This window comes from Taudactylus pleione, unplaced genomic scaffold (genome assembly GCF_031769625.1).
Source record: "Taudactylus pleione unplaced genomic scaffold, aTauple2 ptg000073l, whole genome shotgun sequence".
Lineage (NCBI taxonomy): Eukaryota > Metazoa > Chordata > Amphibia > Anura > Myobatrachidae > Taudactylus > Taudactylus pleione.
This window is the reverse complement of record NW_028284475.1, coordinates 2,722,173-2,866,351: the sequence shown is the minus strand read 5'-3', so window position 1 is coordinate 2,866,351 and position 144,179 is coordinate 2,722,173. Positions and strand designations below refer to the sequence as shown.

General features: G+C 46.4%; 1 protein-coding gene across 1 annotated transcript; it reads right to left on the bottom strand.

Moving 5' to 3' along the window:
* Positions 1-81,855: 81,855 nt before the first annotated feature.
* Positions 81,856-138,979, bottom strand: LOC148532529 (Fc receptor-like protein 5). The gene is made up of 9 exons (XM_088467512.1): positions 138,919-138,979; positions 124,927-125,199; positions 124,582-124,842; positions 114,442-114,723; positions 110,164-110,445; positions 103,514-103,795; positions 87,823-88,098; positions 85,023-85,313; positions 81,856-82,229 (listed from the first exon to the last, which is right to left on the bottom strand). Exons 1-9 carry the CDS (start codon positions 138,977-138,979, stop codon positions 82,111-82,113), a joined length of 2,127 nt encoding a protein of 708 aa, XP_088323638.1. The 3' UTR covers positions 81,856-82,110.
* Between the last annotated feature and the right edge of the window lie 5,200 nt (positions 138,980-144,179).

Sequence of the window (144,179 nt, the reverse complement as noted above, 5' to 3'; positions counted from 1 at the left end):
AACCCCTGAGCTGTATGGCTATCTGCGCACATTACACAGACACCGACTAACACTACATATAATGTAACCCCTGAGCTGTATGGCTATATGGCTATCTGCACACATTACACAGACACCGACTAACACTACATATAATGTAACCCCTGAGCTGTATGGCTGTATGGCTATCTGCACACATTACACAGACACCGACTAACACTACATATAATGTAACCCCTGAGCTGTATGGCTATATGGCTATCTGCACACATTACACAGACACTGACTAACACTACATATAATGTAACCCCTGAGCTGTATGGCTATCTGCACACATTATACAGACACTGACTAACACTACATATAATGTAACCCCAGAGCACCAGCACATACTGTATAGCTATCTGCACACATTACACAGACACTGACTAACACTACATATAATGTAACCCCTGAGCTGTATGGCTGTATGGCTATCTGCACACATTACACACACACTAACTAACACTACATATAATGTAACCCCAGAGCACCAGCACATACTGTTTGGCTATCTGCACACATTACACAGACACTGACTAACACTACATATAATGTAACCCCTGAGCTGTATGGCTGTATGGCTATCTGCACACATTACACACACACTAACTAACACTACATATAATGTAACCCCAGAGCACCAGCACATACTGTATGGCTATCTGCACACATTACACAGACACTGACTAACACTACATATAATGTAACCCCTGAGCTGTATGGCTATATGGCTATCTGCACACATTACACAGACACCGACTAATACTACATATAATGTAACCCCTGAGCTGTATGGCTATATGGCTATCTGCACATATTACACAGACACCGACTAACACTACATATAATGTAACCCCTGAGCTGTATGGCTGTATGGCTATCTGCACACATTACACAGACACAGACTAACACTACATATAATGTAACCCCTGAGCTGTATGGCTGTATGGCTATCTGCACACATTACACAGACACTGACTAACACTACATATAATATTATAATGTAACCCCTGATCTGTATGGCGGTATAGCTATCTAAACACATTACACAGACACTGACTAACACCACATATAATGTAACCCCTGAGTTGTATGGCTGTATGGCTATCTGCACACATTACACAGACACCGACTAACACTACATATAATGTAACCACTGAGCTGTATGGCTGTATGGCTATCTGCACACATTACACAGACACCGACTAACACTACATATAATGTAACCCCTGAGCTGTATGGCTGTATGGCTATCTGCACACATTACACAGACACCGACTAACACTACATATAATGTAACCCCTGAGCTGTATGGCTGTATGGCTATCTGCACACATTACACAGACACCGATTAACACTACATATAATGTAACCCCTGAGCTGTATGGCAGTATGGCTATCTGCACACATTACACAGACACCGAATAACACTACATATAATGTAACCCCTGAGCTGTATGGCTGTATGGCTATCTGCACACATTACACAGACACTGACTAACACTACATATAATGTAACCCCTGAGCTGTATGGCTGTATGGCTATCTGCACACATTACACAGACACTGACTAACACTACATATAATGTAACCCGTGAGCTGTATGGCTGTATGGCTATCTGCACACATTACACAGACACTGACTAACACTACATATAATGTAACCCCTGAGCTGTATGGCTGTATGGCTATCTGCACACATTACACAGACACTGACTAACACTACATATAATGTAACCCCTGAGCTATATGCCTGTATGGCTATCTGCACACATTACACACACACTAACTAACACTACATATAATGTAACCCCTGAGCTGTATGGCTATCTACACACATTACACAGACATTGACTAACACTACATATAATGTAACCCCTGAGCTGTATGGCTGTATGGCTATCTGCACACATTACACAGACACTGACTAACACTACATATAATGTAACCCCTGAGCTGTATGGCTATATGGCTATCTGCACACATTACACAGACACTGACTAACACTACATATAATGTAACCCCTGAGCTGTATGGCTGTATGGCTATCTGCACACATTACACAGACACTGACTAACACTACATATAATGTAACCCCAGAGCACCAGCACATACTGTATCTGCACACATTACACAGACACTGACTAACACTACATATAATGTAACCCCTGAGCTGTATGGCTGTATGGCTATCTGCACACATTACACAGACACTGACTAACACTACATATAATGTAACCCCTGAGCTGTATGGCTATATGGCTATCTGCACACATTACACAGACACTGACTAACACTACATATAATGTAACCCCAGAGCACCAGCACATACTGTATCTGCACACATTACACAGACAATGACTAACACTACATATAATGTAACCCCTGAGCTGTATGGCTGTATGGCTATCTGCACACGTTACACAGACACTGACTAACACTACATATAATGTAACCCCTGAGCTGTATGGCTGTATGGCTATCTGCACACATTACACAGACACTGACTAACACTACATATAATGTAACCCCTGAGCTGTATGGCTATATGGCTATCTGCACACATTACACACACACTAACTAACACTACATATAATGTAACCCCAGAGCACCAGCACATACTGTATGGCTATCTGCACACATTACACAGACACTGACTAACACTACATATAATGTAACCCCTGAGCTGTATGGCTATATGGCTATCTGCACACATTACACAGACACTGACTAACACTACATATAATGTAACCCCAGAGCACCAGCACATACTGTATCTGCACACATTACACAGCCACTGACTAACACTACATATAATGTAACCCCAGAGCTGTATGGCTGTATGGCTATCTGCACACATTACACAGACACCGACTAACACTACATATAATGTAACCCCTGAGCTGTATGGCTGTATGGCTATCTGCACACATTACACAGACACCGACTGACACTACATATAATGTAACCCCTGAGCTGTATGGCTGTATGGCTATCTGCACACATTACACAGACACCGACTAACACTACATATAATGTAACCCCTGAGCTGTATGGCTGTATGGCTATCTGCACACATTACACACACACACTAACTAACACTACATATAATGTAACCCCAGAGCACCAGCACATAATGTATGGCTATCTGCACACATTACACAGACACTGACTAACACTACATATAATGTAACCCCTGAGCTGTATGGCAGTATGGCTATCTGCACACATTACACAGACACTGACTAACACTACATATAACCCTGAGCTGTATGGCTGTATGGCTATCTGCACACATTACACACACACTAACTAACACTACACAGAATGTAACCCCTGAGCTGTATGGCTATCTACACACATTAAACAGACACTGACTAACACTACATATAATGTAACCCCTGAGCTGTATGGCTGTATGGCTATCTGCACACATTACACAGACACTGACTAACACTACATATAATGTAACCCCTGAGCTGTATGGCTGTATGGCTATCTGCACACATTACACAGACACTGACTAACACTACATATAATGTAACCCCAGAGCACCAACACATACTGTATAGCTATCTGCACACATTACACAGACACTGACTAACACTACATATAATGTAACCCCTGAGCTGTATGGCTGTATGGCTATCTGCACACATTACACAGACACTGACTAACACTACATATAACGTAACCCCTGAGCTGTATGGCTGTATGGCTATCTGCACACATTACACAGACACTGACTAACACTACATATAATGTAACCCCTGAGCTGTATGGCTGTATGGCTATCTGCACACATTACACAGACACTGACTAACACTACATATAATGTAACCCCTGAGCTGTATGGCAGTATGGCTATCTGCACACATTACACAGACACTGACTAACACTACATATAATGTAACCCCAGAGCACCAGCACATACTGTATGGCTATCCGCACACATTACACAGACACTGACTAAAACTACATATAATGTAACCCCAGAGCACCAGCAAATACTGAATAGCTATCTGCACACATTACACAGACACTGACTAACACTACATATAATGTAACCCCTGAGCTGTATGGCTGTATGGCTATCTGCACACATTACACAGACACTGACTAACACTACATATAATGTAACCCCAGAGCTGTATGGCTGTATGGCTATCTGCACACATTACACAGACACTGACTAACACTACATATAATGTAACCCCTGAGCTGTATGACTGTATGGCTATCTGCACACATTACAAAGACACTGACTAACACTACATATAATGTAACCCCTGAGCTGTATGGCTGTATGGCTATCTGCACACATTACACAGACACTGACTAACACTACATATAATGTAACCCCAGAGCACCAGCACATACTGTATGGCTATCTGCACACATTACACACACACTGACTAACACTACATATATAATGTAACCCCAGAGCACCAGCACATACTGTATAGCTATCTGCACACATTACACAGACACTGACTAACACTACATATAATGTAACCCCTGAGCTGTATGGCTATCTGCACACATTACACAGACACTGACTAACACTACATATAATGTAACCCCTGAGCTGTATGGCTGTATGGCTATCTGCACACATTACACAGACACCGACTAACACTACATATAATGTAACCCCTGAGCTGTATGGCTGTATGGCTATCTGCACACATTACACAGACACTGACTAACACTACATATAATGTAACCCCTGAGCTGTATGGCTGTATGGTTATCTGCACACATTACACAGACACTGGCTAACACTACATATAATGTAACCCCTGAGCTGTATGGCAGTATGGCTATCTGCACACATTACACAGACACTGGCTAACACTACATATAATGTAACCCTTGAGCTGTATGGCTGTATGGCTATCTGCACACATTACACAGACACTGACTAACACCACATATAATGTAACCCCTGAGCTGTATGGCTATCTACACACATTACACAGACTTTGACTAACACTACATATAATGTAACCCCTGAGCTGTATGGCTGTATGGCTATCTGCACACATTACACAGACACTGACTAACACTACATATAATGTAACCCCTGAGCTGTATGGCTATATGGCTATCTGCACACATTACACAGACACTGACTAACACTACATATAATGTAACCCCAGAGCACCAGCACTTACTGTATCTGCACACATTACACAGACACTGACTAACACTACATATAATGTAACCCCTGAGCTGTATGGCTGTATGGCTATCTGCACACATTACACAGACACTGACTAACACTACATATAATGTAACCCCAGAGCACCAGCACATACTGTATAGCTATCTGCACACATTACACAGACACTGACTAACACTACATATAATGTAACCCCTGAGCTGTATGGCTGTATGGCTATCTGCACACATTACACACACACTAACTAACACTACATATAATGTAACCCCAGAGCACCAGCACATACTGTATGGCTATCTGCACACATTACACACACACTGACTAACACTACATATAATGTAACCCCTGAGCTGTATGGCTGTATGGCTATCTGCACACATTACACAGACACTGACTAACACCACATATAGTGTAACCCCTGAGCTGTATGGCTATCTGCACACATTACACAGACACTGACTAACACTACATATAATGTAACCCCTGAGCTGTATGGCTGTATGGCTATCTGCACACATTACACAGACACTGACTAACACTACATATAATGTAACCCCTGAGCTGTATGGCTGTATGGCTATCTGCACACATTACACAGACACTGACTAACACTACATATAATGTAACCCCTGAGCTGTATGGCTATATGGCTATCTGCACACATTACACAGACACTGACTAACACTACATATAATGTAACCCCAGAGCACCAGCACTTACTGTATCTGCACACATTACACAGACACTGACTAACACTACATATAATGTAACCCCTGAGCTGTATGGCTGTATGGCTATCTGCACACATTACACAGACACCGACTAACACTACATATAATGTAACCCCAGAGCACCAGCACATACTGTATGGCTATCTGCACACATTACACAGACACTGACTAACACTACATATAATGTAACCCCTGAGCTGTATGGCTGTATGGCTATCTGCACACATTACACAGACACTGACTAACACTACATATAATGTAACCCCTGAGCTGTATTTCTGTATAGCTATCTGCACACTTTACACAGACACCGACTAACACTACATATAATGTAACCCCTGAGCTGTATGGCTGTATGGCTATCTGCACACATTACACAGACACCGACTAACACTACATATAATGTAACCCCTGAGCTGTATGGCTGTATGGCTATCTGCACACATTACACAGACACCGACTAACACTACATATAATGTAACCCCTGAGCTGTATGGCTGTATGGCTATCTGCACACATTACACAGACACCGACTAACACTACATATAATGTAACCCCTGAGGTGTATGGCTGTATGGCTATCTGCACACATTACACAGACACCGACTAACACTACATATAATGTAACCCCTGAGCTGTATGGCTGTATGGCTATCTGCACACATTACACACACACTAACTAACACTACATATAATGTAACCCCAGAGCACCAGCACATACTGTATGGCTATCTGCACACATTACACAGACACTGACTAACACTACATATAATGTAACCCCTGAGCTGTATGGCTGTATGGCTATCTGCACACATTACACACACACTAACTAACACTACATATAATGTAACCCCAGAGCACCAGCACATACTGTATGGCTATCTGCACACATTACACAGACACTGACTAACACTACATATAATGTAACCCCTGAGCTGTATGGCTATCTACACACATTACACAGACACTGACTAACACTACATATAATGTAACCCCTGAGCTGTATGGCTGTATGGCTATCTGCACACATTACACAGACACTGACTAACACTACATATAATGTAACCCCTGAGCTGTATGGCTGTATGGCTATCTGCACACATTACACAGACACTGACTAACACTACATATAATATTATAATGTAACCCCTGAGCTGTATGGCTGTATAGCTATCTACACACATTACACAGACACTGACACCACATATAATGTAACCCCTGAGCTGTATGGCTGTATGGCTATCTGCACACATTACACAGACACCGACTAACACTACATATAATGTAACCCCTGAGCTGTATGGCTGTATGGCTATCTGCACACATTACACAGACACCGACTAACACTACATATAATGTAACCCCTGAGCTGTATGGCTGTATGGCTATCTGCACACATTACACAGACACCGACTAACACTACATATAATGTAACCCCTGAGCTGTATGGCAGTATGGCTATCTGCACACATTACACAGACACCGACTAACACTACATATAATGTAACCCCTGAGCTGTATGGCTGTATGGCTATCTGCACACATTACACAGACACTGACTAACACTACATATAACGTAACCCCTGAGCTGTATGGCTGTATGGCTATCTGCACACATTACACAGACACTGACTAACACTACATATAATGTAACCCCTGAGCTGTATGGCTGTATGGCTATCTGCACACATTACACAGACACTGACTAACACTACATATAATGTAACCCCTGAGCTGTATGGCAGTATGGCTATCTGCACACATTACACAGACACTGACTAACACTACATATAATGTAACCCCAGAGCACCAGCACATACTGTATAGCTATCTGCACACATTACACAGACACTGACTAACACTACATATAATGTAACCCCTGAGCTGTATGGCTGTATGGCTATCTGCACACATTACACAGACACTGACTAACACTACATATAACGTAACCCCTGAGCTGTATGGCTGTATGGCTATCTGCACACATTACACAGACACTGACTAACACTACATATAATGTAACCCCTGAGCTGTATGGCTGTATGGCTATCTGCACACATTACACAGACACTGACTAACACTACATATAATGTAACCCCTGAGCTGTATGGCAGTATGGCTATCTGCACACATTACACAGACACTGACTAACACTACATATAATGTAACCCCAGAGCACCAGCACATACTGTATGGCTATCCGCACACATTACACAGACACTGACTAAAACTACATATAATGTAACCCCAGAGCACCAGCACATACTGAATAGCTATCTGCACACATTACACAGACACTGACTAACACTACATATAATGTAACCCCTGAGCTGTATGGCTGTATGGCTATCTGCACACATTACACAGACACCGACTAACACTACATATAATGTAACCCCTGAGCTGTATGGCTGTATGGCTATCTGCACACATTACACAGACACCGACTAACACTACATATAATGTAACCCCTGAGCTGTATGGCTGTATGGCTATCTGCACACATTACACAGACACTGACTAACACTACATATAATGTAACCCCTGAGCTGTATGGCTGTTTGGCTATCTGCACACATTACACAGACACTGACTAACACTACATATAATGTAACCCCTGAGCTGTATGGCTGTATGGCTATCTGCACACATTACACAGACACTGACTAACACTACATATAATGTAACCCCTGAGCTGTATGGCTGTATGGCTATCTGCACACATTACACACACACTAACTAACACTACATATAATGTAACCCCTGAGCTGTATGGCTATCTACACACATTACACAGACACTGACTAACACTACATATAATGTAACCCCTGAGCTGTATGGCTGTATGGCTATCTGCACACATTACACAGACACTGACTAACACTACATATAATGTAACCCCTGAGCTGTATGGCTGTATGGCTATCTGCACACATTACACAGACACTGACTAACACTACATATAATGTAACCCCAGAGCACCAGCACTTACTGTATCTGCACACATTACACAGAGACTGACTAACACTACATATAATGTAACCCCTGAGCTGTATGGCTCTATGGCTATCTGCACACATTACACAGACACTGACTAACACTACATATAATGTAACCCCAGAGCACCAGCACATACTGTATAGCTATCTGCACACATTACACAGACACTGACTAACACTACATATAATGTAACCCCTGAGCTGTATGGCTGTATGGCTATCTGCACACATTACACAGACACTGACTAACACTACATATAATGTAACCCCTGAGCTGTATGGCAGTATGGCTATCTGCACACATTACACAGACACTGACTAACACTACATATAATGTAACCCCAGAGCACCAGCACATACTGTATGGCTATCCGCACACATTACACAGACACTGACTAAAACTACATATAATGTAACCCCAGAGCACCAGCACATACTGAATAGCTATCTGCACACATTACACAGACACTGACTAACACTACATATAATGTAACCCCTGAGCTGTATGGCTGTATGGCTATCTGCACACATTACACAGACACTGACTAACACTACATATAATGTAACCCCAGAGCTGTATGGCTGTATGGCTATCTGCACACATTACACAGACACTGACTAACACTACATATAATGTAACCCCTGAGCTGTATGACTGTATGGCTATCTGCACACATTACAAAGACACTGACTAACACTACATATAATGTAACCCCTGAGCTGTATGGCTGTATGGCTATCTGCACACATTACACAGACACTGACTAACACTACATATAATGTAACCCCAGAGCACCAGCACATACTGTATAGCTATCTGCACACATTACACAGACACTGACTAACACTACATATAATGTAACCCCTGAGCTGTATGGCTATCTGCACACATTACACAGACACTGACTAACACTACATATAATGTAACCCCTGAGCTGTATGGCTGTATGGCTATCTGCACACATTACACAGACACCGACTAACACTACATATAATGTAACCCCTGAGCTGTATGGCTGTATGGCTATCTGCACACATTACACAGACACTGACTAACACTACATATAATGTAACCCCTGAGCTGTATGGCTGTATGGTTATCTGCACACATTACACAGACACTGGCTAACACTACATATAATGTAACCCCTGAGCTGTATGGCAGTATGGCTATCTGCACACATTACACAGACACTGGCTAACACTACATATAATGTAACCCTTGAGCTGTATGGCTGTATGGCTATCTGCACACATTACACAGACACTGACTAACACCACATATAATGTAACCCCTGAGCTGTATGGCTATCTACACACATTACACAGACTTTGACTAACACTACATATAATGTAACCCCTGAGCTGTATGGCTGTATGGCTATCTGCACACATTACACAGACACTGACTAACACTACATATAATGTAACCCCTGAGCTGTATGGCTATATGGCTATCTGCACACATTACACAGACACTGACTAACACTACATATAATGTAACCCCAGAGCACCAGCACTTACTGTATCTGCACACATTACACAGACACTGACTAACACTACATATAATGTAACCCCTGAGCTGTATGGCTGTATGGCTATCTGCACACATTACACAGACACTGACTAACACTACATATAATGTAACCCCAGAGCACCAGCACATACTGTATAGCTATCTGCACACATTACACAGACACTGACTAACACTACATATAATGTAACCCCTGAGCTGTATGGCTGTATGGCTATCTGCACACATTACACACACACTAACTAACACTACATATAATGTAACCCCAGAGCACCAGCACATACTGTATGGCTATCTGCACACATTACACAGACACTGACTAACACTACATATAATGTAACCCCTGAGCTGTATGGCTGTATGGCTATCTGCACACATTACACAGACACTGACTAACACCACATATAGTGTAACCCCTGAGCTGTATGGCTATCTGCACACATTACACAGACACTGACTAACACTACATATAATGTAACCCCTGAGCTGTATGGCTGTATGGCTATCTGCACACATTACACAGACACTGACTAACACTACATATAATGTAACCCCTGAGCTGTATGGCTGTATGGCTATCTGCACACATTACACAGACACTGACTAACACTACATATAATGTAACCCCTGAGCTGTATGGCTATATGGCTATCTGCACACATTACACAGACACTGACTAACACTACATATAATGTAACCCCAGAGCACCAGCACTTACTGTATCTGCACACATTACACAGACACTGACTAACACTACATATAATGTAACCCCTGAGCTGTATGGCTGTATGGCTATCTGCACACATTACACAGACACCGACTAACACTACATATAATGTAACCCCAGAGCACCAGCACATACTGTATGGCTATCTGCACACATTACACAGACACTGACTAACACTACATATAATGTAACCCCTGAGCTGTATGGCTGTATGGCTATCTGCACACATTACACAGACACTGACTAACACTACATATAATGTAACCCCTGAGCTGTATTTCTGTATAGCTATCTGCACACTTTACACAGACACCGACTAACACTACATATAATGTAACCCCTGAGCTGTATGGCTGTATGGCTATCTGCACACATTACACAGACACCGACTAACACTACATATAATGTAACCCCTGAGCTGTATGGCTGTATGGCTATCTGCACACATTACACAGACACCGACTAACACTACATATAATGTAACCCCTGAGCTGTATGGCTGTATGGCTATCTGCACACATTACACAGACACCGACTAACACTACATATAATGTAACCCCTGAGGTGTATGGCTGTATGGCTATCTGCACACATTACACAGACACCGACTAACACTACATATAATGTAACCCCTGAGCTGTATGGCTGTATGGCTATCTGCACACATTACACACACACTAACTAACACTACATATAATGTAACCCCAGAGCACCAGCACATACTGTATGGCTATCTGCACACATTACACAGACACTGACTAACACTACATATAATGTAACCCCTGAGCTGTATGGCTGTATGGCTATCTGCACACATTACACACACACTAACTAACACTACATATAATGTAACCCCAGAGCACCAGCACATACTGTATGGCTATCTGCACACATTACACAGACACTGACTAACACTACATATAATGTAACCCCTGAGCTGTATGGCTATCTACACACATTACACAGACACTGACTAACACTACATATAATGTAACCCCTGAGCTGTATGGCTGTATGGCTATCTGCACACATTACACAGACACTGACTAACACTACATATAATGTAACCCCTTAGCTGTATGGCTGTATGGCTATCTGCACACATTACACAGACACTGACTAACACTACATATAATATTATAATGTAACCCCTGAGCTGTATGGCTGTATAGCTATCTACACACATTACACAGACACTGACTAACACCACATATAATGTAACCCCTGAGCTGTATGGCTGTATGGCTATCTGCACACATTACACAGACACCGACTAACACTACATATAATGTAACCCCTGAGCTGTATGGCTGTATGGCTATCTGCACACATTACACAGACACCGACTAACACTACATATAATGTAACCCCTGAGCTGTATGGCTGTATGGCTATCTGCACACATTACACAGACACCGACTAACACTACATATAATGTAACCCCTGAGCTGTATGGCAGTATGGCTATCTGCACACATTACACAGACACCGACTAACACTACATATAATGTAACCCCTGAGCTGTATGGCTGTATGGCTATCTGCACACATTACACAGACACTGACTAACACTACATATAACGTAACCCCTGAGCTGTATGGCTGTATGGCTATCTGCACACATTACACAGACACTGACTAACACTACATATAATGTAACCCCTGAGCTGTATGGCTGTATGGCTATCTGCACACATTACACAGACACTGACTAACACTACATATAATGTAACCCCTGAGCTGTATGGCAGTATGGCTATCTGCACACATTACACAGACACTGACTAACACTACATATAATGTAACCCCAGAGCACCAGCACATACTGTATAGCTATCTGCACACATTACACAGACACTGACTAACACTACATATAATGTAACCCCTGAGCTGTATGGCTGTATGGCTATCTGCACACATTACACAGACACTGACTAACACTACATATAACGTAACCCCTGAGCTGTATGGCTGTATGGCTATCTGCACACATTACACAGACACTGACTAACACTACATATAATGTAACCCCTGAGCTGTATGGCTGTATGGCTATCTGCACACATTACACAGACACTGACTAACACTACATATAATGTAACCCCTGAGCTGTATGGCAGTATGGCTATCTGCACACATTACACAGACACTGACTAACACTACATATAATGTAACCCCAGAGCACCAGCACATACTGTATGGCTATCCGCACACATTACACAGACACTGACTAAAACTACATATAATGTAACCCCAGAGCACCAGCACATACTGAATAGCTATCTGCACACATTACACAGACACTGACTAACACTACATATAATGTAACCCCTGAGCTGTATGGCTGTATGGCTATCTGCACACATTACACAGACACCGACTAACACTACATATAATGTAACCCCTGAGCTGTATGGCTGTATGGCTATCTGCACACATTACACAGACACCGACTAACACTACATATAATGTAACCCCTGAGCTGTATGGCTGTATGGCTATCTGCACACATTACACAGACACTGACTAACACTACATATAATGTAACCCCTGAGCTGTATGGCTGTTTGGCTATCTGCACACATTACACAGACACTGACTAACACTACATATAATGTAACCCCTGAGCTGTATGGCTGTATGGCTATCTGCACACATTACACAGACACTGACTAACACTACATATAATGTAACCCCTGAGCTGTATGGCTGTATGGCTATCTGCACACATTACACAGACACTGACTAACACTACATATAATGTAACCCCAGAGCACCAGCACATACTGTATAGCTATCTGCACACATTACACAGACACTGACTAACACTACATATAATGTAACCCCTGAGCTGTATGGCTGTATGGCTATCTGCACACATTACACACACACTAACTGACACTACATATAATGTAACCCCAGAGCACCAGCACATACTGTATGGCTATCTGCACACATTACACAGACACTGACTAACACTACATATAATGTAACCCCTGAGCTGTATGGCTGTATGGCTATCTGCACACATTACACAGACACTGACTAACACCACATATAGTGTAACCCCTGAGCTGTATGGCTATCTGCACACATTACACAGACACTGACTAACACTACATATAATGTAACCCCTGAGCTGTATGGCTGTATGGCTATCTGCACACATTACACAGACACTGACTAACACTACATATAATGTAACCCCTGAGCTGTATGGCTGTATGGCTATCTGCACACATTACACAGACACTGACTAACACTACATATAATGTAACCCCTGAGCTGTATGGCTATATGGCTATCTGCACACATTACACAGACACTGACTAACACTACATATAATGTAACCCCAGAGCACCAGCACTTACTGTATCTGCACACATTACACAGACACTGACTAACACTACATATAATGTAACCCCTGAGCTGTATGGCTGTATGGCTATCTGCACACATTACACAGACACCGACTAACACTACATATAATGTAACCCCAGAGCACCAGCACATACTGTATGGCTATCTGCACACATTACACAGACACTGACTAACACTACATATAATGTAACCCCTGAGCTGTATGGCTGTATGGCTATCTGCACACATTACACAGACACTGACTAACACTACATATAATGTAACCCCTGAGCTGTATTTCTGTATAGCTATCTGCACACTTTACACAGACACCGACTAACACTACATATAATGTAACCCCTGAGCTGTATGGCTGTATGGCTATCTGCACACATTACACAGACACCGACTAACACTACATATAATGTAACCCCTGAGCTGTATGGCTGTATGGCTATCTGCACACATTACACAGACACCGACTAACACTACATATAATGTAACCCCTGAGCTGTATGGCTGTATGGCTATCTGCACACATTACACAGACACCGACTAACACTACATATAATGTAACCCCTGAGGTGTATGGCTGTATGGCTATCTGCACACATTACACAGACACCGACTAACACTACATATAATGTAACCCCTGAGCTGTATGGCTGTATGGCTATCTGCACACATTACACACACACTAACTAACACTACATATAATGTAACCCCAGAGCACCAGCACATACTGTATGGCTATCTGCACACATTACACAGACACTGACTAACACTACATATAATGTAACCCCTGAGCTGTATGGCTGTATGGCTATCTGCACACATTACACACACACTAACTAACACTACATATAATGTAACCCCAGAGCACCAGCACATACTGTATGGCTATCTGCACACATTACACAGACACTGACTAACACTACATATAATGTAACCCCTGAGCTGTATGGCTATCTACACACATTACACAGACACTGACTAACACTACATATAATGTAACCCCTGAGCTGTATGGCTGTATGGCTATCTGCACACATTACACAGACACTGACTAACACTACATATAATGTAACCCCTGAGCTGTATGGCTGTATGGCTATCTGCACACATTACACAGACACTGACTAACACTACATATAATATTATAATGTAACCCCTGAGCTGTATGGCTGTATAGCTATCTACACACATTACACAGACACTGACTAACACCACATATAATGTAACCCCTGAGCTGTATGGCTGTATGGCTATCTGCACACATTACACAGACACCGACTAACACTACATATAATGTAACCCCTGAGCTGTATGGCTGTATGGCTATCTGCACACATTACACAGACACCGACTAACACTACATATAATGTAACCCCTGAGCTGTATGGCTGTATGGCTATCTGCACACATTACACAGACACCGACTAACACTACATATAATGTAACCCCTGAGCTGTATGGCAGTATGGCTATCTGCACACATTACACAGACACCGACTAACACTACATATAATGTAACCCCTGAGCTGTATGGCTGTATGGCTATCTGCACACATTACACAGACACTGACTAACACTACATATAACGTAACCCCTGAGCTGTATGGCTGTATGGCTATCTGCACACATTACACAGACACTGACTAACACTACATATAATGTAACCCCTGAGCTGTATGGCTGTATGGCTATCTGCACACATTACACAGACACTGACTAACACTACATATAATGTAACCCCTGAGCTGTATGGCAGTATGGCTATCTGCACACATTACACAGACACTGACTAACACTACATATAATGTAACCCCAGAGCACCAGCACATACTGTATAGCTATCTGCACACATTACACAGACACTGAATAACACTACATATAATGTAACCCCTGAGCTGTATGGCTGTATGGCTATCTGCACACATTACACAGACACTGACTAACACTACATATAACGTAACCCCTGAGCTGTATGGCTGTATGGCTATCTGCACACATTACACAGACACTGACTAACACTACATATAATGTAACCCCTGAGCTGTATGGCTGTATGGCTATCTGCACACATTACACAGACACTGACTAACACTACATATAATGTAACCCCTGAGCTGTATGGCAGTATGGCTATCTGCACACATTACACAGACACTGACTAACACTACATATAATGTAACCCCAGAGCACCAGCACATACTGTATGGCTATCCGCACACATTACACAGACACTGACTAAAACTACATATAATGTAACCCCAGAGCACCAGCACATACTGAATAGCTATCTGCACACATTACACAGACACTGACTAACACTACATATAATGTAACCCCTGAGCTGTATGGCTGTATGGCTATCTGCACACATTACACAGACACCGACTAACACTACATATAATGTAACCCCTGAGCTGTATGGCTGTATGGCTATCTGCACACATTACACAGACACCGACTAACACTACATATAATGTAACCCCTGAGCTGTATGGCTGTATGGCTATCTGCACACATTACACAGACACTGACTAACACTACATATAATGTAACCCCTGAGCTGTATGGCTGTTTGGCTATCTGCACACATTACACAGACACTGACTAACACTACATATAATGTAACCCCTGAGCTGTATGGCTGTATGGCTATCTGCACACATTACACAGACACTGACTAACACTACATATAATGTAACCCCTGAGCTGTATGGCTGTATGGCTATCTGCACACATTACACACACACTAACTAACACTACATATAATGTAACCCCTGAGCTGTATGGCTATCTACACACATTGCACAGACACTGACTAACACTACATATAATGTAACCCCTGAGCTGTATGGCTGTATGGCTATCTGCACACATTACACAGACACTGACTAACACTACATATAATGTAACCCCTGAGCTGTATGGCTGTATGGCTATCTGCACACATTACACAGACACTGACTAACACTACATATAATGTAACCCCAGAGCACCAGCACTTACTGTATCTGCACACATTACACAGAGACTGACTAACACTACATATAATGTAACCCCTGAGCTGTATGGCTCTATGGCTATCTGCACACATTACACAGACACTGACTAACACTACATATAATGTAACCCCAGAGCACCAGCACATACTGTATAGCTATCTGCACACATTACACAGACACTGACTAACACTACATATAATGTAACCCCTGAGCTGTATGGCTGTATGGCTATCTGCACACATTACACACACACTAACTAACACTACATATAATGTAACCCCAGAGCACCAGCACATACTGTATGGCTATCTGCACACATTACACAGACACTGACTAACACTACATATAATGTAACCCCTGAGCTGTATGGCTGTATGGCTATCTGCACACATTACACAGACACTGACTAACACTACATATAACCCTGAGCTGTATGGCTGTATGGCTATCTGCACACATTACACAGACACCGACTAACACTACATATAATGTAACCCCTGAGCTGTATGGCTGTATGGCTATCTGCACACATTACACAGACACTGACTAACACTACATATAATGTAACCCCTGAGCTGTATGGCTGTATGGTTATCTGCACACATTACACAGACACTGGCTAACACTACATATAATGTAACCCCTGAGCTGTATGGCAGTATGGCTATCTGCACACATTACACAGACACTGGCTAACACTACATATAATGTAACCCCTGAGCTGTATGGCTGTATGGCTATCTGCACACATTACACAGACACTGACTAACACCACATATAATGTAACCCCTGAGCTGTATGGCTATCTACACACATTACACAGACTTTGACTAACACTACATATAATGTAACCCCTGAGCTGTATGGCTGTATGGCTATCTGCACACATTACACAGACACTGACTAACACTACATATAATGTAACCCCTGAGCTGTATGGCTATATGGCTATCTGCACACATTACACAGACACTGACTAACACTACATATAATGTAACCCCAGAGCACCAGCACTTACTGTATCTGCACACATTACACAGACACTGACTAACACTACATATAATGTAACCCCTGAGCTGTATGGCTGTATGGCTATCTGCACACATTACACAGACACTGACTAACACTACATATAATGTAACCCCAGAGCACCAGCACATACTGTATAGCTATCTGCACACATTACACAGACACTGACTAACACTACATATAATGTAACCCCTGAGCTGTATGGCTGTATGGCTATCTGCACACATTACACACACACTAACTAACACTACATATAATGTAACCCCAGAGCACCAGCACATACTGTATGGCTATCTGCACACATTACACAGACACTGACTAACACTACATATAATGTAACCCCTGAGCTGTATGGCTGTATGGCTATCTGCACACATTACACAGACACTGACTAACACTACATATAATGTAACCCCTGAGCTGTATGGCTGTATGGCTATCTGCACACATTACACAGACACTGACTAACACTACATATAATGTAACCCCTGAGCTGTATGGCTATATGGCTATCTGCACACATTACACAGACACTGACTAACACTACATATAATGTAACCCCAGAGCACCAGCACTTACTGTATCTGCACACATTACACAGACACTGACTAACACTACATATAATGTAACCCCTGAGCTGTATGGCTATATGGCTATCTGCACACATTACACAGACACTGACTAACACTACATATAATGTAACCCCAGAGCACCAGCACATACTGTATGGCTATCTGCACACATTACACAGACACTGACTAACACTACATATAATGTAACCCCTGAGCTGTATGGCTGTATGGCTATCTGCACACATTACACAGACACTGACTAACACTACATATAATGTAACCCCTGAGCTGTATTTCTGTATAGCTATCTGCACACTTTACACAGACACCGACTAACACTACATATAATGTAACCCCTGAGCTGTATGGCTGTATGGCTATCTGCACACATTACACAGACACCGACTAACACTACATATAATGTAACCCCTGAGCTGTATGGCTGTATGGCTATCTGCACACATTACACAGACACCGACTAACACTACATATAATGTAACCCCTGAGCTGTATGGCTGTATGGCTATCTGCACACATTACACAGACACCGACTAACACTACATATAATGTAACCCCTGAGCTGTATGGCTGTATGGCTATCTGCACACATTACACACACACTAACTAACACTACATATAATGTAACCCCAGAGCACCAGCACATACTGTATGGCTATCTGCACACATTACACAGACACTGACTAACACTACATATAATGTAACCCCTGAGCTGTATGGCTGTATGGCTATCTGCACACATTACACACACACTAACTAACACTACATATAATGTAACCCCAGAGCACCAGCACATACTGTATGGCTATCTGCACACATTACACAGACACTGACTAACACTACATATAATGTAACCCCTGAGCTGTATGGCTATCTACACACATTACACAGACACTGACTAATACTACATATAATGTAACCCCTGAGCTGTATGGCTGTATGGCTATCTGCACACATTACACAGACACTGACTAACACTACATATAATATTATAATGTAACCCCTGAGCTGTATGGCTGTATAGCTATCTACACACATTACACAGACACTGACTAACACCACATATAATGTAACCCCTGAGCTGTATGGCTGTATGGCTATCTGCACACATTACACAGACACCGACTAACACTACATATAATGTAACCCCTGAGCTGTATGGCTATCTGCACACATTACACAGACACCGACTAACACTACATATAATGTAACCCCTGAGCTGTATGGCAGTATGGCTATCTGCACACATTACACAGACACTGACTAACACTACATATAATGTAACCCCTGAGCTGTATGGCTGTATGGCTATCTGCACACATTACACAGACACCGACTAACACTACATATAATGTAACCCCTGAGCTGTATGGCTGTATGGCTATCTGCACACATTACACAGACACTGACTAACACTACATATAATGTAACCCCTGAGCTGTATGGCTGTATGGCTATCTGCACACATTACACAGACACTGACTAACACTACATATAATGTAACCCCAGAGCACCAACACATACTGTATAGCTATCTGCACACATTACACAGACACTGACTAACACTACATATAATGTAACCCCTGAGCTGTATGGCTGTATGGCTATCTGCACACATTACACAGACACTGACTAACACTACATATAACGTAACCCCTGAGCTGTATGGCTGTATGGCTATCTGCACACATTACACAGACACTGACTAACACTACATATAATGTAACCCCTGAGCTGTATGGCTGTATGGCTATCTGCACACATTACACAGACACTGACTAACACTACATATAATGTAACCCCTGAGCTGTATGGCAGTATGGCTATCTGCACACATTACACAGACACTGACTAACACTACATATAATGTAACCCCAGAGCACCAGCACATACTGTATGGCTATCTGCACACATTACACAGACACTGACTAACACTACATATAATGTAACCCCTGAGCTGTATGGCTATCTGCACACATTACACAGACACTGACTAACACTACATAAAATGTAACCCCAGAGCTGTATGGCTGTATGGCTATCTGCACACATTACACAGACACTGACTAACACTACATATAATGTAACCCCTGAGCTGTATGACTGTATGGCTATCTGCACACATTACAAAGACACTGACTAACACTACATATAATGTAACCCCTGAGCTGTATGGCTGTATGGCTATCTGCACACATTACACAGACACTGACTAACACTACATATAATGTAACCCCAGAGCACCAGCACATACTGTATGGCTATCTGCACACATTACACACACACTGACTAACACTACATATAATGTAACCCCAGAGCACCAGCACATACTGTATAGCTATCTGCACACATTACACAGACACTGACTAAGACTACATATAATGTAACCCCTGAGCTGTATGGCTATCTGCACACATTACACAGACACTGACTAACACTACATATAATGTAACCCCTGAGCTGTATGGCTGTATGGCTATCTGCACACATTACACAGACACCGACTAACACTACATATAATGTAACCCCTGAGCTGTATGGCTGTATGGCTATCTGCACACATTACACAGACACTGACTAACACTACATATAATGTAACCCCTGAGCTGTATGGCTGTATGGTTATCTGCACACATTACACAGACACTGGCTAACACTACATATAATGTAACCCCTGAGCTGTATGGCAGTATGGCTATCTGCACACATTACACAGACACTGGCTAACACTACATATAATGTAACCCCTGAGCTGTATGGCTGTATGGCTATCTGCACACATTACACAGACACTGACTAACACCACATATAATGTAACCCCTGAGCTGTATGGCTATCTACACACATTACACAGACTTTGACTAACACTACATATAATGTAACCCCTGAGCTGTATGGCTGTATGGCTATCTGCACACATTACACAGACACTGACTAACACTACATATAATGTAACCCCAGAGCACCAGCACTTACTGTATCTGCACACATTACACAGACACTGACTAACACTACATATAATGTAACCCCTGAGCTGTATGGCTGTATGGCTATCTGCACACATTACACAGACACTGACTAACACTACATATAATGTAACCCCAGAGCACCAGCACATACTGTATAGCTATCTGCACACATTACACAGACACTGACTAACACTACATATAATGTAACCCCTGAGCTGTATGGCTGTATGGCTATCTGCACACATTACACACACACTAACTAACACTACATATAATGTAACCCCAGAGCACCAGCACATACTGTATGGCTATCTGCACACATTACACAGACACTGACTAACACTACATATAATGTAACCCCTGAGCTGTATGGCTGTATGGCTATCTGCACACATTACACAGACACTGACTAACACTACATATAATGTAACCCCTGAGCTGTATGGCTATATGGCTATCTGCACACATTACACAGACACTGACTAACACTACATATAATGTAACCCCAGAGCACCAGCACTTACTGTATCTGCACACATTACACAGACACTGACTAACACTACATATAATGTAACCCCTGAGCTGTATGGCTGTATGGCTATCTGCACACATTACACAGACACTGACTAACACTACATATAATGTAACCCCAGAGCACCAGCACATACTGTATAGCTATCTGCACACATTACACAGACACTGACTAACACTACATATAATGTAACCCCTGAGCTGTATGGCAGTATGGCTATCTGCACACATTACACACACACTAACTAACACTACATATAATGTAACCCCAGAGCACCAGCACATACTGTATGGCTATCTGCACACATTACACAGACACTGACTAACACTACATATAATGTAACCCCTGAGCTGTATGGCTGTATGGCTATCTGCACACATTACACAGACACTGACTAACACCACATATAATGTAACCCCTGAGCTGTATGGCTATCTGCACACATTACACAGACACTGACTAACACTACATATAATGTAACCCCTGAGCTGTATGGCTGTATGGCTATCTGCACACATTACACAGACACTGACTAACACTACATATAATGTAACCCCTGAGCTGTATGGCTGTATGGCTATCTGCACACATTACACAGACACTGACTAACACTACATATAATGTAACCCCTGAGCTGTATGGCTATATGGCTATCTGCACACATTACACAGACACTGACTAACACTACATATAATGTAACCCCAGAGCACCAGCACTTACTGTATCTACACACATTACACAGACACTGACTAACACTACATATAATGTAACCCCTGAGCTGTATGGCTGTATGGCTATCTGCACACATTACACAGACACCGACTAACACTACATATAATGTAACCCCAGAGCACCAGCACATACTGTATGGCTATCTGCACACATTACACAGACACTGACTAACACTACATATAATGTAACCCCTGAGCTGTATGGCTATCTGCACACATTACACAGACACTGACTAACACTACATATAATGTAACCCCTGAGCTGTATGGCTGTATGGCTATCTGCACACATTACACACACACTAACTAACACTACATATAATGTAACCCCAGAGCACCAGCACATACTGTATGGCTATCTGCACACATTACACAGACATTGACTAACACTACATATAATGTAACCCCTGAGCTGTATGGCTGTATGGCTATCTGCACACATTACACAGACACTGACTAACACTACATATAATGTAACCCCTGAGCTGTATGGCTGTATGGCTATCTGCACACATTACACAGACACCGACTAACACTACATATAATGTAACCCCTGAGCTGTATGGCTGTATGGCTATCTGCACACATTACACAGACACCGACTAACACTACATATAATGTAACCCCTGAGCTGTATGGCTATCTGCACACATTACACAGACACCGACTAACACTACATATAATGTAACCCCTGAGCTCTATGGCTGTATGGCTATCTGCACACATTACACAGACACCGACTAACACTACATATAATGTAACCCCTGAGCTGTATGGCTGTATGGCTATCTGCACACATTACACAGACACCGACTAACACTACATATAATGTAACCCCTGAGCTGTATGGCTGTATGGCTATCTGCACACATTACACAGACACCGACTAACACTACATATAATGTAACCCCTGAGCTGTATGGCTGTATGGCTATCTGCACACATTACACAGACACCGACTAACACTACATATAATGTAACCCCTGAGCTGTATGGCTGTATGGCTATCTGCACACATTACACAGACACCGACTAACACTACATATAATGTAACCCCTGAGCTGTATGGCTATATGGCTATCTGCACACATTACACAGACACCGACTAACACTACATCTAATGTAACCCCTGAGCTGTATGGCTGTATGGCTATCTGCACACATTATACAGACACTGACTAACACTACATATAATGTAACCCCAGAGCACCAGCACATACTGTATAGCTATCTGCACACATTACACAGACACTGACTAACACTACATATAATGTAACCCCTGAGCTGTATGGCTGTATGGCTATCTGCACACATTACACACACACTAACTAACACTATATATAATGTAACCCCAGAGCACCAGCACATACTGTATGGCTATCTGCACACATTACACAGACACTGACTAACACTACATATAATGTAACCCCTGAGCTGTATGGCTGTATGGCTATCTGCACACATTACACAGACACTGACTAACACTACATATAATATTATAATGTAACCCCTGAGCTGTATGGCTGTATAGCTATCTACACACATTACACAGACACTGACTAACACCACATATAATGTAACCCCTGAGCTGTATGGCTGTATGGCTATCTGCACACATTACACAGACACCGACTAACACTACACAGACACCGACTAACACTACATATAATGTAACCCCTGAGCTGTATGGCTGTATGGCTATCTGCACACATTACACAGACACCGACTAACACTACATATAATGTAACCCCTAAGCTGTATGGCAGTATGGCTATCTGCACACATTACACAGACACCGACTAACACTGCATATAATGTAACCCCTGAGCTGTATGGCTGTATGGCTATCTGCACACATTACACAGACACCGACTAACACTACATATAATGTAACCCCTGAGCTGTATGGCTGTATGGCTATCTGCACACATTACACAGACACCAACTAACACTACATATAATGTAACCCCTGAGCTGTATGGCTGTATGGCTATCTGCACACATTACACAGACACCGACTAACACTACATATAATGTAACCCCTGAGCTGTATGGCAGTATGGCTATCTGCACACATTACACAGACACCGACTAACACTACATATAATGTAACCCCTGAGCTGTATGGCTGTATGGCTATCTGCACACATTACACAGACACCGACTAACACTACATATAATGTAACCCCTGAGCTGTATGGCTGTATGGCTATCTACACACATTACACAGACACTGACTAACACTACATATAATGTAACCCCTGAGCTGTATGGCTGTATGGCTATCTGCACACATTACACAGACACTGACTAACACTACATATAATGTAACCCCTGAGCTGTATGGCTGTATGGCTATCTACACACATTACACAAACACTGACTAACACTACATATAATGTAACCCCTGAGCTGTATGGCTGTATGGCTATCTGCACACATTACACAGACACTGACTAACACTACATATAATGTAACCCCTGAGCTGTATGGCTGTATGGCTATCTGCACACATTACACAGACACTGAATAACACTACATATAATGTAACCCCTGAGCTGTATGGCTGTATGGCTATCTGCACACATTACACAGACACTGACTAACACTACATATAATGTAACCCCTGAGCACCAGCACATACTGTATGGCTATCTGCACACATTACACAGACATTAAGTAACACCAGATGTGATTGGCAAAGACGGGAGAAATAACACAATGGGCCTCATTCATAGGTGAACGCAGCGACGTCTGCATCAGCATCGAAATCGCACTGCGCATTTGTCCTAATGGTTACCACCCGAATTTGGATGCAGAGAGTGGCAATTTCAGTGGGCATTCCTGGTGGCTAGCTAGACCTGGGCATGGACAGCTACTGCAACTTTTTTCTCAGTTGCACTGGCACCAGCGCCATGTTCCGATGGGCATTGTCAGCAACCACAGGGCTGCTGTAATGTACGATGGTGCCACCGATGTGCATCAGATGCTGGAACTTATTGCAGAAAGTGGCAGATTTGAGTTGCAGCCGGAGGGCGTCTCTGTACAGATCCCATCGGCTGCAGCATTAGTATAAAGATGAAGTTGTGCGGTGTAAAAAGACGCCGTTACGCCTGAATTACCGCTCACTTCTGAATTAGGCCCAATATCATTATCAGTGCCCATTTATTATGTACCATATGCTAGCACATCATACCCATATTATACCAGCTGCACACATTGTATACCAGCAGTAACCAGTAACATCGCTTATTGGCCACATTGTATCTTCCAGTGCTGTCCTGTACCCCTATTTCTACTGTCAGTACAGCTCTACACCGTTACAATTAAAGAGACTAATTCACAAAGGATTATGGGTGAGATGTATCAAGACTTGGAGAGAGAGAAGCTGGGTACACACATTTGTCGATATTTCGTTCAATTGATTGCCCGGTGCATACGCCTGATATGTCTTTAAGCAACGTTATTCACAGACATCAGGTCAGCCCTGCAGCACAGCCGATGCATCTAGCAGATATATAGGTATATCTGGATGTGTGTACGGGCTACCTGGCGACTGCCTGTACGCTGGCTGCAGGGGCGCCGACCATGACATCACAACTGGGAGGGTAAATGTACAGTAAGTGCCTGTCCAGTTGTGATGTCAGGCCAGACATATTGGGCGGCCGATTGTTAATATTGTTTATACTGTAGCTCACCAATCAGCCACTCGGATGGGGGATCGGTCTGCCAACCAATCCGATGTGTAAGTGTCTACCCCGTCATACAGAGGGGAAATTGCCCAAAGTGACCAAGCAACGTATACCTGTCATTTCACAGATTGTGCTAGATAAACGTCAGAAGCTGATTGGCAGCTACAGTATAGGCAACTTCATGTTATTTCTCTCCGAGGCTTCATACATCTCCCCATAGTATGTGTTACCGCGTGTCCTGTGGTCTGTGATACATCTCCCCATAGTATGTGTTACCGCGTGTCCTGTGGTCTGTGATACATCTCCCCATAGTATGTCTGTTACCACGTGTCCTGTGGTCTGTGATACATCTCCCCATAGTATGTCTGTTACCACGTGTCCTGTGATACATCTCCCCATAGTATGTCTGTTACCACGTGTCCTGTGGTCTGTGATACATCTCCCCATAGTATGTCTGTTACCGCGTGTCCTGTGGTCTGTGATACATCTCCCCATAGTATGTCTGTTACCGCGTGTCATGCGCTCTGTGATACATCTCCCCATAGTATGTCTGTTACCGCGTGTCCTGTGGTCTGTGATACATCTCCCCATAGTATGTCTGTTACCGCGTGTCATGCGCTCTGTGATACATCTCCCCATAGTATATCTGTTACCGCGTGTCCTGTGGTCTGTGATACATCTCCCCATAGTATGTCTGTTACCGCGTGTCCTGTGGTCTGTGATACATCTCCCCATAGTATGTCTGTTACCACGTGTCCTGTGGTCTGTGATACATCTCCCCATAGTATGTCTGTTACCACATGTCCTGTGGTCTGTGATACATCTCCCCATAGTATGTCTGTTACCGCGTGTCCTGTGGTCTGTGATACATCTCCCCATAGTATGTCTGTTACCGCGTGTCCTGTGGTCTGTGATACATCTCCCCATAGTATGTCTGTTACCGCGTGTCCTGTGGTCTGTGATGCATCTCCCCATAGTATGTCTGTTACCGCGTGTCCTGTGGTCTGTGATACATCTCCCCATAGTATGTCTGTTACCACGTGTCCTGTGGTCTGTGATACATCTCCCCATAGTATGTCTGTTACCACGTGTCCTGTGGTCTGTGATACATCTCCCCATAGTATGTCTGTTAGCAAGTGTCCTGTGGTCTGTGATACATCTCCCCATAGTATGTCTGTTACCACGTGTCCTGTGGTCTGTGATACATCTCCCTATAGTATGTCCATTACCACGTGTCCTGTGGTCTGTGACATCTCCCCATAGTATGTCCGTTACCACGTGTCCTGTGGTCTGTGATACATCTCCCCATAGTATGTCCGTTACCGCGTGTCCTGTGGTCTGTGATACATCTCCCCATAGTATGTCCGTTACCGCGTGTCCTGTGGTCTGTGATACATCTCCCCATAGTATGTCTGTTACCGCGTGTCCTGTGGTCTGTGATACATCTCCCCATAGTATGTCTGTTACCACGTGTCCTGTGATACATCTCCCCATAGTATGTCTGTTACCACGTGTCCTGTGGTCTGTGATACATCTCCCCATAGTATGTCTGTTACCGCGTGTCCTGTGGTCTGTGATACATCTCCCCATAGTATGTCTGTTACCGCGTGTCATGCGCTCTGTGATACATCTCCCCATAGTATGTCTGTTACCGCGTGTCCTGTGGTCTGTGATACATCTCCCCATAGTATGTCTGTTACCACGTGTCCTGTGATACATCTCCCCATAGTATGTCTGTTACCGCGTGTCCTGTGGTCTGTGATACATCTCCCCATAGTATGTCTGTTACCGCGTGTCCTGTGGTCTGTGATACATCTCCCCATAGTATGTCTGTTACCACGTGTCCTGTGATCTGTGATACATCTCCCCATAGTATGTCTGTTACCGCGTGTCATGCGCTCTGTGATACATCTCCCCATAGTATGTCTGTTACCACGTGTCCTGTGGTCTGTGATACATCTCCCCATAGTATGTCTGTTACCGCGTGTCATGCGCTCTGTGATACATCTCCCCATAGTATGTCTGTTACCGCGTGTCCTGTGGTCTGTGATACATCTCCCCATAGTATAGAAGGAATCTTGCAGCATTAGCACCTGATGCTATCCTGGGTAAGGAACCACAACAACCACTTTTATTCTGCAATAAGCACCAGTACTGACTAATGATCTATTGGTTAAGAATTATATTCATGGCTATATATATATATATATATACATATATATATATATATATATTATAGAGAGAGATAATATTAATAACACACCCACAAATATATAAGATATACTGTGCAGAAAATGCAGTCTGGTGATTGGGCACTGCGCTCTGCGTAATTAGGCCCCACCTCCTTGTATAGGTGCTGAAATGAGGGGGCGTAAAGGGCCATTGCTGGGAGCTGAGTGACCCATGAGACTTACACAAAATGTGCTGTGCTCTGATTGGTGGAGCTGATCACATGCTCCTCTGACCTGTGGAGGAGGCCTCAGAGCCAGGCAGCACTAGGCCTGTGCCATGTGTCCTGACAGGAGCCCCTCCCCCTGTAGTCAAGCAGTGACGTATGTACAGTACTATGTTGGATACACATGTATGTAACATGTCTGACATATTACAGGTAAAGTTTAGGGAAGACTAAGTCTGCATATTTATACAGTATTACTGACCATATTGGCAGCTCACAGTACTGACACCTCCTATAGTACTAGGACTGAACCAGACCAGCTTCATGTGCAGCCATTTATATCCTACGTTTGTGTTACTGTTGGCTTTTGGTCTATATATAAGGTGCAGCCTGAGCCTGTCTCCCCCTCAGGGTGTAACCAGCCCAGCACAGTGTGTGTAGTGGTGTCTGATAGTAATCCCCATGTATGTAATGTGTACTGCACCTCATTTCATGCATTATTAGTTGTTGCATTACCTGCTGGATTGCAGGGATTGGCATACCTCCCAACATTTTAACATACCAAGGTCGCGTGCGGCCGAAAAGGGGGCGTGGCTTTTGCAAAAGGGGTGGAGTATGTGGAAAATGGGGTGGAGCCTCGGGTCTTCCACCGTTTTCGTCACTTTGGTGGCCTGCACACCCGTTTGTGCTCTCCCCAACTCCCCCCCCCCCCCCCCACGGGTGGGAGAGCGGGACAGTCCCAGAAAAACGGGACTGTCCAGCTGGATGCGGGACAGTTGGGAGGTATGGGGAGTGGGAGTCCCTATGTCTGTGTTTGGGTGCAGTATGACATAGTCACTATATGTGTGTGTTCATGTCTGTACATACTGTAGGGTGGCCAGGTGGAGCAAAGTTTGTGAGTTTGATATATATATTTGTTTTTCATCCTTTTCTTTTTTCTTGTTTTTACCTACAGAATATTTGCAGTGCTGTGTGTGTATAGTACAGGGGATAGCAGGGAGCATACACTGGGTTTCATACTATTCGGTGTGAGTAATTAGGTCCTGCAAACTGTTCTCACGTCAAACTCGCACTGCAAATCCCATTTGTAATCCAATTTCCGAACTCACATTGAAGAAATTGCGTTTTTTTGTGCGCAATCTTTATTTTAAGGTATAAATTTTGGGACACGGTGCAGAACCTCTGGCACACCCCTCCCAATAAATAATCATGGACTTGGAGGGGTTTAAAACTTTAAGGGGTAGATTTAATAAAGCTTGGAGAGAGAGAAAATTGGAGATAAATAGGACCAACCAATCAGCTCCTAACTGTCACTTTACAGGCTGTGTTTGAAAAATGATAGGAGGAGCTGATTGGTTGGTGCTATTTATCTCCAATTTTATCTCTCTCCAAGCTTTATTAAATCTACCCCTAAATAGCATAATTGGGCCAATAAAGACATGTCAGTTTTCAGGTGAATTTCTCTAAAAGCTCAATAATGGATTAAATGATGGGGGACAGGTACGTGGAGGTGTAAATGATGGGGGACAGGTATATGGAGGTGTAAATGATGGGGGATAGGTATATGGAGGTGTAAATGATGGGGGACAGGTACATGGTGGTGTAATTGATGGGAGACAGGTATGGTGAGGTGTAAATGATGGGGGATAGGTATATGGAGGTGTAAATGACGGGGGACAGGTACATGGCGGTGTAAATGATGGGGGACAGGTATGGGGAGGTGTAAATGATGGGGGACAGGTATGGGGAGGTGTAAATGATGGGGGACAGGTACATGGAGGTGTAAATGATGGGGATAGGTATGGTGAGGTGTAAATGATGGGGATAGGTATGGTGAGGTGTAAATGATGGGGACAGGTATGTGGAGGTGTAAATGATGGGGGACAGGTATGTGGAGGTGTAAATGATGGGGGACAGATATGTGGAGGTGTAAATGATGGGGGACAGGTATGTGGAGGTGTAAATGATGGGAGACAGGTATAGTGAGGTGTAAATGATGGGGGACAGGTATGGGGAGGTGTAAATGATGGGGGACAGGTATGTGGAGGTGTAAATGATGGGGGACAGGTACATGGAGGTGTAAATGATGGGGATAGGTATGGTGAGGTGTAAATGATGGGGATAGGTATGGTGAGGTGTAAATGATGGGGACAGGTATGTGGAGGTGTAAATGATGGGGGACAGGTATGTGGAGGTGTAAATGATGGGGGACAGATATGTGGAGGTGTAAATGATGGGGGACAGGTATGTGGAGGTGTAAATGATGGGAGACAGGTATAGTGAGGTGTAAATGATGGGGGACAGGTATGTGGAGGTGTAAATGATGGGGGACAGGTATGTGGAGGTGTAAATGATGGGGGACAGGTATGTGGAGGTGTAAATGATGGGAGACAGGTATAGTGAGGTGTAAATGATGGGAGACAGGTATAGTGAGGTGTAAATGATGGGAGACAGGTATAGTGAGGTATAAATGATGGGAGACAGGTATAGTGAGGTGTAAATGATGGGAGACAGGTATAGTGAGGTGTAAATGATGGGAGACAGGTATAGTGAGGTGTAAATGATGGGGGACAGGTATGTGGAGGTGTAAATGATGGGAGACAGGTATGTGGAGGTGTAAATGATGGGGGACAGATATGTGGAGGTGTAAATGATGGGGGACAGGTATGTGGAGGTGTAAATGATGGGAGACAGGTATAGTGAGGTGTAAATGATGGGGGACAGGTATGTGGAGGTGTAAATGATGGGAGACAGGTATAGTGAGGTGTATTTTGGAAGGAGTGCCGGTCCTTTTGGGGGAGGGTGTGTGTGTGTGTGTGTGTGTGTTCAACAGATTTTCCCCAACCCGTCTTAAATACAAATACACTAACAATTATGAGAGTGGATCCCGTAGATGTCACCTGTGAGTGTGCAGCACAGAAAACTGCAGATTTGTGCTGTGTGGATCTAAATAGCTATGTACGATTAAATTGACCTATATGTGTAAGTCACATGATGCAATGGGATGTAGTTGGCATCCTGGCGTGGGGGTGCTGACGGTCTAAATACCGGCGCCGAAATCTTGACCGGTCGCGATCCTGGCACCAGTATCCCGACCATCGGCATCCTGAAGGTAAGTATCGGGGTGTAGGGGGAGGGAGAGGGTTAGGCATCGGGGAGGGAGTGTTATAGGATTAGGGTGCGGGGAGGTGGAGGTTAGGTTTAGGCACTAGGGAAGGGGGGGGGTTAGGTTTAGGCACCAGGGAGGGTTAGGGTAGGGGTAGGGAAAATACTTACCAGCCGTTCTTATGGCTGTCGGGATGCTGCTGTCGGTATTCTGAACAGCGGCATACCGACAGCCGGGATTTCTTACCCAACCCGATGCAATGTGGTTCCAGCCAGTAAAATGTCAGCCACGCTGCAATGCCTCTAATATATTACAGAGCACAGACGGAATGCTCCTAATAAGGTGACGTCACACCCCTATTATTAGCTGCCAGGGGGCGTCAGCATCGCTCTCTATCAGAGCTAGTGAGCAGGATTCATCTGCTCTGCAGAAGGGAAGCTACTGGTGCTTGTGTCTGCAAACACTGGCTCCCCAGGGGGCCTTAATGATACAGTGGGACTATATAATATGTCATAATGTTTATCTATATATAGTCCTCAATATACAATACTCTGCTATTTTATGCTGAATATGATAATATTTTGTCATGCTGAATAGTCAGATAGCACTCAGGTCATTATAGCTGTGTGAAGTGTAGGAACATCTGGAAATTAGTTATGTTCAAAATGTTTCTTCATAAACTTCTTAGCAATACAGTTTAAACCTAGTGCTGGCCGTAGAATGTGTGTTATTAAATGTATCTCTCTATTTCCTTAGGGCTAATTAAAATGTAATAAAAATATATATATGTATATATAAAATATATAGTATTTCTACATTGATCTAAGTTTGAAACATTTTATAACCTAGGACCTTGATAACTTAGCAGCTAAGGGATTAACTAAATTCTTGATTTTGAGTTTGCATCCATTCTGGCAGCCTGTGTACTAGGACATGATAATATAGCTATCTGTCCATCTGCGTGTGTATAGTGTGACTTCCTGTGGTGCACAACCCTCTTTCACTGTGTCCATGTTTCAGCCATCATCATTAGTATCTGTACACCAACCCCTATGCTTGGTGCAAGAGATCTGTCTGTAACAGACGTCCCAGCTGCTTACATACCCCTAACGGAAGCGCTGAAGTCACAATGCCCGCCCGTGACACTCCCACCAGTGGCCGCCCAGAAATGCCTACTTTACTATCATCTCCATTTGCACAAGATGCGACATGGGTGCACCTAATTGCTACTTCAGTAGCATCATGCAGCACATGCGCATGCCATGTTTTCTGACTGAGATGTATGCGCAGTTGGTTTTAACTAGAGATGAGCGGTTCAGTTTTTGTGAAAAGCAAACATTTAGGGGATGTTAGTGAATCTGAGTCTCAGTTCGGGTCTTCCCGACAAGATCAGATCCCAAAATGGGGCAAAATTTCATTTTTTTATGGAGTCGGATCCCGCGTGGTTTGATTGACATATAAAAGTCCCTCCCTCGTGATCGGGCGCCATTTCACACAGCAGACGGGAGGGGAAAGGGTGTGAGACTGTGGGCTGGAGCACTGCAAAAATTCACCATCAGGGCACCATCGGGGTGCCAGTAGGAGTTTAGGACAAAGAGTTATAATAGTAGCAGTAGGTAGATGGGGTAGGTGTTGGAAAGGATGACTGCAGTTTCTTTCCAACTGATACAGATCTTAAGAGATGCAAAGTTATCAGCTCAAGTAGTACATGACACGATGACATATCCTGCTTCAGTTTCTCCTGCAAATGCTGCTGCCAGGAAAAAAATGCCCTTTTCCTAGAGACCCTGGGCGGGCTTAAAATAATTACCCACATGTATTGACACTATTACTCAATTTGATGCAGTAAGCATCAATAGAATGGTGGAGGATTATTTTAATGACAGTGTACAAATTAGCATTTTACAATTCTGGGAGGAAAAAAGGCAATTTGAAGCCCCTTGTACAAACTAGCTGTCATGTTTAGGGTTTTTAGATCCAAGTCAGGACTTGTGGACTGGGCTGATTGGTTGTAGCAGAATAGAGGTGGTAGAATCAGAGGTTGGCTTATGGAGCGAGACCCATGTGGTAAATGCCTGGTGCCTTCAAAAAGGTCAGAGATACCTGCAAAGCTCCGTCTGACCCTGAGACCAATTTAGTGGAACTCAACCCCTTACCCTAAATACAGGGAGAAGGGGCCTGAACCAGTGTTTGAAAACTCAGGGACAGAGCATCGGGTAACTGGTACCCTACCTGGAATCTGCTAAAAGATGCTGTAGACCAGTTATCAGAGCTGGGTCAATGGAGCCTAAATCCTTGAGTAGGAGTCTAGGTCCAGCACCCAGTCCCCAACAACCAGAATGAATATTGTAGCAGAAACTCAGAATGAACCATAACACCATAGCACTCTAAGGAGTATATTTAGTGAATATGTTGCCATAGCAACCAATCAGATTCTAGCTATTATCTTCTAGAAGGTGCTAGATAAATGTCAAGTAGAATTCCACATTTTAGTAAATCTCCCCTTAGAAGATAACACACAGGGCAACAAGCACCATCGATAGAGGTACCAATAGTAGCAGACTCAAAGGCAGCAGCCTGCATAAATCCAGTATCACAGGAGGGTAAAGCAATGGATCGGAGGTACTGTAGCACTTACTCACTAGTGAATGAGATCACTGTTATGTAAAGAACCACATTGTTCTGACTAGGTGGTAGTGTCAGGTGCAGGCTTAAATAGGGAACTCTTGTCAGCGATATGATGAGGTGGTGTCAGGGGTCAGCCAAGGATCGGCCTCTCTCACCTCCTTGCCGGCTTCCCCTGACTTCCTTGCGGTCAGACGTCTGGTGCAGTGATGGATGTGGGGCTGAGTATTCTGCATTAGTTGCTTTTTGCGAGCTTCCATGGTCGGCTGTGTGTGCTGGGGATCGGAGTTCCCATCATGGGCGCCGCCATGACAGTTCCTCTCATGTGACAGTACTCCTAACCTATGGTAGCATGATTTCAGTCAGCTGTGCTCCAGTAATCTACTACCCCTGGGTATAAATCCGCCTCCAGAACTCCAGGAAGTTGCTGTTCAACTTCTTCTCTGTTCCAGTGATACCAGCATTGCTCTGTGCTAATCTTTCAGAGAGTTACTTCAGCCTGTTCACAGTTCTCCAGTTTCCAGTATTAGCTTCCATGCTAAACCTTACTCTGAGACTTTAGCTTTCTCACAGTACTTCAGTGCTTCATGTCCCTTCCCTGTGTGTCTTTGTATATGTGCTGCTAATTCTATTGCAGCTTTCCTGTGGCTATTACTCTGTATCACTGTAGTGTCAGATTACCTGCTGGTATTAATTAGCTCACAGCTGGACCCCCCAGCACATGTCTGTGTCAATCTGCTCTGTGTCTTGTCAGTGCAAATCTGCACTTGCAGTTAGCACTCTCCCAGTGTATGCCTATCTTCTCTATATGTCTTGTCTGTGCAATCTGCACCTGCATATATAATTATTCCCAGTATTTTGCCTTTGCCCAGTACCAGCATTTCTAGCTCTTCCAGTATTTGTCCTTTGTCCAGTACCACATTTCTAGCATTCCCAATATATTCCTTGAGTCCACTCTACTCTTGTATGTGCAATCCCCAGTATATGTTTGTGTTTTCCTGCATATTTAGCAAACTCCAGTACCTGCCTGTGTCCACATCTCCCTGAGCTGCTGAGCTAGTCAGCTCCTGGATTTCTTAGTGATTCTCAGTAATCTCATGCAAGCCGGTGATCAGGATTTCTAATTGTGTTCCAGTGTATCTCCAGTGTTCTAGCAATAACTTAACGTAATATAGTTTCCGGTCTTCTGCCATTCCCAGGTACCTGTCCAGAGGGCAGCGACCTGCTCACTTGGTGCAGCGGAAAACCAAATCCCAATTGAAGGGGTCACTGGAGAAAACCACCAAGTGAGTTAGACTCCGCGCCTCTGGGCAGGTCTAGCCAAACCTGGGTTCGGGCGCAAATAGGAGACCTAGCCACAGTCACTCCGATAGTCACCTGAAGCCTCCGGCTCACCGTCCTCCTCAGAGGATCACTTTCACCGGATTGTGACAGGTGGTCATGTGAGTGCAGAAGATAAGTAGAGACTGGATACTGGTGCTCACCTGATCATAGCCAACATGGCTGCGCCCATGACCCTCAGGATTAATGTGACAGCGCTCTGGGACAGAGTGACCCACCTTATTGAAGCACCACCAGACAGGGTAAGGGCGACTTAAGCCGGCGAAACACTAGACGATATGTTGTCTGAACCGGCGTATCAGATGATATATTGTCCACATCAGGCAGTGTGTACCCGCTGTGTTGCTGACGGTGCGCGCTCCCGCGCATCATCAGTGACATTTCCCGCAATATCGTCAACGGGGGCCATGCTCCCGAATGCAACATGGCCCCCTCCTTCACTCCCGGCATTGGCAAGTGTGTTTGCACTTACCGATGCCAGGTCCTGCCGACATTGTCTAGTGTGTACCCGGCATTAGTCCTGGTTTTCTGACACTACCTTTGCTTTATTTAAGCTTTCCCCCCCTTCAGTTTGTATTTAGAAAAAAGTGTTTAACAAAGCTGGGAACCTTCTGAGCAAGGAGACTACTTCCTAAATATGCGGAAAAACTGATGTACATAAAATTTAACTATATAATTATGAGGAAGTCCTTTTGCTGCCAATTACAAAAAGTACAGAGATGTCTGTAACAGTGGATTCCAGTGGGTATAAGCTAATATTGCGTAATGTCATTATCATCCTCATCAGTGTTAATATCATCTTCCAACTGTGATGAAGATTTACAACACTGTTACAGTAGCTGCGTTAAGCCCATTGGTAGCTTGTTTTGTGGTGGCCCAAACAAACCAATTACTTCAGCCACAAAAGTGGCAGTCCCTGTTGCTGAAGTGTTTGGTTTGTTAAACTGTGCATGTTCTTTTTAATATACAATATAAAGTTGGCTTGAAGGGCCCAAGGGCAATTTCATTGTGCACCACTTTTCATTATGGGCAGTGTATATTACTGTACTTTACTTGGACATTCATATTTGTATCTTGCAGTATCATCCATCGCCAGCTTTTCATCCAGGAGTATACCTGTGCTGGCCTTGGGCCTCTGATCTAGTTCTCGATTAATAAAAACATTCTATAGCATCATATACAGATGTGCCCACCTAGTTTGTTGCTCCATGTGCTATGAAGCGCACCACGCAAGGTGCACCACACACCATGCCATGAGTCGTGCCAAACAGAAAGTTTCGTAATGTAGCGTAGCGCTGGAAAAAAGTCATAACGTGTAATACAACTTTTTTGCCCACCAGGTGTCACTTTTCCTAAACTACATAGCGCATGCGTCTGGTTTCCAATGCATGTTCTGTATCACCGCCCGATCATTGGCTGACAGAAGTGGTGATTCGGTACACTATACAGTATTACAGCGTTTTCCACATGGAATCAGGAAAGTATAATAAAGCGGTAGAAGAATATCTAATAAAGTTTTAAATCATTAAGCTCTGTATTACACACTGACATTGCGGTTGAAATTGCACACTTGCGCCAATGTAAGTACTGTCGGCACTGTCCCAGACATAGACATTGTAGTGATTTCATTACTTTAGGAACTACAGTACTGTAGTAATAGGTGAAGCGTGTGGTCTAGCGGTCTAATGCCTAGTCTAACTGCTTCTCCCATCTTCTTGTCCCGTGGGTTCGAGACCTTGAAAATATAGTTTTGGGGGTTTTTTTTATTATTTTTAAAATCTTCACTTACAGTATTCAGTATTCAATACATGTGGAGCGCATGCCCAGTGCTTCGGGAGCCAAACGCAGCGAAAATGGAATGTCTGTACATACTTTAGAGCGCAAACTTGCGTCAATGTTGGCGCTGTCCCAGACTTGGACACTATAGTGATTTCTCATGACCAGCAACTGGTAGTGGGCTCCGTTTGGAGAGCTCTCAGTATTACAAGCTGACTGTGCATTTAAAACGCAAACTTGTGTCATTGTCAGCACGGTTGGCGCTGTGGTGGCTGTCAGCCAGCTTCGATGGGTTACAAATGGGATCTCTGGCACATGCCCAGTGGAGGGGTTACAATGACAATGGGATCTCTGGCACATGCCCAGTGGAGGGGTTACAATGACAATGGAATCTGTGGCGCATGCCCAGTGGATCCAAACAATACACCATGTATCACTATGCCATGGCGTATGGAAGATCATCACTGCGCATGCCCAGTTGTCTGTATTATTGTACTATGTGGTTGAATTTTCACACTTGCCCCACTCTCTGCACTGTCCTAGACTTGTACACAATAGTGATTTCATGAGTTCAGTGACTGGTAGTGGGCTCTGTTTGAGAGAGAGGTCTCTGTATTACAAACTGACTGTGTGTTTAAAGCGCAAACTTGCGTCAATGTCAGCACGGTTGGCGCTGTGGTGACTGTCAGCCAGCTCCGAGGGGTTACAAATGGGATCTCTGGCGCATGCCCAGTGGAGGGGTTGCAATGGGATTTCTGGTGCATGCCCAGTAGAGGGGTTACAACGACAATGAAATCTGTGGCGCATGCCCAGTGGAGCCAAGCCATACGCCATATATCGCTATGCCATGGCGTATGGTACTTCATCACTCTGCATGCCCAGTTGTCTGTATTACTGTACTATGTGGTTGAATTTTCACACTTGCCCCACTCTCTGCGCTGTCCCAGACTTGTACATAATAGTGATTTCATGAGTTCAGATTAAATACGGCGATACTTTTCCGCCTGGCGAAATTACGTCATCGGCGAACCTTTTTTAGCCGATCTCGTCTTTTCACTCCAATTTGAATACAGGCCTCAGTGTGTACAGTATGTGTACTGTATTATATACTACTGTAAGTGCCGGGCAGCCAGGAAATCACTGGGACGGGCAACAGGGATGCTGTGTATGACTGCGGGTGGCAACCCCCATCGGCCGGCGCCCCTGGTGAGAGCAATCCTTGCCAATTGGAAGATACGCCCCTGCATCTGTGTGTTATTGACTTTTTTTTATCATACAGTAGCCGCTTGCAACACGTAACGCACTGATCCGTGCATGCAGCTATAATCTGTTTTTCACCAATACAGTACTTGGAGCATGGGTCTCCCTGATCTGTGCTGCAGGCATCCTCTGCTATTGTATACGATCTAATATAAGAATTGTTAAACCGTGCACGATAGTTCTTACGTCACGTCACGTACTGATTTACAGTAAGCTTAATTCAGAACTGTTGGGGTACTGTGTCGAACTCACTTCATTAAAAAAAAGGAAAAAAAAGTAGAGAGATACAGTACAGTAGGAGACAATGTAGTGTACAGTACTTACGAAGGTGAAATGAGGCGCTGGGGCCGGCTGTGTACTCCTGGGCAGGGGCGGCCTGGGGCCCTATGGTTTCTCGAACTGTGGGAAAAAAAAACATGTAATTTCCCTGAAAACAATGTGGCAAAATGTCAATAAATTCAGCCTGACAGTACTATTACTACAGTATTATTACACTTTACTGACAGTATGCACTTACTGTACAATATGGCGGGATACGTTTAGGAAGCCGGCGGCCGCAATACTGACCGCCGTCTTCCCGAATCCTCAATCCCGGCTAGGGTCAAATGACAGGCATCTAAAAATCTAGACGCCTGTCATTTTCCCGACGCCGGGAGACAGGCGCCCGGCATCCCGATCGAAGGGATGCCGGGCGCCGCGAGCAGACAGCCGCGGGGGGTAGGGTTAGGTTTACTGCACCGGCGGGGACTTAGGGTTAGGCACCACCCCGGGAGGGTTAGGGTTAGGCTAGGGGGAGGGAGGGTTAGGGTTAGGCACTTAGAGGGGGTTAGGGTTAGGCACTTGGGGGGGAGGTTAGGGTTAGGCATCCCTAAGGAGGGTTAGGGTTAGGGGGGTTGGTTAGGTTAGTATTTACTTACCTTAGGGACGATCGAGATTTCCAGCGCTGTCGGGCTTCTGCTGCCGGGCTCTGCTCTTTTGTCGGGCTGCCGGGAATCGAACTGCCGGCCATGCGGCAGCCGGGATTTCATACCGAATGCAATATGGCCCATGGGCACTAGACCAGGTGTGTATGAGCTGATATTGTTCACCACGGTACAATACTGAATAATGTATCATTGAACTATATTGTTAGCGTTCATCCAAATCATCTAGCGTGTAAGACAGGTCAGCGAAACATACTAAGTACTGTACATACTGTACCTGTAAAGATAAATGTTACTAAGACAATGATATTTGAAGTTTTAAGTGTACAGAAACAATTGGACTACTGTACTGTGTACTGTACCAAAAATCCTACTGTACGACAAGTCTCTACCGGAATAACACAAACCAATACAGTATACTGTAGTACAAAAACTACTGTAGTCTGTGAAGCTGGCATTGGGCCCAACATGGTACAGTATGGTATATAAAAAATATACAGTACAGTATACTAGGGGTGTGCACCGGCCACTTTTCGTGTTTTGTGTTTTGGTTTTGGATCTGGATCTTTCTTCGTGTTTTGGATCTGGATTGGTTTTGCCAAAACCACCCTTCCGTGTTTTGGGTTCTGGGTTTTGTGTTTTGGATCTGTATTTTTTTGAAAAAAAGCATAAAAACAGCTAAAATCACAGAATTTGTAGGTTTTTCTGCTCCTATGCTATTATTAACCTCAATAACCTTAATTTCCACTCATTTCCAGTCTATTCTGAACACCTCACACCTCACAATAGTGTTTTTATGTCCAAAAGGTTGCACCGAGGTAGCTGGATGACTATGCTAAGCGACACGAGTGGGCGGCACAAACACGTGACCCATCTAGGAGTGACACTGCAGTGGCAGGCAGGATGGCAGTTAGAAAAACTAGGCCCCAAACTGTACATAATGCAAAGAAAAAAAGAGGTGCAAGATGGAATTGTCCTTGGGCCCTCCCACCCACCCTTATGTTGTATAAACAGGACATGCACACTTTAACAAATCAATCATTTCAGCGCCAGGGTCTGCCACACAACTGTGGCTGAAATGATTGGTTTGTTTGGGCCCCCACAAAACAAGCTGGCAATTAATGTGTCCCTGCACAAACTGGCTCTACGGAGGCAAGATGTCATCCTCATCCTCCTCATCCACCGATTCCTCACCCTCTTCAGTGTGTACATCCTCATCCTCACAAAGTATTAACTCGTCCCCACTTGAATCCACCACCACAGGTCCCTCTGTACCTTCTGGAGGCTGGTCTCCCTGGAAGAGCTGATAATTCATTTTGATGAACATCATCTTCTCCACATTCTGTGGAAGCAACCTCCTACGCCTTTCGCTGACAAGGTTCCCGGCTGCACTAAACACTCTTTCGGAGTACACACTGGAGGGGGGGCAACTCAGGTAAAATAGAGCCAGTTTGTACAGGGGCCTCCAAATTGCCTCTTTTTCCTGCCAGTACAGGTATGGACTGTCTGACATGCCTACTTGGATGCTGTCACCGATGTAATCCTCCACCATTCTGTCAATGGTGACAGTATCATATGCAGTGACAGTAGACATGTCAGAAATTGTTGCCAGGTCCTTCAGTCCGGACCAGATGTCCAAACTTGGTCCTGCCTGCCCTGCATCACCGCCAGCGGGTTGCTTAGGATACCTAAGTTTTTTCCTGGCAGCCCCAGTTGCGGGAGAAAATGAAGAAGGAGCCGTTGACGTGTCACGTTCCGCTTCAGCTGACAGTGTGTTCACCAGCAGGTCTTTGCACCTCTGCAGGCTTGTGTCGGCCGGAAAGAGAGACACCACATAGGCTTTAAACCTAGGATCGAGCACGGTGGCCAAAATGTAGTGGTCTGATTTCAACAGATTGACCACCCTGGAATCCTGGCAAAGCGAATGAAGGGCTTCATCCACAAGTCCCACATGCCGAGCGGAATCGCTCCGTCTTAGCTCCTCCTTCACTTTCTCCAGCTGCTTCTGCAAAAGCCTGATGAGGGGAATGACCTGACTCAAGCTGGCAGTGTCTGAACTGACTTCACGTGTGGCAAGTTCGAAGGGCTGAAGAACCTTGCACAACACGGAAATCATTCTCCACTGCGCTTGAGTCAGGTGCATACCCCCTCCTTTGCCTATGTCATAGGTGGATGTATAGGCTTGTATGGCCTTTTGCTGCTCCTCCATCCTCTGAAGCATATAGAGGGTTGAGTTCCACCGCGTCACAACCTCTTGCTTCAGGTGATGGCGGGGCAGGTTCAAGAGTGTTTGCTGGCGCTCCAGTCTTCGGCACGCAGTCGCTGAATGGCGAAAGTGGCCAGAAATTTTTCGGGCCACCCAAAGCGTCTCCTGCACGCCCCTGTCGCTTTTCAGAAAATTCTGCACCACCAAGTTTATTGTGTGAGCAAAACATGGGACGTGCTGGAATTTGCCCAGATGTAATGCCCGCACAATATTGGTGGCGTTGTCAGATATCACAAATCCCCAGGAGAGTCTAAGTGGGGTAAGCCACTGGGCGATGATTTCCCTCAGTTTCTCTAAGAGGTTGTCGGCGGTGTGCCTCTTACTGAAACCGGTGATACACAGCGTAGCCTGCCTTGTAACGAGCTGGCGTTTCTGAGATGCTGCTACTGGTGACGCTGCTGCTGTTGCTGCGTAAGGTGATACATCTACCCAGTGGGCTGTCACAGTCATATAGTCCTTAGTCTGCCCTGTTCCACTTGTCCACATGTCCGTGGTTAAGTGGACATTGTGTACAACGGCATTTTTCAGGACACTGAGGACACTTTTTCTGACGTTTCTGTACAGTCTCGGTATCGCCTGCCTAGTGAAGTGGAATCTAGACGGGATTTGGAACCGGGGACACACTACCTCCATCAATTGTCTAAATCCCACTGCACTAATGGCGGATACCGGACGCACGTCTAACACCAACATAGCAGTCAAGGCCTCAGTTATACGTTTTGCTTCAGGATGACTGCTGTCGTACTTCATCCTCCTCGCTAAGGACTGTTGGAGGGTCAATTGTTTAGTAAAAGTAGTGGTGTTCCTACTTCCTCTCTGGGATGATGAACGACTCCCAGCAGCAGCAGCAACAGCAGCAGCGGCAGCAGTAGGCGTAGCAATGCAGGATCCTCCGGAGGAATCCCGGATAGGAGAGTCAGTCATGCCAGTGATATGGCCTGCAGGACTACTTCCGATCCTGACTAAGGAGGAAATTGACGAGGAGGGAGTTGACGGTGTGGTTTGCAGGCGCTTGGATACAACAGGACAACGGGATTTAGGTGTCCCTGGACTGCTTACGGTCTGAGCCAAAGTTTCTGAACTTGACAGTAACTTTTTATGAACGCGCTGCAGGTGCCGTATAAGGGAGGATGTTCCTAGGTGGTTGACGTCCCTACCCCTACTTATTTCACCTTTACATATGGTACATATGGCAAGACAGTTGTTGTCCGGATTTGGATAGAAATATTGCCAGACCAAAGAGGTGGAATGTTTGGTCTTCTGCCCAGGCATGACCGTGATGGGCTTTTTCATCCCACGGACAACAACTGTCTCCCCCGGAGCCTGATTTAAACAAACCACATCACCATCAGAATCCTCCTCGCCAACTTCCTCCTCAGCGCCAGCTACACCAGTATCCTCATCCTGTTGTACTTCAACAGTGACATCTTCAATTTGCATATCAGCAAGTGGACTGTGGGTGCTCCTTTCAGCACTTGCAGGGGGCGTGCAAATGGTGGAAAGAGCCACCTCTTCCCGTCCAGTGCTGGGAAGGTCAGGCATCGCAACCACCACCACACTTGGACTCTCTTTGGGGATTTGTGATATCTTCTTAGAAAGCACAGTTCTTCGCTGTGCTTTTGCCAGCTTAACTCTTTTGATTTTTTTAGTGGGAGGAGTGCTTCCATCGTCATGTGAAGCTGAACCACTAGTCATGAACATACTAGGGATCGACCTTAGCCGTTCCTTGCCACTCCGTGTCGTAAATGGCATATTGGCAAGTTTACGTTTCTCTTCAGCTGATTTAAATGTCTTTTTCAAGGTCATTTTCCTGAACTTTGCCATTTGGGATTGTATGTGCCCTCTACTATGACATTGGGCATCGGCCTTGGCAGACGACGTTGATGGCATGTTATCGTCTATGTCATGACTAGTGGCAACAGCTTCAGCACTAGGAGGAAGTGGTTCTTGATCTTTCTCTATTTTATTTTTATCGGAGAAAGTTTGGTCCTCCATTTATGTTATATCGATTTGATATATACGTGCGGCTAAACACAGAAAATAAATTTTTTTTTGGTTCGGACTGGAGTGTACTTTGTGGGTTACAGCACCCTTTAACGGTCAAGCCAGCCGGCCCTTTACTTATGACACAGGCGCACTCTTGGCACTACTTTGTTGATGCACGTGCGGCTACTGCGCACACAATTCACAAACACAGAAAATAATTTTTTTTTGGTTTGGACTGGAGTGTACTTTGGGGGTTACAGCACCCTTTAACGGTCAAGCCAGCCGGCCCTTTACTTATGACACAGGCGCACGCTTGGCACTACTTTGTTGATGCACGTGCGGCTACTGCGCACACAATTCACAAACACAGAAAATAATTTTTTTTTAGGTTTGGACTGGAGTGTACTTTCGGGGGTTACAGCACCCTTAACGGTCAAGCCAGCCGGCCCTTTACTTATGACACAGGCGCACGCTTGGCACTACTTTGTTGATGCACGTGCGGCTACTGCGCACACAATTCACAAACACAGAAAATAATTTTTTTTTTGGTTTGGACTGGAGTGTACTTTCGGGGGTTACAGCACCCTTAACGGTCAAGCCAGCCGGCCCTTTACTTATGACACAGGCGCACGCTTGGCACTACTTTGTTGATGCACGTGCGGCTACTGCGCACACAATTCACAAACACAGAAAATAATTTTTTTTTTGGTTTGGACTGGAGTGTACTTTCGGGAGTTACAGCACCCTTAACGGTCAAGCCAGCCGGCCCTTTACTTATGACACAGGCGCACGCTTGGCACTACTTTGTTGATGCACGTGCGGCTACTGCGCACACAATTCACAAACACAGAAAATAATTTTTTTTTGGTTTGGACTGGAGTGTACTTTGGGGGTTACAGCACCCTTTAACGGTCAAGCCAGCCGGCCCTTTACTTATGACACAGGCGCACGCTTGGCACTACTTTGTTGATGCACGTGCGGCTACTGCGCACACAATTCACAAACACAGAAAATAATTTTTTTTTGGTTTGGACTGGAGTGTACTTTCGGGGGTTACAGCACCCTTTAACGGTCAAGCCAGCCGGCCCTTTACTTATGACACAGGCGCACGCTTGGCACTACTTTGTTGATGCACGTGCGGCTACTGCGCACACAATTCACAAACACAGAAAATAATTTTTTTTTAGGTTTGGACTGGAGTGTACTTTCGGGGGTTACAGCACCCTTAACGGTCAAGCCAGCCGGCCCTTTACTTATGACACAGGCGCACGCTTGGCACTACTTTGTTGATGCACGTGCGGCTACTGCGCACACAATTCACAAACACAGAAAATAATTTTTTTTTTGGTTTGGACTGGAGTGTACTTTCGGGGGTTACAGCACCCTTAACGGTCAAGCCAGCCGGCCCTTTACTTATGACACAGGCGCACGCTTGGCACTACTTTGTTGATGCACGTGCGGCTACTGCGCACACAATTCACAAACACAGAAAATAATTTTTTTTTTGGTTTGGACTGGAGTGTACTTTCGGGAGTTACAGCACCCTTAACGGTCAAGCCAGCCGGCCCTTTACTTATGACACAGGCGCACGCTTGGCACTACTTTGTTGATGCACGTGCGGCTACTGCGCACACAATTCACAAACACAGAAAATAATTTTTTTTTGGTTTGGACTGGAGTGTACTTTCAGGGGTTACAGCACCCTTTAACGGTCAAGCCAGCCGGCCCTTTACTTATGACACAGGCGCACGCTTGGCACTACTTTGTTGATGCACGTGCGGCTACTGCGCACACAATTCACAAACACAGAAAATAATTTTTTTTTGGTTTGGACTGGAGTGTACTTTCGGGGGTTACAGCACCCTTTAACGGTCAAGCCAGCCGGCCCTTTACTTATGACACAGGCGCACGCTTGGCACTACTTTGTTGATGCACGTGCGGCTACTGCGCACACAATTCACAAACACAGAAAATTATTTTTTTTTAGGTTTGGACTGGAGTGTACTTTCGGGGGTTACAGCACCCTTAACGGTCAAGCCAGCCGGCCCTTTACTTATGACACAGGCGCACGCTTGGCACTACTTTGTTGATGCACGTGCGGCTACTGCGCACACAATTCACAAACACAGAAAATAATTTTTTTTTTGGTTTGGACTGGAGTGTACTTTCGGGGGTTACAGCACCCTTAACGGTCAAGCCAGCCGGCCCTTTACTTATGACACAGGCGCACGCTTGGCACTACTTTGTTGATGCACGTGCGGCTACTGCGCACACAATTCACAAACACAGAAAATAATTTTTTTTTTGGTTTGGACTGGAGTGTACTTTCGGGGGTTACAGCACCCTTAACGGTCAAGCCAGCCGGCCCTTTACTTATGACACAGGCGAACGCTTGACACTACTTTGTTGATGCACGTGCGGCTACTGCGCACACAATTCACAAACACAGAAAATAATTTTTTTTTGGTTTGGACTGGAGTGTACTTTCAGGGGTTACAGCACCCTTTAACGGTCAAGCCAGCCGGCCCTTTACTTATGACACAGGCGCACGCTTGGCACTACTTTGTTGATGCACGTGCGGCTACTGCGCACACAATTCACAAACACAGAAAATAATTTTTTTTTGGTTTGGACTGGAGTGTACTTTCGGGGGTTACAGCACCCTTTAACGGTCAAGCCAGCCGGCCCTTTACTTATGACACAGGGGCACTCTTGGCACTACTTTGTTGATGCACGTGCGGCTACTGCGCACACAATTCACAAACACAGAAAATAATTTTTTTTTAGGTTTGGACTGGAGTGTACTTTCGGGGGTTACAGCACCCTTAACGGTCAAGCCAGCCGGCCCTTTACTTATGACACAGGCGCACGCTTGGCACTACTTTGTTGATGCACGTGCGGCTACTGCGCACACAATTCACAAACACAGAAAATAATTTTTTTTTGGTTTGGACTGGAGTGTACTTTCGGGGGTTACAGCACCCTTTAACGGTCAAGCCAGCCGGCCCTTTACTTATGACACAGGCGCACGCTTGGCACTACTTTGTTGATGCACGTGCGGCTACTGCGCACACAATTCACAAACACAGAAAATAATTTTTTTTTAGGTTTGGACTGGAGTGTACTTTCGGGGGTTACAGCACCCTTAACGGTCAAGCCAGCCGGCCCTTTACTTATGACACAGGCGCACGCTTGGCACTACTTTGTTGATGCACGTGCGGCTACTGCGCACACAATTCACAAACACAGAAAATAATTTTTTTTTTGGTTTGGACTGGAGTGTACTTTCGGGGGTTACAGCACCCTTAACGGTCAAGCCAGCCGGCCCTTTACTTATGACACAGGCGCACGCTTGGCACTACTTTGTTGATGCACGTGCGGCTACTGCGCACACAATTCACAAACACAGAAAATAATTTTTTTTTTGGTTTGGACTGGAGTGTACTTTCGGGGGTTACAGCACCCTTAACGGTCAAGCCAGCCGGCCCTTTACTTATGACACAGGCGAACGCTTGACACTACTTTGTTGATGCACGTGCGGCTACTGCGCACACAATTCACAAACACAGAAAATAATTTTTTTTTGGTTTGGACTGGAGTGTACTTTCAGGGGTTACAGCACCCTTTAACGGTCAAGCCAGCCGGCCCTTTACTTATGACACAGGCGCACGCTTGGCACTACTTTGTTGATGCACGTGCGGCTACTGCGCACACAATTCACAAACACAGAAAATAATTTTTTTTTGGTTTGGACTGGAGTGTACTTTCGGGGGTTACAGCACCCTTTAACGGTCAAGCCAGCCGGCCCTTTACTTATGACACAGGGGCACTCTTGGCACTACTTTGTTGATGCACGTGCGGCTACTGCGCACACAATTCACAAACACAGAAAATAATTTTTTTTTAGGTTTGGACTGGAGTGTACTTTCGGGGGTTACAGCACCCTTAACGGTCAAGCCAGCCGGCCCTTTACTTATGACACAGGCGCACGCTTGGCACTACTTTGTTGATGCACGTGCGGCTACTGCGCACACAATTCACAAACACAGAAAATAATTTTTTTTTGGTTTGGACTGGAGTGTACTTTCGGGGGTTACAGCACCCTTTAACGGTCAAGCCAGCCGGCCCTTTACTTATGACACAGGCGCACGCTTGGCACTACTTTGTTGATGCACGTGCGGCTACTGCGCACACAATTCACAAACACAGAAAATAATTTTTTTTTAGGTTTGGACTGGAGTGTACTTTCGGGGGTTACAGCACCCTTAACGGTCAAGCCAGCCGGCCCTTTACTTATGACACAGGCGCACGCTTGGCACTACTTTGTTGATGCACGTGCGGCTACTGCGCACACAATTCACAAACACAGAAAATAATTTTTTTTTTGGTTTGGACTGGAGTGTACTTTCGGGGGTTACAGCACCCTTAACGGTCAAGCCAGCCGGCCCTTTACTTATGACACAGGCGCACGCTTGGCACTACTTTGTTGATGCACGTGCGGCTACTGCGCACACAATTCACAAACACAGAAAATATATTATTTTTTTAGCACTTGGGGGGAGCACCCCTGATGGACAGAGCACCCCCTGGACAACACTACAGCACCCCTTTAGGACTGGGACACTGCACAGGACTTTGGAACTGACTGCACAACACAGTCCAGCCAGCCCCTATGGACTTTGAAGTAGTGGACACAGCCCCTATTAACAACAGCAGCACAGCACAACACAGCCAGCCCCTATGGACTTTGAAGTAGTGGACAACAGCAGCACTACACTACACTACACTACACAGCACTAACTCCCACCCTCCCTCTTCACTGTCCACAGCCGAGTGAGAAAATGGCGCCGACGCGGGTACCTTATATAGGTTCCAAAACCCGCGAGACTCGGAAGGCGGGATGATGACGTTTTGCCTCGATGTCAGATCCGAGTCAGGCGGGAAAAGTCGAGCCTGACTCGGATCGGACTCGGATCGGGGGGGCTCGGGGGGGTTCGGATTTCAGAAATCCGAACCCGCTCACCCCTACAGTATACACAGTACTACAGAAGGTACTGTACTGTATGACCAAGTGGTGCCACCTCACACAGAGGCTCTGTGGGCGGCACTATCGCCACCCCACGAGCTGTACTTTTGCCTTGCAGGGTGCCAGGATTGGCACCCTGCTGCCAGAATTGCTGTCCTTTGCATACTTTGGATGCTATAGGTACACCCTGGCATTTAAGATTTTTTAGGGGGTCTATTTACTAAGCAGTGTTAGGAGACAGAGTAAACAGTGATAAGAAAGTGATAAGGTACCAGCCAATCAGCTCCCAACTGTCATTTTTCAAACACAGCCTGTGAGATGACAGTTGGGAGCTGATTGCCTGGCACCTTTCTTATCACTTTTCACTCTGTCTCCTAACACTGCTTAGTAAATAGACCCCTGAATCTGTCCGTGACGTAATAATGTCAGACTTAAAGGGGGCAGGGCCAGCACAGATAAACAGTGTATACAGTAGGTCGACATAGATTTGGTCGACAGGCATTAGGTCAACCAGGAAAAATGGTTGACTGTGACTGATGATCACACACAGGACCTCATTCAGAGGCGGTCGTTGCGGCCACACGGTCGTAGGGGAAAGGGGCCGGATATGCAAATGAAGCGATCGCAAGTTGCGTTGCTAAGATGAGATCGTAAGCTGAACGACCGAGGGTAAGAAGTGGTCGTAAGACTAAATCATGCCCCCTTCTCGATCACAACACACGTCATCTCCTGGGATATAAGGATTCATCGTGACCATCGGGACCCATCGGAGCTGATCGTAGAGCTAAAGGCTGACCATACCATCTCTTAAGCACTACGATCTAGTCAGTGCAATAACCACCATGTCACATGTGCTGTGACACTACTTAGTTCATTATGCACTCCCATTAAACGCCGTTTGCATAGTCAGGCACGCCTGCGTTCGGATCTCCACTGCCCCGTTCACAAGGACCTTCCCCTGTTACCACCCACAAACGCCTCATCCTGTCAAACACACTAACGACCTGGCTGTGTTTAAGGAGAGAGAAATTTCTGATCGTAACAGCTAGTTTGCGCACGCGTATTGCGAATTTTACGCATGCGCAGTTTAGTGAACATCGGCTGCGTACGACCGTGCGGCCGCAACGACCGACTCTGAATGAGGTCCACAGTATTTGCCAACGTGACAAGATAATAATGGATGAAATGTTGCCAAAATATTTTCGACAACCAAATATAGTATGGTGGATCAACTTGCCTTTTGTTACTGTAGGTTTACTATACAAACAAGCCATGTCGACCAATAGTGTGTCGCCCTTTAGTCCATGTAGATTTGATGACCCTGTCGATCAAATCTCTGCCAGTCATGTGAGTGTGTGGTAACATCTGTCAGTCATCGTCAGATATCCAACACCCTACAGTGCAGTGTACTGTATGTCAGAGTCATGCAGTGTATTTGTTATAGTACTGTATACTGTAATTCATGTAATTGTACAGCAATACTGTACTTACTGCGTCAGAGACGCCTCCTTATTCGGCGTAGTCGAGGCCTATTCATGCGCAGCAGGTAAGATCAGAGCCGTTGGAGGGCCCGGATGGTCCTGCGGCGCCCATATTTGCGGAAGATAGCTCTCCCCGCTCTCCTGTAAGCGAGCTCTTTCTCTTGGTTAGTGGAAAAAGCTTGGTCTCTCCACTTAACCAAGAGAAAGAGCTCGCCAGCGAAAATCTTCTTGCTCTGGTTGCCATGTTCAAAACACGCGTACAGCACGATGCACGACGCTAATTCATTACACACAGGTGCGTCACTCGTTATGGCAGGCGTCTGTGGTGTAGTGGCAAAGCAGTGTGGGCATCACGGGATCGAAGCCTGGAAGGCTACAATTTCTCTTTTTTTTATTATTTTTATTTTTGTTTAAATCTTCACAACAGGATTACACAGAAATCACTTGGTGGTGTGAGAATTCTGTCAATTATACCAACACATACAGGTATCGATGCACAAACAGCATTGAATAAATATAGAGCAATTGAAGTTCAATATTATTAAGTAAGTTTACTCCAATACAGTAGACTCTCCTCAACTTCCAACCACCTGCCATTTTGACTGTATGCTACTCTATGCCACCCAGCTGTATTTTAAATGAAACCACAATGCACTAGACATGTATTGTTTGTATTGTACAAAATGCAGCGATGTACAGGTAGGGGCAGACCTTGAGCTGACTGCTTACAGTAAATTAACAGAGCATCCTTTATTATGGTAATGAGAAGCTATTGCTTTGGGGGAAGGGAGCTGATGCACTGTGTGTGACTCCCTACCCACTGGACATGCACATTACTACTGTATGAGTGTCCTTACGCTACAGGTACTGAGCAGCTCCACTGGGACAGCGCCGACGTTGACGCAAGTTTGCGCTTTAAACGCACAGTCAGTTTTTAATGCAGAGACCTTTTTCTCCTACAGAGCCCACTACCAGTTACTGAACTCATGAAATCACTATAATGTACAAGTCTGGGATAGCATCGACATTGATGCAAGTTTGCGTTTTAAATGCACAGTCAGTTTGTAATACAGAGACCTTTCTCTCAAACAGAGCCCACTACTGTAGCAGTTTCTGAAGTCCTGAAATTACTATTGTGTACAAGTCTGGGACAGCACAGAGAGTGGCGCAAGTGTAAAAATTAAACGGCATAGTACAGTAATACAGACAACTGGGCATGCGCAGTGATGATCTTCCATACGCCATGACATAGTGATACATGGCGTATGGCTTGGCTCCACTGGACATGCCCCACAGATTCCATTGACATTGTAACCACTCTACTGGGCATCTCCACTGGGCATGTGCCAGAAATCCCATTGCAACCCCTCCACTGGGCATGTGCCAGAGATCCCATTTGTAACCCCTCGGAGCTGGCTGACAGTCACCACAGCGCCAACCGTGCTGACATTGACGCAAATTTGCGCTTTAAACCACAGTCAGTTTGTAATACAGAGACCTCTCTCAAACAGAGCCCACTACCAGTTAGTGAACTCATGAAATCACTATTGTGTATAAGTCTGGGACAGCATCGACATTGACGTAAGTTTGCGCTTTAAAAGCACAGTCAGTTTGTAATACAGAGACTCTCTCAAACAGAGCCCACTAGCAGTTTCTGAAGTCATGAAATGACTATACAGTAGTGTGCGAGTCTGGGACAGCGCAGAGAGTGGCGCAAGTGTGAAAATTCAACTGCATATAGTAGTAATACGCGGTGCAATGATCTTCCATATGCCGTGTCATATCGCTACATGGCGTATGGCTTGGCTCCACTGGGCATGCGCCACAGATCCCATTGTAACCCCTCCACTGGGCATGCGCCAGAAATCCCATTGTAACCCCTCGGAGCTGACAGCCACCACAGCGCAGACATTGACGCAAGTTTGCACTTTTTAAACGCACAATCAGTTTGTAATGCCTTACTTATAAACAGCCTTTTAAATAACAACAGTACTACAATAGTTTCACTATAGTGTCCAGAGCTGACAGTGGCAAAAAAAAAATATTTTCCAGTGCTCGAACCCGGGACCACCATTGTTGCAAAGCGATCACCTAACCACTAGCCCACAAGCCAGCTATATTAAGAACCGCACATAGCGGGCTCATCCTTGTACACTCCACCCACCCGCTGCTGTTTTCCAAATATTATACAGTACTAGTACATATACTGTATACACACAGTACCCCACCATTAAAGAATAATTCATCCCATCTCAGTGAAAGCTGTGCGTGCATCTCATTAATCTACAGTATCGGTTATACCGTGATAACAACTCGGGCAACTTCACTACTGTACAGTTATGTACAGTATGTGTACTGATTTGCGTCCCGTTCTAAGAGCTTACTGTATGTATGTGATATTAAAAATATTGGTTGTGTGAACATGCAAATACTGTACAGTGCGTGAATGTGATATCCATCCAATTTAACAGTATGGTATTCAGTACAAATGACAACAGTGGAGCACTCGCCACCCAGCGGTTAAGCACTGTATTACATGCCGTAGCGTATTCTTAGTTGAAGAATACCACAGTACGCCACAAGTCCAGCCATCACGTAACGTTCCAGGGCGCGATTCAGAGCCCTGAATGGCACGCCTTGAACAACAAACTAGCTGGGCACATCTGTAGTTTATTTTAAACTGCCATCCTGTCTGCCACTGCAGTGCCACTATGTTTCCTAGATGTGCTATATGCCTATAAACGGGATGTAGTTATAATCCCGATGCCCGGGAAGCCGTCTGAAGGAATCCCGGCGTCGAAATCCTGACATAGGCCTAAAGATAGGCATCGACATCTCGACGCCTATCTTTAGACCGACGACGGAATCCCGACAGACAGATTCCCGAGGTAAGCCGGCTACTGTTAGCTGATTGGAAATTCAGTGAAATTCAATATGTTTATTTCACCGATGCCCTGGCGTCTGGAGTTTGGTGAATTGGCCTAATACATTGTAGATGTATGGGGGCCTTTACATGGATGGACTTCTTGTTCCAATACGATGTAAAGCTGCGTTGTTTCAGGTCATTGGGGTAAATTTACTACGAGGCGGTTTTGCTGCAGTTTTGAAATCTCTGGCAGATTAAAGCACCAAACTAATGCTCTTACTGTCAACTATTACCCCTTTACTATAATTTATAAATAATATTGCTCGCATAATACAAGTCAGCAGTCATTTTCCGTTTAATATAACAAAGTAAGAGAATTATCAATGTTATCGGCCTCCTTTATTCATTATACAGTGATTGCTCTCATTAGGAGGCTGGTTCTAACTTGGACGGTGTCGCGGCGATCCATGTGTCGTTTTTCACAGTCGCTTCTGCAACTTTATGCTAATGCCGCTACAAAGCTCTTCCCTGGTGTACATCCATGCATACAAATGTACATGGACTGAGACGCCCACTGTCATGGCTGTAGACGCTGAACTTTCACTTGCTGCGTCTTAATTGCAAAGGCCCTGATATCGTCCACATCCATTTAGAAAAAAAATAAAATAGAAAAATAGGGAGCCCAACGCAACGGACAGCTCAGTATCTTCAGAATATGACACTGATATTAAAATTAATTGAGGCACTGTAATTTGTCAGAGCAGGGAAGCTGCCTGCAAGCTAACAGAAATCACGCTATAATAGGCGTATTATGCCATAATTAAATACTTTAAAAAAAAGATATATAGTACAGTATATATAGTACTACTTTAACATGCGATAATGCTTCGTCTGTCCAACTGTAAGGTCCTGTAAGATTCAACTCTGCCTCCACACTTGCATTTGTCAGCGTTTAATACACCCACAGACTGAGCAGAGTGGCACACTGTGGTCAACTTGCTGTTGCGCCAAAATAGACAATAACATAGCACGCCACTGTATACACAACAGTGGCGCATGATAGAGGGCTGTTTAGCGCAATTTCAGCAAAGTTAATGAAGGACACCTCTGTACACCAGTCATTTTCATGTAACAATCACACATGGGTAACCTGGAAACCTGCACTGTAAGGGGGCATTGATGACCAAGTTGGGGAAGCATTATTCTGTGTAACCATATCTATACAGGGTACAAGATACAGGGGGGGAAATGTATGAAGTGTACATAGGGGGGAAAAAAACGGTAACTGCTCACGTTTAGTGCTACAGTTACCGCTACCCTGCATGTAGTTATGCAGGGAAGCGAGCAGGATGATATGCGCCTCTGTCATTAGATAGGAGAGCCGATGTGCATGCAGTTATGCAGGGAAGTGAGCAGGATGATATGCGCCTCTGTCATTAGATAGGAGAGCCGATGTGCATGCAGTTATGCAGGGAAGCGAGCAGGATGATATGCGCCTCTGTCATTAGATAGGAGAGCCGATGTGCATGCAGTTATGCAGGGAAGCGAGCAGGATGATATGCGCCTCTGTCATTAGATAGGAGAGCCGATGTGCATGCAGTTATGCAGGGAAGCGAGCAGGATGATATGCACCGCTGTCATTAGATAGGAGAGCCGATGTGCAGGCAGTTATGCAGGGAAGCGAGCAGGATGATATGCACCGCTGTCATTAGATAGGAGAGCCGATGTGCATGCAGTTATGCAGGGAAGCGAGCAGGATGATATGCGCCCCTGTCATTAGATAAGAGAGCCGATGTGCATGCAGTTATGCAGGGAAGCGAGCAGGATGATATGCACCCCTGTCATTAGATAGGAGAGCCGATGTGCATGCAGTTATGCAGGGAAGCGAGCAGGATGATATGCACCGCTGTCATTAGATAGGAGAGCCGATGTGCAGGCAGTTATGCAGGGAAGCGAGCAGGATGATATGCACCTCTGTCATTAGATAGGAGAGCCGATGTGCAGGCAGTTATGCAGGGAAGGGAGCAGGATGATATGCGCCCCTGTCATTAGATAGTAGAGCCGATGTGCATGTAGTTATGCAGGGAAGCGAGCAGGATGATATGCGCCCCTGTCATTAGATAGGAGAGCCGATGTGCATGTAGTTATGCAGGGAAGCGAGCAGGATGATATGCACCGCTGTCATTAGATAGGAGAGCCGATGTGCATGCAGTTATACAGGAACGGTCAATGGCGATTTTGACAGCCGCAGCTTTTGTTGCCTGATGCATAGCACTGTCCCTGGCTGTCTGCCCTCACAGCCAGGATTTGTACATACAAAACAATAAAGTTTTTTTTTTTTTTCCGTGTCAGCTGCAGGGTGTCGCTGGGAGGAATTTGACCGGCACATACGCAGTATGCATGCAAGCGCCGGTCAGTGACAGCGGCCCTGCCGAAAGAGGGAGAGCACAATTCGCTAAACTGGTGAATTAGTACTCTTCCTCTTCATCAAAAGTTCATTTCATACATGCGGCCAATTAAGGGGACCCGCTTCACTGCGATCCAGCGCCGAATCAGGTGCACACTAATAACAGACGCGTCATACATCTCCCAGGGTACCGTGCATTGTCTAAATATACCGTATAAACCATACTTGCCTACCCTCCTGATTTGGTCGGGAGCCTCCCGAAAATTGGGTGCCGCTCCCGACCTCCCTGAAAGGCAGGCAATCCTCCTGGCTGCCGGCGACCCCTCCTATCCCCCCACAATTACATGTAAAACCCCCGCAGCGGCGGGTGGCCGTGACGCGATTCACGTCATTTTGGCCCCGCCCCCTGCTTCACACTGCCTGTAATATCGGCAGTGTGTAGCGGGGGCTGGGCCAAAATTACGTGATTGCGTGGCTCCGCCCCCCACCCGCAAACACTCGTCGTCTGGCCGCCCCCGCCCTCGTTTGCTGACCACGCCCCCCCTGTCAAGCTGACCTGGCTGCTCCCTCCCGGAAGGGGCAGCCAAATAGTCGGCAAGTATGCGTATAAACCATATAGTGTACGTGTGTACATGCTGCATATGAGAACTAAAGACATTATGTCATTTCTCTTACACTATATAGAAAGGGAACTAATAGCTGAGAGTTGCTCCCAGCCAAATACTGTGACATTGTACTGTGGAACAACGCTTCCCCTGCAATCCTATGTAACATATTAAGAATTAACCACATAAATAAATAACACTGTGGGGCCTATTCATCATTACTAAAAAATTGATGGCGGTAATTAGGTTTAGAACTGGCATGGAGTACTATCTAATTACCAGAGGAATTTATCATTCCTCCGCTCCAAAAGTATCTATTCCGAAATTTCTGTCCCTGCCCGCTCCTTACCGCAGCTGTAATCAGTTCTGGGCATGCGCCACTTCCATTCACAGAAATGGCGCATGCGTAGCACTGACTACAAATGCGGTGAATGAATATAATATATATTTATTGTTAGAAGATGCTTATCTATGTTCTCCCCACCGCTGCATCCTGCAGCTGACGGGAAGCGACTCCCCTCTGTGGCGCTTGTAAGCACTTTTTCAATTAACTGTTTATAGTAAATAAACAGTTAATTATTACGCTTACTTACAAGTGCCACCGGGGGGAATAGAGAGGAGATTCTCCCCGTCAGCAACAGCAGGCAGCGGCGGGGAGAACACAGTGCGACCGGAGGAGGGAGCCGGAGCCACCGGACTGCGCTGACGGAGACACCTGGAAGACGAGAATGCCTGAGGACACACACGATACCAGCAGGCAGCGGTGGGGGGGTGACGAATGGAGGAGGGGGAGGCCGCTGCCGGAGAAGAGTGGCCACTAACCAGCAAGCAGCAGCAGGGGTGAGATGATTCATGCAGCGGGAGGATGGGGGCGACCACTGCTGGACACGAGGGCACTGGAGCGCACAGCGGCAGCTGCAGGTAGATCCGCTACACAAGGTGCCGTGGCGTGTGAATGGCAGCTTGTGGAGCAGATCGGGGGGCTGTACGCTATCTGGAGATCTAACAACTATCTATGATTTTCGGAAGTTGATGAATACATGAATTTCTACATCCCCATATTACTACTGTATATGGGGAGTGTGGAAATTAACGCAGACGGACTTATCCAGGGGATATTAGTCCTATCTCCTGCATTAAGCCTATTAATGAATACAAATGATACACAATTATGGTAAAAAGTAGCTTAAAAGCTAAAGTTTAGATTTGATGAATAGGCCCCTGTATATCTGTACAATATATAAAACATAGCCAGAGTATTTACATGCATAAATACATATATATACTGTATACAGGCATACACGTACATAAATACATATATATACTGTATACAGGCATACACGTACATAAATACATATATATACTGTATACAGGCATACACAGTGTAGTTAGTACATATATGTTCTGTACTTACCGGCTTCTCCATTACACAGGGCTGAAAATAAAATGCACAAGATTAAAAAAAAATAATCAGAATTTTTATTTTGTTTTACACTATTATTATGTTTTACTTTCATTTTTGTTTGTCAGTTTTAAGCTCTGTAGAGCTGGATACACACTAAATGATGTGTGTACCCAGCGATGTCGCTGACAACCCAGCTCGATGGGCCGACATATCGGGTGGTCTGTACACACTGGGCAATCCGGTGCCCGACCACCTGATACACGCCCCCCCCCCCGCATAGCATGGGATCGTCAGGCGCATCGCCTGATCTTACATGCGGCACATTAGACCGGGCGATGAGGCTGAGGACCCAGCGGGAGCGCGCACTACACTGTGTGATGCATACACACTACTCAATTTTAACGTTTTGCCGTTCCGATGTGTGGTGTGAAGATATCGCGTAGTGTGTAGGGGCCATAAGAAATGCTGATCTATCATTGCAATTACAGAAGAAAACAAAACTTTTTGTAATTCTCATTATAAATCTGAAATTCATCCTGGCATCAGAGGGGCTGACATGTCTCGGGTGCCTCACAGGTCCTCACAGCCGTCAAATACAGCCGGAGGAATAGGTGAGTCTGAGAGAATTGAGGACATTTACCAAAATGCTACTCAGAGTTATTAGATCAGTATATGTTATGATATAGGGTCCTGATTATCACAATGTTGGTTGCACACAGACTCCGATAAGCTTATGCATTGTCCTTCCTGGTCCAGGACCGGTAACATATGTGTAACATGTGTTACAGCAGCCCATAGGCTAACGCCATCTTCACATTCTGCAGCTTGGTATGGGGGCTGCTTTGTGGTTGGAAAAGGAGATACTGTCGCAGTCCCTTCTTCTTAAGTCCCGGGGATCCTTAATATTTGTGGGTGCCATCGATAAATGGGTATTTGGGGGAGTGGGGGGAATATCCTGCAAATGTTTTTAAGATATATCCAGTGTCTGATTTACCTAGAGGCTGCATCGCCCCCAGTCAGATCCAACACCTACAGGGACTGCCTAGCAGTATCAGTGACTTCCCATTGGAAGCACCCCCTGCTAATCACAGCCTGACTGGCAGTCCCAGGGGCAGGTGTTTTCTCCCCTTGGGTCTGCCAGTCCGGACTGCAATATAGAGGGCGCTTCCAATGTTATGTCACTCCCCTGCTATAAAGGCAGCTCTATCTGGCTTCTAGGAGCTGCAGCCGATGCAGTCCCTAGAAGCCGGAGCTGATTGTCAATTTGCGCACATGTGTGAGATCATATTCCCGCACATGCACACAAGCCGGCTGCACAGACCCGCAGAGGGGATGTAGTTAATTTTTCTGGCGTTCAGGATGCCAGACGTCGAAATCCCGACACCTGAATCCTGAATTATGTCTAAAGACCGGTGCTGGAATCTAGACGGGGTATGAGATTTCCGACATGCTATACTGATGGCTGTCATCCCGAACTCTGGTATGGCGGGTAAGTATAGTTTTACACCGCAGGGGGGGTTTAGGCACCACAAGGGGGTTAGGCTCTGTGGGGGAAGGATAGGTTTAGGTGCCACGGAGGGGGGATTTAGGGTTAGGCACCACCAGATTAAGGTTAGAGAGTGAAGCGGGGAGGGTCAGTGTACTTACGGAGCCTCCGTCGGCATGCTGACGATCGGGATGCCGTTGTCAGTCTTTTGACCGGTAGCATCCTGACCGCCGGCATGCTGTATCACACCCCCGCAGAGAGCAGCAGACCCCTCCCCGGAGGTTACGGGTTAGAGCCGCCGCTGGATATACCCCATAGGGTGTGTAATTTGATGGCATATAAGAGGCATACAGCTCATTCAGCCTAAACTGGCTAATAGTCCCTCCTGGCTCTGCAGCTTTAGGATCGCCGTACGTGTGTCCCATATATGTATAGCATTCTATAGAAATTACAGACAATGGCTTATCACTATACAGGAGACTGTCAGATAACACCCAGTACACACACATGAAATAACTCTTAGTACTTACAGTATAATGTAACGAGAAGCAGAAGTGTCATGGTGAGGGTCCTTCTTCTTACTGAGCATTTCTCTGGTATTTGAGGTTATAAAACAGAAGTTGGTGCTGCTCTCACTTCCTGTGGCTGGAAAAGGCGCATAGAGTATTTATTGTAAATTGTACATCACCATAAACATGATAGGAAACTCTAGCAATGTAAAAATAAAAAGGCCTCACACGCAATGTAACAAGGAGTCTCACACCAGGCTGCACACAGCGCTGTGACACACTCCACTGGCTGGTACGTTATTATGGGTTCCACATGGTGTGGATTCCAGATGGACGATGGATGGCAGATGGACAGGTGGGTCTTCAACCAGATTTGGGCAGCTGCCTAGTGCACACCACTATGAGTGCCCCTCACTCGCACCACCCCCTCCTTAGCAGCACGATTGTACTGCACAAAGGAGGAAGCTCTATAGGGGGATTAAATGTGTTGGATCCTGGCACATACCAAAAACTATCGCCCTCCATCACTTTCCCCTTTGCGCACCCGCCCCTGACTACAGTGGAATGCAGGGAGTGCTGTGCGCTCCACCAGTACACAGGAACCCAGAAGTGAGCGCAGCTGGAGCAATGCTGTGTTATAGAATGGGGAGAAGACCAAGAGAAAAGGCCACGAACAGCCGCCAACATCACAGATTTTCCCTCTCACCCAACAGAGATGGCAGGTAAATCTCAGATGTTACTGTTCCATAATTCTCGCCAATGCGCACGTTCCTGCACAACACCAAACATGTAATTGTCCTATAAATGTATTGTGCAGTTATGCAGGAAGTTTATCTTGCCGTGACGATGGGCAGTAGGCTGAAGCTTTGCCTAGGGTGCCAGGAAACCTCGCATCGACACCGCAGACAGGGATGTTCCACAGGTCATCACTGCCAAGTCCAATATCTTACGTACAGCCAGCGGAATAGCTGAGGTCAGGGCAGGTAGCTGGCCAATGTAAATAGTTCAGAAATCCTGATCATTAAGCAAATAGTGAGATTTCATTTTAAAAAGAGAGTTATCATATTCTAATATGATTGGCCTGAAGCCAAAGAGATGCTATAGAGCACCTCATTATCCTAAACATCAAGGTACTGCTAATGCGGTGGGTTCCAGATTCGGTAATAGGAATCCCAAATCAAACCATGACATTGCTCCTAAACCGTGATGTCACCTACACCAGTCTTAATGTTCCCATGCATCCCCTATATCTTCCCAATACATCACCAAATAGTGTAACAAGGCTCATAACAGGACAAAACACAATTCCATTGCTACAGAGTCCATTGACCATCATCTTACATGGATTGTGCATGGCGGCTAGCAAAAGGAAAGAAAGAGATGGGGCAGTAATTGGAGACAGCATCAGGGTAAAGGCTTGATAAGGATGGGAGAGACAAGGGGATGCTTGAACACACTTGAGACAGTGCCTGGTGAGAGGTGGGCAAGATGGGAAGAGTCTGTCAGAGAAAAGGAGAGGAGGCAGGATGGGATGGTATCAGGAGGAGCTGAGAAGGTGGGAGGACTGGTACGGGAGAGAAGGAAGTCAGGGTGGCCAGGATGTGGGGGGAGGGTGGGGAGAATTTGGAGGGGATAAGGCTGGATGAGAAAGGAGGCGGTATCATGAGCAGTGCCTGGTGTACGGTGATGTCCTGATAGATGGATTTCATTTTCACTGTAAATTGGGTGGAAAATTGAAGGTTGGAGAGGGAGCAGGGGAGAGGGAAAAGGGGGAAATAGAAGAGAGACAATGGTTGGCTGACTGGGAGGATATGTGTAGTGAAATAAGTCTGTATGGAGAGGGTAAGGGCAGTGCTGTAAGAGAGAACACATTTAAAATGGAGAAAGCCCTCAAGGGTGCGTAATTTACTAAAGTGTTGTTCGGTGGTTCAAGAACATTTGGAATGAGAGGGTTGGGTCATGGACCTGCAAAGGAGACTAGTGCCAGCCGAAGCAACTGAGCCCAGAGCAGAAGTAAAAGTGTAAATGTAGATGTCAGGAGAGGTCAGTAGTGAGGGAGAGAAGTCAGTGTACACTTGGTGATGGTGGCCTTGGGAGGGAGAGAAGCCTCAGTGTACACTTGGTGATGGTGGCCTTGGGAGGGAGAGAAGCCTCAGTGTACACTTGGTGATGGTGGCCTGGGCAGGGAGAGGTGGTGAAGGAGTGAGGGGTAGAGAAACTACAATGGAAGGACATTAGCACTGTCACATAACTACTCGTCCACTGTGCATAGTGTGAGGCATCTGTCAAGAATCCGTTGAGCCATATAAAAAAAAATATCAGATCTTACAGTAATAAATATAAAGACGTCTCTTAGGAAGCAATAGGGGGCCCATAATGTCTCAGACAAGTCTTTATGGGAGTAACAGGCTCAAATGAGAGAATGGAAAAACTCATGATGTTAGCAATGTCAGGGCGTACTGAGAGAAACTCGCCGCCGGCCTGCACCAATGCGATGCATTCCCGATATTGGTTAACGCCATCTGAAGATGGCGTTAACCAATATAGAATGATAGAAACTCCTAGAGCTGCAAATATAATATCCATAGAGGGAAAGCAAAGAGTAGACTGAAACTTTTTGTATTAGCAACATGATAATAGACATAATATGCACAGACCGGAATGGTTACATTCAGCAACAATGTGGCAGGAGCTCTGTCACAGACAGAGGGATTGCCAGCTAGAAAGAAAATAGGAACAATGGGCCTGAGTCAGCTTGTATCGCTATTGCAGCTACGATTACGCACGCAGTTCAACTGCGATAGTATGCTAATCCATTGTGATCGCTATGCCCTCGCAGCACTGCACAGGGAAGCCCACTTTACCTTACACACATCCATAAACTTAGTAGAATATGGAAACCATCGGTACAATAGAGTACCATCGCTGCCTCATGCACCGTTACACAAGCCCTCACCTTACTCAGAAATTGCTAACAGCCACGCACGCTATGAGACCTCACGCAGTGGCTAATTTATTCACGCCCCTGAAACAGCGTGCGAACCACCCACAAATGGCACTTTCTGTCAATCACTCTGCCAGGGGTCTGCGTAGCCTCTGTGATCGCTGTCCTAATCGCAATAGCTAGTTTGCGCACTGCGATGCTTATGCATGCGCAGATCGCAACAATCGGCCGATTGTGTGCATGTTAGCAACTGCGATCCAAGAATCAGGCCCAATATCCTTTATTTATGCTGAAAGGAACTGGAGTAAGGGTAAATATCCAATATGTTTTACATCCTGCTGATGTATTAGCAATATCTCCCTTCCTATCATCTGGGATGACGTGATCTATCGCCTTCAAAGTAAAAGTCTCTAGAGAGGAATTGTGACATTCTGTCAGGGTATACTGTGATTTTTTTTACCTCTTTCGTAATATTTCTGTTGTGTTCCACAATGTGGATCTTTAATTTGATTTTCTATATATTTTTTTACCACACTGGCACTCGATCATTTGAATCATTGTTTGGCATTTCATAAGATCCTCTATCTTTCTGCTTTTTGAATTAGCAAAATTAGAAAAACCCTTTTAAACAATCTATCCAATGCGACTAGGAGCAGGCTTGTTTGTCAGTGTTTGTGCTCTTTTGAACACAATTGGTGAAATTTTTGTTAATACTTTATTCAGAACATCATCTAAGAAAAGGATGTCCCAATGCTACTTGAATATTGATCTAATTTCCCATTCTTTCATATTATAAGTGGTGGTACATGGAACAAAAACAAAAAAAAATCTTCTGTATTAGTTAGCCTATCCTGTTTATACATCAATAGATATTGACTTTAGAATGTTGACATATCGTCCTTGGTGACCCAGGGGTCACTTAACTGGTCTTGACAGCTGCAGCGGTTCCAGCGTGGCTTCCAGGTCCCACTAGTGACCGTCACTTATAGTGCAAACTTATGGTGCATACACACAGTCAGATTTTGTGTCAGATCTGAACGATAACGATTTTAAAAATCTTTCATATCTGATGTCAGATAACGATATCTGACTGGCTGTGTTTGCAGTCAGATTTGGATGATTTCATTAATTTTAAGACTGCCCGAAATCATTCAAATCATTGGTAAAAATCCTGGGATAGACAAATTAATTGATGTATTTAAAGAAAAAAAAAACAATACTCAAAATGAATAAATTTAGAAAACCTATTGTAATAGGCAATAGAACCAACTGTGATGCTTTGGTACAGGGAATTTGCAATCTGATGGAAGGGGTCACTAGGGGGCAGATGTATTAAAAGGGGAGTGATACAGCTCTGTGTGACATGCCCTGTCAGAGAAAGAGGGGCAGAGTGATACAGCTCTGTGTGATGTGCCCTGTCAGAGAAAGAGGGGAAGGGTGATACAGCTCTGTGTGATGTGACCTGTCAGAGAAAGAGGGGAGGAGTGATACAGCTCTGTGTGATGTGCCCTGTCAGAGAAAGAGAGGCGGAGTGATACAGCTCTGTGTGATGTGCCCTGTCAGAGTAAGAGTGGAGGAGTGATACAGCTCCGTGTGATTTGCCCTGTCAGAGTAAGAGGGGAGGAGTGATACAGCTCTGTGTGATTTGCCCTGTCAGAGAAAGATGGGAGGAGTGATACAGTTCTGTGTGATGTATCCTGTCAGAGAAAGAGGGGAGGAGTGATACAGCTCTGTGTGATGTGCCCTGTCAGAGAAAGAGGGTGGAGTGATACAGCTCTGTGTGATGTGCCCTGTCAGAGAAAGAGGGGAGGAGTGATACAGCTCTGTGTGATGTGCCCTGTCAGAGAAAGAGGGGAGGAGTGATACAGCTCTGTGTGATGTGCCCTGTCAGAGAACGAGGGGAGGAGTGATAAAGCTCTGTGTGATGTGTCCTGTCAGAGAAAGAGGGGAGGAGTGATACAGCTCTGTGTGATGTGCCCTGTCAGAGAAAGAGGGGAGGAGTGATACAGCTCTGTGTGATGTGCCCTGTCAGAGAAAGAGGGGCGGAGCGATACAGCTCTGTGTGATGTGCCCAGTCAGCGAAAGATGGAAGGAGTGATATAGCTCTGTGTGATGTGCCCTATCAGAGAAAAAGGCAGAGTGATACAGCTCTGTGTGATGTGCCCTGTCAGAGAAAGAGGGGAGGAATGATACATCTCTGTGTGATTTGCCCTGTCAGAGAAAGAGAGGAGGGATACAGCTCTGTGTGATGTGCCCTGTCAGAGAAAGAGGGGAAGGGAGATACAGCTCTGTGTGATGTGCCCTGTCAGAGAAAGAGGGGAGGAGTGATACAGCTCTGTGTGATGTGCCCTGTCAGAGAAAGAGAGGCGAAGTGATACAGCTCTGTGTGATGTGCCCAGTCAGAGTAACAGTGGAGGAGTGATACAGCTCCGTGTGATTTGCCCTGTCAGAGTAAGAGGGGAGGAGTGATACAGCTCTGTGTGATTTGCCCTGTCAGAGAAAGATGGGAGGAGTGATACAGTTCTGTGTGATGTATCCTGTCAGAGAAAGAGGGGAGGAGTGATACAGCTCTGTGTGATGTGCCCTGTCAGAGAAAGAGGGTGGAGTGATACAGCTCTGTGTGATGTGCCCTGTCAGAGAAAGAGGGGAGGAGTGATACAGCTCTGTGTGATGTGCGCTGTCAGAGAAAGAGGGGAGGAGTGATACAGCTCTGTGTGATGTGCCCTGTCAGAGAAAGAGGGGAGGAGTGATACAGCTCTGTGTGATGTGCCCTGTCAGAGAAAGAGGGGAGGAGTAATACAGCTCTGTGTGATGAGCCCTGTCAGAGAAAGAGGAGAGGAGTGATACAGCTTTGTGTGATGTGCCCTGTCAGAGAAAGAGGCAGAGTGATACAGCTCTGTGTGATGTGCCCTGTCAGAGAAAGAGGGGAGGAGTGATACATCTCTGTGTGTTTTGCCCTGTCAGAGAAAGAGAGGAGGGATACAGCTCTGTGTGATGTGCCCTGTCAGAGAAAGAGGGGAGGAGGGATACAGGTCTGTGTGATTTGCCCTGTCAGAGAAAGAGGAGAGGAGTGATACAGTTCTGTGTGATGTGCCCTGTCAGAGAAAGAGGGGAGGAGTGATACAGGTCTGTGTGATGTGCCCTGTCAGAGTAAGAGGAGAGGAGTGATACAGCTCTGTGTGACGTGCCCTGTCAGAGAAAGAGGGGAGGAGTGATACAGGTCTGTGTGATGTGCCCTGTCAGAGAAAGAGGGGAGGAGTGATACAGCTCTGTGTGATGTGTCCTGTCAGAGAAAGAGGGGAGGAGTGATACAGCTGTGTGATTTGCCCTGTCAGAGTAAGAGGGGAGGAGTGATACATCTCTGTGTGATTTGCCCTGTCAGAGAAAGATGGGAGGAGTGATACAGCTCTGTGTGATGTGCCCTGTCAGAGAGAGAGGGATAGAGTAATACAGCTCTGTGTGATGTGCCCTGTCAGAGAGAGAGGGATGGAGTAATACAGCTCTGTGTGACGTGCCCTGTCAGAGAAAGAGGGGAGGAGTGATACAGCTCTGTGTGATGTGCCCTGTCAGAGAAAGAGGGGAGGAATGATACATCTCTGTGTGATTTGCCCTGTCAGAGAAAGAGAGGAGGGATACAGCTCTGTGTGATGTGCCCTGTCAGAGAAAGAGGGGAGGAGTGATACAGCTCTGTGTGATTTGCCCTGTCAGAGAAAGATGGGAGGAGTGATACAGCTCTGTGTGATGTGCCCTGTCAGAGAGAGAGGGGAGGAGTGATACAGGTCTGTGTGATGTGCCATGTCAGAGAAAGAGAGGAGGAGTGATATAGCTCTGTGTGATGTGCCCTGTCAGAGAAAGAGGGGAGGAGTGATAAAGGTCTGTGTGATGTGCCCTGTCAGAGAAGGAGGAGAGGAGTGATACAGCTCTGTGTGATGTGCCCTGTCAGAGAGAGAGGGGAGGAGTGATACATCTCTGTGTGATTTGCCCTGTCAGAGTAAGAGGGGAGGAGTGATACAGCTCTGTGTGATTTACCCTGTCAGAGAGAGAGGGGAGGAGTGATACATCTCTGTGTGATTTGCCCTGTCAGAGTAAGAGGGGAGGAGTGATACAGCTCTGTGTGATTTACCCTGTCAGAGAAAGAGGAGGAGTGATACATCTCTGTGTGATGTGCCCTGTCAGAGAAAGATGGGAGGAGTGATACAGCTCTGTGTGATGTGCCCTGTCAGAGAGAGAGGGATGGAGTAATACAGCTCTGTGTGACGTGCCCTGTCAGAGAAAGAGGGGAGGAGTGATACAGCTCTGTGTGATGTGCCCTGTCAGAGAAAGAGGGGAGGAATGATACATCTCTGTGTGATTTGCCCTGTCAGAGAAAGAGAGGAGGGATACAGCTCTGTGTGATGTGCCCTGTCAGAGAAAGAGGGGAGGAGTGATACAGCTCTGTGTGATGTGTCCTGTCAGAGAAAGAGGGGAGGAGTGATACAGCTGTGTGATTTGCCCTGTCAGAGTAAGAGGGGAGGAGTGATACATCTCTGTGTGATTTGCCCTGTCAGAGAAAGATGGGAGGAGTGATACAGCTCTGTGTGATGTGCCCTGTCAGAGAGAGAGGGATGGAGTAATACAGCTCTGTGTGACGTGCCCTGTCAGAGAAAGAGGGGAGGAGTGATACAGCTCTGTGTGACGTGCCCTGTCAGAGAAAGAGGGGAGGAGTGATACAGCTCTGTGTGATGTGCGCTGTCAGAGAAAGAGGGGAGGAGTGATACAGCTCTGTGTGATGTGCCCTGTCAGAGAAAGAGGGGAGGAGTGATACAGCTCTGTGTGATGTGCCCTGTCAGAGAAAGAGGGGAGGAGTAATACAGCTCTGTGTGATGAGCCCTGTCAGAGAAAGAGGAGAGGAGTGATACAGCTTTGTGTGATGTGCCCTGTCAGAGAAAGAGGCAGAGTGATACAGCTCTGTGTGATGTGCCCTGTCAGAGAAAGAGGGGAGGAGTGATACATCTCTGTGTGTTTTGCCCTGTCAGAGAAAGAGAGGAGGGATACAGCTCTGTGTGATGTGCCCTGTCAGAGAAAGAGGGGAGGAGGGATACAGGTCTGTGTGATTTGCCCTGTCAGAGAAAGAGGAGAGGAGTGATACAGTTCTGTGTGATGTGCCCTGTCAGAGAAAGAGGGGAGGAGTGATACAGGTCTGTGTGATGTGCCCTGTCAGAGTAAGAGGAGAGGAGTGATACAGCTCTGTGTGACGTGCCCTGTCAGAGAAAGAGGGGAGGAGTGATACAGGTCTGTGTGATGTGCCCTGTCAGAGAAAGAGGGGAGGAGTGATACAGCTCTGTGTGATGTGTCCTGTCAGAGAAAGAGGGGAGGAGTGATACAGCTGTGTGATTTGCCCTGTCAGAGTAAGAGGGGAGGAGTGATACATCTCTGTGTGATTTGCCCTGTCAGAGAAAGATGGGAGGAGTGATACAGCTCTGTGTGATGTGCCCTGTCAGAGAGAGAGGGATGGAGTAATACAGCTCTGTGTGATGTGCCCTGTCAGAGAGAGAGGGATGGAGTAATACAGCTCTGTGTGATGTGCCCTGTCAGAGAAAGAGGGGAGGAGTGATACAGCTCTGTGTGATGTGCCCTGTCAGAGAAAGAGGGGAGGAATGATACATCTCTGTGTGATTTGCCCTGTCAGAGAAAGAGAGGAGGGATACAGCTCTGTGTGATGTGCCCTGTCAGAGAAAGAGGGGAGGAGTGATACAGCTCTGTGTGATTTGCCCTGTCAGAGAAAGATGGGAGGAGTGATACAGCTCTGTGTGATGTGCCCTGTCAGAGAGAGAGGGGAGGAGTGATACAGGTCTGTGTGATGTGCCATGTCAGAGAAAGAGAGGAGGAGTGATATAGCTCTGTGTGATGTGCCCTGTCAGAGAAAGAGGGGAGGAGTGATAAAGGTCTGTGTGATGTGCCCTGTCAGAGAAGGAGGAGAGGAGTGATACAGCTCTGTGTGATGTGCCCTGTCAGAGAGAGAGGGGAGGAGTGATACATCTCTGTGTGATTTGCCCTGTCAGAGTAAGAGGGGAGGAGTGATACAGCTCTGTGTGATTTACCCTGTCAGAGAGAGAGGGGAGGAGTGATACATCTCTGTGTGATTTGCCCTGTCAGAGTAAGAGGGGAGGAGTGATACAGCTCTGTGTGATTTACCCTGTCAGAGAAAGAGGAGGAGTGATACATCTCTGTGTGATGTGCCCTGTCAGAGAAAGATGGGAGGAGTGATACAGCTCTGTGTGATGTGCCCTGTCAGAGAGAGAGGGATGGAGTAATACAGCTCTGTGTGACGTGCCCTGTCAGAGAAAGAGGGGAGGAGTGATACAGCTCTGTGTGATGTGCCCTGTCAGAGAAAGAGGGGAGGAATGATACATCTCTGTGTGATTTGCCCTGTCAGAGAAAGAGAGGAGGGATACAGCTCTGTGTGATGTGCCCTGTCAGAGAAAGAGGAGAGGAGTGATACAGCTCTGTGTGATGTGTCCTGTCAGAGAAAGAGGGGAGGAGTGATACAGCTGTGTGATTTGCCCTGTCAGAGTAAGAGGGGAGGAGTGATACATCTCTGTGTGATTTGCCCTGTCAGAGAAAGATGGGAGGAGTGATACAGCTCTGTGTGATGTGCCCTGTCAGAGAGAGAGGGATGGAGTAATACAGCTCTGTGTGATGTGCCCTGTCAGAGAGAGAGGGATGGAGTAATACAGCTCTGTGTGACGTGCCCTGTCAGAGAAAGAGGGGAGGAGTGATACAGCTCTGTGTGACGTGCCCTGTCAGAGAAAGAGGGGAGGAGTGATACAGCTCTGTGTGATGTGCCCTGTCAGAGAAAGAGCGGAGGAGTGATACATCTCTGTGTGATGTGCCCTGTCAGAGAAAGAGGGGAGGAGTGATACAGCTCTGTGTGATGTGCCCTGTCAGAGAAAGAGCGGAGGAGTAATACAGCTCTGTGTGATGAGCCCTGTCAGAGAAAGAGGAGAGGAGTGATACAGCTTTGTGTGATGTGCCCTGTCAGAGAAAGAGGCAGAGTGATACAGCTCTGTGTGATGTGCCCTGTCAGAGAAAGAGGGGAGGAGTGATACATCTCTGTGTGTTTTGCCCTGTCAGAGAAAGAGAGGAGTGATACAGCTCTGTGTGATGTGCCCTGTCAGAGAAAGAGGGGAGGAGTGATACAGGTCTGTGTGATGTGCCCTGTCAGAGTAAGAGGAGAGGAGTGATACAGCTCTGTGTGACGTGCCCTGTCAGAGAAAGAGGGGAGGAGTGATACAGGTCTGTGTGATGTGCCCTGTCAGAGAAAGAGGGGAGGAGTGATACAGCTCTGTGTGATGTGTCCTGTCAGAGAAAGAGGGGAGGAGTGATACAGCTGTGTGATTTGCCCTGTCAGAGTAAGAGGGGAGGAGTGATACATCTCTGTGTGATTTGCCCTGTCAGAGAAAGATGGGAGGAGTGATACAGCTCTGTGTGATGTGCCCTGTCAGAGAGAGAGGGATGGAGTAATACAGCTCTGTGTGATGTGCCCTGTCAGAGAGAGAGGGATGGAGTAATACAGCTCTGTGTGACGTGCCCTGTCAGAGAAAGAGGGGAGGAATGATACAGCTCTGTGTGATGTGCCCTGTCAGAGAGAGAGGGGAGGAGTGATACAGCTCTGTGTGATTTACCCTGTCAGAGAAAGAGGAGGAGTGATACATCTCTGTGTGATGTGCCCTGTCAGAGAAAGATGGGAGGAGTGATACAGCTCTGTGTGATGTGCCCTTTCAGAGAGAGAGGGATGGAGTAATACAGCTCTGTGTGACGTGCCCTGTCAGAGAAAGAGGGGAGGAGTGATACAGCTCTGTGTGATGTGCCCTGTCAGAGAAAGAGGGGAGGAATGATACATCTCTGTGTGATTTGCCCTGTCAGAGAAAGAGAGGAGGGATACAGCTCTGTGTGATGTGCCCTGTCAGAGAAAGAGGGGAGGAGTGATACAGCTCTGTGTGATGTGTCCTGTCAGAGAAAGAGGGGAGGAGTGATACAGCTGTGTGATTTGCCCTGTCAGAGAAAGATGGGAGGAGTGATACAGCTCTGTGTGATGTGCCCTGTCAGAGAGAGAGGGATGGAGTAATACAGCTCTGTGTGATGTGCCCTGTCAGAGAGAGAAGGATAGAGTAATACAGCTCTGTGTGACGTGCCCTGTCAGAGAAAGAGGGGAGGAGTGATACAGCTCTGTGTGACGTGCCCTGTCAGAGGAAGAGGGGAGGAGTGATACAGGTCTGTGTGATGTGCCCTGTCAGAGAAAGAGGGTGGAGTGATACAGCTCTGTGTGATGTGCCCTGTCAGAGAGAGAGGGATGGAGTAATACAGCTCTGTGTGATTTACCCTGTCAGAGAAAGAGAGGAGGGATACAGCTCTGTGTGATGTGCCCTGTCAGAGAAAGAGGGGAGGAGTGATACAGCTCTGTGTGATTTGCCCTGTCAGAGAAAGATGGGAGGGGTGATACAGCTCTGTGTGATGTGCCCTGTCAGAGAGAGAGGGGAGGAGTGATACAGCTCTGTGTGATGTGCCCTGTTAGAGAAAGAGGGGAGGAGTGATACAGCGCTGTGTGATGTGCCCTGTCAGAGAAAGAGGGTGGAGTGATACATCTCTGTGTGATGTGCCCTGTCAGAGAGAGAGGGGAGGAGTGATACAGCTGTGTGATGTGCCCTGTCAGAGAGAGAGGGGAGGAGTGATACAGCTCTGTGTGATGTGCCCTGTCAGAGAAAGAGGGGAGGAGTGATACAGCTCTGTGTGATGTGCCCTGTCAGAGAGAGAGGGGAGGAGTGATACAGCTCTGTGTGATGTGCCCTGTCAGAGAGAGAGGGGAGGAGTGATACATCTCTGTGTGATGTGCCCTGTCAGAGAAAGAGGGGAGGAGTGATACAGCTCTGTGTGATGTGCCCTGTCAGAGAGAGAGGGAGGAGTGATACAGCTCTGTGTGATGTGCCCTGTCAGAGAAAGAGGGGAGGAGTGATACAGGTCTGTGAGATGTGCCCTGTCAGAGAGAGAGGGGAGGAGTGATACAGTTCTGTATGATGTGCCCTGTCAGAGAAAGAGGGGAGGAGTGATACAGCTCTGTGTGATGTGCCTTGTCAGAGAGAGAGGGAGGAGTGATACAGCTCTGTGTGATTTGCCCTGTCAGAGAAAGAGGGGAGGAGTGATACAGCTCTGTGTGATGTGCCCTGTCAGAGAGAGAGGGGAGGAGTGATACATCTCTGTGTGATTTGCCCTGTCAGAGTAAGAGGGGAGGAGTGATACAGCTCTGTGTGATTTACCCTGTCAGAGAAAGAGAGGAGGAGTGATACATCTCTGTGTGATGTGCCCTGTCAGAGAAAGATGGGAGGAGTGATACAGCTCTGTGTGATGTGCCCTGTCAGAGAGAGAGGGATGGAGTAATACAGCTCTGTGTGATGTGCCCTGTCAGAGAAAGAGGGGAGAAGTGATACAGCTCTGTGTGATGTGCCCTGTCAGAGAAAGAGGGGAGGAGTGATACAGGTCTGTGTGATGTGCCCTGTCAGAGAAAGAGGGGAGGAGTGATACAGCTCTGTGTGATGTGCCCTGTCAGAGAGAGAGGGGAGGAGTGATACAGCTCTGTGTGATGTGCCCTGTCAGAGAGAGAGGGGAGGAGTGATACAGCTCTGTGTGATGTGCCCTGTCAGAGAAAGAGGGTGGAGTGATACAGCTCTGTGTGATGTGCGCTGTCAAAGAAAGAGGGTGGAGTGATACAGCTCTGTGTGATGTGCCCTGTCAGAGAAAGAGGGTGGAGTGATACAGCTCTGTGTGATGTGCCCTGTCAGAGAGAGAGGGGAGGAGTGATACGTCTCTGTGTGATGTGCCTTGTCTGAGAAAGAGGGTGGAGTTATACAGCTCTGTGTGATGTGCCCTGTCAGAGAAAGAGGGTGGAGTGATACAGCTCTGTGTGATGTGCCCTGTCAGAGAGAGAGGTGAGGAATGATACAGCTCTGTGTGATGTGCCCTGTCAGAGAAAAGGGGAGGGGTGCTCTGTGTGATGTGCCCTGTCAGAGAGAGAGGGGAGGCGTTATACAGCTCTGTGTGATGTGCCCTGTCAGAGAAAGAGGGGAGAAGTGATACAGCTCTGTGTGATGTGCCCTGTCAGAGAAAGAGGGTGGAGTGATAGATCTCTGTGTGATGTGCCCTGTCAGAGAAAGAGGGGAGGAGTGATACAGCTGTGCGATGTGCCCTGTCAGAGAGAGAGGGGAGGAGTGATACAGCTCTGTGTGATGTGCCCTGTCAGAGAAAGAGAGGAGGAGTGATACAGCTCTGTGTGATGTGCCCTGTCAGAGAGAGAGGGGAGGAGTGATACAGCTCTGTGTGATGTGCCCTGTCAGAGAGAGAGGGGAGGAGTGATACATCTCTGTGTGATGTGCCCTGTCAGAGAAAGAGGGGAGGAGTGATACAGCTCTGTGTGATGTGCCCTGTCAGAGAAAGAGGGGAGGAGTGATACAGCTCTGTGTGATGTGCCCTGTCAGAGAGAGAGGGGAGGAGTGATACAGCTCTGTATGATGTGCCCTGTCAGAGAGAGAGGGGAGGAGTGATACAGTTCTGTGTGATGTGCCCTGTCAGAGAAAGAGGGGAGAAGTGATACAGCTCTGTGTGATGTGCCCTGTCAGAGAGAGAGGGGAGGAGTGATACATCTCTGTGTGATTTGCCCTGTCAGAGTAAGAGGGGAGGAGTGATACAGCTCTGTGTGATTTACCCTGTCAGAGAAAGAGAGGAGGAGTGATACATCTCTGTGTGATGTGCCCTGTCAGAGAAAGATGGGAGGAGTGATACAGCTCTGTGTGATGTGCCCTGTCAGAGAGAGAGGGGAGGAGTGATACATCTCTGTGTGATGTGCCTTGTCTGAGAAAGAGGGTGGAGTGATACAGCTCTGTGTGATGTGCCCTGTCAGAGAAAGAGGGTGGAGTGATACAGCTCTGTGTGATGTGCCCTGTCAGAGAGAGAGGTGAGGAGTGATACAGCTCTGTGTGATGTGCCCTGTCAGAGAAAAGGGGAGGGGTGCTCTGTGTGATGTGCCCTGTCAGAGAGAGAGGGGAGGAGTTATACAGCTCTGTGTGATGTGCCCTGTCAGAGAAAGAGGGGAGGAGTGATACAGCTCTGTGTGATGTGCCCTGTCAGAGAAAGAGGGTGGAGTGATAGATCTCTGTGTGATGTGCCCTGTCAGAGAGAGAGGGGAGGAGTGATACAGCTGTGTGATGTGCCCTGTCAGAGAGAGAGGGGAGGAGTGATACAGCTCTGTGTGATGTGCCCTGTCAGAGAAAGAGAGGAGGAGTGATACAGCTCTGTGTGATGTGCCCTGTCAGAGAGAGAGGGGAGGAGTGATACAGCTCTGTGTGATGTGCCCTGTCAGAGAGAGAGGGGAGGAGTGATACATCTCTGTGTGATGTGCCCTGTCAGAGAAAGAGGGGAGGAGTGATACAGCTCTGTGTGATGTGCCCTGTCAGAGAAAGAGGGGAGGAGTGATACAGCTCTGTGTGATGTGCCCTGTCAGAGAGAGAGGGGAGGAGTGATACAGCTCTGTATGATGTGCCCTGTCAGAGAGAGAGGGGAGGAGTGATACAGTTCTGTGTGATGTGCCCTGTCAGAGAAAGAGGGGAGGAGTGATACAGCTCTGTGTGATGTGCCCTGTCAGAGAGAGAGGGAGGAGTGATACAGCTCTGTGTGATTTGCCCTGTCAGAGAAAGAGGGGAGGAGTGATACAACTCTGTGTGATGTGCCCTGTCAGAGAGAGAGGGGAGGAGTGATACATCTCTGTGTGATTTGCCCTGTCAGAGTAAGAGGGGAGGAGTCATACAGCTCTGTGTGATTTACCCTGTCAGAGAAAGAGAGGAGGAGTGATACATCTCTGTGTGATGTGCCCTGTCAGAGAAAGATGGGAGGAGTGATACAGCTCTGTGTGATGTGCCCTGTCAGAGAGAGAGGGATGGAGTAATACAGCTCTGTGTGATGTGCCCTGTCAGAGAGAGAGGGGAGGAGTGATACAGCTCTGTGTGATGTGCCCTGTCAGAGAAAGAGGGGAGAAGTGATACAGCTCTGTGTGATGTGCCCTGTCAGAGAGAGAGGGGAGGAGTGATACAGCTCTGTGTGATGTGCCCTGTCAGAGAAAGAGGGGAGGAGTGATACAGCTCTGTGTGATGTGCCCTGTCAGAGAAAGAGGGGAGGAGTGATACAGCTCTGTGTGATGTGCCCTGTCAGAGAAAGAGGGGAGGAGTGATACAGCTCTGTGTGATGTGCCCTGTCAGAGAAAGAGGGGAGGAGTGATACAGCTCTGTGTGATGTGCCCTGTCAGAGAGAGAGGGGAGGAGTGATACAGCTCTGTGTGATGTGCCCTGTCAGAGAGAGAGGGGAGGAGTGATACAGCTCTGTGTGATGTGCCCTGTCAGAGAGAGAGGGGAGGAGTGATACAGCTCTGTGTGATGTGCCCTGTCAGAGAAAGAGGGTGGAGTGATACAGCTCTGTGTGATGTGCCCTGTCAAAGAAAGAGGGTGGAGTGATACAGCTCTGTGTGATGTGCCCTGTCAGAGAAAGAGGGGAGGAGTGATACAGCTCTGTGTGATGTGCCCTGTCAGAGAAAGAGGGTGGAGTGATACAGCTCTGTGTGATGTGCCCTGTCAGAGAGAGAGGGGAGGAGTGATACAGCTCTGTGTGATGTGCCCTGTCAGAGAGAGAGGGGAGGAGTGATACAGCTCTGTGTGATGTGCCCTCTCAGAGAGAGAGAGAGGGAGGAGTGATACAGCTCTGTGTGATGTGTCCTGTCAGAGAGAGAGGGGAGGAGTGATACAGCTCTGTGTGATGTGCCCTGTCAGAGAAAGAGGGTGGAGTGATACAGCTCTGTGTGATGTGCCCTGTCAAAGAAAGAGGGTGGAGTGATACAGCTCTGTGTGATGTGCCCTGTCAGAGAAAGAGGGGAGGAGTGATACAGCTCTGTGTGATGTGCCCTGTCAGAGAAAGAGGGTGGAGTGATACAGCTCTGTGTGATGTGCCCTGTCAGAGAGAGAGGGGAGGAGTGATACAGCTCTGTGTGATGTGCCCTGTCAGAGAGAGAGGGGAGGAGTGATACAGCTCTGTGTGATGTGCCCTCTCAGAGAGAGAGAGAGGGAGGAGTGATACAGCTCTGTGTGATGTGTCCTGTCAGAGAGAGAGCGGAGGAGTGATACAGCTCTGTGTGATGTGCCCTGTCAGAGAAAGAGGGGAGGAGTGATACAGCTCTGTGTGATGTGCCCTCTCAGAGAGAGAGAGAGGGAGGAGTGATTCAGCTCTGTGTGATGTGCCCTGTCAGAGAGAGAGGGAGGAGTGATACATCTCTGTGTGATGTGCCTGTCAGAGAGAGAGGGAGGAGTGATACATCTCTGTGTGATGTGCCTGTCAGAGAGAGAGGGAGGAGTGATATAGGTGAAACCTTCATTTAAAATCCGGTTAGTTAGTTGTTTATCTGCAACTCTAAAGTAAAAATATGAAGCAGAGCTGATAACTTGTCAGTATTATTGTAGAGTGTATTACAAAAATAATATGTATTTATCTTTATTATATTAAATATTGTAATACTTGCAAGTATCTTAGTTTGTGGAACCGTGTGTGAGTGTATAAGTGAATTGATGACATTGTTGCTATAGTAACTTCTGTGAAGCAGCACCTGTCCTTCCAGTCTGATTTATTAATATAATATGTGATGTTTTTATTTCTTCTGGTCCTATTTTTAGAGCCTCTGTTTGCAAGTGATCTGCTCCTCGGCTAATGGGATGACTGGAGCCTACGACTTGACCTCACGCTGCAGGATTACCATCCCAGGGCTGGCATCACAGTATTTTGCGTTTTGTTACCCAGATTTAGCCAAAACCATCTTAGGCAAGCAGCGCTAGCACTGGCATCATTTGCAAACGTCCGTCCTGAGGTCATCACTAAAAGGGATACCCCCCTGGGCACAGGGGCGTATTAAGAGAGGAGGGGGCCTGTGTGCACTCTCCTTTGTAGCTGGTGGCACATGTGGGCAGACTCTATCACTGTGTCAGAGTCTAGTCCTCATGTGCAGGTCCCACTTACTGCCCTGCTCCGTCTCCCTTAGCACAGAGAGGGGTATGGTCTAATGTGAAATGCCATGCTCGCAAGCCACTCCCCCCGTTTTCATCATGCTGATGGGCATGCCCACAATCCCTCTCTCCAGTGAATAAGGTATTTTCTTACCAGTGACTTACGGTGAGGTCAATGGCAGGGGAGGCACACATGGAAATGGGTCTGAGTGCTGGGAGCCTGTCTCACCCAGTGGCGTCCCCCACTGAGGTGACATATGGTGTGGGTAGGAGATGGGACGGATGTTGTGTGCGCAGCTAAGCCCCATTTCAGTCACTCCGGGGGTCCAGGAGATGCGGGCTGTTTCATAGTGCCAGCTCCCTCACTGTGTCAAGAGCCGAATGCTGTATGTAATGCTACAGTGCAGCACCCGCGCTCCTGTCACTAAGGAGGAGTCGGCACTTTGGTATCAACCCTCAGTGGATGACACCCAGGTGCAGCCTGCACCCCCCTTGAGATGCCACTGGTCTCACCCCCTACTCACTGTAACTCTTGAGTGTCAATTGATTCTCCTTCCTGCATCAATGTGTTTTCACTTGATGCTGCAGCTACCGATTTCTGAACACTGCAGGACACTTCCTGGTCACATGACACTCTCCTTGATCTGATCACTAAACATTGCAGTGCACTTCCTGGTCACATGACACATCTAAGGTGTCCAACAGTGCTCAAGGCACGCCCCCACTCAGAGGCATGCCTCTATTAGCTCTCTTTCTGTGCAGCTTACTGCCCGTGGTGTGGTCCCACCCCCAGCTTTGTAATCAGTATCTGGCTATACAGAAGCGAGGCTGAGCTGTTGCTGCCTCATCGCTCGTCTCCCTGCAGTCCCAGAGAGCTCCACAAAGCTGGTGAGTGTTAACTATAAAAATTATTACAATAAACAAAGAAGATTTTTATAAGTTATATATTCTTTGTATTATTCTAATCATTTTTATATCAAATCTCAGGAGTATGACAGGGGAGGCTCTACTTCCCCTGACTGCACGTCCCTGTTTCAAATGACAGTCGTCCATATGGTCTTAAACACCGGAAAACGGACAAAAACTATTTGTTCAAGTTGGTTAAATTCGTGTGTTTTAACTTTTAACCAATTTGTCTGAACAAACATTTTTGACTGTATTCCAGTGTTTGTGAGCAAATGGACGATTGTCATTTGCTCCCATACATTACCAGGTTTTTCATTCCAACCAGCCAGATTGGACAGATATCTGACAGATAATTGTAGATTGTATGCCCAGCATTAATCTAGTGTCTCTCTGTTACAATTCAGCCTACAGTGTGTGATTACTGTACTACCAGCATTTACTGTTGTATTTCTGGCCCCTGTTCTGCTCTTTATTGGGCGATAATTTTCTGTTATCACTATTACTATATATAGCATATATCCCGTGCTCTGCAATGTTCTGTACTGTAATAATTGTTATATAGCATGTATCCCGTGCTCTGCAATGTCCTGTGCTGTGATAATGGTTATACAGCATGTATCCCGTGCTCTGCAATGTCCTGTGCTGTGATAATGGTTATACAGCATGTATCCCGTGCTCTGCAATGTCCTGCGCTGTGATAATGGTTATACAGCATGTATCCCGTGCTCTGCAATGTCCTGCACTGTGATAATAGTTATACAGCATGTGATAATGGTTATACAGCATGTATCCCGTGCTCTGCAATGTCTTGCACTGTGATAATGGTTATACAGCATGTATCCCGTGCTCTGCAATGTCCTTCACTGTGATAATGGTTATATAGCATGTATCCCGTGCTCTGCAATGTCCTTCGCTGTGATAATGGTTATACAGCATGTATCCCGTGCTCTGCAATGTCCTGCGCTGTGATAATGGTTATATAGCATGTATCCCGTGCTCTGCAATGTCCTGCACTGTGATAATGGTTATACAGCATGTATCCAGTGCTCTGCAATGTCCTGCACTGTGATAATGGTTATACAGCATGTATCCCGTGCTCTGCAATGTCCTGCACTGTGATAATGGTTATACAGCATGTATCCCGTGCTCTGCAATGTTCTGTACTGTAATAATTGTTATATAGCATGTATCCCGTGCTCTGCAATGTCCTGTGCTGTGATAATGGTTATATAGCATGTATCCCGTGCTCTGCAATGTCCTGCACTGTGATAATGGTTATACAGCATGTATCCCGTGCTCTGCAATGTCCTGTACTGTGATAATGGTTATATAGCATGTATCCCGTGCTCTGCAATGTCCTGCACTGTGATAATGGTTATATAGCATGTATCCCGTGCTCTGCAATGTCCTGTACTGTGAACATTATTTTGTATTGTTTGCACTGTTTCTGCTTATGTACAGGACTTTGTAAGGTGCTATGAAAACCTTGTGGTAACAGTGTTGGCAGTGTAGCTTAAACATGACCATAGAGCATCATCAGCGTTGCCCTGGTGATATGATGCTGATAACATAATGACTGTGGACAGCTTGTACATTGAATACTTCACATGGTGCCATATACTGTAAATAAAGAATGATGATAATAATATAGTAAAGCTGCTCAAAACTCTTCTGGCTCGATTCAATTGAACGATAATTAAATAGCGCCGGGAGGGAGCTCTGGTAGCTATTAAATTCTGTGCGCTGTTAGGTTGGGGAATGCCAGTTCTCCCGCCCCTTGTGCCTTACACAGAGTGTTTAGTTGTGAGAACGGGCATTCACCGACTAATCTTCCCAGCACGATGTGGTTTCCGCCGTGCTAAGGTCAGAAAACAGCATCGCGCCTGTACTTTTGTCGGATTTCTGCTCGCACCCCTGGAGAAGAAATCCTTAACAGCGAGCATTATTGAGTAGCTTCGGGAGCTCCCTCCCAGCTCTATTTAATTCGCGTTGAATTGAATCGAGCCCTGCGACGCTAGCCAGCTTGGACACTTTAAGGTACATTTTAACTTCTTCAAGACTAAATGTTACATTGTTTGTATTTCTTACTGTTTTCCATGTGAAGGTGAAACACTGAATGAAATATTGGGCCTGATGCGGATTAGAACACACTTGGGCCCTCATTCAGAGGCGGTCGCAAGAAGCGATAGCTCTCTCTGAATGAGGGCGGCCGCTTCTTTTTTTTAGTGCGGCCTCCTGGTCGCTAGCTAAGCTGTGGGTTAACACCCACAGCTCAGCGACCGACCAGGGTGATGGTCGCTATGGTCAAGACCATCGTGACCATCGGGGCTTGTGACGAGACCCTAAGGTTGGGTCTCGGCATCCGCAAGCCCCAGGGAGCTTCCTGCTCTGATCGAGCAGGAAGCTCCCCACTGACATCACTGCTGATGTCAGTGCGTCCGCCCACAAAATGGCAGGCATTCCGTTAGGAACGCCTCAGTCTGTGTAGCCACCCCCGCCCTGCCTACAAAACGGGGCGAGCTGTCGATCAACATCGACAGCCGCCCCTTTTGTAGTGAGCTCCGGAGCGAGAGAGATTCTCTCTCGCTCCGGGGCTTGCACACGCGCAGTGCGGCCGCTGCGTGTGTGCAGGACCAAGACATCGACCCGGTTGCGAGCGCACAGCGCTTGCGACCGGGTCTGAATGAAGTCCTTGGACTGTAAACGCTCTTGTGTACATGGAAATAAATATATACTTACGCCTGTATGCGCAGTTGCGCTGGACCCCATTGGTACATTTGGTTTGATGCTTGTTATCAGGGAACACTGGCACCAGCTCTATACTATGTGCAACAGATACCTCTGAAAAGGCGCATTTACTCTTCCAGCCAACTTTGCATGGCCGATGCGCCCTCTCAGAAGTTGGCATGTGTGAGGATGATGCCCTGTTACAGCCCAGGTCTTCCCGTTCAGTCACTTGGGAGGATGCAGCTGCACATGACTACGTATCGCCAGTTCTTGCATACGCTCAGTTGGGTGCACAGTGCAAAAACACATAAGAGAGACTCCACAAAGATTTGTACGTTCAACTCTACCCCCCACTATGAAATGCAGCGATTCAATCTGTGACATGTTTCAGCTGTCTTGGACGTGATTTGATCCATACATTTTATACTTTATTTAAAGGGCTTCAAATCACCAGCTACAAATGCAGTATATATAATACACAGCAGGCTGGTCACTACCAAAACATACTTTCAAGTGTAAAAAGCAAATCTTATTTATTTATTTTTTCATGTGTTTAAATTATACCATTGTCTTAAAGACACATACAGTATCCGGTGCGTACCAGAGTCCCAGGCAGACTGGGCAATGTTTATATATACAGATAGGAGCTAGAAATGGAAATTAAACTTAAACACCTCTCATTATGGTCCAGATGTTATATCAGCCATGTTTTTTGGCTATAGAGAACCAGTAACAGTTTGGTTGGATAAAGTGATTGTTGTCATTTTTTCATTTGAATTTATTTTAGTACAGCTGCTCCTCTTGTTGGCATCGTAACATTACTAAAGCTTCTGACTATAAACCAAGTGTAGATCCACAATATAACAAGATAGAGGGATACACGGATACTGTCAGCCACAGTCATGTTCGTCTTCATGTTCCGATTTGTTGTGGTAGAAGATGAGACAGGCGGCAGTAACCAGTATACACCCGGACAGCACCAGTCTTATTATATTCTGTACGGTGTAATCTGAGGAGAGGGATATGGGGAAATGTTACATGTGGTAGAAGATGAGACAGGCAGCAGTAACTAATATACACCCGGACAGCACCAGTCTTATTATATTCTGTACGGTGTAATCTGAGGAGAGGGATATGGGGAAATGTTACATGTGGTAGAAGATGAGACAGGCGGCAGTAATTAATATACACCCGGACAGCACCAGTCTTATTATATTCTGTATGGTGTAATCTGAGGAGAGGGATATGGGGAAATGTTACATGTGGTAGAAGATGAGACAGGCGGCAGTAACTAATATACACCCGGACAGCACCAGTCTTATTATATTGTGTACGGTGAAATCTGAGGAGAGGGATATGGGGAAATGTTACATGTGGTAGAAGATGAGACAGGCTGCAGTAACTAATATACACCCGGACAGCACCAGTCTTATTATATTCTGTATGGTGTAATCTGAGGAGAGGGATATGGGGAAATGTTACATGTGGTAGAAGGTGAGACAGGCGGCAGTAACTAATATACACCCGGACAGCACCAGTCTTATTATAATCTGTACGGTGTAATCTGAGGAGAGGGATATGGGGAAATGTTACATGTGGTAGAAGATGAGACAGGCAGCAGTAACTAATATACACCCGGACAGCACCAGTCTTATTATATTCTGTATGGTGTAATCTGAGGAGAGGGATATGGGGAAATGTTACATGAGGTAGAAGGTGAGGCAGGCAGCAGTAACTAATATATACCCGGACAGCACCAGTCTTATTATATTCTGTAGGGTGTAATCTGAGGAGAGGGATATGGGAAAATGTTACATGTGGTAGAAGGTGAGACAGGCGGCAGTAACTAATATACACCCGGACAGCACCAGTCTTATTATATTCTGTATGGTGTAATCTGAGGAGAGATATATGGGGAAATGTTACATGTGGAAGAAGATGAGACAGGCAGCAGTAACTAATATACACCTGGACAGCACCAGTCTTATTATATTCTGTACGGTGTAATCTGAGGAGAGGGATATGGGGAAATGTTACATGTGGTAGAAGATGAGACAGGCGGCATTAACTAATATACACCCGGACAGCACCAGTCTTATTATATTCTGTACGGTGTAATCTGAGGAGAGGGATATGGGGAAATGTTACATGTGGTAGAAGATGAGACAGGCGGCAGTAACTAATATACACCCGGACAGCACCAGTCTTATTATATTCTGTACGGTGTAATCTGAGGAGAGGGATATAGGGAAATGTTACATGTGGTAGAAGATGAGACAGGCGGCAGTAACTAATATACACCCGGACAGCACCAGTCTTATTATATTGTGTAGGGTGTAATCTGAGGAGAGGGATATGGGGAAATGTTACATGTGGTAGAAGGTGAGACAGGCAGCAGTAACTAATATACACCTGGACAGCACCAGTCTTATTATATTCTGTACGGTGTAATCTGAGGAGAGGGATATGGGGAAATGTTACATGTGGTAGAAGATGAGACAGGCGGCATTAACTAATATACACCCGGACAGCACCAGTCTTATTATATTCTGTACGGTGTAATCTGAGGAGAGGGATATGGGGAAATGTTACATGTGGTAGAAGATGAGACAGGCGGCAGTAACTAATATACACCCGGACAGCACCAGTCTTATTATATTCTGTACGGTGTAATCTGAGGAGAGGGATATAGGGAAATGTTACATGTGGTAGAAGATGAGACAGGCGGCAGTAACTAATATACACCCGGACAGCACCAGTCTTATTATATTGTGTAGGGTGTAATCTGAGGAGAGGGATATGGGGAAATGTTACATGTGGTAGAAGGTGAGACAGGCGGCAGTAACTAATATACACCCGGACAGCACCAGTCTTATTATATTCTGTACGGTGTAATCTGAGGAGAGGGATATAGGGAAATGTTACATGTGGTAGAAGATGAGACAGGCGGCAGTAACTAATATACACCCGGACAGCACCAGTCTTATTATATTGTGTAGGGTGTAATCTGAGGAGAGGGATATGGGGAAATGTTACATGTGGTAGAAGGTGAGGCAGGCAGCAGTAACTAATATATACCCGGACAGCACCAGTCTTATTATATTCTGTAGGGTGTAATCTGAGGAGAGGGATATGGGGAAATGTTACATGTGGTAGAAGGTGAGACAGGCAGCAGTAACTAATATACACCCGGACAGCACCAGTGTTATTATATTCTGTATGGTGTAATCTGAGGAGAGGGATATGGGGAAATGTTACATGTGGTAGAAGATGAGACAGGCGGCAGTAACTAATATACACCCGGACAGCACCAGTCTTATTATATTGTGTACGGTGTAATCTGAGGAGAGGGATATGGGGAAATGTTACATGTGGTAGAAGATGAGACAGGCAGCAGTAACTAATATACACCCGGACAGCACCAGTCTTATTATATTCTGTACGGTGTAATCTGAGGAGAGGGATATGGGGAAATGTTACATGTGGTAGAAGGTGAGACAGGCGGCAGTAACTAATATACACCCGGACAGCACCAGTCTTATTATAATCTGTACGGTGTAATCTGAGGAGAGGGATATGGGGAAATGTTACATGTGGTAGAAGGTGAGACAGGCGGCAGTAACTAATATACACCCGGACAGCACCAGTCTTATTATATTCTGTACGGTGTAATCTAATTTTAGAAATTACATTTCAGATCATTTGATTTAGACTCTGACAAATCTTAGGATACACATAGTACTTTATCATACAGTATGTATGCTGCTGTGGCTCATACAGAACAAGGACATTAAATACTCACTTTGTTTTCTATGTATCTGAAAATATAAATTGTCACTTCTCTTCCTCACACTGCCGCTGGGAGTTCTCACCTCACAGGTATAATACCCAGAATGCACCGGCTGCGCTGATGGTACGCTGTGTGTAGCGGATACACTGAATTCCTGCACCTTCTGCTCATCTCTGTAGAAAGCAAATTCCAGTTCTGTGGTGCCTCTGGGAGGCGTGAGGGTCACATTACATGTCAGGGTCGCGTTATCACCTTCATTTATTGTATTCGGAGACATTTTTATTCCTGGATGAGAGAACAGCTCTAGAAGAGGAAGTTTTTTTAATTAAATAAAGATTTTTTAGCCTCAAAATGATAAGTTATAAATTATAAACAAACTTTCCCTGTAACATATACATTGTGCTACAACAGTAAATTGGTGGAGGATGGAATGATATAAGGCACGTCTTACTACTAGGGTACTGCCGCCTTCACCAGTAAATCATAATATAACCGTCTGAGCTCCCAACTTCCGTGCGTCACATCACACTTTCAAGTTTGTCATCTCACCTGCTCATTGCAGGTCCTGCCGATTATCCTAGTTGCAACTCATCAGTTGTTATATATTTTTTTTTTTTGGTTTTCACAGCTGCTTCAGTGTTTTTACACCTTTTTATCAGATGTTACTATGGTATAATGAAGTAACATTACAAGCATTTCATAAGTGTCAAAGGATTTTATTGACAATTACATTAAATTTATGCAAAGAGTCAATATTTGCAGTGTTGACCCTTCTTTTTCAAGACCTCTGCAATCCGACCTGGCATGCTCTCAGTCACCTTCCCTGGGCCACATACTGACTGACTGGCCGCCCATTCTTACCTAACCAATGCTTGGAGTTTGTCAGAATTTGTGGGTTTTTGTTTGTCCACCCACCTCTTGAGGATTGACCACAAGTTCTCAATGGGATTAAGGTCTGGGGAGTTTCCTGGCCATGGACTCAAAATGTAGATATTTTGTTCCCCGGGCCACTTAGTTATCACTTTTGCCTTATGGCAAGGTGCTCCATCATGCTGGAAAAGGCATTGGGTCTCATTCAGACCAGCTCGCAAGCGGGTCGATGTTTAGCTCCGGGGCTCACTACAAAAGGGGCGGCTGTCGATGTTGATCGACAGCTCGCCCCGTTTTGTAGGCGTGGCGGGGGGTGGTTTCACAAACGGAGGCGTTCCCAAGCGAACGCTTGCCGTTTGTGGGCGGCCCCGCTGACATCACCAGTGATGTCAGTGGGAGAGCTTCCGGCTCTATTAGAGCCGAAAGCTCTCTGGGGCTTGCGGCAGACGAGACCCTACGACAAGGGTGTCGTCGCAAGCCCCAATGGTCGTGATGGTCTTGACCATCGCGACCATCATCCTGGTCGCTCGTTAAGGCTGTGGGTGGTAACCCACAGCCTAGCGAGCGGCCAGGAGGCCGGATCATTTTTAAGATGCGGCCGCCCTCATTCAGAGCGAGCGCTCGCATTTTACGAGTGGCTCTGAATGAGGTCCATTGTTCCTCACCAAACTGTTCTTCGATGGTTGGGAGAAGTTGCTCTTGGAGGATGTTTTGGTACCAACCCCACACATGAATGGTCTCAGGATTCTTTACTGTTGTCTGCGCTGTATGTTCCTGCTCTTGTTTATTGTCCTGTTTTGGGGAGTTTGACGTTTTCATATTATGTGCAGCAGTTGTAAGATTTAGATTAATTTCTATAAATGATATTTTATTTTTACTTGTATAGTGCCGGGATGCTAGTGCTTTTTTCACACATTCTGTCTTCTAAATTCACTCTGCTTCATAAATAAGTTTGTCTACAATTGGTTGCAATATTGGAAACTAGTTGGATTATAACTTGTTTGCTGCCCTTTGGGGTCATTTAAAATTCCAAAATCTTCAGCACAATTTCAGCATGACATACTATTGGCATATGACTACAAGTTGGTAGGTGCATAGTGGATGTGAGCAAGGAACTTAGGGCCTAATTCAGACCCGCTCGCGAGCGCTGAGCGCTTGCAAGCGGGTCAATGTTGGCCAAGTGCGCATGCGCGCGACGAGGCGGCTCCGTCGTGCGCATGCGCGAGACCCGAATAACGACGGCCAAGCCGTCGTTATGGGTCTCGCACCAAAGGGGGCGTGCTGTCGATGGTGAGTGAAATTCAGAGGGACGGCCCTGATTCAGAGCGATCGCTCTGTCAGAGCGTCCGGCTCTGAATCAGGGCCACAGACCACACATTGATTCCAAACCAGTGTAGGCTTTATTGAAGATAACAGGATACATGTGATAGAAAGTTAACATCAGTAAATATGATAAGGTAGTAATTTCTCTTGAGCTAAGTACAGTACAGCCATACAGCACTGTGATGCTCCAATAACACAGTGACAGGCTTGGGCACATGCAGACCCTTTTATAGAGCCAAGTAAACAAGGTTTACACCTGCAGTCTAATTGGTTGACTTTTTAAGTCTTGTTACTCAGATATGTGACAAGTCATGCACTGTAGACATGTGATGTTATTGTGGATGATGAGTCATACTCCGTTAATCACACACAGTGTAGTGTTTAACCATTTAAATATGTCAGCACAAATACGAAATACATCAGCCATAAATGTGAAATACAAAATAGAAGTAACTGAATAGAGCAAAACAGACCAATGACTAAAACCACCTAACAACCAATCCTAACAATAAGGACACTGTTCAAATGCCGTTGAGCACAACAGATAATATCTAAAGTAAGAGCTCAAACATACACATTTCTGCATAGGACACAAAACTGGTTACCAGTAGCCACTTACCTCCTATCTGCATATATAATGCATCACTCTTCCTCACACTGCTGGGAGTTCTCACCTCACAGGTATATTTCCAAGAATGCACCAGCTGCGCTGACGGAACACTGTATGTAGCGGATACACTGAATTCCTGCACATTCCGCCCATCTCTGTAGAAAGCAAATTCCGGTTCTTTGCCATCTCTGAGAGGAGCCAGGGTCACGTTACATGTCAGGGTCACGTTATCACCTTCATTTATTGTATTCTGATTTATTTTTATTACTGGATGAGAGAACCGCACTAGAAGAGGAAATATTTAATTAGGTATATTTTTTCTAAGATATACAAGTCGTATATTATAAAAAAACTTCCCCTATAATAAATACATTGTGCTACAACAGCAAGTTGGTGGGGCATGAAATGATATAAGACACGTCTTACTACTAGGGTAAAGTCTATCATTTGCTTTATTATATTGCAGATCATTATAATATAAGGAAAATGTACATTCAAACTGCAAATTTGTTTCCAGATTAAAAATGTCCTAATGTTTGGAAATAACAATTAGCCAGAACATGTATGGAATCATTTTCTATTACTAGATTTTTAGCTCCGTTAGAGAATAACACATTGTGTAAATCTATAATTTTCCTTAGATGCATTCAGAATGTAATTCTTAGGGGTCGATTCAATTCAGCGTGAATTGAATAGCACGGGGAGGGAGGTCCCGGAGCTATTCAATTCAGAGCGCTGTTTAGTCGGACTAAAGATTTCTTCTTGCACCCTCCTACAAAGCCCTGGTTTTAAATTCTAAACAAACTTTTCCTGTAACATTATACATTGTGTCACAACGGGTGTAGTTCAAGATCAACAGTATCAAGGTAGACAATGTTTAGATAGACACCAAATGGTAAACGTTAATAGGAAACGAAAATGAAAAATGTGCAAGAGCTGTAGACTGCAACGCATCTAATGGAATCTGCTCCTATATGTAACACCAGAGGTTCAAAATGTGGATTTTGAATATTTCATTGGAAAATAATTTAGAAACTACATCCAGGATAAGTGATAGCCAAAGACTGGAGGAATATGAGTTTAAACTGGGTACAGTGACCCTACATGCAATGAGGATATTATTCTATGGGAGTAGCTTATACAGGGAGATGGGGAGGACTCTGATGGCACATAAGGGGCATGTGGAGGAGTCTGATGACAAGTAAGGGGCATGTTTAGTCTGATGGTACATAAGAGGCAAGTGGAGAAGTCTGATGTCACTTAAGAGGCATGTGGAGGAATGATGGCACATAATGGGTATGTGGAGGGGACTGATGGCACATAAGGGACATGTGGAGAAGTTTGATGGTATATAAGGTACATCTACAGTTGTCTGAAGCATATAATGGGCATATGGTGGACTCTGATGGCAAATAAGGGGCATATAAAGGTGTCTGAACCATTTAAGGGGCATGTGGGGTAGTTTGATGGTTTAAGGGGCATGTGGAGGAGCTGAAGACATATAAGGGGCATGTGGAGGTGCCTGATGGCATATGAGGGACATATCGAGGTGCCTGATGGCATATAAGGGGCATGTGGAGGTGCCTGATAGTATATAAGGGACATATAGAGGTGCCTGATGGCATATAAGAAATATGTGTAGGTGCCTGATGGCATATAAGGGGCATATAGAGGTGTCTGGGGGCATGTGGAGGTGCCTGATGGCATATAAGAGCATACTGAGGTGTCTGATGGCATATAAGGGGCATGTAGAGGTGCCTGATGGCCTATAAGGGGCATACTGTATAGAGGTGATTGATGGCATATAAGGGGCATATAAAGGTGTCTGAACCATTTAAGGGGCATGTGGGGTAGTCTGATGATTTAAGGGGCATGTGGAGGAGCTGAAGACATATAGGGGGCATGTGGAGGTGCCTGATGGCATATGAGGGGCATATAGAGGTGCCTGATGGCATATAAGGGGCATGTGACCATGCCTGATGGCATATCAGGGGCATATAGAGGTATCTGATGGCATATAAGATGGCATTCATTGTGCGAATTATTTAGGGCAGGGGGGCTGAACACAGAGGATGACACATCTGTGCACACCAAAGCAGAGCTGTAACTACACATTTTGGTGCCGTGTGTACATAAAAATAGCAATGGTGCCTCCATCCACAACTGAAGCAGGGACAGCGTGCGCCGAAAAAACAGGTGTGTTCTTGCTGGGAAGGGACGTGACCACACAATAGTACCCCCAATTCAAATGATACCACACAGTCGTGCCCCTTAGTCACATTACACTGCACAGTAGTGCCCCCTAGTCGCATTACACTGCACAGCAGAGTACTTTATTCACGTTACTCCGCACAGAGGGGCTGATTCAGACCCGCTCGCAAGCGGGTCGATGTTTACCTCCTGCGCATGCGCCGCCTCCGGCATGCGTGAGACCCGGCCAGCGACGGGCGCTCCGTCGCTACGGGTCTCGCACCAAAACGGGGCGGCTGTCGATTGTGATTGACAAACGGAGGCGTTCCCGAGGGAACGCCTTCCATTTGTCGGCGGTCCTACTGACATCACTAGTGATGTCAGTAGGTGGACTTCCTGCTCTATTAGCGATGGACGAGACCCTACCACAAGGGTCTCGTCGCAAGCCCGATGGTCAGGACCATCACCTGGCCGTTCGCAAAAGCTGTGGGTGGTCACCCACGGCTTAGCGAACGGCCAGGAGTCCGGCACAAAAAAAAAAAATGCCGCCCTGATTCAGAGCGAGCGCTCTGAAAAAGCGTCCGGCTCTGAATCAGGGCCAGAGCCCATTCATGTTATGCCACACAGTGCCCCTTATACATTATATCACACAGTAGTGGTACCCCTTACACATTATGCCACACAGTAATGTCCCTTAAAACACATTATGCCACACAGTAATGCCCCTTACACATTATGCCCCCCCCCGTGTCCCACCAGCAGCTTCTTTCCTCTACTCCCCCTGTGTCCATCCAGCAGTCTCTGTCTTCTCCCTGTGTGCAGCAGGTGAATTTGGTCCCGGGCCACTAGCGCACGACCATGCAGCCATAGCCATGGAGAGACAGCACCGCTGTGTTTTCGAATCTGGCACTGGTAGCAAGTCAGAGCTCGCACACCGGCAACCGCTAATGATTGGCCGCCGGTCCGCGAGCTACGATTGGCATGCGACCGGTGCCAGATTAAAAATGACGGCAGCTGCATACCGGTAATCAGCTGGCGACCGGGCACCAAATACACATTGCTGCTCCCTGGGCCCCTCTCGGTGGCACTGGCCTGACCAGCCCTTCTGGCCATTGGCCCTTCTGGCATTTGCCAGAACTGCCATATGGGCAGTCCAGCCCATCTCCTCCGATTCTAATTCTTCTTCAAAGTCTTCTGTTCTCCTGTCATCCCTCAGGAACACCACGTGCCCTTCTTTGTGACTAGCCACTAAACTTCGCAGCTCACAGCTGGAGGAGGGGAGCCGGGCAGATGGCAGGGCGCTCATTGTGCATATCACTCTGATATCACATCTGGGCATTAAAGCCTTGGCTTAGGCAGCAGCTTCTCATGCTTACCATCTAACTGATGCATATGCTCCTGTTTCCGGTCAGATCACATGCGGGTGCCTGACCCTTGGTGCAAAATGTGAACTGATGATCAGTAAAAGCATCTGATTGGCTGAATACGTTGTTATCCCGCCCATTTATGCTAATATTGCTGCTGCGATCTGTCTGAATGACTGTACTACAGCGATATTTGCAATCCGTTAACTACAATAAGGCATACTAAAGAGGACAGCAGCAGATGTGTATATTGGTCTGAACTTTAAATGGAAACTTTAATTTTGCATTTGCGTCTTGTCCTACTGTAGTTTCCTTTTACATTTCCTTAAATCGGTTCTGACGAGAAGAAAAATGTTCAAATGCTGATGAGTATAATAGATAAAAATATAAACTCAGAGCTGCGACCTAGAGATTTGGGCACATGATACAGAAAAGTAACTTAGAAGTGACGTCCCAGGCTAACGGACTTAGAAACTGAGAAATCTAAGGATACAAATGATACTATGAGCATATGTGTAATCAGTGGCAAACGCAGGATTTCTAGAAGGGGGGTTTCCAAATGCTTGATTTTATAGCAAGTGTGGCAGTCCATGAAGAGGGCAGAATTAGTACTCAACCAGTTTTAAATATGAGTCATACAAAGTGTATTGTGTATCATAATTCCAGCATATACAGGACCAGCGATCACAATAAGCCATTATATGTAGCAGTAGGGCCATCCTTCCTGAGCTGGATGTATTTATTTTAGATGTGGCCACCATTCCAGGGCATGGGAGCAAGTCTGGGAGTCTGGAGGAGCAGCAGAAGAACCTACCACTGCCCTGGACATATATGTACATATTGGTCTCTATAGCAGTGCATCCCTAATAGTGCATGTTCTCCAGATCTCCTAGTTGGCGCACAAGTTATTTATTACTGACTGATACATGTTAAAAGATCCATAGGTGTTGCTAATTATTTCATTTGTGATACTGAGAAGAACACGCAGCACTAGCAACAATCTATTATATTACTATTTCTACTGTGGTCATGTGTGTGCTGGGGAGGGGGGTTTCCAGGCAGACGGAAACCCCCCCTGCGTTTGCCTATGGTAATGCTATGGCTCGTACAGAACAGGGACATTAGATACTCACCCTGTATGCTATGTATCTGTATATATAACCTGTCACTCTCCTTCCTCACACGGCCGCTGGGCGTTCTCACCACACAGGTGTATTTCCCAGAATGCACCGGCTGCGCTGACAGAACGCTGTATGTTTCAGATACACTGAATTCCTGCACGTTCCGCCCATCTCTGTAGAAAGCAAATTCCAGTCCTGTGATGTCTCAGGGAGGGACGAGAGCTGTGTCACATGTCAGGGTCATGGCGTCACCTTCATTTATTGTGTTTGGAACCATTTTTATTTTGGGATGTGAGAACAGCTCTAGAAGAGGGAATGTTCAAATTAATAATTGCTTGTCTGAGATGAAAGAGACAGAATGTATGTTACACAGCAGCGTTGTCTGTAACATGTGTATTATGTTTCATTTGCTAATAGGTGGGAGCTGTAACAGTTCATCGTTTAAGGCCCTCATTCAGAGCCGCACGCTCTGAATGAGGGCCGGCCTCCATAACTATGGAGCGTCCTCCTGGACGCTCGTATAGCTGTGGGTCACCACCCACAGCCTATACGAGCGTGCAGTTTGAAGGCCGCGATGGTCTTGACCATCGCGACCATCGAAACTGCGAGCCAGAGCCTGCGGTTGAGTTTCTCAACCGCAAGGCCCGGAGTGATTTTGGCTCTATCAGAGCCAAAATCACTCCCACTGACATCACTAGTGATGTCAGTGGGCCGGCTTCTGACGGGAGGCGTTCCCTTAGGAACGCCCCCGTCAGGGAGGCACGCCCACCAAAGGGGGCGTGCTGTCAATCAACATCGACAGCACGCCCCCTTTGATCAGACACAACGAGCGAAGGAAAGTCCTTCGCTCGTCGCGTCTGGCGCATGCGCACGATGGAGCTCCCGCCGTCGTGCGCATGCTCAGTGCAGAACATCGACCCACTTGCGAGCGGACAGCCGCTCGCGAGTGGGTCTGAATCAGGCCCTAAGTTACAACTTATGGGATGTAGTGAGAATGTCATCATACGTCATTCAAGTTAGGCTGCAATTAGGGTTAAGGATAATGTTAGTCTGCTATCAGTGTTAGCGTGAAGCCAAGTTTCCACTTGCCGATTTTAATGAGCGATTGAACGATAACTATATCATTATCGTTCAATCGCTCATTAATCGCGCATAAATCTGGCACTAAAATTACGGAAACAAAGAGCGATGCGCGCTCCCGTTGGCCGTTTCCGACATCAATCATCGCCCGGACATCCTGGTCAATCTGCCGGTAACAACAGATTAAGGATGACGGAGAGTGCCTGCACTGAATGAAATATCGTTCAGTGTAGGCACTACAGGGAGAAGAGGACTGTACGATTATGATGTCGTAATTGTACTGCCTTTCCGAGTCGGGTAGTGGACGCACAGCTTTAGGGTGTTAGGCTGTGTCAGGGACCTCAGATAGTATCACTGCCGGGGGTGCACACTGACTATAGCCCCTCATTTGAATACCAAGACAAATACAATGCTTCCTTTTACTGCCACAACCTGTGATACTTAATGCTTAATGGGCTTATTCTCAATAAGATGTCATTAATATTTATTATCAGCTTGTAACTATTCTTTGTATTTTATAGTGATGAGATTATTGTTTAATACTGTTTTTTAGGGATGCGGTCAATATCCTGACCGCGGGGATTCCTGCGGGCAGAATCCTGGCACCGGGAACCCGACCGCAGGAATCCCAAAGGTAAGTAGCGGAGTTAGGGGGAGGGTTAGCATTAGAGGTTAGGGTTTGGCATTATGGGGAGGGTTAGGGTTAGACACTAAGGGGGGAGGGTTAGATTTAGGGTGCGGGGAGGGGAGGGGGAGGTTAGGTTTAGGCACCGAGGACGGAGGGTTAGGGTAGGGAGAGGGGGAAGGTTAGGGTAGGGAGATGGGGAGGGTTAGGATACCAACCGACAGGTGTTGTGAATGTGAGCACCGTTGGCTGTGACGGGTGAGCACCCCTGGCTGTGACGGGTGAGCCCCCCTGGCTGTGACGGGTGAGCCCCCCTAGCTGTGACGGGTGAGCCCCCCTAGCTGTGACGGGTGAGCACCCCTGGCTGTGACGTTATCCACCTGGCAATTGATGATCCAGCGCTTATTACAACGAACACGGCAAATTTGGTGATTCTCCCCCTGCTGGTCTCTGATAACAAATGCTGCTCTTTGGCAAGCCCCGCTCTCAGCCTACAGACATAAGAGGCGCAGTGATCCGGTACAACGCTGATACAAGGGAAGTATTCTAACAGCTTACAAAGTACTGTAACTAGGTGTCACAACTACTGATTTATTGCAGGGGTGGGGAACCTTTTTTTTCTGACGAGGGCCATTTTGATATATATAACATTATTTGCGCGCCTGGTGCAGGCCACGCCCCCTCTACGTGATGTGAAACGGGGGCGGGGGCACAATTGCCGGTGATTACAGCAATGCCTGGAGCATCCTGAGGATGCTCCGGGAGCTGTAAGGGCAGCGGTGTGACCATCTGAAGCGCCCTAAGGACGCCCCAGGCGGCACTGCTGCATAGATTCTGGCTGCGATGTGCTATTGTAGGCACCCTGCTAGCCAGATGAGGCAGCAGAAAAAAGCTCAGAGGGCCAGACCAAATGATTCCGGGGGCCTTATACGGCCCCTGGGCCTGAGGTTCCCCATCCCTGATTTATTAGATGCTGGAAAAAATGAACACAAACATTTAAAACAGTGTGTATACATTTGGTTTTATTTATGCGGATATGTAAATTGTTGTTTTAGATATATCTGTGTGATCCTTGTTACTATTTTTATGTGATTTCATTTATTACCTTTTTATATATATTTATAACAGAGTTTCAATTGATATATTGTCTGCCATCTCACAATCTTTGTCCTATGTGGTGATTGGCGCAGTGCTTTATATCATGTTTTATACTAATTTGGGGATAAAGCCGGGTGACAGGGATGTGGCCAAACTGTGGCCCTCATTCAGAGGCGGTCGCAAGAAGCGACCACTCGTTCTGAATGAGGGCGGCCGCTTTGAATTTTAAGTGCCGCCTCCTGGTTGCTAGCTAAGCTGTGGGGCACCACCCACAGCTTCTCGACCGATCAGGGTGATGGTCGCGATGGTCAAGACCATCGCGACCATCGGGGCTTGCGACGAGGCCCTAAGGTAGGGTCTTGGCAACCGCAAGCCCCAGGGAGCTTCCTGCTCTGATCGAGCAGGAAGCTCCCCACTGACATCACTGTTGATGTCAGTGCAGCCGCCCACAAAACGGCAGGCGTTCCTTCGTTTGTGAAACCACCCCGCCGCCCCGCCTACAAAACGGGGCGAGCTGTCGATCACCATAGAGAGCTCCGGAGCGAGAGATTTTCTCTCGCTCCAGGGCTTGCGCACGCGCAGTGTGGCCGCTGCGCATGCGCAGGGCCATAACATCGACCCGGCTGCGAGCGCTCAGCGCTTGCGGACGGGTCTGAATGAGACCCTGTGTCCTGATTTTCCCTGTGTAATGTTGGGTTGTGCCCAGTCATATGATTACAGAATCCCACACTCACCTTCTATCTGTATATATAACCCGTCACTCTCCTTCCTCACACGGCTGCTGGGCACTGTCACCTCACAGGTATAATACCCAGAATGCACCGGCTGCGCTGACAGAACGCTGTATGTATCAGATACACTGAATTCCTGCACGTTCCGCCCATCTCTGTAGAAAGCAAATTGCAGCTCTGTGGTGGCTCTGGGAGGGACGAGAGCTGTGTCACATGTCAGGGTCATGGCGTCACCCTCATATATTGTGTTTGGAACCATTTTTATTTTGGGATGCGAGAACAGCTCTAGAAGAGGGAATTGTTCAAATTAATAATTGCTTGTCTGAGATGAAAGAGACAGAATGTATGTTACACAGCAGCGTTGTCTGTAACATGTGTATTATGTTTCATTTGCTAATAGGTGGGAGCTGAAACAGTTACATGTTTAAGTTACAACTTATGGTATGTAGTTAGAATGTGATCATACGTCATTCGGGTTAGCTTGCAATTAGGGATAAGGTTATGAAAAATTAAGACGTTAGGTTATCTTTTGGCGCTAACCTAACTTCTTAATTTATCATTGCTTCATTTGGTCCTTTTGGTCATAGGACCCAGTTATTTTAGGGAGTTTTTTCATTTTTATCCCTAGGTGCGGCTATTTTAGCCCCATTTTACAGAATTTTTACTTAAGGTTAATGTTAGTCTGCTATTAGAGTTAGTGTTAGGGTGCAATTAGAGTTAATGTTAGTCTGCTATTAGCGTTAGTGTTAGGGTGCAATTAGTGTTAATGTTAGTCTGCTATTAGTGTTAGTGTTAGGGTGCAATTAGGGTTCATGTTAGTCTGCTATTAGAGTTAGTGTTAGGGTGCAATTAGAGTTAATGTTAGTCTGGTATTAGAGTTAGTGTTAGGGTGCAATTAGAGTTCATGTTAGTCTGCTATTAGTGTTAGGGTGCAATTATGGTTCATGTTAGTCTGCTATTAGTGTTAGGGTGCAATTAGGGTTAATGTTAGTCTGCTGTTAGTGTTAGGGTGCAATTAGTGTTAATGTTAGTCTGCTATTAGTGTTAGTGTTAGGGTGCAATTAGGGTTCATGTTAGTCTGCTATTAGAGTTAGTGTTAGGGTGCAATTAGAGTTAATGTTAGTCTGGTATTAGAGTTAGTGTTAGGGTGCAATTAGAGTTCATGTTAATCTGCTATTAGTGTTAGGGTGCAATTATGGTTCATGTTAGTCTGCTATTAGTGTTAGGGTGCAATTAGGGTTAATGTTAGTCTGGTATTAGAGTTAGTGTTAGGGTGCAATTAGAGTTGTTAGTCTGCTAAAAGCGTTAGTGTTAGGGTGCAATTAGGGTTCATGTTAGTCTGCTATTAGTGTTATGGTGCAATTAGGGTTAATGTTAGTCTGTTATTAGAGTTAGTGTAAGGGTGCAATTAGGGTAAATGTTAGTCTGCTATTAGCGTTAGGGTGCAATTAGGGTTCATGTTAGTCTGCTATTAGTGTTAGGGTGCAATTAGGGTTCATGTTAGTCTGCTATTAGCGTTAGTGTTAGGGTGCAATTAGGGTTCATGTTAGTCTGCTATTAGCGTTAGTGTTAGGGTGCAATTAGGGTTAATGTTAGTCTGCTATTAGAGTTAGTGTTAGGGTGCAATTAGGGTTATTATTAGTCTGCTATTAGAGCCAGAGCCAGAGTTAAGGTGCGGTTAGGGTGCAATTAGGTTTAATGGTAGTCTGCTATTAGCGTTAGTGTTAGGGTTAATATTAGTCTAATAGAGTTAGTGTTAGGGTGCGGTTAGGGTGCAGTTATTAGGCTCAGATAGTATCCCTGCCGGGGGTGCACACTGACTATTGCCAGAGCAAAGCTTCCTTTTACTTCCACAACCAGTGATACTTAAAGGTGCCACAAGTCTTAGTCACCCCCTGCTTCTAGCAATTATTAACAGTTTAGACTAGTGGTCTCGTAGTCTCTACAAAGACTGGGTTTTGGAACATATTGACCCATTTCTGCCGGTGTTTCTGCTTCCTTTCCAGATGCTTCTGCAATTTCCTCTTGGGTAGATCCTGTGCCTTTTGCTCTGCACCCAGTTTACTGTCATGGTCCCTCCTGCAGCGTATTTTTCTGTGGAGGATCCCATGATTCCAAGCCCATCATCCGATAAGCAAGCTGCACAACATAGGGGCTTTATTTTACCATCTTTCTCTAGCTCTTCCAGCAGTTCTGATGCTTCCCATACACAACTACACAAGCCTATGCGTTTTCAGTCATGGCAGCTGCATGCGGCAGGGAAGTCTAAGCAGTCTGTGCCAGTGGCTAGGCTCACTGCACCTTGATGGTTTATTACAATAACACAGCTTTCTTTCGTGGTATGAGGGCTAGTGTCCATGATGACATTAGGAAGGGGCGTAATGTGTATGTACAGAGGAGGCTTAGAAGGGTCTAGCAGCGGCCAAGGGTTCAGGTGGCACGGGTGAGGAAACATTCCATTCCTACATTAATTGTTGGGGATGTTTGTGTTCATGGCGTGCTATTAGAGACCCGCCCGGCCGAGCACATGAAAAGCAATAAAGTACCTTTATCTTGTTTATGGGTTGTATGTGGTGTCTGTAGGTCAGACCTGGCGTCTTTAAGATTATCTGTTTTGGAGAAACTTTGATCGGGTTCATATAATTTAATTTCGGTATGAAGGATGTTGAGGTTTGGTTAGAGTTGAACCAACCACAGAAACCTCCTTTTGAGCCTTTTCTTGGGAAACCTGGGCTGTCGGTTAAGTTGGCGGTGTCTCAGCGCAACAGGGGCAAATGCTATGCATTCAATGATGCGCGGTGTTTCCATAGCAGCATGTGTCACGTGTGTACCATCTGTGGGGAGAAGTCACCCAGCTAGAGACTGTAGAAAGGGTGGTCTTGATGGTTTGGTTACCATAGTGCCCCGGGGAGTGTGCTTCTTATAGTGCTACCGCATTTGTTTGGTTTGTTGATTAATCAGTTAGACCTCTATTTACTCATGGTGTTCCACTTATAATTGCATAGACGTTGTGAGAGTGATGGTGGGATCTGAATTAAGAAGCAACACATGTACAGACCCCGGCAGGACAGCTTTGTGTTTCAACACTGGGTGTGGTTCCTAAAAAGGTCAGTTTTGGCCTAACCAGCCTGTTTGGTAAATGATGCCATTGACTTTGAGCTACGGGCATTGCTATGTGAAATACCAATCAGGCCCTGGAAAATGTGAGGAGTTTTGGGCAGGGGGCACAGTAGACCAAGGTAGACATTGAATCTGTCTTCCGTCTCCTACTCTAGATCCTGATTCTTTCCATTTCGTGGGTTTTCGCTTTGAGAGCAGTTTTTACATTGATTGGTGCCTCCCTATGAGCTGTGCAGTCTCACATGCCTAGTTTGAGTGTTTAAGTATGTATTTGCATTGGTGCATTAAGGCAGGTAAAGGTCATACTGGCATTGCTCATTATTGGATGGCATGCTCCTGGTCGGTACGAAGGCTAGTTGGCAGTGTGCCAATGTTCTTTTTTCTGTTAGGGGATTTTTTTATAGTCTGTCAGGGGCATATCTATAATGAGCGCTGGATGTGCGAGGCACACGGACCCCTGGGTCCAGGTGGACCCACACCACACACCCATATTTTACATTGGCGGTATCAGCATTGTACAAATCGACTGGAAAATAGTCACCGCGGCCATTTTCCCGGTGTTTTGTGCATGAGCAGTAGGGAAATCACCGGGGAAATGGCTGCCGCACCATTTCCCCGGTGACCTGCGCAGTAGACCCTGGGCACATACTAGTGCCCAGAGTCTACTGCTGTGCTCAGTGCGCTGCCGGCTACTGGGGAGAGAGGTGGCCCGACAGCCACTCCCCTGGACTGGTAATCCCTGTTCCCGTGGCACACCATAAAATGGAGAGATCTATCTGGGAATAGGGGTAGATATAGGGGCTGGCTGCTGTGGAACAGCTGGCATCAAGAAACCCCACAAGGATTGTAGAGGATCTATGCAATTAGTCAGTGTTTCTGGAATCTTTCATTGGCACCCTCATTTGGCAGCCCTCAGTGATTGACAGGGTTGGCCTGGGGAGAGGGTTGCACTTACGGATAGCCATAGGCCTGTATACGTTGACATGCTGCATGCCCTGAAGGAGGTGGTAGATCACAAGGCTAAGTACAAATTCCAGATGGAACTTTTCCTGCAGGCTTTTTTCGATGCCATCTCTCAGCGCCTTTTGAATCAGCGACCTTGTGTCTGCTAGCAACTTCTCCACATTGGGTTTGCTGTTCCATTGTGTAGTGGTCCAAGAAGGGCAAGTCCTTTGCAAGCATATTTAGGTCTAAGGAGGTTATGGGTTTGGTCTTACTAGGCGCACGTGGGTGTAATCTTTACATGTGTGGATCAAGATATGAAAGAAATTAATGTAAAAAAAAATCAATATTTGAAATTCGAATAAGTATTTATTACTACAGGTTGAGTCTCCCATATCCAAAATGCTTGGGACCAGGGGTATTTTGGATAACGGAATATTCCGTATTTTGGAATAATTGCATACCATAATGAAATATCTTGGGAATGGGACCCTAATATACACACAGAATGCATTTATGTGTTATATACACCTTATACACACAGCCTGCAGCTCATTTTATACAATATTTTCAATAATTTTGTGGCTCAAGCAAAGTTTGTGTACAGAAATGAAATTCATTTATGTTTCATATAGTTTATATTATAGACAAAGTTTGTGTACATTGAACCATCAAAAATCAAAGGTTTCATTATCTCAGTCATGCCAAAATTATTCCGTATTTCGGAATATTCCGTATTTCGGAATATTTGGATATGGGAGACTCAACCTGTAGTTAGAAAATGTCTGCAGGTCGTAAATAAGTTGATAATAAAACAACAGGATATGGGTGTATATGTGAAATAAAATAGGAATTGAAAATAAAAAAAATTAGCTAAATAAAATACAGTGAGTAAAATTGAGCACAGTGTTCTCCCCAGGCTGTTTTTTGCGGGTGCACCACCCGGCACTTTGGGAGCCTGCAAGTGGGGACAGTATCTGGGAGCTGTATAAAAAGGACCAGATCTTACAACTTTGCAGCTTTTTCATAATCCGACGACTGGGCCTCTAATAAGAAGAGGAGACCTAATATACAAAATGTTATTTCAAGTTTAAATAATTATAAGGTCATGGTTTAAAATATTTTATTGCGAAGGCCCCCACCCGGCTACTTCTTGATGCCACCCGGCTGGAAACATTTTCTGGGGAGAGCACTGGAGCAGAAATAAACATTTAAATAACGCAAAATATTCACATTGAAGCAGTCTACAAAAAATGGTATGTTACTAAGAACTATACAACTAAACTGTTAAGAGCCAAAATAAATAACATGTCAGCCGAGTATTTCTTTATATAATAGGCAGAGTATAGTCCAGTTCCGTATTGAGAAAGATTTTCGTGTATTCGGAATGCAGGTAGTAGAGAAATAAAAATTTTTTAATTTGTGGCCACAGTAACTAAATGGTGCGCTCATCTCCTACCTTCACCCGTTCATGGGTATCTGCAGGCTTGTCCCGGACTTGTGGGGGTTGCAGCCTTATCTTCCTCCTGCGGTGATGTTTAGCCAGGGCTCCGTCTTCCGTAAACTGTCTCTAGTCCTGGAGCGGTGTGCGTCACTAACTTGGGCTTTCTCCTCCGGCGATGTTTAGGCAGCGCTCCGTACTCCGTGCAGTTTCTGGTTCTTTGGCGGGGGCGAGTGCCGGAGGCACGGGCGGCTTGTGCAGAAGAGGAAGCTCCGTCCTGCAGAGCTCGTACCTCCGGAGCTGTTCTTACTGCCGCTGTGATGTCTTGTTACTGCTTGAGTGCGGGTGTGTGGTGGGCGTTTGAAATGCGTTTCTCCCAGTCAGGCTTCGTCCGGGACTATAGGTGTGGTGCTAATTTCCTGTTGTTGCCTTAAATGGTTTCCTTAATTGTATCTTGTTTGCGATCATTAGTCTCTTAGTTGCAAGAAAGTTTGTTTCATCTTGTTTGAAGGTATATCCCCTTTAATTTATTTGTGTTTTTAGAGCAGGATCCTATATTAGGATACTTTAGAGTAGTGACTGAGTATTCTCCCAAGGGTCTGCTAGAGCTTCCATGCATTCGTCCTAGTTTCCGGGGTGCCCTGCTTGGACACAGCCATGTTGGTCCATATTACCTGATTTAGTCTCTCCCAATGGTTGTCCTGCGGTCACTCAGCTGATCCTCTGATCCAATGACCAGCTACCCAGGGGTCTGACTCAGGAACAGGAAGCTGCTGTTCAACTTCACTGTTCGAGTGACTGTGATACTCACCAGTGTTTCTCTATGTAATATCCTCATTGTGTTGCATCAGCCTTCTCGCTGTCCTCCAGTGTTATTTGTATCAGTTCCCATGCTGACTTCCAGTGTGTCTTCAGTTCTCTCACTGACCTCCAGTTCTTCATGTAATAGTTCTTGTGTTGTTTATTATTGTGCTGTCAGTTCCCCAGCTGCATCCCCATGTTACAGGTGTCAGCTTTCATGCTGATTACTAGTTAGCTCTCAATTGAATCCCAGTGTTAGCCTGCGACTGGATCCGTAACTAATTCTCAGTGCATTCCTATGTTACACTTTCCTGTGTTCTTCAGAGCAAACCTGCGACTGGATCCCTAACAAATTCTCAGTGTACTCCCGTGTCACACTTTCTATGTTCTTCAGAGCAAGTGTGCGACGGAATCCATAACAATTCTTTGTGCATTCCTGTGTCTACATTCCTTGTGTTTGTCAGTGCAAGTCTGTGACTGGATTTCTACAATCCTCATTACACCCCTGTGTCTACATTCCCAGTGCTCCTCGGAGCAAGGCTGCAGCTGGATCATCTCCAGTAACCATCTCATTTCCTAGTGTTAATACATTTCTAGGGTTCTCAATGGTAACTTTCTTAACTATAGTTTCCGGTCTTCCATCCACTCCCAGGTACTGTACCTGTCCAGAGGGCCGCAACCTGCTCACTTGGTGCAGCGAAACCCATATCCCAACTGGAGGGGTCACTGGTGAAGACCACCAAGTTAGTTAGACTCCGTGCCTCTGGGCAGGTCTAGCCAAACCTGGGTTTGGCCGCAATAGGAAGACTTAGTCACTGTCACTCTCCTAGTTGTTCCCTAGCCACCCTAACCTCCTGGCTTTTGTCCTCATCTGAGGAACTTCCTGAACGGATCATGACAACTGGAAGGAATTCATCAAGATTGGCGCTAAATTATGGTGGCAATCAGTTATGAGGCAGAACCATTGCTATTAATAACTACTGATTACCAACATTCTCACATAACAAAACATATGTACAACGCAGACTATGTCACATTGGTGGGTGGAGAACAAATGTCATTAATAATTATACATATAATAAAATTGTTATAAACCAGGACTGAAATTTACTAAACCTCGGCCTTGAAATCCCAACTGTATCCTGATGAAATTGTGTCCAGATATGATTACCGAATCTCACACTCACCTTGTATCTGTATAGATAACGTGTCACTCTCCTTCCCCACACGGCCGCTGGGTGTTCTCACCTCACAGGTATAATCCCCAGAATGCACCGGCTGCGCTGACAGAACGCTGTATGTATCAGATACACTGAATTCCTGCACGTTCTGCCCATCTCTGTAGAAAGCAAATTGCAGTCCTGTGATGTCTCGGGGAGGGGCAAGAGCTGTCTCACATATCAGGGTCATGGCGTCACCTTCATTTATTTTGTTTGGAACCATTTTTATTTTGGGATGTAAGAACAGCTCTAGAAGAGGGAATTGTTCAAATTAATAATTGTCTGAGATCAAAGAGACAGAATGTATGTTACACAGCAGCGTTGTCTGTAACATGTGTATTATGTACAGTATGATTTGCTAATAGGTGGGAGCTGTAACAGTGAGTTACAATTATGAGATGTAGTTAGAATGTTATCATCATCCCGACCGTCAGCATCCCGAAGGCAAGTAGCGGGGTTAGGGGGAGGGTTAGCATTAGGGGTTAGGATTAGGCGCTACGGGGAGGGTTAGGGTTAGACACTAAGGGGGGAGGGTTAGGTTTAGGCTGCGGGGAGGGGGAGGTTAAATTTAGGCACTAGGGGGAGGGTAGGCACTGCGGGGGGTTAGGGTTAAGCACTACGGGGAGGGTTAGGCACTGCGGGGGAGGGTTAGGGTTAGGCACTACAGGGAAGGTTAGGCACTGCGGGGGAGGGTTAGGCACTAGGGGGAGGATTAGGCACTGCGGGGGAGGGTTAGGCATTAGCGGAGGGTTAGGCACTGCGGGGGAGGGTTAGGGTTAGGCACTAGGGGGAGGGTTAGGCACTGCGGGGGAGGTTAGGGTTGGGCACTAGGGGGAGGGTTAGGCACTGCGGGGGAGGGTTAGGTTTAGGCACTAGGGGAGAGTTAGGCACTAGGAGGAGGGTTAGGCCCTGCTGGGGAGGGTTAGGGTTAGGCACTGCAGGGGAGGGTTAGGCACTGCGGGGCAGGGTTAGGGTTAGGCACTAGGGGGAGGATTAGGGTTAGGCACTAGGGGGAGGGCTAGGCACTAGGGGGAGGGTTAGGCACTAGGGGGAGGGTTGGGGTTAGGCACTAGGGAGAGGGCTAGGCACTAGGAGAGGGTAAGGGTTAGACACTAGGAGGAGGATTAGGGTTAGGCACTAGGGGGAGGATTAGGGTTAGGCACTAGGGGGAGGATTATGCACTAGGGGGAGGGTTAGGTACTAGGGGGAGGGTTAGGGTTAGGCACTAGGGGGAGGATTAGGTTAGACACTAGGGGGAGGGTTAGGGTTAGGCCCTAGGGGGAGGGTTAGGCACTAGGGGGAGGGTTAGGCACTAGGGGAGGGTTAGGCACTAGGGGGAGGGTTAGGGTTAGGCACTAGGGGGAGGGTTAGGGTTAGGCACTACAGGGAGGGTTAGGCACTGCGGGGGAGGGTTATGCACTAGGGGGAGGGTTAGGGTTAGGCACTAGGGGGAGGATTAGGGTTAGGCACTAGGGGGAGGGTTAGGCACTAGGGGAGGGTTAGGCACTAGGGGGAGGGTTGGGGTTAGGCACTGTGGGGGAGTGTTAGGCACTAGGATGGAGGGTTAGGCACTGCGCGGGAGGGTTAGGTTTAGGCACTAGGGGAGAGTTAGGCACTAGGAGGAGGGTTAGGCCCTGCTGGGGAGGGTTAGGGTTAGGCACTAGGGGAGGGTTAGGCACTACGGGGGAGGGTTAGGGTTAGGCACTAGGGGGAGGGTTAGGCACTAGGGGGAGGATTAGGGTTAGGCACTAGGGGGAGAGTTAGGCACTAGGGGGAGGATTAGGCACTAGGGGGAGGGTTAGGCACTAGGGGGAGGGTTAGGCACTAGGGGAGGGTTAGGGTTAGGCACTAGGGGAAGGGTTGGGGTTAGGCACTAGGAGAGGGTTAGGGTTAGGCACTAGAGGGAGGATTAGGGTTAGGCACTAGGGGGAGAATTAGGCACTAGGGGAAGGGTTAGGCACTAGGGGGAGGGTTAGGCACTAGGGGGAGGGTTAGGGTTAGGCACTAGGGGGAGGATTAGGGTTAGGCACTAGGGGGAGGATTAGGGTTAGGCAGTAGGGGGAGGATTAGTGTTAGGCAGTAGGGGGAGGATTAGGGTTAGGCAGTAGGGGGAGGGTTAGGGTTAGGCACTAGGGGGAGGGTTAGGGTTAGGCACTACGGGGAGGGTTAGGCACTGCGGGGGAGGGTTATGCACTAGGGGGAGGGTTAGGGTTAGGCACTAGGTTAGGCACTAGGGGGAGGATTAGGGTTAGGCACTAGGGGGAGGGTTAGGCACTAGGGGAGGGTTAGGCACTAGGGGGAGGATTAGGGTTAGGCACTAGGGGGAGGGTTAGGCACTAGGGGAGGGTTAGGCACTAGGGGGAGGGTTGGGGTTAGGCACTAGGGGGAGGGTTAGGCACTGCGGGGGAGGGTTAGGCACTGCGGGGGAGGGTTAGGCACTGCGGGGGAGAGTTAGGCACTAGGATGGAGGGTTAGGCACTGCGCGGGAGGGTTAGGTTTAGGCACTAGGGGAGAGTTAGGCACTAGGAGGAGGGTTAGGCCCTGCTGGGGAGGGTTAGGGTTAGGCACTAGGGGAGGGTTAGGCACTACGGGGGAGGGTTAGGGTTAGGCACTAGGGGGAGGGTTAGGCACTAGGGGGAGGATTAGGGATAGGCACTAGGGGGAGAGTTAGGCACTAGGGGGAGGATTAGGCACTAGGGGGGGGGTTAGGCACTAGGGGAGGGTTAGGGTTAGGCACTAGGGGAAGGGTTGGGGTTAGGCACTAGGAGAGGGTTAGGGTTAGGCACTAGGGGGAGGATTAGGGTTAGGCACTAGGGGGAGAATTAGGCACTAGGGGAAGGCTTAGGCACTAGGGGGAGGATTAGGGTTAGGCACTAGGGGGAGGATTAGGGTTGGGCACTAGGGGGAGGATTAGGGTTAGGCAGTAGGGGGAGGGTTAGGGTTAGGCACTAGGGGGAGGGTTAGGCACTAGGGGGAGGATTAGGGTTAGGCACTAAGGGGAGGGTTAGGCACTAGGGGGAGAGTTAGGCACTAGGGGGAGGGTTAGGGTTAGGCACTAGGAAAGGGTTAGGGTTAGACACTAGGGGGAGGATTAGGGTTAGGCACTAGAGGGAGGGTTAGGGTTAGGCACTAGGGGGAGGGTTAGGGTTAGACACTATGGGAAGGTTAGGGTTAGGCACTAGGGAGAGGATTAGGGTTAGGCACTAGGGGGAGGATTAGGGTTGGGCACTAGGGGGAGGATTAGGGTTAGGCAGTAGGGGGAGGGTTAGGGTTAGGCACTAGGGGGAGGGTTAGGCACTAGGGGGAGGATTAGGGTTAGGCACTAAGGGGAGGGTTAGGCACTAGGGGGAGGGTTAGGGTTAGGCACTAGGGGGAGAGTTAGGCACTAGGGGGAGGGTTAGGGTTAGGCACTAGGAAAGGGTTAGGGTTAGACACTAGGGGGAGGATTAGGGTTAGGCACTAGGGTTAGGGTTAGGCACTAGGGGGAGGGTTAGGGTTAGACACTATGGGAAGGTTAGGGTTAGGCACTAGGGAGAGGATTAGGGTTAGGCACTAGGGGAGGGTTAGGGTTAGGCACTAGGGGAGGGTTAGGGTTAGCCACTAGGGGGAGGATTAGGGTTATGCACTAGGAAAGGGTTAGGCACTATGGGGAGGATTAGGGTTAGCCACTAGGGGAGGATTAGGGTTAGGCACTAGGGGGAGGGTTAGGGTTAGGCACTAGGGAGAGGATTAGGGTTAGGCACTAGGGGGAGGATTAGGGTTAGGCACTAGGAGAGGGTTAGGGTTAGGCACTAGGAGAGAGTTAGGCACTATGGGGAGGATTAGGGTTAGGCACTTGGGGGAGGGTTAGGGTTAGGCACTAGGGGGAGGGTTAGGGTTAGGCACTAGGGGGAGGATTAGAGTTAGGCACTAGGAGGAGGGTTAGGGTTAGGCACTAGAGGGAGGGTTGGGGTTAGGCACTAGGGGGAGGGTTGGGGTTAGGCACTAGGGGGAGGGATAGGGTTAGGCACTAGGGGGAGGGTTAGGATTAGGCAGGTGGAGGATTAGGGTTAGGCACTAGGAGAGGGTTAGGGTTAGACACTAGGGGAATGTTAGGGTTAGGCACTAGGGGGAGGGTTAGGGTTAGGCATTAGGGGGAGGGTTGGGGTTAGGCACTAGGGGGAGGGTTAGCGTTAGGCACTAGGGGGAGGGTTAGGATTAGGCAGGGGTAGGATTAGGGTTAGGCACTAGGAGAGGGTTAGGCTTAGACACTAGGGGAAGGTTAGGGTTAGGCACTAGGGGGAGGATTAGGGTTAGGAACTAGGGGGAGGATTAGGGTTAGGAACTAGGGGGAGGATAAGGGTTAGGCACTAGGGAGAGGATTAGGCACTAGGAGAGGGTTAGGGTTAGACACTAGGGGAAGGTTAGGCACTAGGGAGAGGATTGGGCACTAAGGGGAGGGTTAGGGTTGGGCACTAGGGGGAGGGTTAGGGTTAGGCACTAGGGGGAGGGTTAGAGTTAGGTACTAGGGGGAGGGTTATGGTTAGGCACTAGGAGAGGGTTAGGGTTAGACACTAGGGGAAGGTTAGGGTTAGGCACTAGGGGGAGGATTAGGGTTAGGCACTAGGGAGAGTGTTAGATACTAGGGGAAGGTTAGGGTTAGGCACTAGGGGAGGATTAGGGTTAGGCACTAGGGGAGGATTAGGGTTAGGCACTAGGGGGAGGATTAGCGTTAGGCACTAGGGAGAGGATTACAGTTAGGCACTAGGGGGGGGATTAGGGTTATGCACTAGGAGAGGGTTAGGGATAGGCACTAGGGGGAGGATTAGGGTTAGGCATTAGGGTGAGGGTTAGGCACTAGGGGGAGGATTAGGCACTAGGGGGAGGATTAGGGTTAGGCACTATGGGGCGGATTAGGGTTAGGCACTAGGGGAGGATTAAGGGTAGGCACTAGGGGGAGGGTTATGGTTAGGCACTATGGGGAGGATTAGGGTTAGACACTAAGGGGGGATGGTTAGATTTAGGGAGCGGGAAGGGGGAAGTTTAGGTTCAGGCACCGGGGAGGGAGAGTTAGGGTAGGGAGAGGATGAGGGTTAGGATACCAACTGACAGGTGTCTTTATCCTAACCCTGTCAGGATTCCGAGCACCGGTATACTGAGCGCCAGCGTCCCGTACCCATCCAGTTTTTTCTATGCAACTAATGCTTGGTTTAAATGTAAATAGTATATCCACTTTGTGTATATACCAAAGGATACAATTGGAGTCATTCTAACCCGGTGTATACACATTTCTCCTGGGTACACTAATGATAATCACTGGATAACCCCAATCAGAATCTTCTTGGGGCTATTTAAGAACAATCTGTTGAAAGGAATGTTACTCTTTGAAAAACCCTCTCTATAGAAGGGGCGAAATGTGTCAGGGCACCCCTGAATGTGAGCACCCCTGGCTGTGACGTTATCCACCTGGTGATTGATGATCCAGCGCTTATTACAACGAACACAGCAAATTTGGTGATTCTCCCCCTGCTGGTCTCTGATAACAAATGCTGCTCTTTGGCAAGCCCCGCTCTCAGCCTGCAGGCATAAGAGGCGCAGTGATCCGGTACAACGCTGATACAAGGGACGTATTCTAACAGCTTACAAAGTACTGTAACTATATGTCACAACTACTGATTTATTGCAGGGGTGGGGAAACTTTTTTCTGCCGAGGGCCATTTTGATATATATAACATTATTTGTGGGCCTGGTACAGGCCACGCCCCCTCTGTGTGATGTCACACAGGGGCGGGACCACAATCGACAGTGATTACAGCTATTCCCGGAGCAGGCAGCGGTGTGACTGTCTGAAGCACCCTAAGGACGCCCCAGACGGCACTGCTGCATAGATTCTGGCTGCGATGTGCTATTGTAGGCACCCTGCTAGCCAGATGAGGCAGCAGAAAAAAGCTCAGAGGGCCAGACCAAATGATTCCGGGGGCCTTATACGGCCCCTGGGCCTGAGGTTCCCCATCCCTGATTTATTGGATGCTGGAAAAAATTAACACAAACATTTAAAACAGTGTGTATACATTTGTTTTATTTATACAGATATGTAAATTGTTGTTTTAGAGATATCTGTGTGATCCTTGTTACTATTTTTATGTGATTTCATTTATTACCTTTTATATATATTTATAACAGAGTTCCAATTGATATATTGTCTGCCATCTCACAATCTTTGTCCTATGTGGTGATTGGCAGAGCCGTAACTAGACTTTTTGGTGCCCTGTGCCAGAAAGAGCATTGGTGCCCCCCTCATTTTTCAAAGGGACATAATGCACCCAAAAAAGGGCCATGGCCTCATGGGGAAGGGCCAGGGAAGAGATAGGGGAGGCTGGGGATGAAATAATAGGAAGCTACAAGTAAGAATGATAATAAACAGAAATGTGACATGCCCAAACAGCGCCCCCTGACCTGTGGTGCCCTGTGCCATGGCACCGGCCGCACTACCCTAGCTACGGCCCTGGTGATTGGCGCAGTGCTTTGTATCATGTTTTATACTAATTTGGGATAAACCCGAGTGACGGGGATGTGGCCAAACTGTATCCTGATTTTCCCTGTGTAATGTTGGGATGTGCACAGAATCCCACACTCACCTTGTATCTGTATATATAACCCGTCACTCTCCTTCCTCACACGGCCGCTGGGCACTGTCACCTCACAGGTATAATCCCCAGAATGCACCGGCTGCGCTGACAGAACGCTGTATGTATCCGATACACTGAATTCCTGCACATTCCGCCAATCTCTGTAGAAAGCAAATTGCAGCTCTGTCGTGGCTCGGGGAGGGGCGAGAGCTGTGTCACATGTCAGGGTCATGGCGTCACCCTCATATATTGTGTTTGGGACCATTTTTATTTTGGGATGCGAGAACAGCTCTAGAAGAGGGAATTGTTCAAATTAATTATTGCTTGTCTGAGATGAAAGAGACAGAATGTATGTAACACAGCAGCGTTGTCTGTAATACAGTATATGTATTATGTTTCATTTACTAACAGGCGGGAGCTGTAACAGTGAATTATTTAAAGTTACAACTTATGGGATGTAGTTAGAAAGTGATCATACGTCATTGGGGTTAGGCTGCAATTAGGGATAAGGACACTGTTAGTCTGCTATCAGCGTTAGTGTCAGGGACCTCAGATAGTATCACTGCCGGGGGTAAAATCTGACTATGGCCAGAGCGCCATCATTTGAATACCTAGATAAATGCAATGCTTAAAGTCATAGGCGTGGAACCATGGCGTCCGGATAAAGTGCATGTCATAGTGCCCCCCCTTCCCCCCCTCCGTACTGAACTGTGCCAGTGGGGTATGGCCAGCCTGCTGGGGAAATACTGAAATAAACAGCAAACAGTGGCAGCATCGTGCTGGGCATTGAGGTCCTATTGGGGGAATAGAATGCCCTGGTAATCTGACATTAAGGAGTAGCTGCTTTGGCACTGCTTTATTTAGGTATAGCACATAGGATCTGACTTTTATCTCCTTTGAATCATTGTTATTAGTAAATAGAGGATATTGTATTATATATTCTGAGCATTTAACTTAAATTGACAGAGTACATGTGAAAGAGTGAGATTCCACAGGGTGCCCAGCTTATTACTGCAATTACTGCCCCGAGCAGCTATCACTGGCGTGGGGACACCTATGGGAAGCTCCCTTCTCAGCTATGCTCCTACTTAGCAAATATACATTGATTGCACCTACAGTATTATTAATGTGAGTACTACTAACCATGTTCTGTGTACCACCATTATTATTATTTTAGGTATGCTAATATTTTTGAAAAGACCTTTACTTTATATAGCAAAGCAGTGACTTTTTTTAAACTCAAACCTTGTAATTGAAGTTTAGGATTTTTCCTCAAATGTGTCACTTTTAAGTCCTTTGAAGCACAATGAATGAATGAGGAGAGAAGGAGGGAGGGGATGAAAAAACAGGGGAAGGGGAGAGGAAAGGGCCAGTCAGAGAGGTGACAGAAGGCAATAAGAAAGGAGAGGGGAAGGGCAAAGCCAATCAGAGAGGGCCAGTGACAGAAGCCAGTAAGAAAAGGAGAGGGGAGGGTCAAAGAGTCGATCAGAGAGGGGAGGTGACAGAAGCCAATAAGAAAGGAGAGGGGTGGGGCAAAGAGCCAATGCCATGGTAGATAGGGGAGGGAATTAAAGAGGTGAGAAGTGAATGTAATCACTGACAGGAAAGGGGAGGTGACAGAAGATGATCACAGAGGAGAAGGGGCCGGAGGGGAGGTGACAGAAGATGATCACAGAGGAGGGAGGGCCGGAGGGGAGGTGACAGAAGATGATCACAGAGGAGGGAGGGCCGGAGGGGAGGTGACAGAAGATGATCACAGAGGAGGAGGGGCCGGAGGGGAGGTGACAGAAGATGATCACAGAGGAGGGAGGGCCGGAGGGGAGGTGACAGAAGATGATCACAGAGGAGGGAGGGCCGGAGGGGAGGTGACAGAAGATGATCACAGAGGAGGGAGGGCCGGAGGGGAGGTGACAGAAGATGATCACAGAGGAGGGAGGTGACAGAAGATGATCACAGAGGAGGGAGGGCCGGAGGGGAGGTGACAGAAGATGATCACAGAGGAGGGAGGGCCGGAGGGGAGGTGACAGAAGATGATCACAGAGGAGGGGGGGCCAGAGAGGAGGTGACAGAAGATGATCACAGAGGAGGGAGGGTCGGAGGGGAGGTAACAGATGATGATCACAGAGGAGGGAGGGTCGGAGGGGAGGTAATCTGGGCAGCTTGAGATCTGTAACTTAATTAGGATATAGAGCAAAGAAACTGAGATAAAACTAACAGGCGGACGTCATTCTGTGCAGCGCCCCATGAATTCCAGAACCAGGGATGGTGCCCTGTGTCCATTTTGGCGCCCGGAGCTCATGCTCCCCTAGAACCACCCTCGCTACACCCCTGCTTAAAGTATCTTACTTTTGCCATGGGTTGTATGTGGTGCCTGAAGGTCAGGCCTGACATCTTTTACATGAGGTGTTTTGAGGAAAATTTGATGGGGTTCATATAATTAATTTTGGTATGAAGGATGTTAAAATTTGGTTGGAGTTTAACCAACCACAGAAACCTCCTTTTATGGCCTTTTTTAGGAAACCTGGGCTGTCGGTTAAGTTGGTGGTGCAACAGGGGCAAATGCTATGCATTCGATGATACGCAATGTTCCTATAGCAGCATGTGTCATTCTGGTCACTTGTGTTCCACCAGTGGGGGGAGTCACCCAGCTAGAGACTCGGGATTTGGTTTCCTTAGTGCCACCGGGAGGATGCTTCTTGTAGTGCCTTCGCCCATTTGTTAAGTGTCATTGATTCATTAGTTAGACCTCTATTCGCTCAGGGTGGAGGAGGATCTGTCGTTGTCTGGTTTGGGGTTAGAGTGCTGGTTTTGGGGGAATGTTCTGGTTACTTTATGTGCTGCTTATGACTGCATAGACGTTGTGAGAGTGAAGGTGGAACCTATGTGCTGTGCAGTGTTTAATTATGTTTTTGCATTGGTGCATTAAGGCAGGTAAAGGTCATTCTGGCATTGCTCATTATTGGATGGCTTGCTTCTGGCCGGTCCGAAAAGATAGTAGGCAGTGTGCCGATGGTCTTTGTTCTGTTTGGTAATCCCTGTCCCCGTGGCACATCATAAAATGGTCCCACCACATGTCTGCCCTATGTGGGAATAGAGGTAGATACAGCGGCTGCCTGTTATGGATCAGCTGGCACCAAGAAACCCCATAAGTTTGCCCAGGAAGATTGTAGAAGATTTCTGCAATTGTTTAGCGTTTCTTGATTCTTTCATTGGCACCCTAATTTGGCAGTTTCCAGTGGCTGACAGGGTTGGGCTAGGGAGAGGGTTGCACTTGCGGATAGCCATAGGCCTGTATACGTTGGCATACTGCATTCCCTGAAGGAGGTGGTAAATCACAAGGCTAAGTACAAATTCCAGATGGAACTTTTCCTGCTGGCTTTTTCGATGCCGTTTCTCAGCACCTTTTGAATCAGCGACCTTGTGTCTGCTAGCAACTTCTCCACAATGGGTTTGCTGTTTCATTGTGTAGTGGTCCAAGAAGGGCAATTGTTGAGGTCTAAGACACACCAGTTGGGTAGTCTGAAGTGAGTTAAACTGTTTTCCCATGTGTCCCTTCCTATTTGTCCAGTTTAGCTGCTAAATTCCTTGGCGTGCGCCCAGTTTCCGGTGGCCGGTACATGAGGATGGTTCTCCTCTCACCAAGTTCCAGTTCCTCACGGTCTTTCAGAGTTGTATGGAGCATTTGGGTTTAGACAGTCAGAATTTTGGAACACGCTTGTTCCAGATCGGGGCTGCCACACCTGGTGCCTAGTCAGACCCTTCTGCAGAGGTGCTGAGGGGATTAGGCCTGAGCATGTCCTCTGCATACAAGGGCGATGTGTGCACTTCTCAGGACTAGTTTCCGTGTTTGTGGCGAGAGTATGGGGGTTATGTTTTAGGGGCTGATTTCACAGAACTGGCAGGAATTCATCAAAAGTGCTGCTAAATTGAAGGCGGCAATCAGTTATAAGGCAGAACTATTGCTACTAATAATCACTGATTATTACAAGCATTTGTACATCACAGACTGGTGGGTGCAGAAAAAAATGGCATTAATAATTATATATATAATAAAAATGTTAGAAGCTAGGATTGGAATTTACTAAACCTCAGCCTTGAAATCCCAGCTATAGCCTAAAGAAATTGTGTCCTGATTCTCCCCTTTGTAATGTTGGGAGATATAGAGTGTAAGCTCCACTGGGGCAGGGACTGATGTGAATGGACAAATATTCTCTGTAAAGCGCTGCGGAATATGTGTGCGCTATATAAATAACTGGTAATAATCATGATACAGTATCCCGCACTCACCTTCTATCTGTATATATAACCTGTCACTCCTCTTCCTCACACGGCCGCTGGGCACTGTCACCACACAGGTATAATACCCAGAATGCACCGGCTGCGCTGACAGAACGCTGTATGTAGCAGATACACTGAATTCCTGAATATTCCGCCCATCTCTGTAGAAAGCAAATTGCAGCTCTGTGGTGGCTCCGGGAGGGGCGAGAGCTGTGTCACATGTCAGGGTCATGGCGTCACCTTCATTTATTGTGCTTGGAACCATTTTTATTTTGGGATGTGAGAACAGCTCTAGAAGAGGGAATTGTTCAAATGAATAATTGCTTGTCTGAGATGAAAGAGACAGAATGTATGTTACACAGCAGCGTTGTCTGTAACATGTGTATTATGTTTCGTTTACTAGTAGGTGAAAGCTGAAACAGTGATTTTTTTAGTTACAGTACAACTTAAGAATAGTTTAAATAAGGGAGATTACAGAGCAATGAATCTGCAAATTGATATTTTTTTTCAATGAATCATTTGTGGCGTGCTCATTCTGATCCTGGGCGTTCCCACATCACAGGTATAATCCCCAGTGTACACCAGCTGTGCTGACAGAACTATGTATGTTCCATATATATGGTCCGTTCTGTCTGTATGTTCCATCAGCACTGAGGGGCCCATTTATCAAAGTTAATTTGAGGTAAATTCCCCGAAAACACCTGTTTTCGGGGGTTTATCTCAAATACTAAGTATCCCCCAGATGTATGAAGGAGGGACGGCAGCAGGTATCTCCGATATCTATATATAGGATGATCTCCGATACCTGCTGCGATCCCTCCATTGCCGCCAGCAGCCGCCTCCCCCATAGGTTTCTATGGGGGATGCGATGCTGCTAAATGTATCCATATCGGGAATGCGAAGCATAGTGCATTCCCGATATTGGCCTCATCAGCTAACGCCATCTGAAGATAGCATTAGCCGCTGTAGTCTATAGGCAACCTACCGCATTTCAGCCAGCGGAGGGATCTTTTAGATCCCTCCACCGGCAATGGGCGCCGCTCATTGGTGGTGGCTCTGGGAGGGGCGAGAGCTGTGTTACATGTCAGGGTCATGGCGTCACCTTCGTTGCTGCTCATGTGCAGTCCGCGGGACTGCGCATTCGCAGCAGCACCGCATGCACTCCGGCCACATCGCAGGGACGGGCTCCTTTTGGAGCCCGTCTCCCTACATGTGCCTGTACATACATTCAGACGCTATGATCGCATTTTGCAATGCGATCATGGGCGGTACTGGATGCCCTGATCGCATTGCAAAATGCGAACATTAATAAATGGGCCCCTAATACAGAGATTTACACTAATACAATACCTGTGTGATCACACTGCCTGCACTCTGTATCAGTAACAGTTATGGGAGAGGAGACAGGAGCACGCACACACAGCACTGCACATACATCCAGGTACCTCCCCCTTATAGGGATACATCACTGCCCAATACCTGTGTGATCACACTGCCTGCACTCTGTATCAGTAACAGTTATGGGAGAGGAGACAGGAGCACACACACAGCACTGCACATACATCCAGGTACCTCCCCCTTATAGGGATACATCACTGCCCAATACCTGTGTGATCACACTGCCTGCACTCTGTATCAGTAACAGTTATGGGAGAGGAGACAGGAGCACACACACACACAGCACTGCACTTACATCCAGGTACCTCCCCCTTATAGGGATACATCACAGCCCAATACCTGTGTGATCACACTGCCTGCACTCTGTATCAGTAACAGTTATGGGAGAGGAGACAGGAGCACACACACACAGCACTGCACTTACATCCAGGTACCTCCCCCTTATAGGGATACATCACAGCCCAATACCTGTGTGATCACACTGCCTGCACTCTGTATCAGTAACAGTTATGGGAGAGGAGACAGGAGCACACACACACAGCTCTGCACTTACATCCAGGTACCTTCCCCTTATAGGGATACATCACAGCCCAATACCTGTGTGATCACACTACATGCACTCTGTATCAGTAACAGTTATGGGAGAGGAGACAGGAGCACACACACACACACAGCACTGCACTTACATCCAGGTACCTCCCCCTTATAGGAATACATTACAGCCCAATACCTGTGTGATCACACTGCCTGCACTCTGTATCAGTAACAGTTATGGGAGAGGAGACAGGAGCACACACACACAGCTCTGCACTTACATCCAGGTACCTTCCCCTTATAGGGATACATCACAGCCCAATACCTGTGTGATCACACTACATGCACTCTGTATCAGTAACAGTTATGGGAGAGGAGACAGGAGCACACACACACAGCACTGCACATACATCCAGGTACCTCCCCCTTATAGGGATACATCACAGCCCAATACCTGTGTGATCACACTGCCTGCACTCTGAATTAGCAACAGTTATGGGAGAGGAGACAGGAGCACACACACACAGCTCTGCACTTACATCCAGCTACCTCCCCCTTATAGGGATACATCACTGCCCAATACCTGTGTGATCACACTGCCTGCACTCTGTATCAGTAACAGTTATGGGAGAGGAGACAGGAGCACACACAGCACTGCACTTATATCCAGGAACCTCCCCCTTATAGGGATACATCACAGCCCAATACCTGTGTGATCACACTGCCTGCACTCTGTATCAGTAACAGTTATGGGAGAGGAGACAGGAGCACACACACACACAGCACTGCACATACATCCAGGTACCTCCCCCTTATAGGGATACATCACAGCCCAATACCTGTGTGATCACACTGCCTGCACTCTGTATCAGTAACAGTTATGGGAGAGGAGACAGGAGCACACACAGCACTGCACTTACATCCAGGTACCTCCCCCTTATAGGGATACATCACAGCCCAATACCTGTGTGATCACACTGCCTGCACTCTGTATCAGTAACAGTTATGGGAGAGGAGACAGGAGCACACACACACACAGCACTGCACTTACATCCAGGTACCTCCCCCTTATAGGGATACATCACAGCCCAATACCTGTGTGACCACACTGCCTGCACTCTGTATCAGTAACAGTTATGGGAGAGGAGACAGGAGCACACACACACAGCACTGCACTTACATCCAGGTACCTCCTCCTTATAGGGATACATCACAGCCCAATACCTGTGTGATCACACTGCCTGCACTCTGTATCAGTAACAGTTATGGGAGAGGAGACAGGAGCACACACACACAACACTGCACTTACATCCAGGTACCTCCCCCTTATAGGGATACATCACAGCCCAATACCTGTGTGATCACACTGCCTGCACTCTGTATCAGTAACAGTTATGGGAGAGGAGACAGGTGCACACACACAGCACTGCACTTACATCCAGGTACCTCCCCCTTATAGGGATACATCACTGCCCAATACCTGTGTGATCACACTGCCTGCACTCTGTATCAGTAACAGTTATGGGAGAGGAGACAGGAGCACACACACAGCACTGCACTTACATCCAGGCACCTCCCCCTTATAGGGATACATCACAGCCCAATACCTGTGTGATCACACTGCCTGCACTCTGTATCAGTAACAGTTATGGGAGAGGAGACAGGAGCACACACACACACAGCACTGCACTTACATCCAGGTACCTCCCCCTTATAGGGATACATCACAGCCCAATACCTGTGTGATCACACTGTCTGCACTCTGTATCAGTAACAGTTATGGGAGAGGAGACAGGAGCACACACACACAGCACTGCACTTACATCCAGGTACCTCCTCCTTATAGGGATACATCACAGCCCAATACCTGTGTGATCACACTGCCTGCACTCTGTATCAGTAACAGTTATGGGAGAGGAGACAGGAGCACACGCACACAGCTCTGCACTTACATCCAGGCACCTCCCCCTTATAGGGATACATCACTGCCCAATACCTGTGTGATCACACTGCCTGCACTCTGTATCAGTAACAGTTATGGGAGAGGAGACAGGAGCACACACACACAACACTGCACTTACATCCAGGTACCTCCCCCTTATAGGGATACATCACAGCCCAATACCTGTGTGATCACACTGCCTGCACTCTGTATCAGTAACAGTTATGGGAGAGGAGACAGGTGCACACACACAGCACTGCACTTACATCCAGGTACCTCCCCCTTATAGGGATACATCACTGCCCAATACCTGTGTGATCACACTGCCTGCACTCTGTATCAGTAACAGTTATGGGTGAGGAGACAGGAGCACACACACACAGCACTGCACTTACATCCAGGCACCTCCCCCTTATAGGGATACATCACAGCCCAATACCTGTGTGATCACACTGCCTGCACTCTGTATCAGTAACAGTTATGGGAGAGGAGACAGGAGCACACACACACACAGCACTGCACTTACATCCAGGTACCTCCCCCTTATAGGGATACATCACAGCCCAATACCTGTGTGATCACACTGTCTGCACTCTGTATCAGTAACAGTTATGGGAGAGGAGACAGGAGCACACACACACAGCACTGCACTTACATCCCGGTACCTCCCCCTTATAGGGATACATCACAGCCCAATACCTGTGTGATCACACTGCCTGCACTCTGTATCAGTAACAGTTATGGGAGAGGAGACAGGTGCACACACACAGCACTGCACTTACATCCAGGTACCTCCCCCTTATAGGGATACATCACTGCCCAATACCTGTGTGATCACACTGCCTGCACTCTGTATCAGTAACAGTTATGGGAGAGGAGACAGGAGCACACACACACAGCACTGCACTTACATCCAGGCACCTCCCCCTTATAGGGATACATCACAGCCCAATACCTGTGTGATCACACTGCCTGCACTCTGTATCAGTAACAGTTATGGGAGAGGAGACAGGAGCACACACACACACACAGCACTGCACTTACATCCAGGTACCTCCCCCTTATAGGGATACATCACAGCCCAATACCTGTGTGATCACACTGTCTGCACTCTGTATCAGTAACAGTTATGGGAGAGGAGACAGGAGCACACACACACAGCACTGCACTTACATCCAGGTTCCTCCTCCTTATAGGGATACATCACAGCCCAATACCTGTGTGATCACTCTGCCTGCACTCTGTATCAGTAACAGTTATGGGAGAGGAGACAGGAGCACACGCACACAGCTCTGCACTTACATCCAGGCACCTCCCCCTTATAGGGATACATCACTGCCCAATACCTGTGTGATCACACTGCCTGCACTCTGTATCAGTAACAGTTATGGGAGAGGAGACAGGAGCACACACACACAACACTGCACTTACATCCAGGTACCTCCCCCTTATAGGGATACATCACAGCCCAATACCTGTGTGATCACACTGCCTGCACTCTGTATCAGTAACAGTTATGGGAGAGGAGACAGGTGCACACACACAGCACTGCACTTACATCCAGGTACCTCCCCCTTATAGGGATACATCACTGCCCAATACCTGTGTGATCACACTGCCTGCACTCTGTATCAGTAACAGTTATGGGAGAGGAGACAGGAGCACACACACACAGCACTGCACTTACATCCAGGCACCTCCCCCTTATAGGGATACATCACAGCCCAATACCTGTGTGATCACACTGTCTGCACTCTGTATCAGTAACAGTTATGGGAGAGGAGACAGGAGCACACACACACAGCACTGCACTTACATCCCGGTACCTCCCCCTTATAGGGATACATCACAGCCCAATACCTGTGTGATCACACTGCCTGCACTCTGTATCAGTAACAGTTATGGGAGAGGAGACAGTAGCACACACACAGCACTGCACTTACATCCAGGTACCTCCCCCTTATAGGGATACATCACAGCCCAATACCTGTGTGATCACACTGCCTGCACTCTGTATCAGTAACAGTTATGGGAGAGGAGACAGGAGCACACACAAACACAGCACTGCACTTACATCCAGGCACCTCCCCCTTATAGGGATACATCACAGCCCAATACCTGTGTGATCACACTGCCTGCACTCTGTATCAGTAACAGTTATGGGAGAGGAGACAGGAGCACACACACACACAGCACTGCACTTACATCCAGGCACCTCCCCCTTATAGGGATACATCACTGCCCAATACCTGTGTGATCACACTGCCTGCACTCTGTATCAGTAACAGTTATGGGAGAGGAGACAGGAGCACACACACACACACAGCTCTGCACTTTCATCCAGGTACCTCCCTCTTATAGGGATACATCACTGCCCAATACCTGTGTGATCACACTGCCTGCACTCTGTATCAGTAACAGTTATGGGAGAGGAGACAGGAGCACACACACACAGCACTGCACATACATCCAGGTACCTCCCCCTTATAGGGATACATCACAGCCCAATACCTGTGTGATCACACTGCCTGCACTCTGTATCAGTAACAGTTATGGGAGAGGAGACAGGAGCACACACACAGCACTGCACTTACATCCAGGTACCTCCCCCTTATAGGGATGCATCACAGCCCAATACCTGTGTGATCACACTGCCTGCACTCTGTATCAGTAACAGTTATGGGAGAGGAGACAGGAGCACACACACAGCTCTGCACTTACATCCAGGCACCTCCCCCTTATAGGGATACATCACAGCCCAATACCTGTGTGATCACACTGCCTGCACTCTGTATCAGTAACAGTTATGGGAGAGGAGACAGGTGCACACACACAGCACTGCACTTACATCCAGGTACCTCCCCCTTATAGGGATACATCACTGCCCAATACCTGTGTGATCACACTGCCTGCACTCTGTATCAGTAACAGTTATGGGAGAGGAGACAGGAGCACACACACACAGCACTGCACTTACATCCAGGCACCTCCCCCTTATAAGGATACATCACAGCCCAATACCTGTGTGATCACACTGCCTGCACTCTGTATCAGTAACAGTTATGGGAGAGGAGACAGGAGCACACACACACACACAGCACTGCACTTACATCCAGGTACCTCCCCCTTATAGGGATACATCACAGCCCAATACCTGTGTGATCACACTGTCTGCACTCTGTATCAGTAACAGTTATGGGAGAGGAGACAGGAGCACACACACACAGCACTGCACTTACATCCAGGTTCCTCCTCCTTATAGGGATACATCACAGCCCAATACCTGTGTGATCACACTGCCTGCACTCTGTATCAGTAACAGTTATGGGAGAGGAGACAGGAGCACACGCACACAGCTCTGCACTTACATCCAGGCACCTCCCCCTTATAGGGATACATCACTGCCCAATACCTGTGTGATCACACTGCCTGCACTCTGTATCAGTAACAGTTATGGGAGAGGAGACAGGAGCACACACACACAACACTGCACTTACATCCAGGTACCTCCCCCTTATAGGGATACATCACAGCCCAATACCTGTGTGATCACACTGCCTGCACTCTGTATCAGTAACAGTTATGGGAGAGGAGACAGGTGCACACACACAGCACTGCACTTACATCCAGGTACCTTCCCCTTATAGGGATACATCACTGCCCAATACCTGTGTGATCACACTGCCTGCACTCTGTATCAGTAACAGTTATGGGAGAGGAGACAGGAGCACACACACACAGCACTGCACTTACATCCAGGCACCTCCCCCTTATAGGGATACATCACAGCCCAATACCTGTGTGATCACACTGCCTGCACTCTGTATCAGTAACAGTTATGGGAGAGGAGACAGGAGCACACACACACACAGCACTGCACTTACATCCAGGTACCTCCCCCTTATAGGGATACATCACAGCCCAATACCTGTGTGATCACACTGTCTGCACTCTGTATCAGTAACAGTTATGGGAGAGGAGACAGGAGCACACACACACAGCACTGCACTTACATCCCGGTACCTCCCCCTTATAGGGATACATCACAGCCCAATACCTGTGTGATCACACTGCCTGCACTCTGTATCAGTAACAGTTATGGGAGAGGAGACAGTAGCACACACACAGCACTGCACTTACATCCAGGTACCTCCCCCTTATAGGGATACATCACAGCCCAATACCTGTGTGATCACACTGCCTGCACTCTGTATCAGTAACAGTTATGGGAGAGGAGACAGGAGCACACACAAACACAGCACTGCACTTACATCCAGGCACCTCCCCCTTATAGGGATACATCACAGCCCAATACCTGTGTGATCACACTGCCTGCACTCTGTATCAGTAACAGTTATGGGAGAGGAGACAGGAGCACACACACACACAGCACTGCACTTACATCCAGGCACCTCCCCCTTATAGGGATACATCACTGCCCAATACCTGTGTGATCACACTGCCTGCACTCTGTATCAGTAACAGTTATGGGAGAGGAGACAGGAGCACACACACAGCTCTGCACTTTCATCCAGGTACCTCCCTCTTATAGGGATACATCACTGCCCAATACCTGTGTGATCACACTGCCTGCACTCTGTATCAGTAACAGTTATGGGAGAGGAGACAGGAGCACACACACACAGCACTGCACATACATCCAGGTACCTCCCCCTTATAGGGATACATCACAGCCCAATACCTGTGTGATCACACTGCCTGCACTCTGTATCAGTAACAGTTATGGGAGAGGAGACAGGAGCACACACACAGCACTGCACTTACATCCAGGTACCTCCCCCTTATAGGGATACATCACAGCCCAATACCTGTGTGATCACACTGCCTGCACTCTGTATCAGTAACAGTTATGGGAGAGGAGACAGGAGCACACACACAGCTCTGCACTTACATCCAGGCACCTCCCCCTTATAGGGATACATCACAGCCCAATACCTGTGTGATCACACTGCCTGCACTCTGTATCAGTAACAGTTATGGGAGAGGAGACAGGAGCACACACACAGCACTGCACTTACATCCAGGTACCTCCCCCTTATAGGGATACATCACAGCCCAATACCTGTGTGATCACACTGCCTGCACTCTGTATCAGTAACAGTTATGGGAGAGGAGACAGGAGCACACACACAGCTCTGCACTTACATCCAGGCACCTCCCCCTTATAGGGATACATCACAGCCCAATACCTGTGTGATCACACTGCCTGCACTCTGTATCAGTAACAGTTATGGGAGAGGAGACAGGAGCACACACACAGCACTGCACTTACATCCAGGTACCTCCCCCTTATAGGGATACATCACAGCCCAATACCTGTGTGATCACACTGCCTGCACTCTGTATCAGTAACAGTTATGGGAGAGGAGACAGGAGCACACACACACAGCACTGCACTTACATCCAGGCACCTCCCCCTTATAGGGATACATCACAGCCCAATACCTGTGTGATCACACTGCCTGCACTCTGTATCAGTAACAGTTATGGGAGAGGAGACAGGAGCACACACACAGCTCTGCACTTACATCCAGGTACCTCCCCCTTATAGGGATACATCACAGCCCAATACCTGTGTGATCACACTGCCTGCACTCTGTATCAGTAACAGTTATGGGAGAGGAGACAGGAGCACACACACACAGCACTGCACTTACATCCAGGCACCTCCCCCTTATAGGGATACATCACAGCCCAATACCTGTGTGATCACACTGCCTGCACTCTGTATCAGTAACAGTTATGGGAGAGGAGACAGGAGCACACACACAGCTCTGCACTTACATCCAGGTACCTCCCCCTTATAGGGATACATCACAGCCCAATACCTGTGTGATCACACTGCCTGCACTCTGTATCAGTAACAGTTATGGGAGAGGAGACAGGAGCACACACACAGCTCTGCACTTACATCCAGGTACCTCCCCCTTATAGGGATACATCACAGCCCAATACCTGTGTGATCACACTGCCTGCACTCTGTATCAGTAACAGTTATGGGAGAGGAGACAGGAGCACACACACACACAGCACTGCACATACATCCAGGTACCTCCCCCTTATAGGGATACATCACAGCCCAATACCTGTGTGATGACACTGCCTGCACTCTGTATCAGTAACAGTTATGGGAGAGGAGACAGGAGCACACACACACACAGCTCTGGGCTGGCACCGGGCACACAGAGGGATAGATGTCAGTGGCCTCTGTGTCTGGTAAGATTATTATATAAATCACATTCCCTACAGCTCACCTGTCGCATAGATCTGAGATGGAGCAGAGGAGTAAGGAGGACTGTAAGGATATAGAAATTGCTGGACACAGCTATATGTGGTGGTCACGTCTTCATATACTTTATCTATATGTAACACAGAGGAGGTGTCTGAGCTCCGTATTATTACACCATTCTTGTAAAATATTGTGTTTCTTCCATAAGAGAAATAATGACTGTGACATTCCAGAGTCAGAGGGTCTCCTTCATAGATGAAGGGGGGTCTCTGTAGGATGACATCCTCTAAAATATAAAAACAGTATTACCAATGTGTTAATGAGTCTAATTGTACGACAAGTGGGAAATGAGCTGAGCTGCATAACTCACCATTAATAACAACATGCAGGAAGACGGGATGGCTGTACTCGCTAGTACTGGTCCTACACTGGTAATCTCCGCTGTCTGCCACCGTATCGGCATTGTTAATATCAAAGCTGTGCCAGTGTATTCCATATATCAGTTGATTGTCTTTATACCAATAATAATATGTCTGCATCCCATCAACAGCTGATCCTGTGTTACATGTTATAGTCAGAGAGTCGCCGGGTAGTATATTATAATAATTAGGAGTGAAGGTCACCACGGGTCTGACGGCAGCTCCTACAAAACAGGAGAAGTTATTATATTACAGTATAATATCCAGGGATAGATAGAATGCTGGACAGGTGCCTGTAATCATTACATAGATGCTGCATAGTGGGTACTTTCCCAGCAACTGGTACATGGTAATTCTGAGAGAGGAGCCAAACAACCTGTACAGTTCCCTAATGTATTAGACCTTGCGCGCTTTGTGGTCGTCAGCTTTGTGATCAGCCGGTTGGGTGAAGGTGCCCACACACATACCGATCTGCACACGATCAGCCGATGTGTACGATTTCCCTTAAAACTCTCCCCGGCAGCTCTGCACACGATTTGGTGTCCAATCTTCAAACGATCTCTCCTGCATCCAGACTCTCACAGTGCATCGCCTCCTAGATTGTCAGATCTGCCCTACTGCACGGCAGACCTGACGATGCGATGTGCGACCAGCGGGGACGCGCATCGGCATCGTGCTCGTGAGTATAAACTCACGATTTGTACTTTTTGTACCCGATTCGTCGTCACGATTTGTCGAAATCGGCCAGATCGTGTAAAATGTCGCTATATGTGTGGGCACCTTAACATTTGTCTACCAGTGACCATGAGCAATTCTTATATAAATACAGGAGGCTGGCTGAGGAGCGTCGCTGTCACCCACAGGTACCATCATACTTATCATCAGTCATTTATTTCAAAGACCTTTATAACCTCAATTTAAAAAATAGTGGCTCCTAACTGTTTATATGTGCAGCTATACCTATAATTTCCTGGCTGGGTTATGGGCATGGCTTCTGGGCTTGGTGTAACCTTCTCAGAAGTAAGGTAAGGAGGTATTTTGTGGTTGGCACCAATTATTACCAACTGATATTACAAGCCGAGGTACTTTATTAGCAGGGCTGGCTCGAGGCATGTTCGACCAGTGCAGTCAAACAGGGGTGCCACCCCATAGAGGGCATACCCTACCAGCCATTCTCGATTTCAGCGGGACAGTCCCGTTTTTTGGGAACTGCCCTGCTGTTCCACCCTCGGGACGAAGTGTCCAGCGAGTGGTCGGGATGTTGGGAACCTCCCCTGCTGCAGTTGTGCCTGGCCCTGGAGAGGAGGAATGGATGCCGGGCGCGTGCATTCCTAGGTCATAATAGGTACGCGAGTGAAGAGGTGCCGGGGACCACACCAGCACAGTTCGCGGCAACCCCTGGAGCTGGTCCTGTTTATTAGACTGATCCCAACTGCCAAACTAAGGATGCAGGTTTGGGATTCCAAGGTGGCGTGTGGTTACAGAGAATGTTGTCCAATCAATATACTGGATTGACTAGAGAATGGAACATTTTAATATGGTTATTACCTAGATTTATATAAGCTATAACATTTTATTTCCCAGGTCACCCAGCAGGTGCACAGGTATACTCATTACTCACTGACACATTTCCCAGGTTACCCAGCAGGTGGCACAAGTGTAGTTATTACTCACTGGCACATATCCCAGGTCACCCAGCAGGTGCACAGGTGTAGTCTTTACTCACTGACATATTACCCAGGTCACCCAGCAGGTGCACAGGTGTAGTCATTACTCACTGGCACATATCCCAGGTCACCCAGCAGGTGCACAGGTGTAGTCATTACTCACTGACACATTTCCCAGGTCACCCAGCAGGAGCACAGGTGTAGTCATTACTCACTGACACATTTCCCAGGTCACCCAGCAGATCAACAGGTGTAGTCATTACTCACTGACACAGTTCCCAGGTCACCCAGCAGGAGCACAGGTGTAATCATTATTCACTGACACATTTCCCAGGTCACCCAGCAGCTGCACAGGTGTAGTCATTACTCACTGACACATTTCCCAGGTCACCCAGCAGGTGCACAGGTGTAGTCATTACTCACTGACACAGTTCCCAGGTCACCCAGCAGGAGCACAGGTGTAATCATTACTCACTGACACATTTCCCAGGTCACCCAGCAGCTGCACAGGTGTAGTCATTACTCACTGACACATATCCCAGGTCACCCAGCAGGTGCACAGGTGTAGTCATTACTCACTGACACATATCCCAGGTCACCCAGCAGGTGCACAGGTGTAGTCATTACTCACTGACACATTTCCCAGGTCACCCAGCAAGTGCACAGGTGTAGTCATTACTGACACAGTTCCCAGGTCACCCAGCAGGAGCACAGGTGTAATCATTACTCACTGACACATTTCCCAGGTCACCCAGCAGGTCCACAGGTGTAGTCATTACTCACTGACACAGTTCCCAGGTCACCCAGCAGGAGCACAGGTGTAATCATTACTCACTGACACATTTCCCAGGTCACCCAGCAGGAGCACAGGTGTAGTCATTACTCACTGACACATTTCCCAGGTCACCCAGCAGGTGCACAGGTGTAATCATTACTCACTGACACATTTCCCAGGTCACCCAGCAGGTGCACAGGTGTAGTCATTACTCACTGACACATTTCCCAGGTCACCCAGCAGCTGCACAGGTGTAGTCATTACTCACTGACACATTTCCCAGGTCACCCAGCAAGTGCACAGGTGTAGTCATTACTCACTGACACAGTTCCCAGGTCACCCAGCAGGAGCACAGGTGTAGTCATTACTCACTGACACATTTCCCAGGTCACCCAACAGTGTCATGACTCACTGACACATTTTAAGACATCCACAGGTGGAGCTAATTATTTCACTTGTGATTCTGTGAGGAGACCTGGAAACCATGCACTGTTTGGGGTCTGAGGACCAAGTTTGAGAACCTGTGAGGCAAAGCATTGTGCATCTGATTGAGGTTGGAGCAGATTAGAGGCATCATCTGTTGATGGGATTATTGTCTGATATGTTATAGCTTGGTTATATTGCATTATCCTTAAATCCATCCTATGCAGTACGTTACTAATACAGGTGAATGAGCTATAAAATGCTCTCATATTAAAATTTACTTTTCTTTAATGGACATTAGTATGGGTGACCAGTTTCTGTTGGCTCACCATAAACTCAAATAGTAGATTTATGAAAGTCTTGCATCCTGCCATACAGTATTGGCTGAGTGCTGGTCAGCTTGTGGTTGCAGTGTCACCTGGTGCGGGGAGGGATGCTGTGCTGGCAGCGTAGCCATGCGACACCGAAAAAGGGCCGTGGCCTTGGCCAAATTCCGTAGTCCCAATTCCCGTGCTTTTTTATTGCATGCCTACTATCCCGGTTTGGTTGGGAGCCTCCCGAAAATCGGGTGCCGCTTCCAACCTCCCAGAACAGTAGGCATATGTCCCGGGAAGAAATCTCGGCTCCTGCCCGCCCGCCGGACGCAACAGAAAAAATATTTACCTGCAGCGGGGGCTGATGACGTGATTCGCGCTAAATCGCGTCATCGTGGCCCCGCCCCTGGCAACACATTGCCGAAATTACAGGCATTATGTTGCCAGGGGCGGGGCCGCGATGACGCCATCGTGATGTCACGCCCCCGGCTCACCCTCAATTCTTTGCCACGCCCCCCAGCTGTGCTGAGCTGGCTGCTTCTCTCGAAAGACGCAGCCAGAAAGTCGGCAAGCCTGATGCAGAATAATTATTGGCTGCTTTTGCATGTAGCCCACAAATGCAGGACAGCCTTATTATTATTACACCACTAATTACAGTAGATTAGAGTTTGGACACACCCCTCCCACATCTAGCTCTCCCTGAGCATATGAAATCAGTCCCACCTGCACTGCAGAATGGTGTTACCCAGGTGCCAGGTCACTGGCTATTTTTTTTTTTCTTTGTTTCCACCAGTTTAGAGGAAGTGACCACGGAGGATGACGTCCCATAGTAAGTCTATGCCTCATCTTGCTATCCATACTGTATGTGTAAAGTGTACTGAGTCTGTGTATTAGTGCTGGAGAGACCTATATAAAATGATAAGTGCTGGAGAGATACAGTATATGTGCCCTCAGGACTGAGATAATTCCTAATGTGCTGAAGATTGTGTTTTCTCTGTGTGTCTAACAAACTGCATTAGATGCTAACGTCTGCCGCCTTGGGATGACAAATACATGTATGTCATAGGACAGACAGTGGCCACCTAGGAAGAGAGTACTTTAATGAAAGGACACTGAGATCACTGACCAGTCTGGGGTATTTATGGTATTTTACATAGGAACCTAAAAGTATTTTATGTTCCTATCCTATACATACGTGTGAGTGATACTTCATATTCACAATTTATTGTGTTGAAGTAGTTTAGGAATTGCATTTTCTACCAAGTCCTAATTAAAGAGGTGCTGCAGCAGCTGAGATTAAGTGTGTTTGTGTTTTATTCACAAGAGAGACCCAGTCTGCTAGTTATTTATCATAGAGAAGTATTGATAGGAACCTATTGCATATTAATGTCGTTTGTATGGTGGTAATTAGTTCTTACATACCTTCTATGTTGCTATGGGAACATATTGAGGCAGAGCATGTTATACTGTATGTGGTAATGGCAGGTTGTAAATTGTCTTTTTGCTGATAAGTGCAGGGGGGTCCTTGGTATGAGTCTTGTTATATATAGAGGGTCTTCTCTCATCACCCTACTGTTACTTGATTACAGCCACCAATGCCAGACATTATTCATCCAGGAGGTACAGCTTGGGATAATACAAAGCTGGGCTAGAGATGTGTGATAAATGCTTGCAAACCCTCCATCAGGTACACAATGCTCTGCTCCTGGACTTCCCTCATCATGTATGATTGCAGCCACCTGTGTCATCAGTGACCTACACTAGTGCTCCTACACAGGTGTCTGCAATCATTCATGATGAGGGAAGCCCAGGTGCAGAGCACTGTGTGCCTGATGGGAGGGGTCATGTTAGAGGCTCTGTGATTGGATAGAAGCTGCCCATATGATCAGTTCGCACACACCTCCTGCCAGGGGCTGGCTGGCAAATTTTAGTCTTGGGGGCAAATCCTCAGCACTAGCCCAGGAGCAATGGCCCTTCTTTATAAGGTGTTTAAACTCCTTTCTTGCGGAGGACAAGTGGAGTTACCCCTATGCATATGCATCTACACTGCGAATGATGAACCTGACTTGTCCTCCTTATTGACAGCTAGAGCTCCTCTCGCCCCAAAAAACACCTAACTCCCTGCAGCAGCTGTGGGTGTACCAGAGGGGTCCCTATTATAAATGAAAAATAAATAAAATAAAAAAAATAAATGAAAGATTATAGAAGCTAGAAATGTACCTTTTTTTTTTTTTTTAAACTTTGTGCCCCCATAAAAAAATATCTGCTGACACCTCTCCATCCCCTGTCCTTGCCTTTTCGGTCCCCTGTCTCTCTCTCTCCACCTCTCTTCCTCCCTCTTTTCCCCCTTTGTTCTCATTGCCTCTGAGGGATCAATTCAATTCTTAGAGGCCACCTAGGGCTGTGCAGTGCCAGCCAGGGGGCGCTATCACCCACTTTTGGAATCACTGCCTTAAAGAAAGCCCATTCCATCTGTACAGCTCTATATACAGTGTTCTACAGCAATAATTATCTCACCAGTACCACACACTGTACAACATATAAACCAGACATACTACTGTCTGTATGTATATGGCCATACATAGAGTATAGGACACAGGATATAATACCTGGCATAGAGAACAAGAGAATGAGCACTATACATATAAAGGAAAATAGGTACTCACAATTGCATCCTGCATGCACAACGAGATAGTGACACTGGGTCTGACTCAGTAAGGATCGCTATTGCCATCGCGGCTCCGTAATCGCACGCAGTTCTACTGTGAAAATATGCTAATGAATGCAAACGCACAGCCAGCATAGAGACGCTCACTTGCCCTATCTCACATCCGTCATACCTGGCAGTCCTGCGTATACATTGATATCATCGAGTAGCATCGCCCCCTCACGCACAATTACAGCAGCTCTGACCTTACTCAGAATTGGCTAACCTCCTCGCACGCAGTAAGTACACAAGCTGCGTATGCCGTCACAGTGGCTAATTTATGCACGCCCCTGTAAGGGCGTTCACACGGACAGGCACGCCTGCGTTTCTCTAACCACACCACCCCCAAACACTCGCTGCCTGTCACCCTGCGACGGCTTTCCATGTTCTGCGTGATCACAGTGCGATCGCATTTCAGCCGCTGAGCTCTGCGGTGCATGCACCATCGACCAATCTGCATACGCCGTTGCAATTGCGATCCGTGCTGAATCAGCCCCCATATTCACTATTTGCCGGGTACTCACCGGTTCCTCCATTACTCAGTGCTGAAAAACAAAATGCGCTATTTAGATACAAGATAAAAATATATACTGAATTTCTGGTGTGTGTCTTATTATGTAATACTCAAAAACCGAATGACGACAAAGTATCGCGGCTCGGCTCATATTGAATAGGGATCACAGGCGGCAACTGATGAGAGTAGATACCTGTCAGGGGAGAACGGGGAGAAAGTCTGCTGCTTGGATTTAAGTCCGTGGTGAAAGGAGTCCCTGTACGCACAGAGGGCGTGATTCAGACCCGATCGCGAGGGCTGTGCGCTCGCAACCGGGTCGATGGTGGCCCAGAGCGCATGCGCACGACAGAGTTGGCTCCGTCGTGCGCATGCGTGAGACCCGGATAGCAACTGGCAATCAGTCGCTCAGGGTCTCGCACCAAAGGGGGCGTGCTGTCGATGTTGAATGAGCCGAAATCTCTCTGGGGCTTGCGGCCACGAGACCCTACCACAAGGGTCTCGTCGCAAGCCCGATGGTCGCGATGGTCTTGACCATCGCGACCATCATCCTGGCCGCTCGCTATAGCTGTGGGTGGTCAAAAAAATAAATAAAACGGCCCTGATTCAGAGCGAGCGCTCTGTCAGAGCGCCCGGCTCTGAATCAGGACCAGAGACTCCTGTGGAGACGTGGCCCGCTAGAACAAAACAGTGATCTAAACAATAAAGGAATTCAAATGATGGTAATATATGTGATCATTTATGTAAAGGGCCCCGTAGTCACATTTATTGACAGGTGCTCCCAGAGAGTTAACTCTTTGGGCGGAATTCAATTGTCTTCGCGGCCCGCATCTCCCGTCTAAAGTGACAGATCGCGGGCCGCTATGCAATTGTCCAAGATTTTCGTGCTGATCGCGCCCCTAGAGGTCAGGTCTAGCTGCGTAAGGCAGCTAAACCTGACAGGAGCAAGAATTGAATAGCTCTGTCGGGCGCGATAGGGGCTGGAAAGAATTGAATTCCGCCCCTTATTGTTTAGATCACTATAGGGACTCCTTTCACCACGGACTTAAATCCAAACAGCAGACTTTCTCCCTGTTCTCCGCTGACAGGTTCTACTCTCAAATGTATTTTCTAGTCTAGAGAGAGACTTATTAAGTCCGCTGTGTTGCTGCATTCAATTACAAAAACATTTATACAGGGACTTATGTATGAAATTCTGTCAATACACGTGATCATTTCGCCACTGATTTATATTGGTGTTTTACATCAATATAGGACACAGAATTACAAGATTTACCTGAAGTATTTATCTTTATTGTTTTTCTTCATTTCACTACAAACATACTGTATGTACCTTTGCATGAATTTATTTATTTCTTTTTATTTATTTCTTTGGCGCTTAGCACTTTGCATTTTCTTGTCAGATTAATAAATTTTGATGATTCTGTTTTATGTTCATATTTAACTACACGGAGACATTTGTGTGTTATAAAGAGTTGTGGGATAGTGTGGATGCGTCAGAGTGGTGCCGGGCGCTGTAACTTCTGAGCGGCTCATGTGCATGCTGCAGATGTCACATATATTACGTGGTAAGACGCTCACCATTAATGGCAATTTTCTGCACATCTTTGCAGGTAGCACTTTAGGAGATCTCTGATAAAATAATTGTCCATTTCTGTATTTATTACGTGTTCATTGTACAGTTATGTCATTGGTGTCGTCATTCAGTTTTTGAGCATTACAGAGTGTTATTTTGGAAAAACAATTCGCCTTTTTATATAGGTAAATTCTAATAGGAGATCTGCACTACAATACTGTGGTTTTTATACTACAAAGTTGTAGTTTTACATATTTTTGAATATTAAAATATATATATATATAAAATATAGTGAGATACTGAGACAGCGCTCAATCCCATAAGTTTCTGTGTATATGCAGTTAATCTCTATAGATACGGATAATATAGTCCACTATAGTCCCGTTTTTTGTGGTGGCTGCTGTATGTTCTCCAGGAGAATCAATTGTTGTGTGATCCAGGAAGGTTTGTGGAAAAGAAAAAGGTGAGAACAAGTGCCTATATAGTGTAGTATTATATGAAATATACAGCACACTCTATTTAAAATTGGCATGCGTACCGTAATGACCCAGAGCAACAGGCAATAAAATATGAGTCCTTATTCGGGCTTCACCAAAGTAGTCCTCTTATATTCCCCAAACGTAGCTTGTTACATCCTCCAAATATAGGATTTAAGGAGAAAGAGGACACTTCTCATAGTGTAGTACGTTTAAAAGATTTTTAATCAAAAATACACACAACACACAAAGAAATGAAGAATGACATTAATAAAGATTGAAATAGGCTTATCTGATAGTAGCTGGTTTCAGAGTTAAGGAGCGTACACATGGTCAGATTTGTCAGACTTGTCAGATTTGTCAGATGAACGATTGAACGATTAAACGATCTGAACGATTTTACCAAAGATTTGAACGATTTGAACGATTTGAACGATTGAACGATTTTTGACTGCATTAAAATGAATGGAATCGTCCAAGTCTGACTGCAAACCCATCAGATGTCAGATATCGTTATCTGACAAACGGGAACGCGCATCGTTGATCGTCCATCGTTCAGGCATGTCAGATATGAACGATTTTCCTTCAGATATGAACGACTGAACGATTTTTAAATCGTTATCATTCATATCTGAAGGAAAAATCTGATCATGTGTATGCACCTTTAGGGATACATCCACAGTCCTCAACGCGTTTCGTCCTTATTGCAAATGTAGCTGGACTTCTTCAGGAGGATTCACACACATTAGTCTAAAATGCTCTCTTATATACCCTTAGATACAATTATTAGTGTCTAATACAGGTGTTTCCGGTGTTTGCCGCCATTTTGTAGGGTATCGCGCATGCGCGGGATTGATATCACACTCGCGAAATTCCAGGAGATGCATACCTCCATGCGTGAGTCGCGGCGCCATCTTATGTTTACCCACGCATGCGCGAAACACCCTGACATCTCGTGGGTCTCTAAGAGAGATGAAGCATCACGCGTGACTCGCGGCGCCATTTTGTGTTTCCCGCGCATGCGCGGTAAACACTTTGCCGGAGACATGCTATTGTAATGCAATATAAGGAGTTGTTATGAGCGATGCTGTTAAAATCACCTATAACAAATTTTGTCCTTAAATTAAGGCTGATTTTCATATTTGGCTAGAACATTTATCACTTATTTCAAATAGTGATGATGTTTGTACATTCAAAGAATGTCCCACCTATAGTGGCCATTTTGTTGGAGTACCTTTTAACATTATAACAGCAATCGCTCTACAGTTTAAAACACATATTGGCATGAACTTATTAGCAATAATACATATATAGCAGCATATTTCTTTAAAAACACTAGCAGCAAAATGGAGTGAAAATCAAAATAAAAATAGACTAAAATGAGGATGTATATAAAGGAGGATACATTAAAAGTGCAAAACAGATTAGTGCATTGACATTAAAACGCATGTACATGCGGGCATCATAAAAAATAGGGTTATAAATATCACTAAATATTACAGATGTGCAGAATAAAATTATAAAAATGGTGCGATCTCATATGTTTCATTCAGACCAAATGGGGCCATTGTGTTTAGAGTATAGATCCAATTCATTTCACGTTGTGACAGTTTCTTTTCCCTATCTCCGCCCCTATCCCCCAGTGAGACACATTCTATAGCTTTATACTTTAAACCAGTGGGGTCTGCATTGTGATATTTGCAAAAATGTTTGGGGACGGCGTGGTTGTCAACCCTGTTTCTTATTCCTCGTATATGTTCTTGGATTCTCAGTTTCACATTTCTTTTTGTCTTGCCTACATATTTCAAATGACAAGGACATTCAATTACGTATATAACCCAATTGCTCATGCAATTCATCAGACTCTTGATTTTATAAAAAGATGTATTATCATGATTGGAGAAGTGGCTGTTATTGGTATTCACAAACTTACAGATATTACAATTATTGCATTTAAAAAAACCATTTGTTTGCCTAATCCATTGTGGGGGTTTGGTTTCTAATGTTTTTAGATTGCTGGGAGCAAGAGAATTTTTTAGATTATTTGCTTTCCTAAAAGCCAGTAATGGTTTGTCCGGGAGTACTTCTCCAAGAATTTGATCAGTCTTTAGTATATTCCAATGTTTAATGAATATTCTTCGTATTTCTTTTTCTTTGCTGTTATATTGAGTGACAAAAATTGGGTTGTTTTTGGTTGTAGTCCTAGGTCTGTAGACCAAAAGATCTTCCCGTTTGATACTGGTCGCTCTTTCTGTAGCTTGGCATACGATTTCTTCTGGATATCCCCTTTCCCGAAACCTGTTGGAATAGATGTCCGCTTGTTCTTTAAAAGTCTCCATCGATGTACAGTATCTTCGTAGACGACAGAATTGGGAGAATGGTATATTCGTTTTCCAACTATTTTTGTGTCCACTTTAAAATGTACATAACTATTGGTGTCAACCGATTTTATATAGTTAGGACTCTTGATTCCACAATTGTCGCTACTTAAAATTAGATCCAGGTACTCGATTTCATGTTCATTAAATTTATGTTACAAAATGGCGGCAAACACCGGAAACACCTGTATTAGACACTAATAATTGTATCTAAGGGTATATAAGAGAGCATTGTAGACTAATGTGTGTGAATCCTCCTGAAGAAGTCCAGCTACATTTGCAATAAGGACGAAACGCGTTGAGGACTGTGGATGTATCCCTAACTCTGAAACCAGCTACTATCAGATAAGCCTATTTCAATCTTTATTAATGTCATTCTTCATTTCTTTGTGTGTTGTGTGTATTTTTGATTAAAAATCTTTTAAACGTACTACACTATGAGAAGTGTCCTCTTTCTCCTTAAATCCTATATTTGGAGGATGTAACAAGCTACGTTTGGGGAATATAAGAGGACTACTTTGGTGAAGCCCGAATAAGGACTCATATTTTATTGCCTGTTGCTCTGGGTCATTACGGTACGCATGCCAATTTTAAATAGAGTGTGCTGTATATTTCATATAATACTACACTATATAGGCGCTTGTTCTCACCTTTTTCTTTTCTATATATATATATAAAACATTTTATTTGTACTTTTACAATTATGAAGTTAATCTTTAATAATTTTCAGAAGACACACTGTGCCCCACCTATGAGAGTTTGCTCTTCTTTCTCTCTTTACCCTGGATAATGAACTCTCTGGGAGCACCTGTCAATAAATGGGACTACGGGGCCCGTTACATAAATGATCACATATATTACCATCATTATTTAGATCACTGTTTTGTTCCAGGTGCTTAGTTTTTCCTCCTTCCCCAATGCCCTTTATCTATTCAATGTCTTATGTGTCACATTCAGCTTCCTGGACACATTATTAATCTCACAACATATAATCACCACAACAACAAAACATTACTTTTAATTCACATTGTAGATCTGAGTCCCCATCCGCACACATCAAAATATCACTATAAGGAAATATCCTTCTTCAATTCTTTCCCTGATCAAATAGTGTTAATTATTGTGTAATATTACTGTTGCCAAATGACTACCTACTGTATATATTAAATGAATTGAATCCGTATACTTTACAACAGTGGTTCCCTAACTGGGTGCCGCGGGGCACTTGCAGGGGTACCACAGGCTGGTGGTCCAGCACCAAATCAAATTATTTATGGTCACTGTGATAGGGAAACTAGAGCTGCTGGCTGCCAGTCATAAAATATGTGCGCAACCCTGTCCCCACCACATAACTCACCTAAGGGCGACAGCTGAGCGCAACCCTGTCCCCACCACATAACTCACCTAAGGGCGACAGCTGAGCGCAACCCTGTCCCCACCACATAACTCACCTAAGGGCGACAGCTGAGCGCAACCCTGTCCTCACCACATAACTCACCTAAGGGCGACAGCTGAGCGCAACCCTCTCCCCACCACATAACTCACCTAAGGGCGACAGCTGAGCGCAACCCTGTCCTCACCACATAACTCACATAAGGGCGACAGCTGAGCGCAACCCTCTCCCCACCACATAACTCCCCTAAGGGCGACAGCTGAGTGCAACCCTGTCCCCACCACATAACTCACCTAAGGGCGACAGCTGAGCGCAACCCTGTCCCCACCACGTAACTCACCTAAGGGCGACAGCTGAGCGCAACCCTGTCCCCACCACGTAACTCACCTAAGGGCGACAGCTGAGCGCAACCCTGTCCCCACCACGTAACTCACCTAAGGGCGACAGCTGAGCGCAACCATGTCCCCACCACGTAATTCACCTGAGGGCGACAGCTGAGCGCAACCCTGTCCCCACCACGTAACTCACCTAAGGGCGACAGTTGAGCGCAACCCTGTCCCCACCACGTAACTCACTTAAGAGCGACAGCTGAGCGCAACCCTGCCCCCACCACATAACTCACCTAAGGGTGATGTCTGAGCACAATTTACTTCATTTAATAGATATAGATTATTTTTTCCCTGAATTTTTCAATAAGTAACATTTGACCCAGGGCTGCCATGACACAAATACTGATACTCTAGGGCGCCGCCATTAGGGAAAGTTTAGGAACCACTGACTAACAGCATAGAAAGAATTTGGATTTTGATGGCTGATGAAAACCATAGAGCCCCTTCAGCCTGACAGTTTTATTCCTAAATGGGCAAATTAATCCATAGTTGTGTTCTCATTATGCGTATCCCAGGCATGTATACATTACCCCTGCTCCTATATTCTTCACATTACAGACCACCATAGGAACACCCATCAAGCATGCCCTAATAGAAGATCCCCGTACTTGCCCACTAATATGAGGAAGCCCAGGAGTGACATGGTGCTGTTCCTGCTCATACTGAGCAATTGCCTATAGACGCCAGCTGTATGCTGAAGCTGCTGTCACTTCCTGTGGTCAGACAATGTGCATGGAGTATTTCTAGTGAATTTAATAACATCATACACACAGCATGCGGGGAACCTGTCTAGCACTAAATATAAAGTGTGAAGTCATTGGCACAGCTCAAAAGGAAAAAGCTATTTACTCGCAGTGTGATTGGCGGGGAGGTAATGGGGATTGGCAGCAAAAAAACGTTTTCATGGCGTGTCGCATCCTGGGGCTTTGATCCCGTACACAAGAAATAAGGTTCCGGCGTCTGTTTCCACCACCATTCTACAGGAACATAGATGTACCTAGGCCTGTGACATTGAAGCGTCTGTCACCTTAGTGCCTCTGTGTAAGCAGATGCCGGGATTTGCAGAGCTGCAGGTGGGCGTCTCCCGGCGGCTGACACATTTGCATATTTCCGCATAGCAGCTACGTATACACAGGCAGCTGCGGCGTTAGCGCACATCTCTGAATCATGCCCATTGCTGTGAACTGCAGCGCTAGGTTCCACGGAGGGAAGAACAGATGAGCGGTTCTTGGTGTCAGAACAAGTTTCTTCCGGGTCGTCATTTCCATATCAGCTGCCATTTCTATATCCATTCAATGAGCTCCATTATCGGCAGCTCACGTTTTGTTTTTTACCTTGTACGGTAGACAAATTCTGCTCGCACCTCCATAGTCTGTCCGCAGCATCTGCCGCCATCATTTAGTGCGCTGAAGCCTCTGGAATGGGTTTCTGTAGCTTCCGTATATCACTGGACATTCTAGTTACGGCTCTGCCTATAATGGATCTGTTAGTAAGCCACATGTCTCTGTGTATAAAGGCGTATACATGAAGAAGATGGTAAATGTGTTATCTATCTTCGATGAGGGCAGATATCCTGTCTGTACTAACGTATGTGGGACCCATTCATGAACCATGGCGCTATAGTGTGCATAGAACATAGCGGAGATATAACTACAATTGTGTCTGCCCTATAGCAACATTTTTTAAGAGACCTTAGCGCCAAAGTCTTTAGAGCAGGGATGGACCATAAGCGGCCCTCCAGCTGTTTAACTACACATGCCAGCATGCCTTGCAGCAGTTTCAGCATGGTCAGATAGCAAAACTGTGGAAGGGCATGCTGGGATGTGTAGTTTTACAGCAGCTGGGGGTCTCTTATTGCCCACCCCTACTTTAGAGACCCATCTATCCACAGTAGTTGATAAATTTTATGCCACATTGTACTGTAGTGTCCCCAGTTCACATTAAGCCACATTGTAATACCCCCAATCATACTTGCCTACACTCCCAGAAGGCTCCCGCTTTTTTGGGCAGCCCCCCCCGGAAGTGTAGGCAGATATCCTGCAAACTTCCTAGTGAAGTGGGCAGGATGGGAAGATTTTAATGGGGAATTTGCAGTTCCGTAACGAGGGGGTGGATCCAGCTAATTATGCAAATCACACCATTTAGCCCTGCCCCCTCCTCGCAGACCCACATATCTAGGACTTCTCCAGGAAAGGGGTGACCCTAACTACGTCTACAGGTTGGCCCCACGCCACAAATGGAAAGGAGTTTTACAAAGTCGGTAAATATGCCCCCAATTCACAGTGACCTATTATATTGCCTCGGTTCACCTTTTGCCACCTTGTAGTGCCTCCAATTTACATCATGCCACAGTGTAGTACCCGCAATGCACATTATGCCACCGTCTAGTTCCTCCAAGTTACATCATGTCACCGTGTAGTTGTTGAGAATGTGTGTGAAGCCTTCATGGTGAGCAGAGTACTGTACACACCAGTGATTACATTATAGGCACTCAGGTAGCGTAACCCCAGGCTCTGTACTTTATTTTGTAGTAGTGGATATACAGCCACCCCCAGTCTGACGTTATACGGGAGGCATGCAATGCGGGTACGCCCCCAAATAACGTCACTTAGGGGGCGTAGACTATGGTAATTAGGCCACCCCCCCCCATTTGTAGGCGGCTTCCACAACTCCGGCACAGGGAGCTCCAAACCCTGGAGCCGGCCCTGCCTTGAGAAACGATATTATTGGAGACTGAGCAGTAGCGCACTCCACTACTAACAGTAGTGCCCCCGGATCACAATATAGGCCCGTATTCAATTTGAGGCGAAAAGTCCGTTTACACAATAGTGTTTCGCCGATGACGTCATTTTCGCCTGTTTTGACTTTCCACCGTATTCAATTTGGAGAAATTTTCGCCTAGGCGGAAAGTCAATTCAATGTAATAGGCGGAAAAGTTTTGCCTATGAATAGCAGGCGGAAAAAAGTGCATAATTGGGGTTTTGGGGTGCAACGTTGCAGGAACCCCCGTGCAGCCTTCAGACAGTCCCCAAAGGTAAAGTGCATAAAAAAATAAATAAAAAACACTTAAGGACACCCCAAAAAAAATCACTTTGAATTTGGTAGCGAAAAAAAAAATGTTGGGGGACAAAGAAAAAACTTGACTCTGGGGGGGTCCCCAAGTATGCCCCAGCTATTTTTATCATTGCAGGGGCTTTTGGCAGGGGGATTTTTCAAATTTTTTTCAATTTAACTTTAGCAACTTTAAAATATGCTGACCCCCATTTTCATGTACCCCAAATTTGCTGGGATAAATTATTTTCTGGAAAAAATCCTCCTGAATACTATTCTGCGCCACATATAGAAAAACGCTATTTAGCAGCTATTGAGCCCGTGTAAAAACACCAAATACCTTCAGCAAGCCAAATCGGGGGGTACCATAGGGAACCCCCATGTCAGAGCATCTTTTGGGGGGTATCAGGCTGATTTCCCCAAATCTGACAGGACTTTACGCTTGTTTAAGTTTCGCCGGGTCCCGTTTTCACCTACTTTCAAATTGAATACGGGAATACGCGGGCACACGCGCAAGACTTTTCCGCCTGCAAAACACGCGATGTAAGCGAAAAGTCCGGGAGGCGAGAAAGTATTGCGGGTCCACTCAAATTGAATCCGGCTCATAATCAGCACAAACGAGGCTTACACCGTATGGGGCTAATGAGATCAAACTTGGGCGACTTTGGCTGACTAATAACTACAATTGTTTAAAATCAATCGGAGACTTCCACTTCCAGCTAACATACTGACCGCAGTTCCGCTTCTGCCCCGGCTCACCTCTCACACGCGGCCATTTTTCGGCCTCCACGGGCGCTGCCTGGCTGTCCTATCATCCCCGCAGGCTGCCTCCTAGAATGGAGAGCCATTTCTCTCCGCACCTGCCGAATAAAGCAAGAAACCGCCGCCAGGCGAAATCCGAGATGCCGGCCGCGGCGACTTCACCTGGAGCAAGTAAGACAAACGCACCAGTCTCACGCCCCAGGTCAGACCCCTCCACCTCCGGTATTGCAGATGCCTTCATCACATATGGGGAAGTACTTAAAGCCATTAAGGAGGCTATGGTGCCAATGCTGCAGGAACGGGCAGCAGTTAGCAATCGCTGAGCTGAAGGGACACCTGCAGCCGCTCTACCAGCGTGTCACTGCAGGGAACGTATTTACACGTGTCACAGAATTGAAAGATAATTATGCTAAATTACAGAAGTCTCACATACTATCATTAAACAAACTGGATGATTTACAAAACTGGTCGGGTCACAATAACCTGCGGATGGTGGGATTTCCACAATCCATGAAAGGCCCTGACCTATTTACATTTCTTTCTTCATCCCTAACGGACATCCTCCACGTTCCTGTGGAATGTCGAGTATTGAAAGGGCACATCTCCTGGGTCCCCCGAGAAATGACCCCCCATGGCAGACCACGGGTAGTATTATTCCGTTGCCTTAATTATGCACAAAGAATTGCGATTGGCAGCAACAAGAAAACCTTGTAATAAGATCTCTCTGTTCCAGGACAACTCCGCGGAGGTAACAAACGCCCACAAGGAACTTTCTCCCATTTGTCACTTTCTCCTTCCAACAGGGAAGAACATTGGTTCTTTTATTTCCAGGGCACCTGAGGCTCCACAATGGCCCCTCTTACATTTATTTCACTAATGCTGCTGCTTATTTATCAAACATTACAGGACGTTGCTGTCACGCCTGAAAAATCATCTTCATCGTAAAAAAAAATGAATTGCATTCACCGGGCACATAGCAGAGTTTATTTCCCTGAGTTTGATACAGAGTTCTGTGTATTTCTAAATTCTGTGATTTGCTTGTTGTTAGATGATGATGCTCTGAGACTTTGTATTTGTCAGACGCCGGGTACAGTCAGGAGTTGTGAAGCCGAGATTATAATCTGGTACTAGACCAAGCGGAAATTCCCAATAAGCGAATGTTGCAGACATTTTCTATATTTGTATTATTGTGGTTTTTTTCCCTCCCTCCCCTCATTGTATGTTTCTTCCTTCTCCTTTTTCTCCTCACTCTTCCTTCATGCATACTGTACATGCCCTTGTTCCTTCATGCATACTGTACACGCCCTTGTTCCTTCATGCATACTGTACATGCCCTTGTTCCTTCATGCATACTGTACACGCCCTTGTTCCTTCATGCATACTGTACATGCCCTTGTTCCTTCATGCATACTGTACACGCCCTTGTTCCTTCATGCATACTGTACACGCCCTTGTTCCTTCATGCATACTGTACACGCCCTTGTTCCTTCATGCATACTGTACACGCCCTTGTTCCTTCATGCATACTGTACACGCCCTTGTTCCTTCATGCATACTGTACACGCCCTTGCTCCTTCATGCATACTGTACACGCCCTTGCTCCTTCATGCATACTGTACACGCCCTTGTTCCTTCATGCATATACTGTACATGCCCTTGCTCCTTCATGCATACTGTACACGCCCTTGTTCCTTCATGCATACTGTACACGCCCTTGCTCCTTCATGCATACTGTACACGCCCTTGCTCCTTCATGCATACTGTACACGCCCTTGCTCCTTCATGCATACTGTACACGCCCTTGTTCCTTCATGCATACTCTACACGCCCTTGCTCCTTCATGCATACTGTACACGCCCTTGCTCCTTCATGCATACTGTACACGCCCTTGCTCCTTCATGCATACTGTACACGCCCTTGTTCCTTCATGCCTACTGTACACGCCCTTGCTCCTTCATGCATACTGTACACGCCCTTGCTCCTTCATGCATACTGTACACGCCCTTGCTCCTTCATGCATACTGTACACGCCCTTGTTCCTTCATGCATGCTGTACACGCTCTTGCTCCTTCATGCATACTGTACATGCCCTTGTTCCTTCATGCATACTGTACATGCCCTTGTTCCTTCATGCATACTGTACATGCCCTTGTTCCTTCATGCATACTGTACACGCCCTTGTTCCTTCATGCATACTGTACATGCCCTTGTTCCTTCATGCATACTGTGCATGCCCTTGTTCCTTCATGCATACTGTACACGCCCTTGTTCCTTCATGCATACTGTACATGCCCTTGTTCCTTCATGCATACTGTACATGCCCTTGTTCCTTCATGCATACTGTGCATGCCCTTGTTGCTAACCATATGGGAAATATTTTTAAAATATATTGTATGATTACTTGTGATTTTATCATGACACGCATTACATAGAATATGTCACCATTAAATATAGGAACCGGGAATGTGGGAGGTTTCATCTCCCCTATACAGCGAAGGAAAATTTTGCTGTATCTTAACAAAATGTATCAAAATTTGGCATTTATTCAAGAAACCCATTTAATTCAATCTGAAGTTGGTAAACGTAATACTCTAGGCTGGAGAGTGGTTTCCTCAGCCCCCTTTAACTCGAGGGATGGTATTGCTCACTAAGCCCAGTCTTCCTGTTAATGTTCTCCCATCAGTTATTCATGTAGAAGGCCAATATCTTACTCTTCAGGTCACCATACACGATAGTCCTTATGTGTTGTGTAATGTAAATTCAGAGCCGGCCCTAGGCATAG

Coding starts and splice junctions, on each gene's coding strand:
- LOC148532529 (XM_088467512.1), bottom strand. CDS start 138,979: ATGGCGGCAGATGCTGCGGACAGACTATGGAGGTGCGAGCAGAATTTG. Junction 125,200..138,918: donor GAATTTGTCTACCGTACAAG/GTAAAAAACAAA, acceptor CCTGTTTTGTAG/GAGCTGCCGTCAGACCCGTG. Junction 114,724..124,581: donor ATCTCAGATCTATGCGACAG/GTGAGCTGTAGG, acceptor TCCCTCTTCTAG/AGCTGTTCTCACATCCCAAA.